This window comes from Sciurus vulgaris (assembly GCF_902686455.1).
Source record: "Sciurus vulgaris genome assembly, chromosome: 15".
Lineage (NCBI taxonomy): Eukaryota > Metazoa > Chordata > Mammalia > Rodentia > Sciuridae > Sciurus > Sciurus vulgaris.
In genome coordinates, this window is record NC_136476.1 from 44,924,529 (window position 1) to 45,046,424 (window position 121,896).

The 121,896-nt window shown below is 34.2% G+C and overlaps 1 protein-coding gene and 1 pseudogene across 2 annotated transcripts; both read right to left on the reverse strand.

Annotated features, from left to right (window-relative positions):
• Window positions 1-19,264: 19,264 nt before the first annotated feature.
• On the reverse strand, window positions 19,265-45,626 carry LOC306644960 (caspase activity and apoptosis inhibitor 1-like; annotated as a pseudogene). The gene is made up of 3 exons (XR_013766897.1): window positions 45,602-45,626; window positions 43,325-43,450; window positions 19,265-19,964 (listed from the first exon to the last, which is right to left on the reverse strand). The product of XR_013766897.1 is annotated as a caspase activity and apoptosis inhibitor 1-like (transcript).
• A 16,602-nt stretch (window positions 45,627-62,228) lies between these two features.
• LOC306645072 (caspase activity and apoptosis inhibitor 1-like) lies at window positions 62,229-118,021 on the reverse strand. Its single transcript, XM_079112357.1, is given in 10 exon segments — window positions 62,229-62,920; window positions 86,303-86,376; window positions 109,878-109,953; window positions 111,031-111,055; window positions 111,057-111,103; window positions 111,106-111,115; window positions 111,893-111,927; window positions 111,930-111,984; window positions 111,986-112,093; window positions 113,637-118,021. Coding segments are annotated over 10 exon segments (1,245 nt in total). The 5' UTR covers window positions 114,105-118,021; the 3' UTR covers window positions 62,229-62,573.
• Between the last annotated feature and the right edge of the window lie 3,875 nt (window positions 118,022-121,896).

Below are 121,896 nucleotides of genomic sequence, written 5' to 3' on the forward strand. Positions count from 1 at the left end.
AATTTCTAAAAATTGGAAGTAATAAAGACATTCTTTTTAAAAGAATATACAAAAAAAAGACATACAAGTGATTAATAAATATATAAAAAAGTGTTCAACATCTCTAGTAATTAGAGAAATGCAAATTAAAACAACTCTAAGATTTCATCTTACTCCAATTAGAATGGCTATTATCAAGTACACAAACAATAATAGATGTTGTCATGGATGTGGGGGAAAAGGCACACTTTTATATTGCTGGTGAAGTTGCAAATTGGTGTAGCCACTCTGGAAAGCAGTGTGAAGAATCCTCAGAAAACCTGGAATGGAACCACCATTTGACCCAGTTATCCCACTCCTGGGTTTATACCCAAAGGACTTAAAATTAGCATACTACAGTAATGCAGCCACATCCATGTTTATAGCAGCTCAATTCACAATAGCTAGATTGTGGAACCAACCTAGATGCCCTTCAACAGATGAATGGATAAAGAAACTGTGGTATGTATACACAATGGAATATTATGCAGCCATAAAGAAGAAGAATATTATGGCATTTGCAAATAAATGGATGTAATTGGAGAATATCATGCTAAGTGAAATAAGCCAATCCCAAAAAAACAAAGGCCAAATGTTCTCCCTGATAAGTGAATGATGATATATGATGGGGGCGGTGAGAGAAGAATGGAGGAACTTTAGATTATGTAGAGAGAAACTGTCATTTGCCTTGTTGCTAGAGTAGAGAATACTTGGCAAGATTAACAAATATTACTACCTCCTTCCAGGATTGCTAACGTGACCACCTTGGCATTAGTTCTCTCATATTGTTTTTAGGTTTGGAGATCATGTTCATTATACAAACTTGCCACACACACACACACACACATGCGCACACATGCATAATTTTTTTTTTAACTCTTTTGTTTTCTTGGTACTGGGGGTTGAACAGGACCTCACACATCTCACACATGCCAGCTTACGCAAGTGCTCTACCACTGAGCTACAGCTTCAGCATTCTGTTGTTTTGAGACAGGGTCTCTCTCAGTTGCCCAGGACACCTGAAACTTCTGATCCTCCTGTCTCAGCCTCCAGACAAGCTAGAACCACCAGTGTAAGCCACCATGTCCAGCTTCTTTTCACACTTCTAACCACTATGCCAACACCTGCCAAAAGTCTGTTGGTACCTCATAGACCCTTTCTAGGCATCTCCCACTACCTTGCTCCTTGTCTGCAAAGATGGATGTATCATGAACTGTTTGGGTTTATATCTCAAATCATATTCACTTAATTTTAGGTCATCTCCTTGCTCATTCATAGAGATGGGAATGCTGGCAGGTTCCAATGAGAACAACAAGAAGTATTAGGTAATGTATCTATCAAACTGCTATAAGTTTTTAGTCTTTGTGCACATTTATTGGAAAAATGTAGTAACAAATGGAAATATCTTTAGCTCCAAGCTTATGCTTTGATCTAAATGAAATGACTCTCTTTATATGTATGTACATCTTTCTGTATGTGTAATACATATGTATATGTGTGTGTGTGTGTATATATATATATATATAGAGAGAGAGAGAGAGAGAGAGAGATGTATGTATAAGACATTGCTAATGCAGCCTTATAAATATGCCACAAATAAAACAACTAGGCCACCAAATGTTTTATTGGCAGAGTTTCACAGATCATTGATGAAATTTATACTGCTTTCTCATCCCATGACACCAGTATTAAATTCAACTCACTCAACAGTCCTGGCAAATCTCCATGATAGCAAGGTAAGGAGCAGAGTTCTTGGAAGTGGCATCTGTGACCCACCTGTTTCCCACTAAAAATACAATGTACCCATACACACTAATGCTGACCTGTTAATCTTTGTTAGTCTTAAAAATTTTGTGATCTCTTGAGATTCACTGAAATCCAAGAGCTTAGGTTAGAAAATACATAAAGCATTCTTAAAAGTCAAAGGGAGTTGAGTAGCTATTTGCTTATAGACTAACTCATCCATCTAGAGATTGATCTCTGCCAAATTCTTCATGATTCTGTTACTCTGTTATTTATGAGGAGCCATTGCATCGTGTTTCAGAAATTACCAACCAGTCAGCACTGGTGGGTATGCATTTTTCTTGCTCACTCGGAGTCAAGAAACATATATAATAAACTCTTAGGAACTTCATCTCTTTCAGTTAAAGTCAAAATAACTGCTGACTTAGTGGCCACAAAATCTATTCTTCAGTGAAAGGGAGGACCACCCACCGCAGAAAACGAGAATCTCAAAACTTCAGCATTTCCAACAAGAAGAGAGGTACCAATGAGAAGCAAAATGAGAAACAGTTCCATGACTGAGAAACTGTTTTCTAAATATTTGTATACTATTTTAGATTTGTTCTCCATAAAACAGCAAGAGATTAATTGCTTACATGTCCATCTGATTAAAAAAAAACTTTTAAATAAACTTAGTTTACATTTATGATTGCAGATTGGAATTATTAACCATCTGCCTTGGCATTATTTAAACATTAAACAAATAAATGTGATTTTATAACCCAAAAACAGTTTTTCATAGAATTTTACATTTATTCCCCAATAATTTTTCTTTGTTGTTTAATAAGGGCTGAAAGCTACCATCATTTTAAGTCTTTTTAAAATTCATTACCTACAACACTAAGAAAAACAGATGATAATACAGTATTTTATTGCAAAAGGAGGCCTTAAAGAGATTTTTTAAAAATTTACTAGTGGCATCAATTATCTCCTTTCGAGGACGTAGTTAAGAGGAAAAAATGATGATCTAAATCAAAACTCCCATTGCTAAAAGAAAGGCTGGTGGCACAAACAACTCCCAGCTGAGAGTTCCACTACCTGATGCTCTTACATAGGCACAGGCCCTCTTCCGTGAGAACAGAATATGGATAAGCGAATTAACGTTGTACTTCTCTTACTTCTTCAAAAGCAAGAGTACACCTTTAAAATTAGACAATGTATCTTATAAAATAGGAAGACAGTTCTTTACTACATAGGACAGGATATAGATGAAAATATAGGGTATATGGAGGTGCAGAGATAAGGTTTAAGAGGTGAAGAGAGTATGTTTTGGTCCAAATTAATTAAGATTAGACAAACACTCTAAAGAACAAAAGTCAGAATGAATCAGCTACAGGAAAATCTTCACCGAAGACAAACTAATGTGTACTCTAATCCAAAGGTATGCACATTACCATCATGGCTACTCACAGCCAAAGGCCAGTGTGATAGTTTCGAAGATGGCTCTTTTGTTTTATTTTCTTCTAATACTGGAAATTGAACCCAAAGGCCTTGCACATGCTAGATAAGCATTCCACCAGAGTTACGTTCCCAGCCCTTTTTTTTTAATTGTATTTTTTTTAAGACAGTCTCTCACTAAATTGCCTAGGCTGGCCTTGAACTTGTGATCCTTTTGCCTTAGACTCCACAGAAGCTGGGATTACAGGTGTGTGCCACCATACCAGCTAACTCCATCTTTTGATATTCATGTCCTTGTGTAATCCCCTCCTTTGAGGATGGACCTAGTAAGTCACTTTTCATGTACAGAATGCAACAAAAATGATGGGTGTGGGCTACACACTGGCTCCCATTTTGTTTACCCTTTCTTACTCTCTTGCTTGCTGGCTCTAAAGGGAGGCAGGTGCCATGTGATAAACTGGTGTGTGGAGGAGTATGTGGCAAGGAACCAAGGAAGGTCTTCAACAAGTGGCCAGTGAGAAACTGAGGTCTTCAGAACGGAATCCTACCAAAAATCACATGAATGAGCTTGGAAGTGGATCCTCTCTCAAGTTGAGTCATCAGATAAGATGAAACCCCAGTTGACATCTTGATTATGTCCTTGTGAGAGATCCTGCTCCAGAGAAGCCAGTTGAGATATAATCAAATACCTGATCCACAGAATTACTGAGATTAATAAATGTTTGGGTGGTTTTAAGCTACAAAGTTTTCAAAATCTGGCATGGTGGGGCATGCTTGTAATTCCAGAAACTAGGGAGGTGAGACAGGAGGATGACAAGTTCAAGATCAGCCTCAGCAACATATCGAGAACTGTCTCAAAAAATAAAACAAAATTAAAAGTCCAGGATGGGCAGGGGAGATGTAGCTCAGTGCTAAAAAGTCCCTGGATTCAATCCACAATTCCAAAAGAAAAAAAAAAAATGTTTTGGGATAGTTACACAGAAATAGAAAATAAATATAGCCTATTTCTTGACATAATTGAGTCAGTCTTTTCTTTTTAAATATTTTTTAGATGTTGATAGACCTTTATTTTATTCATTTATTTATGGGTGATGCTGAGAATCAAACCCAGTGCCTTATGCATGCTGGGCAAGCACTCTACCACTGAGCCAAAACCCCAGCCCCTCAAAGTCTTTTCTATGAGTTTAAAATGTCCCACAAATCTTGTACAGTGATTCCACTTCTCAATTCTTCAGTGGCATTAAAGAACATAAAACACAGTATTATAATTTCCAACTTTCTTCTGCAGTCCTGAACCATCTGCTGTAAAAGATTCTGGAAGAGGACTGCTTACACAACATACAAATAACATCTTAACTCCAACATGGAAATGGAACTCAGAGATAAGTAGTGCCTCTAGTATGGTTATAGATTATGCCCCTGGAAACTAAACTAAGCATTCAATGATTCCAATCATAAGAAATATGATATCCTAAATATAGATTTAGAAAAATTATTTTGAAAGGCAGAGATGTAGTTAAATTGTTAGATCTTGGTAAAGGAGCAAGATAAACATAAGACAGGGAGGGTTTTCTCTTTTTTTTTTTTTAGCGAAATGTTAACTTTCCTATAAATTATAATACAGAAAAGTCTGTGAATCATAATATTTGATGGATTTTTTGCAGAGAGAACATATCCATGTAAGCATCACTCCTCACGACCCTGTCCTCGTCTGGTTTCTTTCAACATCACAGTTGTGAAATATTCCATCCTGCATGTTGCAGCAATTCGTTCATACTAGCTGCTACACAACCTCCCATTCCTTGAACAGACCACAGATGAATTGCTCACTGTCCTACTGATGGGACTTTTTTTTTTTTAAATTTTGACTTTAAGAATACTTTTACTGTGAACATTTTTTACATGTCTCTTCCAGTGTAATATAAAAACATTTCCAACAGGTACATACTTAGGACTCAAATTGTTAGACCACAGGTTATACGTTTGTTCAGCTTTAGAAGATTCTGGCATTTTATTTTCCTAAGTAGTGTACCCATTATACTCCCATAAGCAGTGCATGAGTGTTTGGGTTGCTTAAGTTTTAAATGTTAGCCATTCTGATGGTAGTTCAGTGGTATTTCATCAAGATTTTGACTTATAAAGCTCTGATGACTAATACGGTCAAATACCTTAGTATTACTTTTCTCTTTCAGGAATGTGATTAATCAGTTATCTCCCTCATTCTATAAACATAATTTTTCTCATTCTTGAAAAATAAACCAAATTAGCATTGCAAACAAAGAACAAACCAAACCCCCCAAACTCCCAGAGTTTCTGGAGAGCTGACAATATTCTGTTTCTTAATTGAGATGGTAGTAACAAATTCGTTCAGTATACATTAATTTGTCTTCATTTTAAAGACAATCTACAAAGGGCAAACAAAGATAACCTGCATATTGGAATTATCAGACAAAGACATTAAAGCAGCTATTATGACTATGCTCAATGAAGTAAGGAAAAATAACTTCTGGATGAATGAAGAGATAGATATCTCAGCAAAGACACAGGAAATATAAAAAAGAACCAAATGGATATTTTGTAATTGAAAAACACAATGTAAAAAACTTTAAAAATCACTATGGCCTTAATAGCAGAACTGAGATAAAATTGAGATGAATCAATGAGCTTGAAGATAGTGCAGAAAATTATCCAATCTGAACGAGAGAAAATTTATTTTTAAAAAAAGTCTCAAGGACTTTTGTGACAATTATCAAAAAGCCTAATATATAAGTAACTTTAGTTTCAGAAGTTGAGGAGAGGAAAAATAAAGCAAAATTTTTGATGGCAGCCAAAGAAAAATGGCACATAATTTACAAGGGAACAATTCAAACACCATGAACTTATTAGAAACTATGAAGGCCAGAAGACAGTAGAACACCTTTTAAGTACTGAGAGTTAAAAATGGCAACCCAGAATTCCATATCCAGTGAATACACCCATTAAGAAGGTGAGGCCAGGTTTGGTGGTGCACACCTGCAATCCCAGCTTACTTGGGAGGCTAAGGCAGGAGGATCATAAGTCTGAGTGATTAAGCAAGACTCTTTCAAAGTAAAAAATAAAAAGAGCTGGGGATGCAGCTCAGTGGTAGAGCATCTGTGAGTTCAATCCCTAGTACTGGGGGTAAAAAATAAAGACTTCAATAGCTCCCCTTCTGATCAAAACGGAGTAATACTCACTGGAATGGCTTGTTCACCTGAAACAACCAAAGAACAGACAGAATATGTCAAGCAAATGCTGACAACAGTGACACTGAACGTTGTATAACAAAAGACAGCGAGTCCTATCAGGCAGGAAACAAACGAAGTTAAGTGCTACTATTGTTTTGAGAGAGTTCTAGGCCGTAACAGGGAAGGGGAACCCAGGCAGAGCCCAGTTTACTCCCTAAATGCTGACCATTGCCAGGTGACCCAGCAATTCTACTCCTAGATAACTTCTTAAGAGAATGAGAACATGTGTTTACACATAAACTTTGCACATGAATGTTCATAGCAGCATTATTTATTTATAAGAGCCAGAAAGTGGTGGAAACAACACAAAAGTCAACCAACAAATGAAAGGATAAACAAATTGTAGTAAATATCTGTAAATGGAACATTATTTGGCAATACAATGAAGTACTAATATGTTTGACAACATGGATGAACCTTGAGAATAAAGTCAGACACAAAAAGTCATCTATCATATTTCACTTGTATGAGCAGTGTAGGAAAATCCACAGAGACAAAAAAACATGTTAGTGGATACCAGGGGCTGGGGGAAGGCAGAGTAACTGTCAATGGGCATAAAGTATCTTTTTACGGTGATAAAAATGTTGTAGATTTAGACAGTGTTGTCAGATACCTAACCCTGTAAAAACCAATGAACTGTACAATTTTAAAGGGTGAACATTATAGTATATGTATATCAATAAAACTGTAAAAATAAGTGATAGAAATACATTGAGGAGCATTACTAGCATAACACACTTCTAAATAACTCATAAGTCAAAGAAAATTAAAAAGGGAAATACCAGATTGAACAGTTATAAATTCACAAACTTTTAAGTAAATGAACCAGATTTAATTATTATATTTAAATATTTTAAAATGCAACTACTATAGAATGTACTAGAACAGGAATATAACAAGATTGCTGGAAATTATGTAGTTTTTGTTTTTCCTATAAAGTGATAAACGAAGCTGTCTCTTAGCCTGATGGCAATGAAAGACAGAAGATGAATCATTGCTTGTGGAAACCAATTTATTTAGTCACTTTGAATCACTGTTATTTATTACTTGTCAGCACATGCTGTTAGTTCAATTAAATAAAAAAGTCTGAAGTTCTCTCTTCTCCCCTACCCCATCCTTTATAAAAAAGAGAAATGACACAATTTAAAACATTAAAAGAACATTTTAAGTTTATTGTGTTTTTATTATTTTACCTAGGTGTTATTATATACCTGTAACAAAGGAAAGACTCATTGCTTTGACTACTTAAATTTAAATATTTACAGAGACCATTGTGGAAGTATAATTTGGGACCTCTCCCTGCAGGATAATACAAACCGAAAAATTTATAACAAGGCACTCAGAGAAAAGTATTCATGGCAATACCACACTGAATTGTGAGGAAGCAAACTCATGGCTAAAAGAGTTCTGATTTCTTAACTGTAGTGTTGAGTAAACTTTTTCAGTAAGTGTCTATACCATACTTGTTACATGCAAAGCATATTTCACTTTGTTCCATTCCACCAAAGGGTTTGCATTATTCAGGTGCAGTCAATCATTAAAAAAAAAAAAAAAATCTTGTTCATATGATGTACTAGATGTATAATGGAACTATTGCAAAGAAACAGAGTCTGACTAGAGTAATACTAAGCAATGTATGTTAACAAATGTGCCACCTACCCCTGCCAAGCATAAAAGCCTGTTATTCTTAATTGTGTTCTTCACTGAGTTTATAAAGTGTCAAACAAAATACACTAATTTGGGGGCTAATTTCCGCTTTCAGTGATGAACATATTTCATGCTTTAAGAGACATTAAGTGGCCATGTACCACAGAGTATATGAGTTCATTTCCTTTATTCTATTATTTCAGTAAACAAAAACTACATAATTTCCAGCAAACTTTAAGACTGTGATTGCAACCAGGCCTCAAAGTAAGTGTAAGTGGATATAATGGTGTGTTTTCAAATAGTTGCCTCAAAATGATACCTCATTTTTCCAGTAAATCAAGAAAAGTAGCTGCCCACATGAAATCTTCTCACCTATTTTATTTTTACAATAAAACGTATTTACACACAATTGCACAAGAATCCCATTTCTTGCAGATTCATATAAGAAACATCAATTACCACAGTGTAGTGATAAACAAAAATTCCTAGGTGTGTGATACTGTTTCCCCCTGCACTGAAGTCTCCAAGAACCACCTAATCATAGCTCTCACTTCTATCATTTGTGGATGCAATTTCTTCCTGTTGAATGTGATTCCTTTGCACATCTCCCAACACACTTATCACACCTATAACATTCTCTGAAATTGAAGAATTAGCAACCATAGTTAACATACAATTTTAAGATATTAAAATTTTGCAATTTCTTGAACATATGTAAATCTTGGTATCTTAAAGGTATCAACCCTGTGTCTTTCATATTTGTGCAAATGCATTTTCTCCAGATTGTACTTTGTCTTTTATATTTCATACTGTCAATATTATATCATGCACAAATGCATGTGTATATGTACACACACACAATTGAATTAGTGAAAAAAGTTTGCACACCACTAACTGGATCAACAGATAAAGATTTTAAGTATTAGAGAAGGCACAACAGCTAAGATCATATCCACAGAGGATTTCTCTCTAGTTTTCTCTTTTGTCCAAATTATTTGCAATAAATCCACAATATTACAAATGAGAAATGAGGAAATCAATGAGGAATTAGGAAACAAAAACAATTTTTAAAAATTCTTTGAACTCAAAGTGACATAACATGCATGTACTTTTGCTTGTTTAAATTCACATTGTGGGAGAAATGTCAGAGAAAAAGAATATTTGAGTGACTATATGTATTGAAATGATTGGGGATATAAAGGAAAACAGTTACATGACCAAAAACCTTGACCATTTTCTAATGAAAAAACACTAACTCAAAATGTAGGGGCTCAGGTTGTGGCAAGTGGTAGATGCTTGCCTAGCATGTGTGAGACACTGGGTTCGATCCTCAATACAACATAAAAATAAATAAATAAAATAAAGGTATTGTGTCCATCTACAACTAAAAAAAATTTAAAAACAACAACCAAAAAAACCCCAAAATGTATGCTTTTGAAAATCATCTGTAATAAAACATGTTGATTTTTGAAACTAGATCTCATCCAATCAAGAAGTCTATTTCTCTGGTTCTAGGATTATAAAATTCCCAACTATTGATTTAAAACTCTAAACAATAGGTCTTTATGACATGTACTTTATTTATTTATTTAAACAAACCAGGGCCTCATTCATTCTAGGCAAGCACTCTATCACTAAACTACAACCTCCTGCCCTCTTTTAAAACTTTGAGACAGGGTCTTGCTAACTGGCCCAGGTTGGCTGGCCTCAAACTTGGGATCATCCTGCCTCAGCCTCCTAATGGGGACAGACATGTGCCTCCATACCAGGCTTCTAATTTTATTTTTCTTAAAGTTTACAAATTGAGAATACAGCAAAGACTTTAAAAACAAAAAGCAAAAACAAAAAAATCTCTTAAACAATGACCAGTTAAGTAAGAAAGTGAAAGGCAGGAAATGGGAAAAGGGCAAAGGAAAAGTGAGGTGGAAGAGAAAAAGGAAAAATGGCAAACAGAACAGGTTGGTCAGGTAGGGCTGGTTCAAAGCAGGTATGTTAAGCAAACTCATGCAGTTTACTCTCCCATCAGTTTTTATTCATTTGGTAGTTCTTTAAGCTCTAAATGTAAACCAGCCAATCAAAGTTCTATTTTCTGAAACTATCTCACTGATTAAGGCAAATAATTTCAAGTCAATTCTCAGTAAAACTGTTGATGACTCCCAAATTTACTCTCAAGAAAAACTACAAAAGTTCCTGAATTCTACATCAATGAATTTAATAAAAGCTAATCGGGTGATTTAAGAAATAACTATCAGCCGAGTGTAGTGGCATACACCTGTAACCCCAGTGACTTGGGAGGCTGAGGCAGGAGGATACCAAGTTCAAGGCCTACCACAGCAATTTAGCAAGGCCCTAAGCAAGTTAGTGAGACCTTGTTTCCAATAAAAAATTAAAAGGTCTGGGATGTGGCTCAGTGATTAAATGCCCCTGGGTGCAATCCCTGGTACAAAAAAAAAAAAAAAAAAAAAAAAAAGAAAGAAAGAAAGAAAGAAAATAAAAACTATCAATAAAATGCTTATCCTTCACTAATGGCTAGCAGGCTTTATTAATTAACACTAATATATAAATGGAAACATGAACACCAAGTTCTTAAAAGATGTAAATATAGTCTGTAACTGGGAAGGACTAATTTCATTTATTCAACACAGAAAGCAGGAAGTTCCACAAGCCTGATTTTTGCCATACAGGCTAAAATTCACATCCTGACAAGAGATTTTTCCATCTAGAGACTAGGTGGGGAAAAAATGACATCTTAAGGTACATTTAGAGAGAATAGTTGAATATATGAACACATATTTCTAAAAAATAAGAATGATTGGTTTTCTACACATTTTCATAACTATGCAGTATTTACAGTTTGGCTCTTTCTCTGGTGACTATAGCAGCAGTTTGATTAACTAGTGCCCCACAAAAACCTTTTTACAGGCTTCAGAATACATAAGTATTCGTTTACATATTTTAATGTTAATAGCAAGAAAGAACTATAAACCATGAAACTTGACAAGAAAATGCAGTATTTTAACATTTAAATTTGGCTATAAATAAGGGAACATAATAAAGACTTTTTTTTCTTTCTGCACATTGCAGATTTGTTGTAGAAATAACATGAAGGTTTATATAATCATGAATAAGTCAAAAGACCTCATATTCAGATTTTAATTTGATATCATAGAGTTCTTGATATTATATTCTCTTCTTCCATGTTTACTAACAGAAAAATTCCACAAAAGCTATTACACCAGATGTTAAACACCAAAACAATTGTTTTACAGTTAAAACTACATCAAGCTATCTTTTCCACTAAAAAACAAACACTACATTTACTGATGCTTCCAGGATTTCTTTTCAGGCAGAGAGGTTTTTTGTTCAGTTGGTTTTTAGTTTTCTTGAGTCTATGTCATATAAACTGATAAACATAATAGGCAATAATACCATATTTCCATTAATTTGGTGACTTAGAATATCACACTAAAAACAGAACTTTATTTTAAAAATCTCATGTCAAATAATATCCAGAGGGTGAAAGGGAAGGATCAGTTACAACTTCTAGTTCTTTTTTGAACTTTGAACTAAAATATGTTTCAGTCAGAAAGATATAACAGAAAAGTAATGAACAACTATCAATTGTTCACAGGAAACAATTTATCTTTTAGAAGTTACAGTGAATTCTACTCTTTCAAAAAACTTCTAAAAGAAAATTAAAATATTGGTCCCTCTGAGTCCATAATTATATGTTTTTATAAAAATAAAGGAAGGGCTGGGGGATATAGCTCAGTTGGTGGAGTGCCGGCCTCGCATGCACAAGGCCCTGGGTTCGATCCCCAGCACCACAAAGAATTCATAAATAAATAAATAAATAAATAAATGAAAGATCAGTAAAGTTAAGAAGGTGATAGGCAGAGCGAAGGAATGGATAAGAAGCAAAGCAGAATGAATTCTTAAAATATTATGTGCATACATAAATATACCATAGGGAACGTCATCTTTTACATAGGTAGAAAGAACAAATCAAATATGAATACATAGACAAGAGAAAGGAAGTCTAATAGAGGAAGGACTATGGGAGAGAGGAGGGAGGATGGAAAGAAAAAGGGAGAGGGATAAGGGACCAATGATGAACTGAAATTGAATTCCATGCATGTATGAGTTTGTCAATATGAATACAACTACCGTGTATAACTATAAAGCTCTAATGAAAAAAGTATTACATACTTTTACAGAAAAAAAGTTATTTTCATTTTAATGAAGTACTTTCTACTTCATGATTTTAAAAAAATCTTTCAGCCAGGTGCAGTGGTGAATGCCTGTAATCCCAGCTACTGAAGAGGCTGGGTCAGGAGGATCATAAATTCCAGGTGTGACCTGGGCAACTCAGTGAGACCCTATCTCAAAAAAATAAAAACAGTTCAGGGGTATATAGTTTAGGGTTAGTGTGCACCTGAGTTCAAATCCCCAGTACCAAAAAAATAAATAATCTTTCAACTGACAATATTATTATAAATTACATCTAATAAAATTAAATTCTTCTGCTCTTAATGAGCAGTGCTAAATTGCTTAATGTTTTAGACTAACAATTGCTTCTAATAAAATAACAAAAGCAGCTTTGGTTTTAAAAGTAATTTTTACCATCAAGAAAAATTCATCAAAAGTAACCAAAATAATTTTTAAACTCTGAAAATAATTCAATATTATTTTACACATAATTATTTTCTTTGGATATAAAGATTTGTATACAACTAAGACTAAGTATTTTAAATGAAAACAGACACATTCTTGACAATTTTTGAATCTATTCAAATTCCCACAGAAAACTAGGTCAAGCATAGAAACACCAACACATTTAAAACTAAGTACATATAGCCCCAAACTCCTTAACATAATCAGGTTAGAACAAACTACTAACAAATCATAGTACCATATTAGCACTTCTGTGGGAGAAAGCAAAGGAAAGCCAACAGGGCATCTAAAGGACCTGAACACAGGAGACACCTAAAATCAGTACAAATCATGGGCAAGCCCAATCTGAGGCTATCAGCCTGAAGACTGGGAGGGGCTTTGCCTCTATTAATAGCAGGTACAAGTGAGGTCTAATAATATTATCTAAAAGGAGCTGGAGCAGTGTATCCCTAAGAACTCCCTAAACCAAACAGCCCAGGACTCTTGGACGGAGACCCACACTAAGAAGAAACAACTGACTGAAATTAAAACTGAGCTTTGCCATGGCTCCTTCATGAAAGCCCACTAAATGACAAAGAGCTTAAAAGGAGTAATCCATTTGGACAGTAAAATGATGAGAGATGGGTCAAGAAAATTTTGGAAACTGGAAGACAAATAAATGAGTGAGAATGATTTAGTAGATGAAGATGATTATAACCTAGGGCTACAGAGAGATGAAACTAAGAAGGAACATGATTCTAAATATAAACCCAAGTAAGGTGCAGTAACGAAGATCCGAGGTTCTTCCCCAGAGTGCAAGGAGTACATGAAAGTCAGTGTCCTCACACACAGGCAATAAGCGTTCACTCATCAGCTCCAAGATTTTGGCAAAGTGAATGAAAGATTGGAAACTCAAATATACCAAGTAGTTTATGTTTTGTTTTGCTTTTGTTTTTTTTGTTAGAGTATTCAACTAAGAGGTGCTTAAACACTGAGCCATGTCCCCAGACCTTTTTATTTTAAGACAGGTTCTCACGAAAGTCGCTTAGGGTCTTGCTAAGTTGGCTGAGGCTGGTCTCGAACTTGAGACCCTCCTGTCTCAGCCTCCAAATAGCTGAGATTACAGGCGTGTAGAATTAAGAGCAGAGTAGTCTACTGAAAATAGGTGGATTAATATCCACATTATGGATAGCCAGTTGGATAGAGAATTTCTACCAATTACGAAGCCTAAGTCACAAACACAAACTTTCAACCAGTTTTTAAGTGTTTTACTCATACATGCAAGCAGTAAAAATCAGCAAGGATTTTTTTTTTTTAATTTGAGGAAAACATTAAATTCCAAAACAAATAAGAAAAAATTAACTTGAAGGAAACAAAAGGCAAGAAATCAAAGAAAATAACCATTAAAATTAATATTATATCCATGAAACAGATAGCACGAAGGCCAAGGCAAGGGCCAAGGAGTCCTAGCAGGTTCAGTCAGTAGAAGCAAGAGTGCTTTTTATATCAGACAGCTTAGTACTTGTACACATAGTGAGAAAATAAATAAGGAAATAGTCCTGGCCTTTGTGCTGGGTGATATCAACACAAAAGGGACCAGAAGACAATACTACAGGAGTGATGTGACACCTGTTGCTGTGTAGCAGCTAATGCTATGCTACTAAACTAAGCAATTTTATAGCCTACAGCTCTGCCCTAAGGCAGGGGAAAAGTAGAAAGTCTCAGGTCTCAAAGGAACCAGAAAGGCAGGTAGGAAACTGCTTCAAGATATCCTCTTGCAAGGCTGGAAGACTTCCAGAAGAAAGGCAGATGAACAAATGGTCATGTAAGGGCTCCCCTTGAGATTGTCTTTGCCACGTTCTGGAGAGGATCACAGGATGCATGTCCATCAAGACTTAGGTCAATCTGAAGTTCAAGCTCTGACTGCATGGCCAACCAGGGTATGTGCAAGGTCAGCAGGATCCCATGCTGGAGCTATTGCCCTACAGATACAAGAATAGAATGCTGATTTAAAAAGAGAATAATCAGAAAATAAAAATAGCAAAAAAGATCTTCTGGATACTAAAAATATGAAATAATATTTTAAAAGTCATAGGAAAACAAAATTGAGAAAAAATATATGAGGGGCTGGAGTTGTGGCTCAGTTGTAGAACACTTGCCTGGCATGTGTGAGGTACTGGGTTCAATTCTTGGCACCACAAATAAATAAGTAAAGGTCTACCGACAACTAAAAAATATTAAATACATAAGAAAGAAAATGAAGTAGAAGCAACACAAATTTAAAAATTGGCCTAGATATATCAGAATGAGTACCAGAAATACAGATTATAAAAAAATAAAGGGGAAAAACTTAGCCAAGAAATAAACAAACTTCCTAGAACTGAAAGACTTGAATTTCCTGAGAGCTCACGATATTTAACTTACTGGATGAAAGTATATCCATACCCTGACACATCAAGAAATTTCAGAACAGTCACAATAAAGAGCAGATCCTGACAGCTTCCGCAGAGAAATAAATAAGACAAATATTAAGTTTGCCTGTAATCCCAGAAGCTCAGGAGGCTGAGACAGGACAATCGCAAGTTCAACGCCAGCCTCACCAACAGCAAAGCACTAGGCAACTTGGTGAGACCCTGTCTCTAAATAAAATACAAAATAGGGCTGGGATGTGGCTCAGTGGTTGAGTGTTCCTAAGTTCAATTCCCAGCACCCCTCCCCCCAAAAATCATAATGACAAATTAATTCTCAAGAGTGTCAATACAAGTTGGAAGGCACTAATGCAGTGCTCCCAAGAATTTCCAGCCTGGACATCTGCACTTACATTAAGTTTCAAGAGTGCATGGATAGAACTGAGCCATGTACAAATAAATCAAAACAATTTATTGTTCAATCTTTCATAGGAAAAAAGAGGTATGCCACCACAAAGAGGAAATAAGCCAAAAGAAGAAGACAGAATTCAGGAAATGGGGGCTCCAATATGAAGTTAAGAGCAACCAATTAAGATTATCAAAGAACGGAATGCTCCAGAGGAATGTCTTTTAAGAAAAAAAATCATTATATGATGTATCTGAACCCACTAAGAGATTTGCACTTCTAGAGGATAGCCTGGGTAAAAGTTAATGTCTGCTCTATAAAATACTGAGCAAAATAAATAATAAGGCAATTATATTAATTCCAAAAAATTTAAAACAAAAATTGGACCAAAGAAGGAAATGCAATTACAGATACCATACAGCTTAGTTGTTCACAGTAATCCCAGAGTCAAAATAGTATAATTGTTGAACACTAACTTTACCAGAAAGTGTAATGTAACTGCACTGTACTGAGAGGACAAAGGAAGATAAGGTTTCGGGGAGAGGCAAAAGAACTAGAGCTTATCTCATATTCCAAAACAGAAATGGAAAAATCTAAGACTGAAATATCAGGAAACAGCATAATAATCATGTTATTTAGCAACACAGAGATAATACTACAAAAAAAAAAGCTAAAAGACTTGGAGGTGGTTACCTCTCTGTAGCAATAGCTAGGTATAAAAAGGACAGAAAAGGAAAGTGTTATTTTTCACTAGAATCTTTGGGGGAAAAAAACTTAATTTATGTATTATTTTAAAATAAATAAAATGAGAATTAAGGATAACCTAGGTTTATGGACCAAAGTGAGTAATTATAAGCAGTATACTTACCAAGAGATCCTGACAGTGAAGACTGCAGTGAGGGAGGAAAAAAAATGGAAACTAGATTGATGTTCACATCCTACAATAATAGCAAGGAACAGAGACTAAAAAGATTGCTTCATTTTGAAATGGAGGGGGAGGGGACTGGAGGATATAAGAAATAGAACTCAAAAAGAGTTCTGTTTTTATAAATTTTACTGTGTGTATTAGTATCACAGATCAATATAGCTGAAAGAAATCATATATTTGGTTAATAATTTTCTTCCCTCATTTTATGGTCATTTTTACACAGCTGGTTAGGGCAGAATCAGACCCTCTGCTCTTAACTCACACCTTCTTTTCATCTCAGAGCATCTTTAGTATCAAATATCAAGAAAATCTGAGTTCCTATTGGTACTTTAAGAAGTCTACCTAAATATAAAAAGAAAAATTAAAGTGAAGTTTTAAGTTAAAACATTTGTCTTTTTCAGAATTAGATATGATCAAAGCAAAGTATTTATGCCTGGACTCTTTTCTTTCTTTTTATGATGGCACTGAATTGAGAATTTTTAAAAAACTTTCAGGCTGCCCAAATATTTGACCCAAACACCAGGTTCACCCCTGCTTTATCTACATTGAAAAATGTATATTTCATTACAATATGTATTACTCTTCCAGTGATTCAGAATGACTTTACTCTGATAACTAATCATGCCCCAGGATCTAACATTCTGCTGAAAACTGGTTTTTGGCAAAAGATTTATAATGAAAGGATATACTGCATGATAATTTTAAGGAACTGGTGGTGTATCAATAGAAAGATTTGAGGGTTTGGGGTGATTTTTCATAATTGCAATGTTTTAATAGTAACTGGGCAATAAACTTTCAAAATACATGTCAATATGTAAGAACATTTCAAAGTGATCCAAGACCTACTGCTTGGGACAGCTTGCTCATTAATGCAGAGGACCTGTTATTAGTTGGCATACAACATTCAAGATTTGGGTCAAATCCCAATTCAAGTACTAGAATTAGTTGACATTAAAATGGAAAATTTGGCTGCCATTTTTTTCTTTTAGCTCAATTACCAGTTAAATATACGTACACGTTTTCCTTACCTTAATAAAAGGAAGGCATCAGGCATAAAAATAAGCAACAGGTTTTATCTTTACTCATCAGTCTATCCCATGCTAAAATCTATAACATCTCTGGGTTTAAGATTTGAATAAGACTGAAGACCTTAGAAGCATTCAATAAATACCTGTGAGCTGACTTTTTAAATGGCAGCCTCAGATCAATACGAGGCACTTTCCCATTAGGCATTTCTAAAATAAACTTATTCCTATTCTCTAAAGTCATTTTCAAAAAGTTCTGAAGTCTTTTCATATTAAAAAAGACAAAGAAGGAGAAAAAAGGGTTTTTTTTTTTTTTAAAGGTAGGAATCTCATTCAGTTGATTCTGTCTCACACATATCTACTCCAATCAAATACTCTAAAGAATTCTGCACACTGAACAGAAAAGACACACAGTGCTTCACAAGATGATGGCTTTAATCATCTATAATACACAGACCTCTTCCTACTCTTAGGTTTAATCACACAAATGCCATTTATCGTATTTTAAAATTAGTAAGCAGCAATAAAGTTTATTTGGTACTATTTTATTATTTTAACTTTTAGCTTAACCTGGACCAGAAGGATTATTTTACCATAATCAATGCCTTTTCATGGTGAAATGATAACTGTGAGCACTATTTAACTCATCTCCACATTTACCAGCCTAAAAGAAACATTTCAATCATTTAGGCTTCTGTGCCTTGTTAGATTCAGAGAGGAAGATAGTGATAGGATTATTTAAAAACATGTTCAGAAAACAAAAGGAAATTTGTAACTGCACTGCCAATGTTTCACAAATGTCCTCTGTTTTCATTTTAAAAGCCTCTAAAATACACATATAATTAAGTCAGCTAGTAAAACAATCCCTGCAAGGTATGTATAAGGAAAACCCTCATACTATATCAGTACAGTATGGCTTATAAATAAAATATACTACATTTGTTTTCTAATACAAAAACAGCTCCAGATTTATATTTTAGAAAAAATTTAATTTATTTTAAGTTAAGGGGACCCTATTTAAATTTATTTTGGTATCAAACAACTGCATTTACCAATGGGAGGAAAGCATTTGTAATTGTGGCAGGATGCTAATGTGTTTACAAAAACTATACAAAATTAGACTAATTGTACATCAAATTATCAAAAGTTCTGGAAATTAACTTTGCTTTTGGAAAAGTATCAAAAGTCTTTATATCCAGGATGGTAAGTCTTTTATTGTTTTTGATTCATGGAATTATAGCACATCAGATCTTCAAGCAACACCATCAGATGAAACCTTGTAGAATAAAATAACAGTCTCCTTTTCCTGACAGCTTGGAATGTAAATCAAAAGTTGTTCCTTTTTATTGAAATAGAAAAAGAAAAAAAAAAAACCAAAACTTGAAGCAAGTGTCCCAATAGGATCAAATACCTGTTGGGATGGCTTGTCTGCTGGACTTTAATATGGGCAATTATTGTTATTAAAAATTGCCTTAAACTGAGTTTCTTATTTCTTTATAAAAAAAAAGTTTTACTCAGTCATGAAGGGCAGATCTCTAAGCCTAACAACAAAAACTATACTCAGTTTTTAACTAGGGAATCCACATTCACAGATGGCATCTTCAAAACAGTACATATTTTAAAATTACATATACACATAACTGAATTTCTTAAAATCATTAACGAATCTAGAAGCAAAAATTTAATATTTATTGCAAAATACAAGTTGCCTTAAGAGAAACATGCTTGGTCAATCTTAAAGCTTTTGGGTCTGTTGCCAAAACATTTAAAAACAAAGGAAAAAAAAAAAACCATGACTCTTTCCTAAAGGCTTTGAAGACAGTATTTGCGGACACAGCTAATTATTCATCTAAAAAAGGATCCAGGCTATCCAATTATATGTGCCATGAATTCAAACACACACCTATAATTTGAAAGTTTAAAAAAACAAAACAAAAAACCATAAGTATTTCAGGCCTAGGATTAGTTACCTAATTGGGTTACATGAGAAATACCACGGTAAGACCCCAATAAACTTTAGATACAAAATTATATGATGTGGCTTCATTCAAACACAACCTAAAATTCGAACTCAAGTTAAATAACTAGGCTGGTTTCTTTATATCACCAAGCTTTCATTAGGGCCCTTAATTGCTCTTGCCCTCATCTCAAGTTCTAGCAGTTCCAGTTGCTGTGCTGAAGGCTGAACGTCTTCTGGTGGAGGAACAGTCAGGGTGGCTGTTTTGGGTTCCTTTGGGTTAGACTCTGCCAGTCCCAGAATCTCATTCACACTTTTTTCAATATCTTTTTCCAGGTCATCTATCTGACCAGCTTCACTCTGGACTGTATTTTCTGTGGCCTCAGGAGCAGCTGCTTCTTCGTTGCATGGGCCTTCTATGTCGCTGTCATAAGCATCTGCATTTATACTGAGTACATCACTATCTTCCCCTTTGCCTGTAACAACAAAAAATGGGAAAGAACCTTGTAACCTAAAAGCCCTGTGTTGAAATTTCCTTACTATTCATGACTAAAGGATTACCTGGACCCCACCTCCCACCATGGAATCCCAAGCACATTCCACTATTCCCCCCACTGACTCAAGTTTCAAAACAGATCAAATTTCATGTAAACTCTAATTTATTTTTCACTGCAATTTATTACAACACAGAAATGCTGGGAAACATGTTCCATCATATGGAGAACCCATGATCTCTCTTCCTTATAAAAATGTTGCAATATTTTACATCATAATGAGGCTTCCACACTACAAAATGAAAGCTGATGGTGGAAACTTCTGGATAGAATACTTATTATTGAAGAAGTAAAATTCCTTCTAGAAGGTATTTAAAAATACTTTGCTTTATAAACTACCAAAAAAGGAAAATATCATCAGCAAGCTGGACACCAAGTGCAATTATCCCAAATCTTTTTATATTCTTTTTCAAACACTTGGTTCTGAATCAATAATTAAAAGAGAATGCCTAAGGCCATTTTCTAAGATAAAGTAAGTCTCCATGAAGAGGGTTTTAATTAATAAAATTAATACACCATGATTTTTAAAATGCATTTGTTCTAAAACTTCTCTGATACTAAGACCCTGAATTATAAATAGATTATGAATTTCAACCACCTCAGCTTCATGCTGAATATCACTTAGCTCCAGCATCATTTATAACATTAAGTACTCATTTATACCTCAAATTTATTTATCTCTTAAGTACCAAATTTTTTTTAAAAAGTAAGGATTTCCAAAGTGTTGGCTTTGATAACTTCTCTAATTGTAAGGAAAACTTATTTACAAAACACAGATAATAGATGGAAAATTCTGATAATAAAACATACAGGAAAGACAAACAATTCTTCTCCACTGTTTTATAATAATTTACTGACCTTGCCCAACCTTCCTATATCCTTATAATTAAAAAATCACTTCCTATTCCAAAATTAAAGGGGAAAATAAATCGATAAATTACTTTGCATCTACAAATAACATGCATAAAAATATAGTTGGAATTTTAATTATCTGATGTCAGGGACTCTTTTATATAACTCCCCAAAGCAGCAAGTATTTCCAAATAACAAGAGAAAATTTACAGAAAAAACAAATATAGCCTTTTGTCTTAAGACATAATGCTACTTCATGTACAGAGAAACAAGATGTATCCCACTTGTTTACAATAAAAATGAATTAAAAAAAAAAAAAGAAATAATGCTTTATGGGCTGGCGATACAGCTCAGTTGGTAGAGTGCTTGCTTCACATGCACAAGGCCCTGGGTTCAATCTCCAGCATAGATAGATAGATAGATAGATAGATAGATAGATAGATAGATAGATAGATAGATAGAAAGAAAGCTTTACTATTGTCATGTATATCTAAAAAAGAACAAATTTTAAAAAAGAAATACTGCTTTATAGTAAGTATTCTAACTTAAAACAAAAACAAATTAAGAAGTGCTGAGTTGTTCAAGCTCAGAAAGTTAATTTTAGTCCCTAGCAGACTTTAACCTACCATTCTAAATCTGTAGTCACTACTTTGAAAATGAAATTTGCAGTCTTTTCAAATATTTTAAACAAATTTATGAACAATGTGATTTGTTTTCTATTATTAGATAATGAACAGAAGAATATTATGGATGACCAGGAGGGGGGAAATCTGAAAGATGGGATACTTTATTCCTAATTCTTAGTCTGCCACTAAGTATGTCATTTGGGCAGACACTAATCTATTCAATTTCTCTGCTATGAACATGAAGGAAAGCCAAATGTGGTGGTGCAATCCTGTAATCACAGCTATGTGGGATGCTGAGACAGGAGGACAGGAAGTGTGAGCTCAGTCTGAGCAACTTTGACCCTATCTCAAAGTACAAATTTAAAAAAAAAGAAAGAAAATTATCCAAGAGTATCTTTAAAGTCCAAGGTCATAACATAATAGTAAACTAAATCTACAGAAAAATACACAGTCAGTAAACTATTCTTTCTTTCCCCAAGATAGGGTTACCACTCATTTTTCACTTAACATATTCATCAAGTGGATTAAGTCAAAAGAAATTTCCTATAGTCGTGGCCACAAAAGTAAATTATGCTCTACTATTTCTTACCACTTTTTTGATAATAGATTGTTTTTGGAGAAAAGAAAAATAATGTCTAGACTTTACAACTGAGGTTTACTTATTCCATGAGTCCAGAGATCAGTGTCTAATGACACAACTATGTCCAACTACACAATCCCACATATGATGTCACAAAATTAGAAGTAGCAGAATTTTTATGAAATTAATTTATTTTGAGTTTATATGGAGGTAAGTCAAACACTGATAGCAAAACTGAAGAGATATTTTCATTAAATAAGGGAAGATCTGTTATAGTAGATCATGAAGACACAAAAGGCAAATCTACCTGTCACTGTCATGTACCACCAGCTTATAATTCTACAAAAGACTACAGGAATATATATGAGTGTGTATAATTTTTTTAAAAGGAAAATGTTTATTATGTTCATTATATTTTATTTTATTTTATTTTCCTAGAGAGGAGGTCTACACTTTCAAATACTTTCTTAGTGGCAAAGAAACACCAAACTCTTTACTATCACTTAATTCAGATCATTTTTAAGACTGTTTAAGTAAGCTTATTAGGAAAGAATCCCAGCTGAAGAGTCACTATTCCCTGAACTAACATAATAAAAATCTTTATTTATAAAGTTATTAGCATTAAAGATTCAGGATCAAAATATTTACCTATGCAAGCCCAATATTTCAAAGCAAAAAAAATCTGGACACACATTTTTTTTTTTCATTTATTTTCTCAATGGATGTGTTTCAAACATTTCAGTGAGCAGAAAGTGGGCTCTGCTTTATTTTTTTGCTTTATATCAAAAAACAGTACATCCAGCCTATCACTGAAGAAATGGTGCTCTATATATTTGGTGCTCTGTTTACATTTAAAATAATTCAAAATCCAAATGATCCCATTATAACACAGTATTGTAAATGTATTCATAGGTTCTGTTTGTCCATAATAACCGCGGAGGTCAAAATTTCATACAATTATACAAGTGAAATGACTTAGTAAAGCACTTTATTTCACAAAGTTAAGAACAAGTAAAGTGACTTATATAATAGGAAAAAAACAAATTCTTTGAAGATCTTATAACCATACTTCAGGTCTTTCCACTATTCCTTAATTTTCATCATTCCATCTCCATCATTCCTTTACTGAATTAGTAGATCATTTTTAAAAGTATCATGTTCAAACCTGAATACATTTCCAAAAACAATTTATTCTCATCATTGGTATATGGAAAATTTAAGTTTTTTTCCTATCAGTTTTGATTCTCAAAGTAGAAAGGGTAAACACTAGACATTTTTTAAAGAAATAACTTTATCCAAAATGCCCCCAAGGGCTTAAAACTGCAGTGTGATTATCTTCTGTCCTTCAGACCTGCCATTCTGCATGCGTGTGAGCATATACACAAACACTTGTATGAATTTAGAGGAAATGAGTATTCTCTTAAGTTATGTAAGAATTCAACAATGTCACAATGAATCCCACTATCATGTACTATCATAATACACCAATAAAATTTCTTTTAAAAAGTTTTTTTATGATATCAGTGGTATATTAATGAATGTGGTTTTTTTGGTATTATATAGTGAAATGTATCAATGTTTGGAAAATCTTCATAGTTGGTGAACTAATATCTTCTAAGCAAAAAAGTATGATGTTACAAAATTATGTGTAAGTAAAAGATCAATCCAGAATGCAAATTAATCAATGAATTTTAATGTAACTGAGTACAAAACATTCACTGATATGGTTTCAGACTCAAGTTTCAACTATCCTTTAAAAAACTATCACTTGTGGAGTTTGGGTTTAGTATCAAAGAATATTCACAATTATCTGAAGTGATTATTAAAAATTCTTCTCCATTTTCTAACTAAGTATCTCTCTCTGTGTGGCCAGATTTTCTCCAAATGCTTCAACCATAACTCTGTATCCAAGAGAAGGAATATAGAAGCCAACAGAGATTTACACACATTTAAATGAAGCTTTAGAATTTGTTTCCACAAAGTTAGGTGTACACAATGTGTACTTAAAAATCAGTTTGTGAACTAAGTAATAAGTTTATGAACGTAAGTCCACTTAATTTTTCAAGCTTTATTAAAGACCTTTATCTAGGAAAAAAGCTTTAGGAAAAAAGAAAATAAAACATAATAATCAAAAGAAGCACAGGAAAGACCAAATAAAACATTAGACTTGAGTTGCTGATGTCACACAGCAGCAAAATAAATAAACATTTCACAAAGAAACAAAAAGATATGATATATATATTCCTTATGTTAATTCTGCTCCTCCAGTAAGATGGGTGATTCCTAAAATATTACATACCATTTAACACACTTCAGAGCAATACAAATAAAGGAAAGGAGCAAATTACTTATGTGAAAGGATTATAGGACTTTAAAGAGCTTGGCTCTAGACAATAATGAAAGGAAGACAAAGGAAGAGTCAAAAGATTTTTCAAGGAAAAAATAATAAAGGAATTTATTGAGCATTCTTTTCTGAGACTGACACCTTGGTCAACTACTCAAGAACACACATTCTACCACGTTGGCCTCCTGTCTGTGACCACCTCCCCCCACACCCCCCACTCACAAAGCACAGAATTCCTGCTAAAGGGGGCAAACTCGAGCATATATATTCCCATTCCTGCAGATTACCCACTGAAGGAACAGAGTGAGATACTTAAATAGTATAGCATAACAATTATAAATTAACTGAGGATAAGATTAATAGTCTTTCCTAAGTAAATGGAACAAAAAGGAAAATTCACAAAGGAAAAGAATCAACAGATTTAGCTAAATAAAACTGGTAAGACTTTTGAAAAAGGAAAAACAAGCAAAATTTTAAGACAAGAACAGACTACCAAAATATTTTTAAAATATATTTGTAAAAATGCAAATATAAGAATAAATAGAACATCTATGTATCATTATGAAAAAATACAAAAAAAGGGTAGATAAGTCAGGCATTTCATAAAACAGGAAACACAAAGGGCCAATAAATACAAACAAAAAATGCTCAACCCAATTTCTAATACGGGAAATACAATTTTAAAAGAATACTTTTACTCTGAGTAAAAACATGATTTTCATCTTTGGAAAAAAGCTACTATATTGGTAAGAGAGAAAAATTACCAAGATAAACCTTTAAGTCAAAAAGTAAACTGAAGAGTGATAATCATATTTTACTAAAAATGATATAAGTATTCTTAATTATTATTAGTGATTACTCCTGGTGTCCTGGAGTTGGGGGCGGGGAGTAAAAGTAGAGAAGGAAGAGAGGAAAATGAATTTTCTAATTTTGCTGTAGACTACATGCATTTCTTCAACAATTTCAAAGAATATTGAAGAAAGTGCTAAAATAAAAAAATGAAATCATTAAGTATTAGTTAACAAGAAAAGATACCATCTAAAGATTAAAAAAAAAAGTTTTACAGGATTTTTACAAAATATAAGTAGACAGGATCAAATTGACAGAAAAATAAAAGCAAAGCAAAACCACAGCTGAAGTAACCACAGAAGAGAGCAATTCTGTTTCAGAAAGTCTTGGAAGCAAGAAAGAGTTAGCTGTGGAACAAATGGCACAAGAATTAAAATTAAATTCCCTCAGAATCAGTGGAGCCAACTGAACTCCTTTCCTTTCCTTCCATGCTACTGTCCAAGTACTCTGTACTCTTTCCTGCTGAAAGGCCTATACCATCCACTTTCCATCAAAGAAAGCTGTTAGAGAAGCATCTAAACACCGGCTGAAGAAACCCAAACCAGATACCACTAAAACCCAGTTACAACAAAAGAAGGACCAAGAGGAATAAAAGAAGAAATAAATTCAGGGATCAGAACAATCCACCGAGGGAGGGAGCCTACTTAGCATTCTTACGAAGTCCACACTGCAGTCAGCACAGTGACTGCAAAGCACAGGTTGCAAAGAGAGAATCAGAGAACTGTTAGAAATTAAAAATACAGTCATCAAAAGCAAATATTTAATGGTTGCTAAAAGATAATGTTAAGGAAATCTCTCAAAAGGAAGAAGAGAAAGAAAAACAGATTCCAAATATGCAATAAAGGTTAAGAGATGAGGATGAAGTCCAACATCCACCTGATACAATTAATTCACTAAGAATTACTGGACACCTACCATGAATATTTCATTTTTAAGCACTGAGGAAATGCTGTGAACAAAAAAGTTCCTGCTTTTAAGTCAAAGAAGAGGGACTAAGATACATAAATTGTCAGATGCTGTGAAGGAGAGAAAGCAGGACAAGAAAATAGTAGCAGGGGGATGCTTTCACAGAGAATGATCACTGTGATCTGATCCGGCAACATTTTGAGCAGGGACTTGAATGAAGTGACAGAGTCAGTCAGAAATCAAGTAAAGAGACTGTGGAAAAGAAAAATAAAGAAATCAGAAAACTGATTTAGAAAAAAACTGATCTGAGGTGAAGGTCTTCATACTGAAAGGGCTTGTCAAGTACAGAGTTTCACCTGTTAAATATCAAAATCTGAGGGTGTTATGGTTTGAACAGGAGGGGTCCCCCCAAAGTTCCTGTTATTGAAGGATTATTGAGTGGTGAGATGATTAGATTATAAGAGCTGTGACCTAATTGACCCATCTTAGTTTGAATGGGCTGACTGGGTGGTAACTGAAGCCAGGCAGAGCACAGATGGAGAAGGTGAGTCACTGGGGTTGTGCCCTGGAAGGTTGCATCTTCTCTGTGGCCCCTTCCACACCTCCCCCGCCTCCTACAGGTCATGAGAGGAACAGTTTCCCTCTGCCATTCCCTTTCCCCATCATGTTCTGCCTCACCTTGGGCCTAAGAGCAATGAAATCAGCTGTCTATGGACTAAAACTCTAATACAAGGAGCCAAAATTAACTTTTCTTCCTCAAAGTTGTTCTTGTTGGGTTAATTTGGTTGCAGCAATGCAAAGCTGACTGAAAAAAAAGGATAAAAATAAAATAAAATAAAATCCTGTAAGTTTCCACAGGAAAAAAACTAGATTACCAGAAAAAGCATTATAATAACAAGGATCAGGCTGGGATTGTATCTCAGTGGTAGAGCACTTGCCTACCATGTGTGAGGGCTCTGGGTTTGATAGTCAGTACCACATAAAAATAAATAAAAATAAAGGTATTGTGTTCATCTACAATTAAATTTTTTTTAAATTAAAAAGAATAACAAGTGTTTTAGTCCCTTTTTTGTTGCTCTAATAAAATATCTGAGATCAAGTAATTTATAAAGACTGTAAGTTTATATGGCTCACAGTTTTGGAGACTAGAAAGTCTAAAAACACAGTGCCAGCATCTGCTTGGCATGTGGGGAGGTCCTTCTTGCTGAGATACAAGAAGGCAGAGATACAGTAAGTGTGCTAGCTCAGGTCTCTCTTCCTCTTCTTATAAAGCCACTAATACCATCCAGGGGGCTCCATGATCAAGACCTCAACCAACCCAGTTACCTCCCAAAGGCCTACTTCCAAATATCATTAATATATGAATTTGGGCATTAAGTTTCCAACACATGAAGTTTTGGGGGGTCACACTCAAACCACAGCAATTAGCTTCAGAGAACAAAAAGTACTGTCAGCAATGACTAGAAAATACACAATCTCAATGGCTAATAACAGGATCATGAAAAGAGAAGCAATAACACATTACAGGCTTCCTCATGGGAGGAAAAAACATTGCTTCTAAATATTCTTGCCAAAAAGTTCAATCTGAGTCATATAAAGCATCTAAAACTACAATTTATAGAAAATATTAGAAATACTGGAATGCAATTAGCAAAACTGAAAAACTTTAAAGAATAATCCAGCCTTTTCAAGAAACAAACTGCAAAGAAAAGGAGAAAAGGAGAAGGAGGAACATACAGATTTAAAAAAATACTTAGCACAAACCACTTGCAATATGGAGGCCTTATTTGGATTCTAATTCACACAACCATTGTTTAAAAAATATTATAGACAATTGGAAGTAAGCTTAACTTTGAATAAGAGTATTAAACATCATTATTCTGCAATCCCTAATGAAGTAATAGATCTAGACAATAATCAATAGCTACTAAAACCATTAAGTATAAGGCTGACAATACCTGAATCAGTTGGTCAATCTTAATATGAAAATACCAGCTTTGAGTACAACCAGGTTAACTCTGAATACTTTCTTATGACCTGGGGGATAAGGTTAAGAATCTATTGCTATTTAAGGTAATATGGTTATAGTTTAAAGAGAGATCTCTTATCTCCGACAGATACACACTACAGATGCTCCTTTGGTTATGATGGGGTTACATATTGATAAACCTATCATAAGCTGAAAATACAGTTAAGTTGCAAATGCATTTAATACTAACCTACCAAACATCAAAGTTTAGCCTACCCTACCTTAATTGTGTTCACAACATTTACATTAGCCTAGAGTAAGCAGTGTAAAGAAGTATTATACTGCATATCTGTAGCCCTGCAAAAGATAAAGATTCAGAATTTGAAGTATGGCTTCTACTAAATGTGTATTGCTCTTGCACAATTATAAAGTCAAATATTCTAAGTCAAACCACTGTAAATAAGGATCATATTTACAAATGAACTATAGATGTTTGGGATTTACTTTAAAATAATTTAATGGGTGTAGAAAGGGTAGGAATATAAATAGCAACATGAAAAAACAAAATCAAATATTCCTACAAGACAATCACAGAGCTGGTTATTAAAAGGATTAAGCTATTTTACTTGATTTTTTCTCTTTAATTAGCTTTTCCCACCTGATTTTAAATAATTCATGTTCCATGATAATGTCATTCAGAATGACACATTTTAGCATCTTTCCTTCTCGATTCTGAATCTCAACTCTCCAAGGCCTCCATTGTTATTGACCTGCTGAAACCTTTCATTAGTAGCAAAGTCTATGATACACTGGGTAGCAATGATATGCCTCCACGGATTTCTTTTCTTAGAGAATAGATAATTTTGATTTTCCTAAGTTTCAAGTTATAAAGAACACATCTAAAATGTATTTGAACAGTAGAAAGTCCATTTGATGACTTTTAGGAATCTGAGTTGAGTGGCAGGACACAACAGTTCTTTTAATGTGTAAGAATAATCTTTTCTGAGCTGGGTGTGGTGGGGCACACCAATAATTCCAGTGGCTAGAGAGGTTGAGGCAAGAGGATCATGAATTCAAAGCCAGCCTCAGCAACTCAGCAAGGTGCTAAGCAACTAGAGAGACCCTGTATCTAAATAAAATACAAAATAGGGCTGGGGATATGGCTCTGAGTTCAATCCCTGGTAACCCCCCACACCACCTCCACCAAAAGAATCATCTTTTCTGTAAAGGCCTTCAATCTTCTCATTAAAACTTACAGGACTCTCTTCCATGTAGCATATGAAACTACTGATTTAGATTTAAGTGTATTATTTTGACTACCATTTTCAAGATTTAATCCTAGCATAACTGTGGTGGGAAAGAGGAAAATATAAACAATTAAGTAGGGAAAACTTACCCAGTATTCTACTGAACCCCACTAAATATGCAAATAATGAGTATTCACTAGCTTGCAAACCTAACTTTTAGAAATCACAAGTCCATTAACTAGCCCTTTCAGAGATTGCTTCAAGAAACAATTTATATTCACTTATCACTGCATATGCCACAATGGTGTTGTAAAGGCCACAGAAGAGGCAGGTCTTGCAAATGCTACAATGTCAATGTCAAATGATGCAATATGAAATAGATTTTCACAGTATACAGGCAATGGGGAAAAGTCAAGATCCTCATAGACGGGTGATACAGGATACCTTTAAAATAGCTATCATCTAATATGTGACATTTATAGGGGTGGGTGGGGAGGATACTCAAGTGGTCAGGGACACATGCATATAGGCAAAGTACGAGATCTAAGCCCATACAGGAGGATTGAGCCTAACAGAATAAAATGTGCAGATAAGAATATAAGTACAGTATCCAAAATTAATGTCTCTGAAGACATTACCACTCTAGGATAAAAGCACAATGGAATATCCAGTAACTCTCTTACAAGAGATAAATATTTTGGGTTTACCATTGGGGCACAGTAACAAGCTAATATATGAGAGAGATTCCTCACTGTAACCTTTCTTCTAGTAATCTGAAGGTAAACAGGAAGAAAACATTTAAAATGCCATTTATCATTTCTCCTACAACTTGATTAAATAAATTTCTAATAGAATAAAAGTTTAATATCAAAATATAGGAAGGCATATGAGAACACCCAAAGGGGGAAAAATGAAAGTGGGAAAAAATAAAGGTAGACTAGCTCTCTCAGGACCCTTATTTCCAAGTACTGGGGTTTAGAATCATGCAACTTTTCCCTCCAATGATCTGTTTGAACTTACTCAATGAGTCTCACATTCAAACATTTTCTGCTAGTAACATCTCAGCAGTGCTCTATAATCCATCCAACCAAGAAAGACATGCTCAACATCATTGTCTATTTCACAAAAAAAGTCATGTTTCCTATGGCATTGCTTTTGCTTGTTTAATATATAAGCCCAGAAAGATATACAAGATACAAGACTTTAGGCTTGATTCAAATTCTAAAAAATGTGAAAATATCTATTACATATTAATATAGTAAGCAGTCAGACATCATCACCATACAAAAAAGTAGCAACGTATTTTATTAAACATACTGAAACCTTTCCCTAAAATGAGGATCATTTTGATTAAATAAGTAGGAAAAATAATGAAAACTGTCAGTTTCATTCTAATTCTTTCCACAAGAGATAATATATACAGAGTAGTAGTGGGAACCGCTGGGAAAAATATCCATGTCAACTTAGAGTTTAGGATAGTGAAGATGGAATTCACATTTTTAAAATGTCCTGTATGGGTTCCTCCCTCCCCCAGAATGGTCAAAAAAAAAAAAAAAAAAAAAAAAAGTATTTTCATGGGAAAATAGTTTATACAGATGCTCAAACAATACTTGTGTAAACATTAATTACCCAAATGATGAAATAGTCAAAGAAATGTAAGCTACAGAAGAATCTCTATAATGATCACATAATTTAAAGAGTACATAATTAATGATTAATATAGAAGATTGGTATTAATCTAGGCAAGTAACAAAAACAAAGCTAAAGACTAAGAGAAACAGAAAATAAATGACTCCGTTTTAGTATGAACAGAAAGAAAAAAAAGCTTGGGAGCAACATGTTCTTTGGGGGAAGCATTAGAATAAGAACTTGTGGCCAGGTTATGGTGGCACACGCCTATGATCCAGAGACTTGGAGGCTGAGGCAGCAGGATCCCAAGTTCAAAGTCAGCCACAGCAACTTAGTAAGACTCTGTCTCCAAAATAAAATAAAATAAAATAAAATGCCTGGGGATGTGGCTCAGTGGTTAAGTATCCCTGGGTTCAAAAGAACTGATGAACGAAATAAGTCCTCTATTTTGCTTCTATCTTCTCCAGCATAGTGGCACACTCCTGTAATCCCAGAGGCTCCAGAGGCTGAGGCAGGTGGATCACAAGTTCAGAGTGAGCCTCAGCAACTTAGTCAGGCCCTAGCAAATCAGTGAGACCCTGTCTCAAAATTTAATATATTTTAAAAAGGCTGAGGATGTGGCTCAGGAGCTAACTGCCCCTGGGTTCAATCCCCTGGTACCCCCCCCTCAAAAAAATAAAATAAAATAAGATAAAATAAATAAATAAATAAATAAATAAATAAATAATAAAGTAGTAGGCATGGTGTACATACCTGTAATTCCAGTTACTCAGGAGATTATGGCAGTAAGATTTCAAGTTCAAGGCCAGCCTCTGCAATTTAAGGAGGCTATCTCTCCTAAATAAAAATAAAAAGGCCTGGGAATACATCTTAGGGTTAGAGTACCCCTGGGTTCAAATCCCCAGTATAGGAGAGGGAGGAGGATGCATGTACTGGATGGGTAGAACAGAAACAAGACTTTTTTCATTCACCCATCCATCTCCTTACTTATGCAAATAATTAAGTCCACCTACTATGAACACGCACTGAATACTAAAAGGAACCTCAGATATGACCCCCTTGCATAATGAAGGTCTCCATTTAAAGAGATAGTCACATGCAAACAAAGAGAAGTACCACAGAATGAGCAGCTACTTAGGTATATGATCCAAATCAAACTAACACTTTGATACCTATAAATGTTGCTGAATTGGAAACAATTATTAATAAATGGACAGTGTTAAAACAGAAGAAAATAAACAGGCAACAGTGGTATGAACAAGGTGGTAATCAGCTCCATACTAAGGGTATTAAAAGAAGAGGTAAACTGAGCAGAAGTGGGTTAGGTTAGGCTTCACAAATTTTGGAGATGTTGGTCTATAAAATAGAGCTGGGGTGGAGCAAAGTGTGGTGACAACAGGCCTGTAATTCCAGCTATTCAGGGTTGAGGCAAGAGGTTTGCAAATCTGAGGCCAGTTTAGGTAATTTAGCAAGATCCCATATCAAAATGAAAACTAAAAAGGGCTAGGGGAATAGCTCAGGACCATACACAAACACACACAATTATTATTAGTAGTAGTATTATTAAAATTCTTTTAATTTAAAAAATGGACTTAGTGATCTGAATTAGAGTTCACCACTGGCACAAATGCCTTTAAATTATAGATGTGACATACTGAATCACAGGTATTAAAACTTGCAGTCAGTGATAGATTTCCATTGATATTCTAAGATATGCTGGGAATGGAAACATGTGAAAATAGCAACACAGGTCTGGTTGTTAAAAGATGACTTCTACAAGGACACATATTAGAGCAAACTTGATATTAATTCCCAATAAAATATAGCTTTATTAGGTTTATAAGCTCTGGAAAGAAAAAAAAAAAAGTGGTGCTAACTAGTTTCAACAGAACAGGTAATGTTTGATGAGGGATATGAATGATAAGTTGAGACCCATATGGTGATCTGGGGAAGGAACAGGCAGACAGAAGGAACAAAAAATTAAAGCCACAGAAACAGGAGAGAGTTTAGAGCACTGGGAAGAGGGAAGAAGCAGAAGATGAAAGGTGAGTGGCAGGTTGCAATCATGTTAACAATTACTCGCCCTTGGAAGGAGAGACTCCACATTTATGGGAAACATTCGATAAGAAGAGTGCCTGTGACATTTGCAGGCAAATGGATTAAAGGTTGGAGAATATCATGCTAAGTGAGATAAGCCAATCCCCAAAAAACAAAGGACAAATGATCTCACTGATAAGTGAATGATGATACATAATGGGGGGCTGGAGGGAGGCAAGAATGGAGGAAGGAGGGACTGTATAGAGGGAAAAAAGGGGTGGGGGGGGAGGAAAATAACCGACTGAAAAATAACAGAATGAGACAAACATCATCACCCTATGTACATGTATGACTACACAAATGGTATGACTCTACTTCATGTACACCAGAGAAAACAAGTCGTACCCATTTGTTTACAATGAATCAAAATAAATTATTAAAAAATACTGTTGGATTTACACTTAACAATAACAATTATATTTACATACAAAGAAAAAAAAAAGAGTGCCTATGACAAGAATCGTGACATGACCGTTTTTTATATTTCACAATACCATTCGGACTGCCTGTGCGGAAGAGAGACTACCAGGGAGCATAGACAGAAACATGGAGATCAGGGCACCCTAAGAATGAAGGTCAGAAACAATATGGTGTCAGAAGAGGTGTGAAATGGTTGGATTCTGAATATCTTGAAAGCATAGCTAATAAGATTTGTTGATGGAGATGAAAGAAAGGGCTCAAAACTGATCTCAAGGTTCTAAAACAATGTAATTGCCATTTACATAAATGGAGAAGGAACTGTGAAAGACGCGAAGTTTTTATTTTTTTTTTTTTTTGTTGTTTGTTTTTTGCTTTTGGCTTTGTGGGGGAACAACAAGAATAGAGAGAGCTAGAATTCAAGGAGATGTTAACTTTTAAGAAGCTTACTGGATACACCACTAAGGTATACATGCTAGTGATAGAAGTCTAAACTGTTAGAAAATAAATTTAGTAGGTTGCCAGTCTTGGAAATACATAAGATCTCTACCTTGGGTATGCAGAGAAGAGTTCAAGAATAATCTGAGGCATTTGCCCTTTAAAAGTCAGGATGAGGAGAGCATAATGCAAGAGGATTGAGGAAAGAGCTGAAGAAGGACAGTATTCAAGAATGGGAAATGACCAATGGTGTCATATGCAGTTAGTAGGACTGAGAAGAGTTAATGAGCAATAACAGTGAAAGAGCTGCTAGCAACAGTTCACTACAGGAGGGCTTGCAATGATTACAGTGTTGGTATCAAAAGGGAATAGGACAAGTATATAAATAAAGGGGCCAGCTCAGCAGCACAGAGTTTATCCATTTTAATAGCAGGAAGGGAACATATAGTTCAGGTTTTTGGAGAATAAGAAAACATTTTATTTAAACATCTGTTTTCCTTTATTAAAGAAGTTCTTTGCAGGCCATAGACATTTTATTTATGTCTCTACCCCTGGTAGGTAGCACCAAAACAACAATTAGTTTGTTGGATGAAAGAATTGACTTCAAAATTTGAAGAGAGAGATAATTCAAAAGGTATTAAACTCAGTTTCTAAAAATCAAAAATACAAAAGAAACCAATGAATACAGCCAGACTGGGCATGGTGGAACAAACTTGTAGTCTCAGCTACTTGGGAAGATGAGGTGGGGATGATCACTTGAGTGCAGGAATTCAAGACAAGCCCAGCTGATCAACATAGTAAGAAACCTGTCAAGGAAAGAAGGAAAGAAAGAGGGAGAGGGGAATAGGAAGGGACATAAAAAGGAGGGAGGAGGAGGACTAAGAGGGGGAGAATAACCACAACCATAACAACAAGCAGCCAAGATGATATTGAAGTGAGGAGGCGAATAAAATAACAGTGATGGCAAAAATGACTATAACAAGCAAGTATTTAATAGACTCTTAGTTTGTACTAAGTACTTCTCTAAAGCACTTTATATACATAATTCATTCAATCTTAATATTAACATAATGAAACAGGCATTCATATTTGCTATCCCCATTTTATTAAATGAGGATGCCAAAGGCAGAGATTAAGTAACTTGCCCCAGTTCACACAGTTTCTAAAATATATGCACTTAAACAGCCTATTATTTTCCAAATATCAAGATTCAGAAAGCTTCACAGATAGAATGTTGGTTCAGGTTGAATGTATCTTTTTGCAGGTCCTTTAAACAACAAGAGTCTACCAGAATAAATATAATATGTAGGAGACAAACCTAGAAAGTGTGTATTTAGTATAAACAATATTAAGGAAATGAAATAAAGTACAAATTGGGAGAAATATTTGCAAAGCACAGCTGAATAAAAAACTAGGATCCAAAATACATAAGAACTCTTAAAAGCAGCCAAATAAGAAAACATAACAACCCAATTTAAAAAGTGCAAAAGCTCTGAAGATGCAACTCACCAAAGATATACAAATGGCAAATAAATATATGAAAAATGTTCAACATCATAACATTAGGGAATTGCAAAGAGAACAAGAAGCTACTATACACCTATTAGAATTAGGCCAAAATCCAAAATATTTACTAAATGCTGACAAGGATGTGGAGCAACAGGAACTCTCATTCACTGTGGGAATGAAAAATGACAGACACTTTGGAATAGAGTTTGGCAGTTTCTTGGAAATTAAACTTGGTATTTACCTAATGAATTGAGAACGTATGTGCACACAAAAACTGCACACTAATGTTTTATTCATAACTTGCCGAAACTTGGAAGCAACCAAGATATCCTTCAATTGATGAACAGATAAACACTGCCAGTAATTCATTACAATGGAAGATTATTCAGTGATGAAAAGAATCTGGGCAATCAAGCCAAAAAAGAGGAACTCCACATGCATACTGAGAAGTAAAAGAATCCAATCTGAAAAGACTACAAAGTGAATGACTTCAGCTGTACCACATTCCAGAAAAGGCAAAACTATTAAGACAGTGGAAAAAAAAATCAGTGGGTTCAAGGGAGTGATGGATAACAGGTGGAACACAGGAGATTTTTAAGGCAGTGAAAATACTTTGTATGATCTGTAATAGTGGACACATGTCATTATACAATTATCAAAATCCACAGAATGTACAATACAAAGAGTAAACCTTAATGTAAACTATGAATGTTAGTTAATAATAATGCATTAATTGGTTTACTGGGGGAGAGGTGGTGAGCAGATATATTGGAAATCTCTGAACTTCTGTTCAATTTTTCTGTAAATCTAAAGCTGTTCCTCAAAAACAAGAACAAAAACTTCTTTTTAAATTAAAATAAAAAATTTTTAGCTATCTGAAAGGAAACTACAAGCAAAACTACATTATCAATAATATGATGTTGGAGCTCAAACTGTTAATTAAACCATAGACTAGGCCAAAAACCTTAATTCAAGCTAGCATTTACTATATTCCCCTACGTGCACTTTGATAAGAACTGGACAAGAATGAACTGGACAAGAATGTAATGACTGAAAAGCACCCCAGTGTCCCAAAAGGGACCCAACCACCTACTAAAGATTGAACTGTAAAACCTCTGAACTAGCTGTCCTAAAAGTATGTCTACGATCAATGAAACGTATCATAGGACAGAAAGTTAAAATGGATATAAACATTTCTCTAAGTAATATGAATCAATCTCTACTATGAGTGACATGCTCAGTCCATGCCCCAACCCACTTTTTGAATTTTGAGATCGAGCTCACTATGGTGCTGAGGCTAGCCTCAAACTTGTAATCCTCCTGCCTTAGCCTCTCAAAGTGGCTGGAATTACGGCATGCACACTGTATGTGGCTTGTAATTTCATCCATGATAAAACAGACAAGGGACATTATGTACTCCAAAACCTTTCAAATTTACCTTTTTTTCTCCCTTCTTCTTCTTTGTACTGGGGATCAAACCCAAAGGCTCTTTTTTCCCCCTCCTGAGCTATACCCCCATCCCTTTTAGTTTGTGAGACAGTATCTTGCTAAGTTGCCAAGTATGGCCTTGAATTGCCTCAGCCTCCTGAGTTGCTGGAATTATAGGGGTGCACTACCTCGCCCCAACTCTTTGTTTTTGTTTCTGTTTTGGTACTGGGAATCACACTCAGGAATGCTTTACCACTGAAGTTCATCCCCAGTCCTTTTTATTTATTTATTCTTTTTTGCGGTGCTGGGGATCGAACCCATGGCCTTGTGCTTGCAAGGAGCGCACTCTACCAATTGAGCTATCTCCCCAGCCCTATTTTTTTATTTTGAGACAAAGAGTTTAAATTGCTGAAGCTGGTCTCGAACTTCTGTTCCTCCTGCCTAACCACCTTTGCTCCCTGCAGTCACTGGGATTACAGGTGTGTTCCACTGTATGTGGTCACTTCTTTAATCTTAGTACTAAGTCTTACTTTTAAAAACAACACATAAGTCTTCTAAAGGTACAAAAACAGTATGGGCTAATTTTCCATATCAAATAGAATTTTCAGTCTTTCTTTCAACCAGTACCCATAGAAAAAGACAAATTAGAAAATGGGAATGATCCTGTTTGGTTTTAGTAATAGTAAATTAAATGGAAAAAAAAAAGTATATTAGGTTTCACTGGTGGTTACACCACAATCTCTTATTTCTTCAACTGTTGAATTGGACACCATTTCCCCACAATGAGTTTTTTAAATCCTTTAAAGAGTTAAACTCATGCTCAGAATCTGCATTTCCTGACAACTTAATTGTTAAAACCAGTTAAGGAGTTATATCAAGGGCTTGGAAGAAAAGAAATTAGACACGTGCTTTTAAAACAGTAGTACACATTTCTCTGCCTTCAACTCCAGAAACTTACATCACTTTCTTTTCAGCCTCCCCAGAGCTCTCTAATATTCACATCTGCAACTTAGGTCTTCAAACAAAAAGTCAATGGAGTTCATTCACCAATCCAGAGATTTCTATGGCAATGCATACAAGGTAGACATTTAAAACTCTTGACCTCCAATGCTGCTTAATTAGCTGAAGGTCATTCTTTTCCTTTACAAAGCAATGAATTCTCTGATGGCAATTTTCTTAATTTTTAAAAATTTTTCATAACAGTGTTTCCTTCATTTAAGGCTGTGAAGTTCTTCTCAGCAAAACAACTGTTTTTAAGTGTAAATGCATTTCTTCACTCTTTGTGATTCTAGTCTTTACCTACTTTGACAAGTAAAAATTAAACATATTTACGGTATATGATGTATTTTGATATATGTATGCATTAAGATATGATTAAATCAAACTAATTAACACATCTACCGTCTTACATACCTTTTTTGTGGAGCGAGCATTTAAGATCTATTCTCTGGACAACTTTAAAGTATATAAACAATACGTTATCATACAGTCATGATGCTATATAAGAGATCTCCAAAACTTACCCTAAGACATTCTTTATGATAGTTTAAAAAGCTGTCAACCACTCAGTGAAAACATTTTCAGGCACCCATCTCAGCACATATATTTATTATTTATAAACTGATGCACACTATTACAAAATTTTACATACATATAGAATCAGAATTTTTTAAAGGGAAAGACTTAAAATAAATCTTTATAATATTTATTTTAGAAGTTCTAGTATTTTCTTTCTGCATCCCCTTAAGAGTGTGATAATCACACTTTGGTGACTACTGGTCTGAATGACTGAAAGAAGTCCATAAAAACAAAACAAAACAAAACAAAACAAAACAAAACAACAAAACAAAAAAAACCTATTTTAAGTTTTCATCACATAGGCTAAACATTGACAAACATTTTCCCCTATTAAAGTCCACCTTTCGATATCTTAAAGCACTTATTAACAAGATTTTTCTTTTCTATCTATCTATCTATTTATTTTATGCATGTATGCGTGCATTGCTGGGGATCCAACCAAGGGCCTTGAGCTGTCAGTGCTCTACCACTGAGCTACATTCCTGGCCCAATGAGGAAAGTTCTCAAAATTGTCTAACATTCATTTATAACTTGAAGGCTAAAACAGTTGCAGGAGCAACTAAATCATTTTTTTAAGTGATAACATTTAAGCCTAACCAAAGCAAACCTCTATGTGCACATTTTGTGTCTGCATGTTATTCTCTAACGAGAAGAGATTTTCATGAGAAAACTAATATAAAATGTTGTAAATACCTTACTGATTTTGACCAATTTCTATACTACGTGGCATAGAAATAATATTACTTAATGTCTGCATTCAAATGAACAGTTTTAAGGAACCATCAAACAGCCTAAAAATTAACCAAACACCTTTTCCTCTGACAGACCAAATAATGTAGAGATAACAACAAGAAAAATTATATATTTCACTATGCTTTCACAAGTCAACTTAAGAAAATGTCTATTAAGAACCCTTCCCAAGTACAAACAATACACCAGGCACTGGTCCTGACAAAACCATATAGTTTCTAAGGAACTTCATCAAAGCCAAAGATCCAACTGTTGCTTGAATTTGTTGTACAACAGCATCACCAGGTGGTGGCTTATGCAACCTGTGTTTGAGCTCCTTCAACAAAAAGGAACTTAGAAAGCAGTCAGTCTACTGAATTTTCTGACACTTTGGGATTATCTGAAATAAACTGAATTAGAAATTTTTGTCTAATAATGATTTTATCTACTATTTTTACTCTTGGGGGTCATGTAGAACAAACTTATTCACTCTTCTGTTTAACAACTTTTCAAATATTTTAAAGCAATTACCAGACACTTCAATTCTTCTCTTCAATCTAAATATACAAATTTAACTCAGCTACTTCTCATGTATAATATTAAAATTTTCCTAATGACAACTTCCAAGAAGGAATTCAAACATAAGAACCTAATTCTGAAAGTTACAGTACATTGCAAAACTACACACATCCTCATTGTAAACAATTTAAATACAGACCTGTGTTTTAATACTGCTGAATGTCTTGAGCAAACTTATTCACAGATAAGTCTATAGGAAGGTAACTTACTAATATTAGCACAGGTTCATTTGATATTTACAAAATATTTTCTGTATATTAAGTACCTCAACAAATAGTGGGTTTTTAAAATATAATTAAATAAATGACCACTTTATAATTAAATAAACCATCATTATTTTTAAAGGAGAACTAAATCTTTCTAATAACAATCTCTAAAATCCTAGGAAATTAACTATAAGATGACAAGCTTGCAATAAGCTTGCACAGGTATATATGCCACATGGTTGTGCAAAAGAATAAACTATAACTGACATTTCCTATGTAATTGCACTTTGGCTAACAATGAATGATTTAAAAATCTATAACAAAAGAGTTTCTATTTTGGTATAGTACCAACCAGTCAACCAACAGATTATATTTACATTTAGGTAATATTTTCAAAGTAAAAAGATCTTTAGATATTAGTCCATTATTAAACATGGTAGAAGCTAATATTATTCTGATATTCATCTTCAGTTCTGCCAGTTTCAGACATTTCCTATCAAGAAAATGAGTGCAACCAGTACTAGACAACAAAAGGACAATTTCAATTTAACTAATTCAGTTAATATTTGAGTATTACTTGAACAATTACTTGAATAATAATTACTCAAGTAACACTTAAGCATTTTAGAACCTGAAAATGCAATTTAAATAACTTGTCAATATTATATGCCAATAAGTCATATAAGATTTATTCTGAAAAAAAAAATTAAATGTTACTTTATATTTTGATCTACTAAACATAGGGCTACTTTTCTAGTAAATAAGCTTCAGTTAATTTTCTTAAGTGGTCAAGTCATTAAAATGACAAGGCATTTGTAAGAAGCATTATGCTATTTATTAGGTTCAATGTGAGCAAGAATTGCTAATTATGCAAGAAAGAGATACAGTCTAAGATTTGAGTTTTACATTATAAGTAGACAATAATTAGTTCATTAGAAAAAAAGGGAAAATTTTTATTGAGCTGATCAGGATTTCCATTTCCTAATACACTTCAACTTCTTGGTTAACTCCAGGCAACTATCTGGTTACTTACTATCTGGTTCAGATTTCATCTATACTATTTTTCTAGATGTTCTGTGTAAACAATTATTTTGGATAATTCATGCTTATATTATTATATGACAAACCATTTTATTATAGTTATTTTATAGAAAATTTTCTAAAAATCTTAGTTTCATGCTTTCTTAAAACAATGCTGAAACTACAGATTAGTCACAACATGAACATGAATTGTATAGTAGCACTATTAACACTTTGATCTTATGTCTTCTCTACTTAACACCAACAGGATGTCTGTGATGTTCTGATGCCTAAGGTGAGAACCTCAGTATGGTCTATAGGTTCATAAGCATAAAAGGCCTAGATTTTGTGCCATCTGGCTACTCTGAAATCTTTTCCTCTTTCTCCATGCACCTCCATGGTTGATATTCCAATGATTAAATGTACCATAAGGAAAATCACAGCAAAATAGCTGTTGGCAGCAGGCAGGTAACTCTGAAGAACTCTGGGTGCCCGAAAAAGGAGCAGAAAAACATCTTCCCTTAGAAGGTAGCCTGGCTAATTTGTATAATGCCAGTCTCCATCCTTTCTTCACAGGAACTTGGAATAAACCTGTTGTTTTACCTTTTCTGTCCTGTATGTGACATTATTCTCTCCCCAAATGATCTAATAGCACACTTTGCATATTGCCTGCTCATTTGATACAAAGAGGTTTAGAAACAAAGAAAAGAAACAACAGTAGTATAGTCTAAGTACACATGAAGTATAAGAGGGTGACTGTGATGACATTATATGAAAATAATGTGTCTGGCATGTATTTACACATGACAAATACCAATAAAACTATGAATCTGAATTTATTCTGTGGGGGTACTTAGAGGTAGTCACAGTACAAAGATATAATTGTGTCTGCTATTTATGAGGCTAACACAAGAGGACTTTTGAAAAGCACTGAGAATTTCCAAAATAATAAGAAATATTAATAAATCCCTCTACACATAAATCAGAATTATAGAAAAATCTAGATCTAGTTTTTGCTACAGATAAAATGAACAAATTGTGAAATTAATTATCTAAGTGTTTTCACTTTGTTAATTAAGCATTAGTAACAGACCAGTTGATTTTCTGTGGTACTGGAGATTTAACCCAGGGGAACTTTTCCACTGAGCTATGTCCCTTGCCCATTTTATTTTTTATTTTGAGACAGGGTCTCACTAGGTTGTGTAGGGTCTCACTAAACTGCCAAGGCTGCCTCAAACGTGTGATCTTCCTGCCTCAGCCTCCTGACTAGCTAGCATTACAGGCATGTGCCACTATGCTCAGCTGTGACGAGTTTTAAAAAAACTGCCTAAAAAAACTGATGACCTGTTTTTCTTTATCAAAGAAATCCCTGTGACTCAAATTTTACACAAACTATTTTAAGTCACTGAAGAAACAAATAATTTGCTGGGCAGAGTAGTGCATGCCTATAATCCAACTACTAAAGGCTAAATCAAAAAACTCTTAAGTTGAAGGCCAGCCTGAAAAAAGGCCAGTCTAGAAAACATAGCAAGATCCTGCCTCAAAATAAAAAGTAGTAAGGGATGGGGATGTAGTTCAGTGGCAGAGTGCCTCTAGATTCAACCTCTAGTAGCTCAAAACAAAACAAAACAAAACAAAAACCAAAAAGAGGATAGGTAATTCAATTTCCTTGATTGCAATATTCTCACTTCTTTGATTTCACAAAAAAAATGAAAATTATTAGGTGGTATTTGTGTAACTAATAAAAACTTATTTTACTTTGGATTTTTCCTAGTAAAGACCAGAAAAGACATTTAAAAAAAATCAACCCCATTAGTCTATGAGGTTTAAATAAATTAAAAATCACTTTATTTTTACTACTGGTTATATCAAAAACTATCAATGTAAAGAAAATATCTTCTTCTTTAAGAGTTAATAAGGACAAAATATCTCAAGGGGGAAAAGTTATCTTATAAAACTTTTTCTATATACAACCCAAAGCTACTCACTAAATGTATCTCCATGGTCTTGTAGTTGAGAATATATGATAGAAATTACTGAATTAAAACTATTCAAGATGACAAAATCTTTCTGGTGGCATCTCTACCCAACTACACAAAACTAAAGTATAGCCTGTTGCTCTATGCTAAAGGAAGCATGAAAAAAAGAATATTCTTTCTCCTTTTGATCTTCAACCAAATAAATTACTCTGTTCTCTTATCTGTAAAATGGAATAAGTTAGAGCAGTACAAATTCATTATCAGCAAAATTTATACAAAAAGTAAGTACTTGATCCATACCTTGTTTTAATTCCAAACCTTCAGATTGTTTGTTCTCTCTCAGAGATGAAGTAGAATCTATACAGGTATCCTGTCTGAGGAATGAACATAAATAAAAAGAATTTTTAAAACTATATTCAATCAAATCTTATGTCCAAGTTCCTAGAATTAAGTTAGGCACAAAGAAAGATAAAATGAATCTTTCTAAGCCTCAAGGTACCATTTAGTACACTCCAAAGACTCAGAAATATGTACACTAGTGTTAAAAGGAGCAGCTACAAGCAACTACCAAGTTAAGCAGTATTTCTTTGTAAAATCAAAGGGCAGACCTAGAAGGAACATTTTTTCTCCCTTCCAATACTCTGCAGGATAGCTGATGGGAGAAATCACAACTCACAGCAGTATCCAATAATTTTTTAAGTTCCCCTGTTAAATTTAATGGACATTTTGGCATTCAAATTACTTTATATTCATCTAATTTCATACCTCAAATGCTTTGATGCCTATAGTATATTGAAATACATAATTTATATGTAATGTACATATGTAATCAAAGTAAATGGATTAAATATAAAATCATGCGAAAAAAGTTTCAATTCACTATGTTCTGTAATAGAGCTGCAAATTAAATCAATACTTTTCTTATGACATTATACCATCTAACACTGATGCTACAAATACTTTTCAACAAAACAGAAAATCAAGAAACTAATTGTAAATATTCAAATGAAAATGACTATTTTATTCAAAATAGGTATCCATTTTCTTTGTAGAATTTTATATATAACCTAAGGTTAACATATGGAAATATTTAGGAAATTGTCTGACAAAACTATTTCTACTCAGTTAACCGCACCAAATCCCTCAATATAAGGATTAAAAAAAGCATATGATCATTTTCTTGAAATTTTTATGTTCTTTCCATTCAACATATTTCGCATGCATTTGTTAATTTTATAATAAAACTTCACTAACATAAATTCAAACAAACTAAAAATTATTTTGTTTTGGTATTATGACATCTGTAATATACTTCTCTATTGTCTAATATCAGCTACTCAAATTTTATCTTCTCCCCAAATGACAGGTAGATCCCACATAAGATATCGACAATTTTCCTTGGCAATCCAGGGACAAAATAAAGAGCTTTGGAAGGAATAAACTTAAAATATGCTACCTCAAGCATTCAATCAAATTAGATTTTACCTACTAAGAGCATCAAAGACGTTTCCTATAGAGAAAATGTTTGTTTGCTTTATACATCTTTGAATGGAACCTAATTCTTCATGTACATACATGCATCTAAATTTACAAACAATGCACACAAGTACTAAAACATCATGTAACACCCACTGACATGTATGATTTTGCATTTATGTATCAGTTCAAATAAATCTAATTAAAATAAATTTATAAAAATTACTTCAACAAAATATAACATAATGAATAAGAGGAAGATGGACATGTATACACCTAAGGAAGACAACATAGCTATGTATTCTAGCTGAGAATGTATATCTATAAGGAAACATTAGACAAACTCAAAATGGAAATAAGCAATATTCTAATGTAAAAAGTTCAATGTCAATGTTATAAAAGACAAATGTTGTGGAAATATTCCAAGTTAAAGGAGGCCAAACAGCCAAAAACTGAATGTCATAAAAGGTATTACTGAACCAAAAGACAAACTCAAATACTGATGGCAGATTGGACAAAAGCAATTTATAAATGTTAAATTTCCTGAAGTTGATACTTGCTGTGGTAATAGCACAGAATACTGCTATCCTTTTGAAAAACACAATGTAATATTTAGGGGCAAAGTGCCATGATGTATTTAACTTAGCCTCAAACGTTTCACCAAAAAAACCAAAACCAGGGCTGGGGAGATAGCTCAGTTGGTAGAGTGCCTGCCTCGCAAGCACAAGGCCCTGGGTTCAATCCCAGCACCGCAAAAAAAAACAAAACAAAAAAAAAAAACAAAAAACAAAAAAACCAAAAACCAAACAAAAAAAAAACTTTGCATATGTAATTATGTGTGCAAAGAGGATAAAATGTTAATAATAGGTCAATACAGATAAGGGTTATATGGATGGTTCTTACAGAGGTTATTCTTGCAACATTTTTAATAAGTTGAAATTATTTTCAAAAATTAGGTAATAAGAATGCAATAAAACCCAAGTGTAAGGAGTTGCTCCCCTGGCTGGAGCATGGCCAATAGCCACACCAGAAAGAAAGAGCTCTTTGGATCAGCACCAGCTGCTTGTGCCCCCTGTACAGGACATGCACATTGTTACTCACATCTCCCTGCTTGAAGTAAGCCCATGCCATGTGTGACATGTAATCCTACCTTGTGCTGGTAGCAGAAATAAAAATTTAATAAAAAGCATTAGTGGCTACCACAGAGGTAAAAAAAAAAAAAAAAAAAAAAATGCAATAAAAACCGGTCAGTGTCCTTAAACATCCCCCAAATAAATTAAACTGCTCTATAAAGATTATCCTGTCATAAACTATTTGCATGTTCAACATGAACTTATATCAAATGTTATCTTGGATTGGATTTAATCAGGCTATTGATGGTGCTGAGAGAATTTCAGCCAGTAGGTATAGTACACCACCCTGTGGCAGAAAAGTGAAAAGCTAGATGCTTTACACCAGTAGTAGGGGGTACCTGGATGGACAGAAAGAGAACAAACCCAGAAACAGTTTTTCAATAGTTTACAATTTAAAAATCAATAATAGCTAATTTTTCTAAGATAAAGACTTTACTCTTAAAATTATATGATTAAAGGTCTCTAATATAATTAACCATCTCCATTAGATAACATGAAAGGCAAGGTATTTACAAAAAAGGAAATGTCTTAAAGTATGAGAAAAGTACAGCATCTAGGTCTCTTATTTCCAGTTTTATAAACATTTAAAAGTCTATTCTCAGTATGAGAAAACATATTAAGAACCAGAATTAGGAAAGCCAGAATTGGAAAATCCCAATTTATATTTAAATAGTATTTAAATTATTCTATCAGACACTTAAAATCTAAAAATTGCTAACAAAAAAACGGAAAAGGAGGGCAAAGGAGGATACACATTGCCAAAGCCAGTCTGGGTTAAGAATTCTGTGATGATCTTTGTGTTCCTTTCCATTTAAAACAAGAGAATAAGGCTGTTTTAATTTTTCTAACTCCCTTCTTCCAACTGCACTCTTTGAGGATGGACCTAGTAAGTCACTTTTCATGTACAGAATGCAACAAAAATGATGGGTGTGGGCTACACACTGGCTCCCATTTTGTTTACCCTTTCTTACTCTCTTGCTTGCTGGCTCTAAGGGAGGCAGGTGCCATGTGATAAACTGGTGTGTGGAGGAGTATGTGGCAAGGAACCAAGGAAGGTCTTCAACAAGTGGCCAGTGAGAAACTGAGGTCTTCAGAACGGAATCCTACCAAAAATCACATGAATGAGCTTGGAAGTGGATCCTCTCTCAAGTTGAGTCATCAGATAAGATGAAACCCCAGTTGACATCTTGATTATGTCCTTGTGAGAGATCCTGCTCCAGAGAAGCCAGTTGAGATATAATCAATACCTGATCCACAATTACTGAGATTAATAAATGTTTGGGTGGTTTTAAGCTACAAAGTTTTCAAAATCTGGCATGGTGGGGCATGCTTGTAATTCCAGAAACTAGGGAGGTGAGACAGGAGGATGACAAGTTCAAGATCAGCCTCAGCAACATATCGAGAACTGTCTCAAAAAATAAAACAAAATTAAAAGTCCAGGATGGGCAGGGGAGATGTAGCTCAGTGCTAAAAAGTCCCTGGATTCAATCCACAATTCCAAAAGAAAAAAAAAAAATGTTTTGGGATAGTTACACAGAAATAGAAAATAAATATAGCCTATTTCTTGACATAATTGAGTCAGTCTTTTCTTTTTAAATATTTTTTAGATGTTGATAGACCTTTATTTTATTCATTTATTTATGGGTGATGCTGAGAATCAAACCCAGTGCCTTATGCATGCTGGGCAAGCACTCTACCACTGAGCCAAAACCCCAGCCCCTCAAAGTCTTTTCTATGAGTTTAAAATGTCCCACAAATCTTGTACAGTGATTCCACTTCTCAATTCTTCAGTGGCATTAAAGAACATAAAACACAGTATTATAATTTCCAACTTTCTTCTGCAGTCCTGAACCATCTGCTGTAAAAGATTCTGGAAGAGGACTGCTTACACAACATACAAATAACATCTTAACTCCAACATGGAAATGGAACTCAGAGATAAGTAGTGCCTCTAGTATGGTTATAGATTATGCCCTGGAAACTAAACTAAGCATTCAATGATTCCAATCATAAGAAATATGATATCCTAAATATAGATTTAGAAAAATTATTTTGAAAGGCAGAGATGTAGTTAAATTGTTAGATCTTGGTAAAGGAGCAAGATAAACATAAGACAGGGAGGGTTTTCTCTTTTTTTTTTTTAGCGAAATGTTAACTTTCCTATAAATTATAATACAGAAAAGTCTGTGAATCATAATATTTGATGGATTTTTGCAGAGAGAACATATCCATGTAAGCATCACTCCTCACGACCCTGTCCTCGTCTGGTTTCTTTCAACATCACAGTTGTGAAATATTCCATCCTGCATGTTGCAGCAATTCGTTCATACTAGCTGCTACACAACCTCCCATTCCTTGAACAGACCACAGATGAATTGCTCACTGTCCTACTGATGGGACTTTTTTTTTTTTAAATTTTGACTTTAAGAATACTTTTACTGTGAACATTTTTTACATGTCTCTTCCAGTGTAATATAAAAACATTTCCAACAGGTACATACTTAGGACTCAAATTGTTAGACCACAGGTTATACGTTTGTTCAGCTTTAGAAGATACTGGCATTTTATTTTCCTAAGTAGTGTACCCATTATACTCCCATAAGCAGTGCATGAGTGTTTGGGTTGCTTAAGTTTTAAATGTTAGCCATTCTGATGGTAGTTCAGTGGTATTTCATCAAGATTTTGACTTATAAAGCTCTGATGACTAATACGGTCAAATACCTTAGTATTACTTTTCTCTTTCAGGAATGTGATTAATCAGTTATCTCCCTCATTCTATAAACATAATTTTTCTCATTCTTGAAAAATAAACCAAATTAGCATTGCAAACAAAGAACAAACCAAACCCCCAAACTCCCAGAGTTTCTGGAGAGCTGACAATATTCTGTTTCTTAATTGAGATGGTAGTAAAAATTCGTTCAGTATACATTAATTTGTCTTCATTTTAAAGACAATCTACAAAGGGCAAACAAAGATAACCTGCATATTGGAATTATCAGACAAAGACATTAAAGCAGCTATTATGACTATGCTCAATGAAGTAAGGAAAAATAACTTCTGGATGAATGAAGAGATAGATATCTCAGCAAAGACACAGGAAATATAAAAAAGAACCAAATGGATATTTTGTAATTGAAAAACACAATGTAAAAAACTTTAAAAATCACTATGGCCTTAATAGCAGAACTGAGATAAAATTGAGATGAATCAATGAGCTTGAAGATAGTGCAGAAAATTATCCAATCTGAACGAGAGAAAATTTATTTTTAAAAAAGTCTCAAGGACTTTTGTGACAATTATCAAAAAGCCTAATATATAAGTAACTTTAGTTTCAGAAGTTGAGGAGAGGAAAAATAAAGCAAAATTTTTGATGGCAGCCAAAGAAAAATGGCACATAATTTACAAGGGAACAATTCAAACACCATGAACTTATTAGAAACTATGAAGGCCAGAAGACAGTAGAACACCTTTTAAGTACTGAGAGTTAAAAATGGCAACCCAGAATTCCATATCCAGTGAATACACCCATTAAGAAGGTGAGGCCAGGTTTGGTGGTGCACACCTGCAATCCCAGCTTACTTGGGAGGCTAAGGCAGGAGGATCATAAGTCTGAGTGATTAAGCAAGACTCTTTCAAAGTAAAAAATAAAAAGAGCTGGGGATGCAGCTCAGTGGTAGAGCATCTGTGAGTTCAATCCCTAGTACTGGGGGTAAAAAATAAAGACTTCAATAGCTCCCCTTCTGATCAAAACGGAGTAATACTCACTGGAATGGCTTGTTCACCTGAAACAACCAAAGAACAGACAGAATATGTCAAGCAAATGCTGACAACAGTGACACTGAACGTTGTATAACAAAAGACAGCGAGTCCTATCAGGCAGGAAACAAACGAAGTTAAGTGCTACTATTGTTTTGAGAGAGTTCTAGGCCGTAACAGGGAAGGGGAACCCAGGCAGAGCCCAGTTTACTCCCTAAATGCTGACCATTGCCAGGTGACCCAGCAATTCTACTCCTAGATAACTTCTTAAGAGAATGAGAACATGTGTTTACACATAAACTTTGCACATGAATGTTCATAGCAGCATTATTTATTTATAAGAGCCAGAAAGTGGTGGAAACAACACAAAAGTCAACCAACAAATGAAAGGATAAACAAATTGTAGTAAATATCTGTAAATGGAACATTATTTGGCAATACAATGAAGTACTAATATGTTTGACAACATGGATGAACCTTGAGAATAAAGTCAGACACAAAAAGTCATCTATCATATTTCACTTGTATGAGCAGTGTAGGAAAATCCACAGAGACAAAAAAACATGTTAGTGGATACCAGGGGCTGGGGGAAGGCAGAGTAACTGTCAATGGGCATAAAGTATCTTTTTACGGTGATAAAAATGTTGTAGATTTAGACAGTGTTGTCAGATACCTAACCCTGTAAAAACCAATGAACTGTACAATTTTAAAGGGTGAACATTATAGTATATGTATATCAATAAAACTGTAAAAATAAGTGATAGAAATACATTGAGGAGCATTACTAGCATAACACACTTCTAAATAACTCATAAGTCAAAGAAAATTAAAAAGGGAAATACCAGATTGAACAGTTATAAATTCACAAACTTTTAAGTAAATGAACCAGATTTAATTATTATATTTAAATATTTTAAAATGCAACTACTATAGAATGTACTAGAACAGGAATATAACAAGATTGCTGGAAATTATGTAGTTTTTGTTTTTCCTATAAAGTGATAAAACGAAGCTGTCTCTTAGCCTGATGGCAATGAAAGACAGAAGATGAATCATTGCTTGTGGAAACCAATTTATTTAGTCACTTTGAATCACTGTTATTTATTACTTGTCAGCACATGCTGTTAGTTCAATTAAATAAAAAAGTCTGAAGTTCTCTCTTCTCCCCTACCCCATCCTTTATAAAAAAGAGAAATGACACAATTTAAAACATTAAAAGAACATTTTAAGTTTATTGTGTTTTTATTATTTTACCTAGGTGTTATTATATACCTGTAACAAAGGAAAGACTCATTGCTTTGACTACTTAAATTTAAATATTTACAGAGACCATTGTGGAAGTATAATTTGGGACCTCTCCCTGCAGGATAATACAAACCGAAAAATTTATAACAAGGCACTCAGAGAAAAGTATTCATGGCAATACCACACTGAATTGTGAGGAAGCAAACTCATGGCTAAAAGAGTTCTGATTTCTTAACTGTAGTGTTGAGTAAACTTTTTCAGTAAGTGTCTATACCATACTTGTTACATGCAAAGCATATTTCACTTTGTTCCATTCCACCAAAGGGTTTGCATTATTCAGGTGCAGTCAATCATTAAAAAAAAAAAAAAATCTTGTTCATATGATGTACTAGATGTATAATGGAACTATTGCAAAGAAACAGAGTCTGACTAGAGTAATACTAAGCAATGTATGTTAACAAATGTGCCACCTACCCCTGCCAAGCATAAAAGCCTGTTATTCTTAATTGTGTTCTTCACTGAGTTTATAAAGTGTCAAACAAAATACACTAATTTGGGGGCTAATTTCCGCTTTCAGTGATGAACATATTTCATGCTTTAAGAGACATTAAGTGGCCATGTACCACAGAGTATATGAGTTCATTTCCTTTATTCTATTATTTCAGTAAACAAAAACTACATAATTTCCAGCAAACTTTAAGACTGTGATTGCAACCAGGCCTCAAAGTAAGTGTAAGTGGATATAATGGTGTGTTTTCAAATAGTTGCCTCAAAATGATACCTCATTTTTCCAGTAAATCAAGAAAAGTAGCTGCCCACATGAAATCTTCTCACCTATTTTATTTTTACAATAAAACGTATTACACACAATTGCACAAGAATCCCATTTCTTGCAGATTCATATAAGAAACATCAATTACCACAGTGTAGTGATAAACAAAAATTCCTAGGTGTGTGATACTGTTTCCCCCTGCACTGAAGTCTCCAAGAACACCTAATCATAGCTCTCACTTCTATCATTTGTGGATGCAATTTCTTCCTGTTGAATGTGATTCCTTTGCACATCTCCCAACACACTTATCACACCTATAACATTCTCTGAAATTGAAGAATTAGCAACCATAGTTAACATACAATTTTAAGATATTAAAATTTTGCAATTTCTTGAACATATGTAAATCTTGGTATCTTAAAGGTATCAACCCTGTGTCTTTCATATTTGTGCAAATGCATTTTCTCCAGATTGTACTTTGTCTTTTATATTTCATACTGTCAATATTATATCATGCACAAATGCATGTGTATATGTACACACACACAATTGAATTAGTGAAAAAAGTTTGCACACCACTAACTGGATCAACAGATAAAGATTTTAAGTATTAGAGAAGGCACAACAGCTAAGATCATATCCACAGAGGATTTCTCTCTAGTTTTCTCTTTTGTCCAAATTATTTGCAATAAATCCACAATATTACAAATGAGAAATGAGGAAATCAATGAGGAATTAGGAAACAAAAACAATTTTTAAAAATTCTTTGAACTCAAAGTGACATAACATGCATGTACTTTTGCTTGTTTAAATTCACATTGTGGGAGAAATGTCAGAGAAAAAGAATATTTGAGTGACTATATGTATTGAAATGATTGGGGATAAAGGAAAACAGTTACATGACCAAAAACCTTGACCATTTTCTAATGAAAAAACACTAACTCAAAATGTAGGGGCTCAGGTTGTGGCAAGTGGTAGATGCTTGCCTAGCATGTGTGAGACACTGGGTTCGATCCTCAATACAACATAAAAATAAATAAATAAAATAAAGGTATTGTGTCCATCACAACTAAAAAAATTTAAAAACAACAACCAAAAAAACCCCAAAATGTATGCTTTTGAAAATCATCTGTAATAAAACATGTTGATTTTTGAAACTAGATCTCATCCAATCAAGAAGTCTATTTCTCTGGTTCTAGGATTATAAAATTCCCAACTATTGATTTAAAACTCTAAACAATAGGTCTTTATGACATGTACTTTATTTATTTATTTAAACAAACCAGGGCCTCATTCATTCTAGGCAAGCACTCTATCACTAAACTACAACCTCCTGCCCTCTTTTAAAACTTTGAGACAGGGTCTTGCTAACTGGCCCAGGTTGGCTGGCCTCAAACTTGGGATCATCCTGCCTCAGCCTCCTAATGGGGACAGACATGTGCCTCCATACCAGGCTTCTAATTTTAATTCTTAAAGTTTACAAATTGAGAATACAGCAAAGACTTTAAAAACAAAAAGCAAAAACAAAAAAATCTCTTAAACAATGACCAGTTAAGTAAGAAAGTGAAAGGCAGGAAATGGGAAAAGGGCAAAGGAAAAGTGAGGTGGAAGAGAAAAAGGAAAAATGGCAAACAGAACAGGTTGGTCAGGTAGGGCTGGTTCAAAGCAGGTATGTTAAGCAAACTCATGCAGTTTACTCTCCCATCAGTTTTTATTCATTTGGTAGTTCTTTAAGCTCTAAATGTAAACCAGCCAATCAAAGTTCTATTTTCTGAAACTATCTCACTGATTAAGGCAAATAATTTCAAGTCAATTCTCAGTAAAACTGTTGATGACTCCCAAATTTACTCTCAAGAAAAACTACAAAAGTTCCTGAATTCTACATCAATGAATTTAATAAAAGCTAATCGGGTGATTTAAGAAATAACTATCAGCCGAGTGTAGTGGCATACACCTGTAACCCCAGTGACTTGGGAGGCTGAGGCAGGAGGATACCAAGTTCAAGGCCTACCACAGCAATTTAGCAAGGCCCTAAGCAAGTTAGTGAGACCTTGTTTCCAATAAAAAATTAAAAGGTCTGGGATGTGGCTCAGTGATTAAATGCCCCTGGGTGCAATCCCTGGTACAAAAAAAAAAAAAAAAAAAAAAAAGAAAGAAAGAAAGAAAGAAAATAACTATCAATAAAATGCTTATCCTTCACTAATGGCTAGCAGGCTTTATTAATTAACACTAATATATAAATGGAAACATGAACACCAAGTTCTTAAAAGATGTAAATATAGTCTGTAACTGGGAAGGACTAATTTCATTTATTCAACACAGAAAGCAGGAAGTTCCACAAGCCTGATTTTTGCCATACAGGCTAAAATTCACATCCTGACAAGAGATTTTTCCATCTAGAGACTAGGTGGGGAAAAAATGACATCTTAAGGTACATTTAGAGAGAATAGTTGAATATATGAAACATATTTCTAAAAAATAAGAATGATTGGTTTTCTACACATTTTCATAACTATGCAGTATTTACAGTTTGGCTCTTTCTCTGGTGACTATAGCAGCAGTTTGATTAACTAGTGCCCCACAAAAACCTTTTTACAGGCTTCAGAATACATAAGTATTCCGTTTACATATTTTAATGTTAATAGCAAGAAAGAACTATAAACCATGAAACTTGACAAGAAAATGCAGTATTTTAACATTTAAATTTGGCTATAAATAAGGGAACATAATAAAGACTTTTTTTTCTTTCTGCACATTGCAGATTTGTTGTAGAAATAAACATGAAGGTTTATATAATCATGAATAAGTCAAAAGACCTCATATTCAGATTTTAATTTGATATCATAGAGTTCTTGATATTATATTCTCTTCTTCCATGTTTACTAACAGAAAAATTCCACAAAAAGCTATTACACAGATGTTAAACACCAAAACAATTGTTTTACAGTTAAAACTACATCAAGCTATCTTTTCCACTAAAAAACAAACACTACATTTACTGATGCTTCCAGGATTTCTTTTCAGGCAGAGAGGTTTTTTGTTCAGTTGGTTTTTAGTTTTCTTGAGTCTATGTCATATAAACTGATAAACATAATAGGCAATAATACCATATTTCCATTAATTTGGTGACTTAGAATATCACACTAAAAACAGAACTTTATTTTAAAAATCTCATGTCAAATAATATCCAGAGGGTGAAAGGGAAGGATCAGTTACAACTTCTAGTTCTTTTTTGAACTTTGAACTAAAATATGTTTCAGTCAGAAAGATATAACAGAAAAGTAATGAACAACTATCAATTGTTCACAGGAAACAATTTATCTTTTAGAAGTTACAGTGAATTCTACTCTTTCAAAAAACTTCTAAAAGAAAATTAAAATATTGGTCCCTCTGAGTCCATAATTATATGTTTTTATAAAAATAAAGGAAGGGCTGGGGATATAGCTCAGTTGGTGGAGTGCCGGCCTCGCATGCACAAGGCCCTGGGTTCGATCCCCAGCACCACAAAGAATTCATAAATAAATAAATAAATAAATAAATGAAAGATCAGTAAAGTTAAGAAGGTGATAGGCAGAGCGAAGGAATGGATAAGAAGCAAAGCAGAATGAATTCTTAAAATATTATGTGCATACATAAATATACCATAGGGAACGTCATCTTTTACATAGGTAGAAAGAACAAATCAAATATGATACATAGACAAGAGAAAGGAAGTCTAATAGAGGAAGGACTATGGGAGAGAGGAGGGAGGATGGAAAGAAAAAGGGAGAGGGATAAGGGACCAATGATGAACTGAAATTGAATTCCATGCATGTATGAGTTTGTCAATATGAATACAACTACCGTGTATAACTATAAAGCTCTAATGAAAAAAGTATTACATACTTTTACAGAAAAAAAGTTATTTTCATTTTAATGAAGTACTTTCTACTTCATGATTTTAAAAAAATCTTTCAGCCAGGTGCAGTGGTGAATGCCTGTAATCCCAGCTACTGAAGAGGCTGGGTCAGGAGGATCATAAATTCCAGGGTGACCTGGGCAACTCAGTGAGACCCTATCTCAAAAAAATAAAAACAGTTCAGGGGTATATAGTTTAGTGTTAGTGTGCACCTGAGTTCAAATCCCCAGTACCAAAAAATAAATAATCTTTCAACTGACAATATTATTATAAATTACATCTAATAAAATTAAATTCTTCTGCTCTTAATGAGCAGTGCTAAATTGCTTAATGTTTTAGACTAACAATTGCTTCTAAATAAAATAACAAAAGCAGCTTTGGTTTTAAAAGTAATTTTTACCATCAAGAAAAATTCATCAAAATTAACAAAATAATTTTAAAACTCTGAAAATAATTCAATAATATATTTTACACATAAATTATTTTCTTGGATATAAAGTATTTGTATACAAATAAGACTAAGTATTTTTAAATGAAAACAGACACATTCTTGACAATTTTTGAATCTATTCAAATTCCCACAGAAAACTAGGTCAAGCAATAGAAACACCAACACATTTAAAACTAAGTACATATAGCCCCAAACTCCTTAACATAATCAGGTTAGAACAAACTACTAACAAATCATAGTACCATATTAGCACTTCTGTGGGAGAAAGCAAAGGAAAGCCAACAGGGCATCTAAAGGACCTGAACACAGGAGACACCTAAAATCAGTACAAATCATGGCAAGCCAATCTGAGGCTATCAGCTGAAACTGGGAGGGGCTTTGCCTCTATTAATAGCAGGTACAAGTGAGGTCTAATAATATTATCTAAAAGGAGCTGGAGCAGTGTATCCCTAAGAACTCCCTAAACCAAACAGCCAGGACTCTTGGACGGAGACCCACACTAAGAAGAAACAACTGACTGAAATTAAAACTGAGCTTTGCCATGGCTCCTTCATGAAAGCCCACTAAATGACAAAGAGCTTAAAAGGAGTAATCCATTTTGGACAGTAAAATGATGAGAGATGGGTCAAGAAAATTTTGGAAACTGGAAGACAAATAAATGAGTGAGAATGATTTAGTAGATGAAGATGATTATAACCTAGGGCTACAGAGAGATGAAACTAAGAAGGAACATGATTCTAAATATAAACCCAAGTAAGGTGCAGTAACGAAGATCCGAGGTTCTTCCCCAGAGTGCAAGGAGTACATGAAAGTCAGTGTCCTCACACACAGGCAATAAGCGTTCACTCATCAGCTCCAAGATTTTGGCAAAGTGAATGAAAGATTGGAAACTCAAATATACCAAGTAGTTTATGTTTTGTTTTGCTTTTGTTTTTTTGTTAGAGTATTCAACTAAGAGGTGCTTAAACACTGAGCCATGTCCCCAGACCTTTTTATTTTAAGACAGGTTCTCACGAAGTCGCTTAGGGTCTTGCTAAGTTGCTGAGGCTGGTCTCGAACTTGAGACCCTCCTGTCTCAGCCTCCAAATAGCTGAGATTACAGGCGTGTAGAATTAAGAGCAGAGTTAGTCTACTGAAAATAGGTGGATTAATATCCACATTATGGATAGCCAGTTGGATAGAGAATTCTACCAATTACGAAGCCTAAGTCACAAACACAAACTTTCAACCAGTTTTTTAAGTGTTTTACTCATACATGCAAGCAGTAAAAATCAGCAAGGATTTTTTTTTTTTAATTTGAGAAAACATTAAATTCCAAAACAAATAAGAAAAAATTAACTTGAAGGAAACAAAAGGCAAGAAATCAAAGAAAATAACCATTAAAATTAATATTATATCCATGAAACAGATGAGCACAAGGCCAAGGCAAGGGCCAAGGAGTCCTAGCAGGTTCAGTCAGTAGAAGCAAGAGTGCTTTTTATATTCAGACAGCTTAGTACTTGTACACATAGTGAGAAAATAAATAATGAAATAGTCCTTGGCCTTTGTGCTGGGTGATATCAACACAAAAGGGACCAGAAGACAATACTACAGGAGTGATGTGACACCTGTTGCTGTGTAGCAGCTAATGCTATGCTACTAAACTAAGCAATTTTATAGCCTACAGCTCTGCCCTAAGGCAGGGGAAAAGTAGAAAGTCTCAGGTCTCAAAGGAACCAGAAAGGCAGGTAGGAAACTGCTTCAAGATATCCTCTTGCAAGGCTGGAAGACTTCCAGAAGAAAGGCAGATGAACAAATGGTCATGTAAGGGCTCCCCTTGAGATTGTCTTGCCACGTTCTGGAGAGGATCACAGGATGCATGTCCATCAAGACTTAGGTCAATCTGAAGTTCAAGCTCTGACTGCATGGCCAACCAGGGTATGTGCAAGGTCAGCAGGATCCCATGCTGGAGCTATTGCCCTACAGATACAAGAATAGAATGCTGATTTAAAAAGAGAATAATCAGAAAATAAAAATAGCAAAAAAGATCTTCTGGATACTAAAAATATGAAATAATATTTTAAAAGTCATAGGAAAACAAAATTGAGAAAAATATATGAGGGGCTGGAGTTGTGGCTCAGTTGTAGAACACTTGCCTGGCATGTGTGAGGTACTGGGTTCAATTCTTGGCACCACAAATAAATAAGTAAAGGTCTACCGACAACTAAAAAATATTAAATACATAAGAAAGAAAATGAAGTAGAAGCAACACAAATTTAAAAAAATTGGCCTAGATATATCAGAATGAGTACCAGAAATACAGATTATAAAAAAATAAAGGGGAAAAACTTAGCCAAGAAATAAACAAACTTCCTAGAACTGAAAGACTTGAATTTCCTGAGAGCTCACGATATTTAACTTACTGGATGAAAGTATATCCATACCCTGACACATCAAGAAATTTCAGAACAGTCACAATAAAGAGCAGATCCTGACAGCTTCCGCAGAGAAATAAATAAGACAAATATTAAGTTTGCCTGTAATCCCAGAAGCTCAGGAGGCTGAGACAGGACAATCGCAAGTTCAACGCCAGCCTCACCAACAGCAAAGCACTAGGCAACTTGGTGAGACCCTGTCTCTAAATAAAATACAAAATAGGGCTGGGGATGTGGCTCAGTGGTTGAGTGTTCCTAAGTTCAATTCCCAGCACCCCTCCCCCCCCAAAAATCATAATGACAAATTAATTCTCAAGAGTGTCAATACAAGTTGGAAGGCACTAATGCAGTGCTCCCAAGAATTTCCAGCCTGGACATCTGCACTTACATTAAGTTTCAAGAGTGCATGGATAGAACTGAGCCATGTACAAATAAATCAAAACAATTTATTGTTCAATCTTTCATAGGAAAAAAGAGGTATGCCACCACAAAGAGGAAAAGCCAAAAGAAGAAGACAGAATTCAGGAAATGGGGGCTCCAATATGAAGTTAAGAGCAACCAATTAAGATTATCAAAGAACGGAATGCTCCAGAGGAATGTCTTTTAAGAAAAAAAATCATTATATGATGTATCTGAACCCACTAAGAGATTTGCACTTCTAGAGGATAGCCTGGGTAAAAGTTAATGTCTGCTCTATAAAATACTGAGCAAAATAAATAATAAGGCAATTATATTAATTCCAAAAAATTTAAAACAAAAAATTGGACCAAAGAAGGAAATGCAATTACAGATACCATACAGCTTAGTTGTTCACAGTAATCCCAGAGTCAAAATAGTATAATTGTTGAACACTAACTTTACCAGAAAGTGTAATGTAACTGCACTGTACTGAGAGGACAAAGGAAGATAAGGTTTCGGGGAGAGGCAAAAGAACTAGAGCTTAATCTTCATATTCCAAAACAGAAAATGGAAAAATCTAAGACTGAAATATCAGGAACAGCATAATCATGTTATTTAGCAACACAGAGATAATACTACAAAAAAAAAGCTAAAAGACTTGGAGGTGGTTACCTCTCTGTAGCAATAGCTAGGTATAAAAAGGACAGAAAAGGAAAGTGTTATTTTTCACTAGAATCTTTGGGGGAAAAAAACTTAATTTATGTATTATTTTAAAATAAATAAAATGAGAATTAAGGATAACCTAGGTTTATGGACCAAAGTGAGTAATTATAAGCAGTATACTTACCAAGAGATCCTGACAGTGAAGACTGCAGTGAGGGAGGAAAAAAAATGGAAACTAGATTGATGTTCACATCCTACAATAATAGCAAGGAACAGAGACTAAAAAGATTGCTTCATTTTGAAATGGAGGGGGAGGGGACTGGAGGATATAAGAAATAGAACTCAAAAAGAGTTCTGTTTTTATAATTTTACTGTGTGTATTAGTATCACAGATCAATATAGCTGAAAGAAATCATATATTTGGTTAATAATTTTCTTCCCTCATTTTATGGTCATTTTTACACAGCTGGTTAGGGCAGAATCAGACCCTCTGCTCTTAACTCACACCTTCTTTTCATCTCAGAGCATCTTTAGTTATCAAATATCAAGAAAATCTGAGTTCCTATTGGTACTTTAAGAAGTCTACCTAAATATAAAAAGAAAAATTTAAAGTGAAGTTTTAAGTTAAAACATTTGTCTTTTTCAGAATTAGATATGATCAAAGCAAAGTATTTATGCCTGGACTCTTTTCTTTCTTTTTATGATGGCACTGAATTGAGAATTTTTAAAAAACTTTCAGGCTGCCCAAATATTTGACCCAAACACCAGGTTCACCCCTGCTTTATCTACATTGAAAAATATTTCATTACAATATGTATTACTCTTCCAGTGATTCAGAATGACTTTACTCTGATAACTAATCATGCCCCAGGATCTAACATTCTGCTGAAAACTGGTTTTGGCAAAAAGATTTATAATGAAAGGATATACTGCATGATAATTTTAAGGAACTGGTGGTGTATCAATAGAAAGATTTGAGGGTTTGGGGTGATTTTTCATAATTGCAATGTTTTAATAGTAACTGGGCAATAAACTTTCAAAATACATGTCAATATGTAAGAACATTTCAAAGTGATCCAAGACCTACTGCTTGGGACAGCTGCTCATTAATGCAGAGGACCTGTTATTAGTTGGCATACAACATTCAAGATTTGGGTCAAATCCCAATTCAAGTACTAGAATTAGTTGACATTAAATGGAAAATTTGGCTGCCATTTTTTTCTTTTAGCTCAATTACCAGTTAAATATTACGTACACGTTTTCCTTACCTTAATAAAAGGAAGGCATCAGGCATAAAAATAAGCAACAGGTTTATCTTTACTCATCAGTCTATCCCATGCTAAAATCTATAACATCTCTGGGTTTAAGATTTGAATAAGACTGAAGACCTTAGAAGCATTCAATAAATACCTGTGAGCTGACTTTTTAAATGGCAGCCTCAGATCAATACGAGGCACTTTCCCATTAGGCATTTCTAAAATAAACTTATTCCTATTCTCTAAAGTCATTTTCAAAAAGTTCTGAAGTCTTTTCATATTAAAAAAGACAAAGAAGGAGAAAAAAGGGTTTTTTTTTTTTTTAAAGGTAGGAATCTCATTCAGTTGATTCTGTCTCACACATATCTACTCCAATCAAATACTCTAAAGAATTCTGCACACTGAACAGAAAAGACACACAGTGCTTCACAAGATGATGGCTTTAATCATCTATAATACACAGACCTCTTCCTACTCTTAGGTTTAATCACACAAATGCCATTTATCGTATTTTAAAATTAGTAAGCAGCAATAAAGTTTATTTGGTACTATTTTATTATTTTAACTTTTAGCTTAACCTGGACCAGAAGGATTATTTTACCATAATCAATGCCTTTTCATGGTGAAATGATAACTGTGAGCACTATTTAACTCATCTCCACATTTACCAGCCTAAAAGAAACATTTCAAATCATTTAGGCTTCTGTGCCTTGTTAGATTCAGAGAGGAAGATAGTGATAGGATTATTTAAAAACATGTTCAGAAACAAAAAGGAAATTTGTAACTGCACTGCCAATGTTTCACAAATGTCCTCTGTTTTCATTTTAAAAGCCTCTAAAATACACATATAATTAAGTCAGCTAGTAAAACAATCCCTGCAAGGTATGTATAAGGAAAACCCTCATACTATATCAGTACAGTATGGCTTATAAATAAAATATACTACATTTGTTTTCTAATACAAAAACAGCTCCAGATTTATATTTTAGAAAAAATTTAATTTATTTTAAGTTAAGGGACCCTATTTAAATTTATTTTGGTATCAAACAACTGCATTTACCAATGGGAGGAAAGCATTTGTAATTGTGGCAGGATGCTAATTTGTTTACAAAAACTATACAAAATTAGACTAATTGTAACATCAAATTATCAAAAGTTCTGGAAATTAACTTTGCTTTTGGAAAAGTATCAAAAGTCTTTATATCCAGGATGGTAAGTCTTTTATTGTTTTTGATTCATGGAATTATAGCACATCAGATCTTCAAGCAACACCATCAGATGAAACCTTGTAGAATAAAATAACAGTCTCCTTTTCCTGACAGCTTGGAATGTAAATCAAAAGTTGTTCCTTTTTATTGAAATAGAAAAAGAAAAAAAAAAACCAAAACTTGAAGCAAGTGTCCAATAGGATCAAATACCTGTTGGGATGGCTTGTCTGCTGGACTTTAATATGGGCAATTAATTGTTATTAAAAATTGCCTTAAACTGAGTTCTTATTTTCTTTATAAAAAAAAAGTTTTACTCAGTCATGAAGGGCAGATCTCTAAGCCTAACAACAAAAACTATACTCAGTTTTAACTAGGAATCCACATTCACAGATGGCATCTTCAAAACAGTACATATTTTAAAATTACATATACACATAACTGAATTTCTTAAAATCATTAACGAATCTAGAAGCAAAAATTTAATATTTATTGCAAAATACAAGTTGCCTTAAGAGAAACATGCTTGGTCAATCTTAAAGCTTTTGGGTCTGTTGCCAAAACATTTAAAAACAAAGGAAAAAAAAAAACCATGACTCTTTCCTAAAGGCTTTGAAGACAGTATTTGCGGACACAGCTAATTATTCATCTAAAAAAGGATCCAGGCTATCCAATTATATGTGCCATGAATTCAAACACACACCTATAATTTGAAAGTTTAAAAAACAAAACAAAAACCATAAGTATTTCAGGCCTAGGATTAGTTTACCTAATTGGGTTACATGAGAAATACCACGTAAGACCCCAATAAACTTTAGATACAAAATTATATGATGTGGCTTCATTCAAACACACCTAAAATTCGAACTCAAGTTAAATAACTAGGCTGGTTTCTTTATATCACCAGCTTTCATTAGGGCCTTAATTGCTCTTGCCCTCATCTCAAGTTCTAGCAGTTCCAGTTGCTGTGCTGAAGGCTGAACGTCTTCTGGTGGAGGAACAGTCAGGGTGGCTGTTTTGGGTTCCTTTGGGTTAGACTCTGCCAGTCCCAGAATCTCATTCACACTTTTTTCAATATCTTTTTCCAGGTCATCTATCTGACCAGCTTCACTCTGGACTGTATTTTCTGTGGCCTCAGGAGCAGCTGCTTCTTCGTTGCATGGGCCTTCTATGTCGCTGTCATAAGCATCTGCATTTATACTGAGTACATCACTATCTTCCCCTTTGCCTGTAACAACAAAAAATGGGAAAGAACCTTGTAACCTAAAAGCCCTGTGTTGAAATTTCCTTACTATTCATGACTAAAGGATTACCTGGACCCCACCTCCCACCATGGAATCCCAAGCACATTCCACTATTCCCCCCACTGACTCAAGTTTCAAAACAGATCAAATTTCATGTAAACTCTAATTTATTTTTCACTGCAATTTATTACAACACAGAAATGCTGGGAAACATGTTCCATCATATGGAGAACCCATGATCTCTCTTCCTTATAAAAATGTTGCAATATTTTACATCATAATGAGGCTTCCACACTACAAAATGAAAGCTGATGGTGGAAACTTCTGGATAGAATACTTATTATTGAAGAAGTAAAATTTCCTTCTAGAAGGTATTTAAAATACTTTGCTTTATAAACTACCAAAAAAGGAAAATATCATCAGCAAGCTGGACACCAAGTGCAATTATCCCAAATCTTTTTATATTCTTTTTCAAACACTTGGTTCTGAATCAATAAATTAAAAGAGAATGCCTAAGGCCATTTTCTAAGATAAAGTAAGTCTCCATGAAGAGGGTTTTAATTAATAAAATTAATACACCATGATTTTTAAAAATGCATTTGTTCTAAAACTTCTCTGATACTAAGACCCTGAATTATAAATAGATTATGAATTTCAACCACCTCAGCTTCATGCTGAATATCACTTAGCTCCAGCATCATTTATAACATTAAGTACTCATTTATACCTCAAATTTATTTATCTCTTAAGTACCAAATTTTTTTTAAAAAGTAAGGATTTCCAAAGTGTTGGCTTTGATAACTTTCTCTAATTGTAAGGAAAACTTATTTACAAAACACAGATAATAGATGGAAAATTCTGATAATAAAACATACAGGAAAGACAAACAATTCTTCTCCACTGTTTTATAATAATTTACTGACCTTGCCCAACCTTCCTATATCCTTATAATTAAAAAATCACTTCCTATTCCAAAATTAAAGGGGAAAATAAATCGATAAATTACTTTGCATCTACAAATAACATGCATAAAATATAGTTGGAATTTTAATTATCTGATGTCAGGGACTCTTTTATATAACTCCCCAAAGCAGCAAGTATTTCCAAATAACAAGAGAAAATTTACAGAAAAAAAATATAGCCTTTTGTCTTAAGACATAATGCTACTTCATGTACAGAGAAACAAGATGTATCCCACTTGTTTACAATAAAAATGAATTAAAAAAAAAAAAAAAGAAATAATGCTTTATGGGCTGGCGATACAGCTCAGTTGGTAGAGTGCTTGCTTCACATGCACAAGGCCCTGGGTTCAATCTCCAGCATAGATAGATAGATAGATAGATAGATAGATAGATAGATAGATAGATAGATAGATAGAAAGAAAGCTTTACTATTGTCATGTATATCTAAAAAAGAACAAATTTTAAAAAAGAAATACTGCTTTATAGTAAGTATTCTAACTTAAAACAAAAACAAATTTAAGAAGTGCTGAGTTGTTCAAAGCTCAGAAAGTTAATTTTAGTCCCTAGCAGACTTTAACCTACCATTCTAAATCTGTAGTCACTACTTTGAAAATGAAAATTTGCAGTCTTTTCAAAATATTTTAAAACAAATTTATGAACAATGTGATTTGTTTTTCTATTATTAGATAATGAACAGAAGAATATTATGGATGACCAGGAGGGGGGAAATCTGAAAGATGGGATACTTTATTCCTAATTCTTAGTCTGCCACTAAGTATGTCATTTGGGCAGACACTAATCTATTCAATTTCTCTGCTATGAACATGAAGGAAAGCCAAATGTGGTGGTGCAATCCTGTAATCACAGCTATGTGGGATGCTGAGACAGGAGGACAGGAAGTGTGAGCTCAGTCTGAGCAACTTTGACCCTATCTCAAAGTACAAATTTAAAAAAAAAAGAAAGAAATTATCCAAGAGTATCTTTAAAGTCCAAGGTAACATAATAGTAAACTAAATCTACAGAAAAAACACAGTCAGTAAACTATTCTCTTTCCCCAAGATAGGGTTACCACTCATTTTCACTTAACATATTCATCAAGTGGATTAAGTCAAAAGAAATTTCCTATAGTCCGTGGCCACAAAATTGTAATTATTTTCTACTATTTCTTACCACTTTTTGATAATAGATTGTTTTTGGAGAAAAGAAAAATAATGTCTAGACTTTACAACTGAGGTTTACTTATTCCATGAGTCCAGAGATCAGTGTCTAATGACACAACTATGTCCAACTACACAATCCCACATATGATGTCACAAAATTAGAAGTAGCAGAATTTTTATGAAATTAATTTTTTTGAGTTTATATGGAGGTAAGTCAAACACTGATAGCAAAACTGAAGAGATATTTTCATTAAATAAGGGAAGATCTGTTATAGTAGATCATGAAGACACAAAAGGCAAATCTACCTGTCACTGTCATGTACCACCAGCTTATAATTCTACAAAAGACTACAGGAATATATGAGTGTGTATAATTTTTTTAAAAGGAAAATGTTTATTATGTTCATTATATTTTATTTTATTTTATTTTCCTAGAGAGGAGGTCTACACTTTCAAATACTTTCTTAGTGGCAAAGAAACACCAAACTCTTTACTATCACTTAATTCAGATCATTTTTAAGACTGTTTAAGTAAGCTTATTTAGGAAAGAATCCCAGCTGAAGAGTCACTATTCCCTGAACTAACATAATAAAAATCTTTATTTTATAAAGTTATTAGCATTAAAGATTCAGGATCAAAATATTTACCTATGCAAGCCCAATATTTCAAAGCAAAAAAAATCTGGACACACATTTTTTTTTTTCATTTATTTTCTCAATGGATGTGTTTCAAACATTTCAGTGAGCAGAAAGTGGGCTCTGCTTTATTTTTTTTGCTTTTATATCAAAAAACAGTACATCCAGCCTATCACTGAAGAAATGGTGCTCTATATATTTGGTGCTCTGTTTACATTTAAAATAATTCAAAATCCAAATGATCCCATTATAACACAGTATTGTAAATGTATTCATAGGTTCTGTTTGTCCATAATAACCGCGGAGGTCAAAATTCATACAATTATACAAGTGAAATGACTTAGTAAAGCACTTTATTTCACAAAGTTAAGAACAAGTAAAGTGACTTATATAATAGAAAAAAACAAATTCTTTGAAGATCTTGATAACCATACTTCAGGTCTTTCCACTATTCCTTAATTTTCATCATTCCATCTCCATCATTCCTTTACTGAATTAGTAGATCATTTTTAAAAGTATCATGTTCAAACCTGAATACATTTCCAAAAACAATTTATTCTCATCATTGGTATATGAAATTTAAGTTTTTTTCCTATCCGTTTTTGATTCTCAAAGTAGAAAGGGTAACACTAGACATTTTTTAAAGAAATAACTTTATCCAAATGCCCCCAAGGGCTTAAAACTGCAGTGTGATTATCTTCTGTCCTTCAGACCTGCCATTCTGCATGCGTGTGAGCATATACACAAAACACTTGTATGAATTTAGAGGAAATGAGTATTCTCTTAAGTTATGTAAGAATTCAACAATGTCACAATGAATCCCACTATCATGTACTATCATAATACACCAATAAAATTTCTTTTTAAAAAGTTTTTTATGATATCAGTGGTATATTAATGAATGTGGTTTTTTTTGGTATTATATAGTGAAATGTATCAATGTTGGAAAATCTTCATAGTTGGTGAACTAATATCTTCTAAGCAAAAAAGTATGATGTTACAAAATTATGTGTAAGTAAAAGATCAATCCAAGAATGCAAATTAATCAATGAATTTAATGTAACTGAGTACAAAACATTTCACTGATATGGTTTCAGACTCAAGTTTCAACTATCCTTTAAAAAACTATCACTTGTGGAGTTTGGGTTTAGTATCAAAGAATATTCCAATTATCTGAAGTGATTATTAAAATTCTTCTCCATTTTCTAACTAAGTATCTCTCTCTGTGTGGCCAGATTTTTTCTCCAAATGCTTCAACCATAACTCTGTATCCAAGAGAAAGGAATATAGAAGCCAACAGAGATTTTACACACATTTAAATGAAGCTTTAGAATTTGTTCCACAAAGTTAGGTGTACACAATGTGTACTTAAAATCAGTTTGTGAACTAAGTAATAAGTTATGAACGTAAGTCCACTTAATTTTTCAAGCTTTATTAAAGACCTTTATCTAGGAAAAAAGCTTTAGGAAAAAAGAAATAAAACATAATAATCAAAAGAAGCACAGGAAAGACCAAATAAAACATTAGACTTGAGTTGCTGATGTCACACCGCAGCAAATAAATAACATTTCACAAAGAAACAAAACGATATGATATATATATTCCTTATGTTAATTCTGCTCCTCCAGTAAGATGGGTGATTCCTAAAATATTAATACCATTTAACACACTTCAGAGCAATACAAATAAAGGGAAAGGAGCAAATTACTTATGTGAAAGGATTATAGGACTTTAAAGAGCTTGGCTCTAGACATAATGAAAGGAAGACAAAGGAAGAGTCAAAAGATTTTTCAAGGAAAAAATAATAAAGGAATTTATTGAGCATTCTTTTTCTGAGACGACACCTTGGTAACTACTCAAGAACCACACATTCTACCACGTTGGCCTCCTGTCTGTGACCACCTCCCCCCACACCCCCCCACTCACAAAGCACAGAATTCCTGCTAAAGGGGGCAAACTCGAGCATATATATTCCCATTCCTGCAGATTACCCACTGAAGGAACAGAGTGAGATACTTAAATCGTATAGGCATAACAATTATAAATTAACTGAGGATAAGATAATAGTCTTTCCTAAGTAAATGGAACAAAAAGGAAAATTCACAAAGGAAAGAATCAACAGATTTAGCTAAATAAAACTGGTAAGACTTTTGAAAAGGAAAAACAAGCAAAATTTTAAGACAAGAACAGACTACCAAAATATTTTTAAAAATATATTTGTAAAATGCCAATATAAGATAAATAGACATCTATGTATCATTATGAAAAAATACAAAAAAAAGGGTAGATAAGTCAGGCATTTCATAAAACAGGAAACACAAAGGGCCAATAAATACAAACAAAAAATGCTCAACCCAATTTCTAATACGGGAAATTACAAATTTTAAAAGAATACTTTTACTCTGAGTAAAAAACATGATTTTCATCTTTGGAAAAAGCTACTATATTGGTAAGAGAGAAAAATTACCAAGATAAACCTTTAAGTCAAAAAAGTAAACTGAAGAGTGATAATCATATTTTTACTAAAAATGATATAAGTATTCTTAATTATTATTAGTGATTACTCCTGGTGTCCTGGAGTTGGGGGCGGGGAGTAGGTAAAGTAGAGAAGAGAGAGGAAGGAAAATGAATTTTCTAATTTTGCTGTAGACTACATGCATTTCTTCAACAATTTCAAAGAATATTGAAGAAAGTGCTAAAATAAAAAAATGAAATCATTAAGTATTAGTTAACAAGAAAAGATACCATCTAAAGATTAAAAAAAAAGTTTTACAGGATTTTTACAAAATATAAGTAGACAGGATCAAATTGACAGAAAAATAAAAGCAAAGCAAAACCACAGCTGAAGTAACCACAGAAGAGAGCAATTCTGTTTCAGAAAGTCTTGGAAGCAAGAAAGAGTTAGCTGTGGAAACAAATGGCACAAGAATTAAAATTAAATTCCCTCAGAATCAGTGGAGCCAAACTGAACTCCTTTCCTTTCCTTCCATGCTACTGTCCAAGTACTCTGTACTCTTTCCTGCTGAAAGGCCTATACCATCCACTTTCCATCAAAGAAAGCTGTTAGAGAAGCATCTAACACCGGCTGAAGAAACCCAAACCAGATACCCACTAAAACCCAGTTACAACAAAAGAAGGACCAAGAGGAATAAAAGAAGAAATAAATTCAGGATCAGAACAATCCACCGAGGGAGGGAGCCTACTTAGCATTCTTACGAAGTCCACACTGCAGTCAGCACAGTGACTGCAAAGCACAGGTTGCAAAGAGAGAATCAGAGAACTGTTAGAAATTAAAAATACAGTCATCAAAAGCAAATATTAATGGTTGCTAAAGATAATGTTAAGGAAATCTCTCAAAAGGAAGAAGAGAAAGAAAAACAGATTCCAAATATGCAATAAAGGTTAAGAGATGAGGATGAAGTCCCAACAATCCACCTGATACAATTAATTCACTAAGAATTACTGGACACCTACCATGAATATTTCATTTTTAAGCACTGAGGAATGCTGTGAACAAAAAAAGTTCCTGCTTTTAAGTCAAAGAAGAGGGACTAAAGATACATAAATATGTCAGATGCTGTGGAAGGAGAGAAAGCAGGACAAGAAAATAGTAGCAGGGGGATGCTTCACAGAGGAATGATCACTGCTGGATCTGATCCGGCAACATTTTGAGCAGGGACTTGAATGAAGTGACAGAGTCAGTCAGAAATTCAAGTAAAGAGACTGTGGAAAAAGGAAAAAATAAAGAAATCAGAAACTGATTTAGAAAAAAACTGATCTGAGTTAAGGTCTTCATACTGAAAGGGCTTGTCAAGTACAGAGTTTCACCTGTTAAATATCAAAATCTGAGGGTGTTATGTTTGAACAGGAGGGGTCCCCCCAAAGTTCCTGTTATTGAAGGATTATTGAGTGGTGAGGATGATTAGATTATAAGAGCTGTGACCTAATTGACCCATCGTAGTTTGAATGGGCTGACTGGGTGGTAACTGAAGCCAGGCCAGAGCACAGATGGAGAAGGTGAGTCACTGGGGTTGTGCCCTGGAAGGTTTGATCTTCTCTGTGGCCCCTTCCACACCTCCCCCGCCTCCTACAGGTCATGAGAGGAACAGTTTCCCTCTGCCATTCCCTTTCCCCATCATGTTCTGCCTCACCTTGGGCCTAAGAGCAATGAAATCAGCTGTCTATGGACTAAAACTCTAATACAAGGAGCCAAAATTAACTTTTCTTCCTCCAAAGTTGTTCTTGTTGGGTAATTTGGTTGCAGCAATGCAAAGCTGACTGAAAAAAAAGGATAAAAATAAAATAAAATAAAAATCCTGTAAGTTTCCACAGGAAAAAAACTAGATTACCAGAAAAAAGCATTATAATAACAAGGATCAGGCTGGGATTGTATCTCAGTGGTAGAGCACTTGCCTACCATGTGTGAGGCTCTGGGTTGATAGTCAGTACCACATAAAAATAAATAAAAATAAAGGTATTGTGTTCATCTACAATTAAATTTTTTTTAAATTAAAAAGAATAACAAGTGTTTTAGTCCCTTTTTTTGTTGCTCTAATAAAATATCTGAGATCAAGTAATTTATAAAGACTGTAAGTTATATGGCTCACAGTTTTGGAGACTAGAAAGTCTAAAAAACACAGTGCCAGCATCTGCTTGGCATGTGGGGAGGTCCTTCTTGCTGAGATACAAGAAGGCAGAGATACAGTAAGTGTGCTAGCTCAGGTCTCTCTTCCTCTTTTATAAAGCCACTAATACCATCCAGGGGGCTCCATGATCAAGACCTCAACCAAACCCAGTTACCTCCCAAAGGCCTACTTCCAAATATCATTAATATATGAATTTGGGCATTAAGTTTCCAACACATGAAGTTTTGGGGGGGTCACACTCAAACCACAGCAATTAGCTTCAGAGAACAAAAAGTACTGTCAGCAAGGACTAGAAAATACACAATCTCAATGGCTAATAACAGGATCATGAAAAGAGAAGCAATAACACATTACAGGCTTCTCATGGGAGGAAAAACATTGCTTCTAAATATTCTTGCCAAAAAGTTCAATCTGAGTCATATAAAGCATCTAAAACTACCAATTTATAGAAATATTAGAAATACTGGAATGCACTAGCAAACTGAAAACTTTAAAGAATAATCCAGGCCTTTTCAAGAACAAACTGCAAAGAAAAGGAGAAAAGGAGAGGAGGAAACATACAGATTAAAAAAATACTTAGCACAAACCACTTGCAATATGGAGGCCTTATTTGGATTCTAATTCACACAACCATTGTTTAAAAAATATTATAGACAATTGGAAGTAAGCTTAACTTTGAATAAGAGTATTAAACATCATTATTCTGCAATCCCTAATGAAGTAATAGATCTAGACAATAATCAATAGCTACTAAAACCATTAAGTATAAGGCTGACAATACCTGAATCAGTTGGTCAATCTTAATATGAAAATACCAGCTTTGAGTACAACCAGGTTAACTCTGAATACTTTCTTATGACCTGGGGATAAGGTTAAGAATCTATTGCTATTTAAGGTAATATGGTTTATAGTTTAAAGAGAGATCTCTTATCTCCGACAGATACACACTACAGATGCTCCTTTGGTTATGATGGGGTTACATATTGATAAACCTATCATAAGCTGAAAATACAGTTAAGTTGCAAATGCATTTAATACTAACCTACCAAACATCAAAGTTTAGCCTACCCTACCTTAATTGTGTTCACAACATTTACATTAGCCTAGAGTAAGCCAGTGTAAAGAAGTATATACTGCATATCTGTAGCCCTGCAAAGATAAAGATTCAGAATTTGAAGTATGGCTTCTACTAAATGTGTATTGCTCTTGCACAATTATAAAGTCAAATATTCTAAGTCAACCACTGTAAATAAGGATCATATTTACAACTGAACTATAGATGTTTGGGATTTACTTTAAAATAATTTAATGGGTGTAGAAAGGGTAGGAATATAAATAGCAACATGAAAAAACAAAATCAAATATTCCTACAAGACAATCACAGAGCTGGTTATTAAAAGGATTAAGCTATTTTACTTGATTTTTTCTCTTTAATTAGCTTTTCCCACCTGATTTTAAATAATTCATGTTCCATGATAATGTCATTCAGAATGACACATTTAGCATCTTTCCTTCTCGATTCTGAATCTCAACTCTCCAAGGCCTCCATTGTTATTGACCTGCTGAAACCTTCAATTAGTAGCAAAGTCTATGATACACTGGGTAGCAATGATATGCCTCCACGGATTTCTTTTCTTAGAGAATAGATATTTTGATTTTCCTAAGTTTCAGTTATAAAGAACACATCTAAAATGTATTTGAACAGTAGAAGTCCATTTGATGACTTTTAGGAATCTGAGTTGAGTGGCAGGACACAACAGTTCTTTTAATGTGTAAGAATAATCTTTTCTGAGCTGGGTGTGGTTGGGGCACACCAATAATTCCAGTGGCTAGAGAGGTTGAGGCAAGAGGATCATGAATTCAAAGCCAGCCTCAGCAACTCAGCAAGGTGCTAAGCAACTAGAGAGACCCTGTATCTAAATAAAATACAAATAGGGCTGGGGATATGGCTCTGAGTTCAATCCCTGGTAACCCCCCACACCACCTCCACCAAAAGAATCATCTTTTCTGTAAAGGCCTTCAATCTTCTCATTAAAACTTACAGGACTCTCTTCCATGTAGCATATGAAACTACTGATTTAGATTTAAGTGTATTATTTTGACTACCATTTTCAAGATTTAATCCTAGCATAACTTGTGTGGGAAAGAGGAAATATAAACAATTAAGTAGGGAAAACTTACCCAGTATTCTACTGAACCCCACTAAATATGCAAATAATGAGTATTCACTAGCTTGCAAACCTAACTTTTAGAAATCACAAGTCCATTAACTAGCCCTTTCAGAGATTGCTTCAAGAAACAATTTATATTCACTTATCACTGCATATGCCACAATGGTGTTGTAAAGGCCACAGAAGAGGCAGGTCTTGCAAATGCTACAATGTCAATGTCAAATGATGCAATATGAAATAGATTTTCACAGTATACAGGCAATGGGGAAAAGTCAAGATCTCATAGACGGGTGATACAGGATACCTTTACAATAGCTATCATCTAAATGTGACATTTATAGGGGTGGGTGGGGAGGATACTCAAGTGGTCAGGACACATGCATATAGGCAAAGTACGAGATCTAAGCCCATACAGGAGGATTGAGCCTAACAGAATAAAATGTGCAGATAAGAATATAAGTACAGTATCCAAAATTAATGTCTCTGAAGACATTACCACTCTAGGATAAAAGCACAATGGAATATCCAGTAACTCTCTTACAAGAGATAAATATTTTGGGTTTACCATTGGGGCACAGTAACAAGCTAATATATGAGAGAGATTCCTCACTGTAACCTTTCTTCTAGTAATCTGAAGGTAAACAGGAAGAAAACATTTAAAATGCCATTTATCATTTCTCCTACAACTTGATTAAATAAATTTCTAATAGAATAAAAGTTTAATATCAAATATAGGAAGGCATATGAGAACACCCAAAGGGGAAAAATGAAAGTGGGAAAAAATAAAGGTAGACTAGCTCTCTCAGGACCCTTATTTCCAAGTACTGGGGTTTAGAATCATGCAACTTTTCCCTCCAATGATCTGTTTGAACTTACTCAATGAGTCTCACATTCAAACATTTTCTGCTAGTAACATCTCAGCAGTGCTCTATAATCCATCCAACCAAGAAAGACATGCTCAACATCATTGTCTATTTCACAAAAAAGTCATGTTTCCTATGGCATTGCTTTTGCTTGTTAATATATAAGCCCAGAAAGATATACAAGATACAAGACTTTAGGCTTGATTCAAATTCTAAAAAATGTGAAAATATCTATTACATATTAATATAGTAAGCAGTCAGACATCATCACCATACAAAAAAGTAGCAACGTATTTTATTAAACATACTGAAACCTTTCCCTAAAATGAGGATCATTTTGATTAAATAAGTAGGAAAAATAATGAAAACTGTCAGTTTCATTCTAATTCTTTCCACAAGAGATAATATATACAGAGTAGTAGTGGGAACCGCTGGGAAAAATATCCATGTCAACTTAGAGTTTAGGATAGTGAAGATGGAATTCACATTTTAAAATGTCCTGTATGGGTTCCTCCCTCCCCCAGAATGGTCAAAAAAAAAAAAAAAAAAAAAAAAAAAGTATTTTCATGGGAAAATAGTTTATACAGATGCTCAAACAATACTTTGTGTAAACATTAATTACCCAAATGATGAAATAGTCAAAGAAATGTAAGCTACAGAAGAATCTCTATAATGATCACATAATTTAAAGAGTACATAATTAATGATTAATATAGAAGATTGGTATTAATCTATGCAAGTAACAAAAACAAAGCTAAAGACTAAGAGAAACAGAAAATAAATGACTCAGTTTTAGTATGAACAGAAAGAAAAAAAGCTTGGGAGCAACATGTTCTTTGGGGGAAGCATTAGAATAAGAACTTGTGGCCAGGTTATGGTGGCACACGCCTATGATCCAGAGACTTGGAGGCTGAGGCAGCAGGATCCCAAGTTCAAAGTCAGCCACAGCAACTTAGTAAGACTCTGTCTCCAAAATAAAATAAAATAAAATAAAATGCCTGGGGATGTGGCTCAGTGGTTAAGTATCCCTGGGTTCAAAAGAACTGATGAACGAAATAAGTCCTCTATTTTTGCTTCTATCTTCTCCAGCATAGTGGCACACTCCTGTAATCCCAGAGGCTCCAGAGGCTGAGGCAGGTGGATCACAAGTTCAGAGTGAGCCTCAGCAACTTAGTCAGGCCCTAGCAAATCAGTGAGACCCTGTCTCAAAATTTAATATATTTTAAAAAGGCTGAGGATGTGGCTCAGGAGCTAACTGCCCCTGGGTTCAATCCCTGGTACCCCCCCCCTCAAAAAAATAAAATAAAATAAGATAAAATAAATAAATAAATAAATAAATAAATAAATAAATAAAGTAGTAGGCATGGTGGTACATACCTGTAATTCCAGTTACTCAGGAGATTATGGCAGTAAGATTTCAAGTTCAAGGCCAGCCTCTGCAATTTAAGGAGGCTATCTCTCTAAATAAAAAATAAAAAGGCCTGGGAATACATCTTAGGGTTAGAGTACCCCTGGGTTCAAATCCCCAGTATAGGAGAGGGAGGAGGATGCATGTACTGGATGGGTAGAACAGAAACAAGACTTTTTTCATTCACCCATCCATCTCCTTACTTATGCAAAATAATTAAGTCCACCTACTATGAACACGCACTGAATACTAAAAGGAACCTCAGATATGACCCCTTGCATAATGAAGGTCTCCATTTAAAGAGATAGTCACATGCAAACAAAGAGAAGTACCACAGAATGAGCAGCTACTTAGGTATATGATCCAAATCAAACTAACACTTTGATACCTATAAATGTTTGCTGAATTGGAAACAATTATTAATAAATGGACAGTGTTAAAACAGAAGAAAATAAACAGGCAACAGTGGTATGAACAAGGTGGTAATCAGCTCCATACTAAGGGTATTAAAAGAAGAGGTAAACTGAGCAGAAGTGGGTTAGGTTAGGCTTCACAAATTTGGAGATGTTTGGTCTATAAAATAGAGCTGGGGTGGAGCAAAGTGTGGTGACACAGGCCTGTAATTCCAGCTATTCAGGGTTGAGGCAAGAGGTTTGCAAATCTGAGGCCAGTTTAGGTAATTTAGCAAGATCCCATATCAAAATGAAAACTAAAAAGGGCTAGGGGAATAGCTCAGGACCATACACAAACACACACAATTATTATTAGTAGTAGTATTATTAAAATTCTTTTAATTTAAAAAATGGACTTAGTGATCTGAATTAGAGTTCACCACTGGCACAAATGCCTTTAAATTATAGATGTGACATACTGAATCACAGGTATTAAAACTTGCAGTCAGTGATAGATTTCCATTGATATTCTAAGATATGCTGGGAATGAAACATGTGAAAGAGCAACACAGGTCTGGTTGTTAAAAGATGACTTCTACAAGGACACATATTAGAGCAAACTTGATATTAATTCCCAATAAAATTATAGCTTTATTAGGTTTATAAGCTCTGGAAAGAAAAAAAAAAAAGTGGTGCTAACTAGTTTCAACAGAACAGGTAATGTTTGATGAGGGATATGAATGATAAGTTGAAGACCCATATGGTGATCTGGGGAAGGAACAGGCAGACAGAAGGAACAAAAAAATTAAAGCCACAGAAACAGGAGAGAGTTTAGAGCACTGGAAGAGGGAAGAAGCAGAAGATGAAAGGTGAGTGGCAGGTTGCAATCATGTTAACAATTACTCGCCCTTGGAAGGAGAGACTCCACATTTATGGGAAACTATTCGATAAGAAGAGTGCCTGTGACATTTGCAGGCAAATGGATAAAGTTGGAGAATATCATGCTAAGTGAGATAAGCCAATCCCCAAAAAACAAAGGACAAATGATCTCACTGATAAGTGAATGATGATACATAATGGGGGGCTGGAGGGAGGCAAGAATGGAGGAAGGAGGGACTGTATAGAGGGAAAAAAGGGGTGGGGGGGGAGGAAAAATAACAGACTGAAAAATAACAGAATGAGACAAACATCATCACCCTATGTACATGTATGACTACACAAATGGTATGACTCTACTTCATGTACAACCAGAGAAACAAGTCGTACCCCATTTGTTTACAATGAATCAAAATAAATTATTAAAAAATACTGTTGGATTTACACTTAACAATAACAATTATATTTACATACAAAGAAAAAAAAAAGAGTGCCTATGACAAGAATCGTGACATGACCGTTTTTTATATTTCACAATACCATTCGGACTGCTGTGCGGAAGAGAGACTACCAGGGAGCATAGACAGAAACATGGAGATCAGGGCACCCTAAGAATGAAGGTCAGAACAATATGGGTCAGAAGAGGTGTGAAATGGTTGGATTCTGAATATCTTGAAAGCATAGCTAATAAGATTTGTTGATGGAGATGAAAGAAAGGGCTCAAAACTGATCTCAAGGTTCTAAAACAATGTAATTGCCATTTACATAAATGGAGAAAACTGTGAAAGACGCGAAGTTTTTTTTTTTTTTTTTTTTTTTTGTTGTTTGTTTTTGCTTTTGGCTTTGTGGGGGAACAACAAGAATAGAGAGAGCTAGAATTCAAGGAGATGTTAACTTTTAAGAAGCTTACTGGATACACACTAAGGTATACATGCTAGTGATAGAAGTCTAAACTGTAGAAATAAATTAGTAGGTGCCAGTCTTGAAAATACATAAGATCTCTACCTTGGGTATGCAGAGAAGAGTTCAAAGAATAATCCTGAGGCATTTGCCCTTTAAAAGTCAGGATGAGGAGAGCATAATGCAAGAAGGATTGAGGAAAAGAGCTGAAGAAGACAGTATCAAGAATGGGGAAATGACCAATGGTGTCATATGCAGTTAGTAGACTGAGAAGAGTAATGAGCAATAACCAGTGAAAGAGCTGCTAGCAACAGTTCACTACAGAGGGCTGCAATGATTACAGTTGTTGGTATCAAAAGGGAATAGGACAAGTATATAAATAAAGGGGCCAGCCTCAGCAGCACAGAGTTTATCCATTTTAATAGCAGGGAAGGGGAACATATAGTTCAGGTTTTGGAGAATAAGAAAACATTTTATTTAAACATCTGTTTTCCTTTATTAAAGAAGTTCTTTGCAGGCCATAGACATTTTATTTATGTCTCTACCCCTGGTAGGTAGCACAAAACAACAATTAGTTTGTTGGATGAAAGAATTGACTTCAAAATTTGAAGAGAGATAATTCAAAAGGTATTAAACTCAGTTTCTAAAAATCAAAAAAATACAAAAGAACCAATGAATACAGCCAGACTGGGCATGGTGGAACAAACTTGTAGTCTCAGCTACTTGGGAAGATGAGGTGGGATGATCACTTGAGTGCAGGAATTCAAGACAAGCCCAGCTGATCAACATAGTAAGAACCTGTCAAGGAAAGAAGGAAAGAAAGAGGGAGAGGGGAATAGGAAGGGACATAAAAAGGAGGAGGAGGAGGACTAAGAGGGGGAGAATAACCACAACCATAACAACAAGCAGCCAAGATGATATTGAAGTGATGAGGCAGAATAAAATAACAGTGATGGCAAAAATGACTATAACAAGCAAGTATTTAATGAGCTCTTAGTTTGTACTAAGTACTTCTCTAAAGCACTTTATATACATTAATTCATTCAATCTTAATATTAACATAATGAAACAGGCATTCATATTTGCTATCCCCATTTTATAAATGAGGATGCCAAAGGCAGAGATTAAGTAACTTGCCCCAGTTCACACAGTTTCTAAAATATATGCACTTAAACAGCCTATTATTTTCCAAATATCAAGATTCAGAAAGCTTCACAGATTAGAATGTTGGTTCAGGTTGAATGTATCTTTTTGCAGGTCCTTTAAACAACAAGAGTCTACCAGAATAAATATAATATGTAGGAGACAAACCTAGAAAGTGTGTATTTAGTATAAACAATATTAAGGAAATGAAATAAAGTACAAATTGGGAGAAAATATTTGCAAAGCACAGCTGAATAAAAAACTAGGATCCAAAATACATAAAGAACTCTTAAAAGTCAGCAAAATAAGAAAACATAACAACCCAATTTAAAAAATGTGCAAAAGCTCTGAAGAGGCAACTCACCAAAGATATACAAATGGCAAATAAATATATGAAAAAATGTTCAACATCATATAACATTAGGGAATTGCAAAGAGAACAAGAAGCTACTATACACCTATTAGAATTAGGCCAAAATCCAAAATATTACTAAATGCTGACAAGGATGTGGAGCAACAGGAACTCTCAATTCACTGTTGGGAATGAAAAATGACAGACACTTTGGAATAGAGTTTGGCAGTTTCTTGGAAAATTAAACTTGGTATTTACCTAAATGAATTGAGAACGTATGTGCACACAAAAATCTGCACACTAATGTTTTATTCATAACTGCCGAAACTTGGAAGCAACCAAGATATCCTTCAATTGATGAACAGATAAACACTGCAGTAATTCATACAATGGAAGATTATTCAGTGATGAAAAGAATCTGGGCAATCAAGCCACAAAAAGAGGAACTCCACATGCATACTGAGAAGTAAAAGAATCCAATCTGAAAAGACTACAAGTGAATGACTTCAGCTGTACCACATTCCAGAAAAGGCAAAACTATTAAGACAGTGGAAAAAAAAATCAGTGGGTTCAAGGGAGTGATGGATAACAGGGTGGAACACAGGAGATTTTAAGGCAGTGAAAATACTTTGTATGATCTGTAATAGTGGACACATGTCATTATACAATTATCAAAATCCACAGAATGTACAATACAAAGAGTAAACCTTAATGTAAACTATGAATGTTAGTTAATAATAATGCATTAATTGGTTTACTGGGGGAGAGGTGGTGAGCAGATATATTGGAAATCTCTGAACTTTCTGTTCAATTTTTCTGTAAATCTAAAGCTGTTCCTCAAAAACAAGAACAAAAAACTTCTTTTTAAATTAAAATAAAAAATTTTTAGCTATCTGAAAGGAAAACTACAAGCAAAACTACATTATCAATAATATGATGTTGGAGCTCAAACTGTTAATTAAACCATAGACTAGGCCAAAAACCTTAATTCAAGCCTAGCATTTACTATATTCCCCTACGTGCACTTTGATAAGAACTGGACAAGAATGAACTGGACAAGAATGTAATGACTGAAAAGCACCCAGTGTCCCAAAAGGGACCCAACCACCTACTAAAGATTTGAACTGTAAAACCTCTGAACTAGCTGTCCTAAAAGTATGTCTAAGATCCAATGAAACGTATCATAGGACAGAAAGTTTAAAATGGATATAAACATTTCTCTCAGTATATTGAATCAATCTCTACTACTGAGTGACATGCTCAGTCCATTGCACCACCCCACTTTTTGAATTTTGAGATCGAGCTCACTATGGTGCTGAGGCTAGCCTCAAACTTGTAATCCTCCTGCCTTAGCCTCTCAAAGTGGCTGGAATTACAGGCATGCACCACTGTATGTGGCTTGTAATTTCATCCATGATAAAACAGACAAGGGACATTATGTACTCCAAAACCTTTCAAATTTACCTTTTTTTCTCCCTTCTTCTTCTTTGTACTGGGGATCAAACCCAAAGGCTCTTTTTTCCCCCTCCTGAGCTATACCCCCATCCCTTTTAGTTTGTGAGACAGTATCTTGCTAAGTTGCCAAGTATGGCCTTGAATTGCCTCAGCCTCCTGAGTTGCTGGAATTATAGGGGTGCACTACCTCGCCCCAACTCTTTGTTTTTTGTTTCTGTTTTGGTACTGGGAATCACACTCAGGAATGCTTTACCACTGAAGTTCATCCCCAGTCCTTTTTATTTATTTATTCTTTTTTGCGGTGCTGGGGATCGAACCCATGGCCTTGTGCTTGCAAGGAGCGCACTCTACCAATTGAGCTATCTCCCCAGCCCTATTTTTTATTTTGAGACAAAGAGTTTAAATTGCTGAAGCTGGTCTCGAACTTCTGTTCCTCCTGCCTAACCACCTTTGCTCCCTGCAGTCACTGGGATTACAGGTGTGTTCCACTGTATGTGGTCACTTCTTTAATCTTAGTACTAAGTCTTACTTTTAAAACAACACATAAGTCTTCTAAAGGTACAAAAACAGTATGGGCTAATTTTCCATATCAAATAGAATTTTCAGTCTTTCTTTCAACCAGTACCCATAGAAAAAGACAAATTAGAAAATGGGAATGATCCTGTTTGGTTTTAGTAATAGTAAATTAAATGGAAAAAAAAAAGTATATTAGGTTTCACTGGTGGTTACACCACAATCTCTTATTTCTTCAACTGTTGAATTGGACACCATTTCCCCACAATGAGTTTTTTAAATCCTTTAAAGAGTTAAACTCATGCTCAGAATCTGCATTTCCTGACAACTTAATTGTTAAAACCAGTTAAGGAGTTATATCAAGGGCTTGGAAGAAAAGAAATTAGACACGTGCTTTTAAAACAGTAGTACACATTTCTCTGCCTTCAACTCCAGAAACTTACATCACTTTCTTTTCAGCCTCCCCAGAGCTCTCTAATATTCACATCTGCAACTTAGGTCTTCAAACAAAAAGTCAATGGAGTTCATTCACCAATCCAGAGATTTCTATGGCAATGCATACAAGGTAGACATTTAAAACTCTTGACCTCCAATGCTGCTTAATTAGCTGAAGGTCATTCTTTTCCTTTACAAAGCAATGAATTCTCTGATGGCAATTTTCTTAATTTTTAAAAATTTTTCATAACAGTGTTTCCTTCATTTAAGGCTGTGAAGTTCTTCTCAGCAAAACAACTGTTTTAAGTGTAAATGCATTTCTTCACTCTTTGTGATTCTAGTCTTTACCTACTTTGACAAGTAAAAATTAAACATATTTACGGTATATGATGTATTTTGATATATGTATGCATTAAGATATGATTAAATCAAACTAATTAACACATCTACCGTCTTACATACCTATTTTTTGTGGAGCGAGCATTTAAGATCTATTCTCTGGACAACTTTAAAGTATATAAACAATACGTTATCATACAGTCATGATGCTATATAAGAGATCTCCAAAACTTACCCTAAGACATTCTTTATGATAGTTTAAAAAGCTGTCAACCACTCAGTGAAAACATTTTCAGGCACCCATCTCAGCACATATATTTTATTTATTTATAAACTGATGCACACTATTACAAAATTTTACATACATATAGAATCAGAATTTTTTAAAGGGAAAGACTTAAAATAAATCTTTATAATATTTATTTTAGAAGTTCTAGTATTTTCTTTCTGCATCCCCTTAAGAGTGTGATAATCACACTTTGGTGACTACTGGTCTGAATGACTGAAAGAAGTCCATAAAAACAAAACAAAACAAAACAAAACAAAACAAAACAACAAAACAAAAAAAACCTATTTTAAGTTTTCATCACATAGGCTAAACATTGACAAACATTTTCCCCTATTAAAGTCCACCTTTCGATATCTTAAAGCACTTATTAACAAGATTTTTCTTTTCTATCTATCTATCTATTTATTTATTTATGCATGTATGCGTGCATTGCTGGGGATCCAACCAAGGGCCTTGAGCTGTCAGTGCTCTACCACTGAGCTACATTCCTGGCCCAATGAGGAAAGTTCTCAAAATTGTCTAACATTCATTTATAACTTGAAGGCTAAAACAGTTGCAGGAGCAACTAAATCATTTTTTTAAGTGATAACATTTAAGCCTAACCAAAGCAAACCTCTATGTGCACATTTTGTGTCTGCATGTTATTCTCTAACGAGAAGAGATTTTCATGAGAAAACTAATATAAAATGTTGTAAATACCTTACTGATTTTGACCAATTTCTATACTACGTGGCATAGAAATAATATTACTTAATGTCTGCATTCAAATGAACAGTTTTAAGGAACCATCAAACAGCCTAAAAATTAACCAAACACCTTTTCCTCTGACAGACCAAATAATGTAGAGATAACAACAAGAAAAATTATATATTTCACTATGCTTTCACAAGTCAACTTAAGAAAATGTCTATTAAGAACCCTTCCCAAGTACAAACAATACACCAGGCACTGGTCCTGACAAAACCATATAGTTTCTAAGGAACTTCATCAAAGCCAAAGATCCAACTGTTGCTTGAATTTGTTGTACAACAGCATCACCAGGTGGTGGCTTATGCAACCTGTGTTTGAGCTCCTTCAACAAAAAGGAACTTAGAAAGCAGTCAGTCTACTGAATTTTCTGACACTTTGGGATTATCTGAAATAAACTGAATTAGAAATTTTTGTCTAATAATGATTTTATCTACTATTTTTACTCTTGGGGGTCATGTAGAACAAACTTATTCACTCTTCTGTTTAACAACTTTTCAAATATTTTAAAGCAATTACCAGACACTTCAATTCTTCTCTTCAATCTAAATATACAAATTTAACTCAGCTACTTCTCATGTATAATATTAAAATTTTCCTAATGACAACTTCCAAGAAGGAATTCAAACATAAGAACCTAATTCTGAAAGTTACAGTACATTGCAAAACTACACACATCCTCATTGTAAACAATTTAAATACAGACCTGTGTTTTAATACTGCTGAATGTCTTGAGCAAACTTATTCACAGATAAGTCTATAGGAAGGTAACTTACTAATATTAGCACAGGTTCATTTGATATTTACAAAATATTTTCTGTATATTAAGTACCTCAACAAATAGTGGGTTTTTAAAATATAATTAAATAAATGACCACTTTATAATTAAATAAACCATCATTATTTTTAAAGGAGAACTAAATCTTTCTAATAACAATCTCTAAAATCCTAGGAAATTAACTATAAGATGACAAGCTTGCAATAAGCTTGCACAGGTATATATGCCACATGGTTGTGCAAAAGAATAAACTATAACTGACATTTCCTATGTAATTGCACTTTGGCTAACAATGAATGATTTAAAAATCTATAACAAAAGAGTTTCTATTTTGGTATAGTACCAACCAGTCAACCAACAGATTATATTTACATTTAGGTAATATTTTCAAAGTAAAAGATCTTTAGATATTAGTCCATTATTAAACATGGTAGAAGCTAATATATATTCTGATATTCATCTTCAGTTCTGCCAGTTTCAGACATTTCCTATCAAGAAAATGAGTGCAACCAGTACTAGACAACAAAAGGACAATTTCAATTTAACTAATTCAGTTAATATTTGAGTATTACTTGAACAATTACTTGAATAATAATTACTCAAGTAACACTTAAGCATTTTAGAACCTGAAAATGCAATTTAAATAACTTGTCAATATTATATGCCAATAAGTCATATAAGATTTATTCTGAAAAAAAAAAATTAAATGTTACTTTATATTTTGATCTACTAAACATAGGGCTACTTTTCTAGTAAATAAGCTTCAGTTAATTTTCTTAAGTGGTCAAGTCATTAAAATGACAAGGCATTTGTAAGAAGCATTATGCTATTTATTAGGTTCAATGTGAGCAAGAATTGCTAATTATGCAAGAAAGAGATACAGTCTAAGATTTTGAGTTTTACATATTATAAGTAGACAATAATTAGTTCATTAGAAAAAAAGGGAAAATTTTTATTGAGCTGATCAGGATTTCCATTTCCTAATACACTTCAACTTCTTGGTTAACTCCAGGCAACTATCTGGTTACTTACTATCTGGTTCAGATTTCATCTATACTACTATTTTTCTAGATGTTCTGTGTAAACAATTATTTTGGATAATTCATGCTTATATTATTATATGACAAACCATTTTATATTATAGTTATTTTATAGAAAATTTTCTAAAAATCTTAGTTTCATGCTTTCTTAAAACAATGCTGAAACTACAGATTAGTCACAACATGAACATGAATTGTATAGTAGCACTATTAACACTTTGATCTTATGTCTTCTCTACTTAACACCAACAGGATGTCTGTGATGTTCTGATGCCTAAGGTGAGAACCTCAGTATGGTCTATAGGTTCATAAGCATAAAAGGCCTAGATTTTGTGCCATCTGGCTACTCTGAAATCTTTTCCTCTTTCTCCATGCACCTCCATGGTTGATATTCCAATGATTAAATGTACCATAAGGAAAATCACAGCAAAATAGGCTGTTGGCAGCAGGCAGGTAACTCTGAAGAACTCTGGGTGCCCGAAAAAGGAGCAGAAAAACATCTTCCCTTAGAAGGTAGCCTGGCTAATTTGTATAATGCCAGTCTCCATCCTTTCTTCACAGGAACTTGGAATAAACCTGTTGTTTACCTTTTCTGTCCTGTATGTGACATTATTCTCTCCCCAAATGATCTAATAGCACACTTTGCATATTGCCTGCTCATTTGATACAAAGAGGTTTAGAAACAAAGAAAAGAAACAACAGTAGTATAGTCTAAGTACACATGAAGTATAAGAGGGTGACTGTGATGACATTATATGAAAATAATGTGTCTGGCATGTATTTACACATGACAAATACCAATAAAACTATGAATCTGAATTTATTCTGTGGGGGTACTTAGAGGTAGTCACAGTACAAAGATATAATTGTGTCTGCTATTTATGAGGCTAACACAAGAGGACTTTTGAAAAGCACTGAGAATTTCCAAAATCATAAGAAATATTAATAAATCCCTCTACACATAAATCAGAATTATAGAAAAATCTAGATCTAGTTTTTGCTACAGATAAAATGAACAAACTGTGAAATTAATTATCTAAGTGTTTTCACTTTGTTAATTAAGCATTAGTAACAGACCAGTTGATTTTCTGTGGTACTGGAGATTTAACCCAGGGGAACTTTTCCACTGAGCTATGTCCCTTGCCCATTTTATTTTTTATTTTGAGACAGGGTCTCACTAGGTTGTGTAGGGTCTCACTAAACTGCCAAGGCTGCCTCAAACGTGTGATCTTCCTGCCTCAGCCTCCTGACTAGCTAGCATTACAGGCATGTGCCACTATGCTCAGCTGTGACGAGTTTTAAAAAAACTGCCTAAAAAAACTGATGACCTGTTTTTCTTTATCAAAGAAATCCCTGTGACTCAAATTTTACACAAACTATTTTAAGTCACTGAAGAAACAAATAATTTGCTGGGCAGAGTAGTGCATGCCTATAATCCAACTACTAAAGGCTAAATCAAAAAACTCTTAAGTTGAAGGCCAGCCTGAAAAAAAGGCCAGTCTAGAAAACATAGCAAGATCCTGCCTCAAAATAAAAAGTAGTAAGGGATGGGGATGTAGTTCAGTGGCAGAGTGCCTCTAGATTCAACCTCTAGTAGCTCAAAACAAAACAAAACAAAACAAAAACCAAAAAGAGGATAGGTAATTCAATTTCCTTGATTGCAATATTCTCACTTCTTTGATTTCACAAAAAAAATGAAAATTATTAGGTGGTATTTGTGTAACTAATAAAACTTATTTTACTTTGGATTTTTCCTAGTAAAGACCAGAAAAGACATTTAAAAAAATCAACCCCATTAGTCTATGAGGTTTAAATAAATTAAAAATCACTTTATTTTTACTACTGGTTATATCAAAAACTATCAATGTAAAGAAAATATCTTCTTCTTTAAGAGTTAATAAGGACAAAATATCTCAAGGGGGAAAAGTTATCTTATAAAACTTTTTCTATATACAACCCAAAGCTACTCACTAAATGTATCTCCATGGTCTTGTAGTTGAGAATATATGATAGAAATTACTGAATTAAAACTATTCAAGATGACAAAATCTTTCTGGTGGCATCTCTACCCAACTACACAAAACTAAAGTATAGCCTGTTGCTCTATGCTAAAGGAAGCATGAAAAAAAGAATATTCTTTCTCCTTTTGATCTTCAACCAAATAAATTACTCTGTTCTCTTATCTGTAAAATGGAATAAGTTAGAGCAGTACAAATTCATTATCAGCAAAATTTATACAAAAAGTAAGTACTTGATCCATACCTTGTTTTAATTCCAAACCTTCAGATTGTTTGTTCTCTCTCAGAGATGAAGTAGAATCTATACAGGTATCCTGTCTGAGGAATGAACATAAATAAAAAGAATTTTTAAAACTATATTCAATCAAATCTTATGTCCAAGTTCCTAGAATTAAGTTAGGCACAAAGAAAGATAAAATGAATCTTTCTAAGCCTCAAGGTACCATTTAGTACACTCCAAAGACTCAGAAATATGTACACTAGTGTTAAAAGGAGCAGCTACAAGCAACTACCAAGTTAAGCAGTATATTTCTTTGTAAAATCAAAGGGCAGACCTAGAAGGAACATTTTTTCTCCCTTCCAATACTCTGCAGGATAGCTGATGGGAGAAATCACAACTCACAGCAGTATCCAATAATTTTTTAAGTTCCCCTGTTAAATTTAATGGACATTTTGGCATTCAAATTACTTTATATTCATCTAATTTCATACCTCAAATGCTTTGATGCCTATAGTATATTGAAATACATAATTTATATGTAATGTACATATGTAATCAAAGTAAATGGATTAAATATAAAATCATGCGAAAAAAGTTTCAATTCACTATGTTCTGTAATAGAGCTGCAAATTAAATCAATACTTTTCTTATGACAACATTATACCATCTAACACTGATGCTACAAATACTTTTCAACAAAACAGAAAATCAAGAAACTAATTGTAAATATTCAAATGAAATAAGTGACTATTTTATTCAAAATAGGTATCCATTTTCTTTGTAGAATTTTTATATATAACCTAAGGTTAACATATGGAAATATTTAGGAAATTGTCTGACAAAACTATTTCTACTCAGTTAACCGCACCAAATCCCTCAATATAAGGATTAAAAAAAGCATATGATCATTTTCTTGAAATTTTTATGTTCTTTCCATTCAACATATTTCGCATGCATTTGTTAATTTTATAATAAAACTTCACTAACATAAATTCAAACAAACTAAAAATTATTTTGTTTTGGTATTATGACATCTGTAATATACTTCTCTATTGTCTAATATCAGCTACTCAAATTTTATCTTCTCCCCAAATGACAGGTAGATCCCACATAAGATATCGACAATTTTCCTTGGCAATCCAGGGACAAAATAAAGAGCTTTGGAAGGAATAAACTTAAAATATGCTACCTCAAGCATTCAATCAAATTAGATTTTACCTACTAAGAGCATCAAAGACGTTTCCTATAGAGAAAATGTTTGTTTGCTTTATACATCTTTGAATGGAACCTAATTCTTCATGTACATACATGCATCTAAATTTACAAACAATGCACACAAGTACTAAAACATCATGTAACACCCCACTGACATGTATGATTTTGCATTTTATGTATCAGTTCAAATAAATCTAATTAAAATAAATTTATAAAAATTACTTCAACAAAATATAACATAATGAATAAGAGGAAGATGGACATGTATAACACCTAAGGAAGACAACATAGCTATGTATTCTAGCTGAGAATGTATAATCTATAAGGAAACATTAGACAAACTCAAAATGGAAATAAGCAATATTCTAATGTAAAAAGTTCAATGTCAATGTTATAAAAGACAAATGTTGTGGAAATATTCCAAGTTAAAGGAGGCCAAACAGCCATAAAAACTGAATGTCATAAAAGGTATTACTGAACCAAAAGACAAACTCAAATACTGATGGCAGATTGGACAAAAGCAATTTATAAATGTTAAATTTCCTGAAGTTGATACTTGCTGTGGTAATAGCACAGAATACTGCTATCCTTTTGAAAAACACAATGTAATATTTAGGGGCAAAGTGCCATGATGTATTTAACTTAGCCTCAAACGTTTCACCAAAAAAACCAAAACCAGGGCTGGGGAGATAGCTCAGTTGGTAGAGTGCCTGCCTCGCAAGCACAAGGCCCTGGGTTCAATCCCCAGCACCGCAAAAACAAAACAAAAAAAAAAAACAAAAAACAAAAAACCAAAAACCAAACAAAAAAAAACTTTGCATATGTAATTATGTGTGCAAAGAGGATAAAATGTTAATAATAGGTCAATACAGATAAGGGTTATATGGATGGTTCTTACAGAGGTCTTATTCTTGCAACATTTTTAATAAGTTTGAAATTATTTTCAATAAATTAGGTAATAAGAATGCAATAAAACCCAAGTGTAAGGAGTTGCTCCCCTGGCTGGAGCATGGCCAATAGCCACACCAGAAAGAAAGAGCTCTTTGGATCAGCACCAGCTGCTTGTGCCCCCTGTACAGGACATGCACATTGTTTTACTCACATCTCCCTGCTTGAAGTAAGCCCATGCCCATGTGTGACATGTAATCCTACCTTGTGCTGGTAGCAGAAATAAAAATTTTAATAAAAAGCATTAGTGGCTACCACAGAGGTAAAAAAAAAAAAAAAAAAAAAATGCAATAAAAACCGGTCAGTGTCCCTTAAACATCCCCCAAATAAAATTAAACTGCTCTATAAAGATTATCCTGTCATACACTATTTGCATGTTCAACATGAACTTATATCAAATGTTATCTTGGATTGGATTTAATCAGGCTATTGATGGTGCTGAGAGAATTTCAGCCAGTAGGTATAGTACACCACCCTGTGGCAGAAAAGTGAAAAGCTAGATGCTTTTACACCAGTAGTATGGGTGGGTACCTGGATGGACAGAAAGAGAACAAACCCAGAAACAGTTTTTCAATAGTTTACAATTTAAAAATCAATAATAGCTAATTTTTCTAAGATAAAGACTTTACTCTTAAAATTATATGATTAAAGGTCTCTAATATAATTTAACCATCTCCATTAGATAACATGAAAGGCAAGGTATTTACAAAAAAGGAAATGTCTTAAAGTATGAGAAAAGTACAGCATCTAGGTCTCTTATTTCCAGTTTTATAAACATTTAAAAGTCTATTCTCAGTATGAGAAAACATATTAAGAACCAGAATTAGGAAAGCCAGAATTGGAAAATCCCAATTTATATTTAAATAGTATTTAAATTATTCTATCAGACACTTAAAATCTAAAAATTGCTAACAAAAAAACGGAAAAGGAGGGCAAAGGAGGATACACATTGCCAAAGCCAGTCTGGGTTAAGAATTCTGTGATGATCTTTGTGTTCCTTTCCATTTAAAACAAGAGAATAAGGCTGTTTTAATTTTTCTAACTCCCTTCTTCCAACTGCAATGCTCCTTTAAAACAGCCTAATTTACAAGCATAGTACAAGCATGGACTGGAATTATAAGAGCCCAACATTTAAATTCTCAAATCAGCATTAGTCCAACTTTCTTTTCTTTCTTCTTTTTTCCCTAGAGTAATGCTAACTTGCCTCACACTAGGCAAGTTCTCTACCACTGAACTACATCCCCAGACTCCAAACTTTCTTTGACCCAAATAGTCCATGAAATTAAAAAAAAAAAAAGAAAAATCAAAGTTACACTAGGAGACTTAATTAAAAACACATGGGAATTAAGAAAGGTTTAACATACATTTCTAAATGGCAGGGAGGAGTGTCAATTTCTTGTTCAAATAAAAAATATTAGGAAAGTATCTCAACAAAATAATAAACAGAACTGAGTCCGTCTGATCATTCTCATTTTGGCAAAAGTTAACTGACAAAGAATCATGTAAACTGGCATAACAAAAGGTATAATTCTGAATTACTCTCTCCATATTCCTGAGAATAAAAACAAAAGCAAAACAGTAGCACCCAGGTTTGGCACAGTGGCTCTCATCTGTATCTCAGTTATGCAGAGACCAAGACCAAGGCAGAACTATAAGTTCCAGGATAGCCTAGGCAATTTAGTGAGATATGGGACCCAAAATAAAATAAAATTGTTTGACTGGCTGGGGGTGTAGCTCAGAGTAGAATGTTTGCCTCACATGCATTCAGGTCCTAGGATCAAGTACATAGAAGTGAGGGGGTGGAGAAGGGAACAACTGACTGAAGCCAGCTTATCTTTCCTACTATTAAAAATAAGAAACAGACAAAAAAAGGTGGGGGGATGGAAAGTTTTGAAAAAGAATTAAAAAGTTGGAGAATGTTTATTATTAGATTTCAAAACTACACATATATGATCAAATTGTTTTCAACGAAGTTTTAAAGGCAATTTAATGGAGAAAGATCAGTCTCTGAAGAAGTAGTATTAACAAATCAGATATCTACCTGAACATGATTTTTTTAACCCATACTTAAAATGGAACAGAAACTGAAATGTGTAAATTTATAAAACTTCTAAGATGATTTTGAAAAAAAACCTTTGTGAACTTGGATTTAGCAAAGATGTCATCAAAACCATAATCTATAAATAAATGTAACTGGTAAATGGATTCCATCAAAATTCAAAACTTCTGCTCTTTCAAAGAGACTATTAAGACAAACAACAGACAGGAGAAAATATTTGCAAGCCACACATCTGATAAAGAACTTGTATCAAGTCAGGCGTGGTGTCATACACCCAAAATCCCAGCTTGGGAGGCTGAGGTAGGAGGATCACTTGAGCCCAGGAGTTCAAGGCCAGCCTGGGCAACACAGTGAGATCTATTTAAAAAAAAAAAAAAAAAAAAAAAAAAAAAAAAAGGTATCCAGAATACATAAAGAATTGTGAAATCATAATAAGAAAACACCACAATTTTAAAATAGGTTAAAAAATTTAGTTACTTCCCTAAGGGAAGATACGCAGATGCCAAGTAAACACAATAACAGAAATTACACATCAAAAGTTATTAGAGAAATGCAAATTAAAAATTCACAATGTGTATTACCACTATACATTAGAAAGACTAAAATCAAATATGACGAATGAAACTCTCATACTTAGTATCAGCAAGGACACAGACAGGCCTCAACAATCCTGCTCCTAAATATTTGCTTAAGTAAGGTGAATCTGTGTGTCCATACTAATTCTTGTATATGAATGTTTCTAATGACTTTATCTGAAATCAAAAATTGTAAACAATTTTCTAATGCCTTTGTATTAGTTTTCTATTGTTGCTATAACAAACTTAATGGTTTAAAAGAACATAAATTCATTTTACTGATGTTCTGAAGGTCAGAAGTCTGGGATGGGTCTCACTGAATAAAACTAAAACATCTACAGGCAGTTCTCCTATCTGGAGCTTCTAGATAAAAATCCATCTCCTACTCTTTTGGGTTTTGAGCAGATTCAGTTCCTAAGGTGGCAGGAACAAGGTCCCTGTTTCCTTGATGGTTTTAAAAGACCACACAGCTTAAAATTCTCCTCATGTCATAGTCCCCTTCTCTCTTCCACTTTTAAGAACGTAGGTGATTCAGTTGGGCCAACATGGATAATACAAAAGATCATCTTCCAATCTCAAAGACTTTAGTTTTATATCTGTAAAATCCTTTCTTTAAATGTAAAGTAATATATTCTCAGGTTCTAGAGATCAGAGTGTAAATGTCTTTAAGACTACTAGAGTACCTCAATGGGGGATACATACAACATGGATGAATCTCAAATGCACTGTGCTAAGTAAATGAAATCAGATTCAAAAGATTATATACTTTCTTATTCCATCTACAGTATATGACATTCTGGAAAAAAGAAAAGGCACATTGGCAGAAATGAGAACAGTGGTTGGTTATGCTGGGGATAAGGATGCAAGAAGGAATTGACTACAAACTCATGTGGAAAATTATTGGCACTCTGTCCATGATAGGAACTGTTCTATATTGTGATAATAGTGGTAGACATACATCTATCCATTTATTAAAACTTTCAGAACTGTTATATTTTAAAAGGTGAATTCTACTATATTAAATTATACCATTTTAGATTTTTTAAAAATTTGCATATAAAAGCTTTAGAACTGGTTCAGAATAATGAGACATATGGTAGCTAACTGTAAACTTCAAACCCTATGTAAAGAGACAAAAACAATCCTAATTTTTCTTAGTCTTTTCAACAGCAAATAAAGTTAATTCTTAACTCTACTCAGTCCCTCATCAATTCCCTTCCACAAAAGATATCAAAACTTAACCCTACCTCTGTTGAAGAAAAACATCTCCACTTACTTTTCCCAAATAATATAAGTCAAAAAATCAGTTAACACACCCCAATTCTTTCTCTGGCTCACATTATGATTCTCTAAAGTTTCATTCTATAAGCTGCCAACCTGTAACTCAAGTTTTTTCCTTCTTTCTTTTTTTTTTTTTTTTTTTCTTTTCTTCGGGACTGGAAAGTGAGCTCAGGGCCTTTCACATGCAATGCAAGTGTTCTTAGCCTCCTGTAGTATTATTTTGAGAAAGGGCTTTACTAAATTGCCCAGTTGAGAAACTTGTTTCAGTCTCCCCAGTAAACGGTTACAGGTGTGCATCACACCATGCCAGGGGACCAAAAGTTTTTAATTAATAAGCAATTCCCTATATTCCCTATTCTATTTAAAAGTGACTGAAGAAAATTAAAAAGGTAATTATTTCTTCTTTGCTCTATCCATACAGTTCTGTTTTCATGACTTTTCCAGTATCAAAAGTTAGTATGAAATTGGGCTGGGGTTGTAGCTCAGTGGTAGAGCACTTGCCTAGCTTGTGTGAGGCACTGAGCACAATTCTCAGCACCACATATAAAAATAAAATAAAATAAAGATTCATTGATAATCAAAAAATTATTTTAAAAATTATTTCGAAATCACTTTCTAACGATACAAACATGCTGAAAATGTGGAATGCTAAGAATTGTAAGTAAAGATGTTGTCAATAATTAGTAATACTTTCTCCAAAGGTTTTCTGAAAAATTTATTGTATTATTTCAGATAAACTTCTCTATTATGTAGAATATTTTATTCATTACAGCCTAATAGTAATATATAAAGGATATGAGAGCATAAGTATATCCAGATAACCAATTTATCCATTACCAGCCCCAAAGCACAGTCAGCTACTTTTATATATGTATACATGTGTGTGTATATGTAGGTCTAAAAGAATTAGCTTATAGATAATGTCAATATAGCAAATGGATCTCATTTGTGAGAAAAATCCTCTAAATACATTAACAGACTTAAATGAAACTATTCAGAAATAAATGCAAAATATAACATAAGCAACAAATTATTTTTAAAAAAATAAAGAATAACTGAAAATCATAATAATTATTTCACTGCTTTCTTTAAGCTTTAATACCATAGTATGTATGTACACATGTGTATATAAAAGCATAAATCAGTTTTCATTCAGCATTTGACCTCAAAACCACAGAGGAATATATTTCCTTACTAGAAAAACTAGCTGTGCAGAATTACTATTTTAAAAGTAAAAAATTTCAGTGAAAACAGACATGAAGAAAAGCAACAAAAGACCAAAAATTCTCAAGAGCAGACTGGGGATGAAAAAGTGGGAAAGAAACTTACTTCTAATTATGATTTCTTTTGTATTATTCTATTCTATACTGTGGATTCGTATTCTATACTGTGGATTCTACACTGTGGATTTTTTATATTATTCTATATTGTGGTCTTTCTTTTGCTTGGAACATTAATAAACATATAAATTCACACAAAGTCGTAAAATGAAGCAAAGGAATTAATAAATGCAGTTGACAGAAGATAAATACAAAGAATGAATTTAGTATACAGCAATCTAATCAAGAATTAAAAAAAAAAAAAAAAAAACCCTAAGTTTATCCATGACGCTTGTTAGAAGAGCTATGGTAAGATGAAAGGTGAAAGAGGACCTTTAAAGTCCCATCTTAAAACCTACACCAAAATAAATTCCAAATGGATCAAATAAGTAAATATTTTTAAAGCTTTTATGAGGTACTAAAAGTATGAAGTATGCCTTTTCTAAATATAAAATCCAGAAACCATAAAAGATTGATAAAATTAAACTATATACACATGAAACATTTACATATGCAAAAAATAAAAGTCATAGCAAAGTCAAAACAAGCAACAAGCAGGATAAAAATAATTAAAACCTGTATCATAAAAAATAAATTACAAAGGCCAAAGTCCCCCACCCACGTACACAAAAGGTAAATAAATGACAGAGTTCACAGAAAATTCCAACAGCTCTGTGGTAAGATGGTTAATTTCATTAATAAAATAACAAATTAAAATTCCATTGCGTTTCTTTTATTTTCCAGATGAACAAAGACCAAAATGTTAGTTAACACTGTATCAGCTAAAGTATATTAAAATAGTTCACATGGATGGGGGAATGTAAATTAACAGTGTAAGTTAATCATAGCAGTGTCTATGCCCAAAGTAGCTGATTCAACAATTAGCTTCTAATTATTTATCCTTCATAAATACTCACAAAAGAGCACAATTACATAAATATTCATATTGCTTATAGCAACAAAAAATAGTAAATAAATGTCCATTAACACACTGTTCAGATTTTGCTATATCAAACAATGTATCCTGGAATACATAGAAGCCTTATGTGTACTAGATAGGACAAAAATTCAAGAAAAGCATACTATTATGTGGAAACAAATCAATAGAAAAAGGTACAGTGGTACAGTTTTCACAGTATACTATCATGTGTAAGGAGAAAATATATACGTACAAATTCGTACATGTACGGAACAGCTCTGGAGAGATACACAAGAACTAGTTTATTGTGTTGTTTAATGAAAGAAAAGAATGAGGAGTGGCAAAAGGACTTATTTTCACCACATCCTTTTAAATTTTTTTTAAATTTAACTATGCATATGTGCTTACAATTCAAATAAGATGTTAAACAACAGCATTAGATAGATGAAGACAAACACTCTTGTACAGAGTGTTCCTAACCAAAAGGATACACAAGGAAATGTTAGCAGTGGTTACCTGAAGCAGGGGACCTTAACTTCAGTCCATACAGCACCCTCTCACCAGGTCTATGGGTTGAATTAAAGTGGTCTGTGAGCTTGCATGGTAAATTTGTTTCCTAAAGTTGCTGAAACATATTACCATCATAAAAAGTAACAAAAACTATTTTCTTTTCCAATTCTGGAGGTCAGAATTCTAAGCCTAAATCTATCAGCAGGGCTACACTTTTCGATTCTTTAGGGAACACTGCTTCTTTGCCCTTTCAGCACTTGGGGCTACCTCCCTCTTATTCCCAAGCTCATGGCCCCTTCCTCCATCTCCAAAGTCAACATCTGTCCTGACTCTGCTTCCCTATGCCTTTATCATATAGTCTTTTCCTGTGTATCAAATTTCCTTCTGCCCTCCTCATGTAAGAATACATAGGAATGAATCTAGGGCCCACCCAGATAATCCTAGAAAACCTCCCATCTCAGTATAACACTTAAATCACATCTGCAAATTCCTTTTTGCTGAATATACTAACATTTACAGATTCTATGAATTAGAATGTAGACATCTTTGGGACTTTATTCAACCAACCAGAGATGGGGGAAATTACATCTACATTTTCACTAATATCTACTGAAAGTAAGCATTTCCTTAAAAAAAAAAAAAAACAGTGCCTATGACTCTATCACCAACAGAAATCATACCTTCACATAACATGGTTGTTGCAGATATCCAAAACACAGTTGTAACTATTTTAAAATTATGAAAGTTACTGGAACTGCTGCTACATTTTAATAACATGTTTATAAATACATATATTACTATATTGTAAAATATTTTAATATTATTAACCATTTCGATAACTGATTTCCTGTGTGGTTATATTTTAATCTGTAAATTAAAAATTAAAAACAATATTATTTTTAGGAAGAATCCATAGGCTTCTCTACACCTTCCCAAAAGGATTCCTGACATGCAAAAGGTTTAGAAGTACTGCTTTGGAGAAAAGATAAGGATAGAAGGAGGATGGAGTGGGATGGGGAGCTGAAGTACAAAGGTTTTTATTTTTATTTTAAACCACTGTTTAATTTGTGTGTGTGTATATATATAATATATTATATATATATTATATATATTATATTATATATATATACACACACACACACACACACATAAAAATACACGCACATGCCACTGCTTTCAGTGGTGGTAAACAAAAATTATCTTCGGCTTCACTTTGTGTTACTGGAGACTGAACCCATGGTCTTACACGCACTAGGCAAGCACTCTACCAATGAGTTACAATCCCAGTCCCCTTAATTTTTTTAAATTTTGAGACAGAGTCTTGCTAAGTTGCCATCACTGACTTCCAGCGTGCAATCTTCCTGTCTCAGTCTTCCACATAGCTGGGATTACAGGCATGTGCCAAAACGCCGCTTCAGCTTCATATTTTCCCTGTGCTAGGTTAAATAATAGGACCACTAAATAAGCCCACCTTCTAATTCCCATAACCAATGAATGTTTATTTGGAAAAGGGGACTTGGTGGGTGTGATTAAGTTAGATACTAAGATGGGAGTTGTTTTTTATTGCCCTGATGAGCCCACTGTGAGCACAGCCGTCACTCTAAGAGGGACCCAAGAAGACTCAGAATTAGAGGAGAAGGCAATGTCATACTGCAAACAGAAACTGGAGTCTTGTGCTTTGAAGATAGAGGGCAGACCCACAAACCAAAATATACAAGTAGCAACTAGGAGGTATAAAATGCAAGGAAAAGGATTCTCTCCTCAGTGTCCTGAAGTAACCAGTCCTACTGACACCTAGACGTGAGACAAGTAGAACGGATTTTAATATCTGAGCTTCAAATATGTAAGAAAATAAATCTGCATTCTGTTTAAGTCACTAAGTTTGTAGTAATTTTTGACAGAAAGAATAGAAAACAACTTTGGATTGTTCAGAAGGGAGTAAGCGGAGGGGAGAGGGTGTAGGGATGGGAAGGACGGTGGAATGAGACAAACATTATTACCCTATGTACATATATGATTACACTACAGGTATGACTCTGCACTGTTCAGCCAGAGGAAAAAGTTGTGCTCCAATTGTGTACAATGTGTCAAAATGCATTCTACTGTCATGTGTAACTAATTAGAACAAATTAAAAAATAAAAAAGAATAGGAAACTAATACATTTATTATTAAAATAAATAATTGCACTTTATATGAAAATTCAGGGTACAGAGGAACAAGCCAAACAAAACCATGAAGAAGAAATTAGGGAAAGCCAGCAGATAAGATATTCTACAGGACAACTTATCTTACTTCCTCAACAAGTTAAACTAGTAAAAGTGGAGGCACTTGCCAGGAACACAAGAGGCCCTGATTTCAATCTCTGGCACCACCACCCCCAAGATAGATAGATAGATAGATAGATAGATAGATAGATAGATAGATAGATAGATAGATAGATAAATAAATAAATAAATAAATAAATGGAAGAGGAGGCAGTTCAGAATTGAGAGAGACATAATCAAATGCAGTGCAATGTGTAGACCTTGATTATACTCCGCTTTGGAGAAAATACAAGTAAAAGACCTTGTTGGACATGTGGGAAAATATGAGTATGAAATGACATAACACAATATTAAAGAAATACTGCAAATTTTGTTGAGTATTATAAAGACATAATGGTTATATGGGAAATATGTTTTTGTTTTCCAGAAATTAAAAAAATACTTAGAATTAAAATATCTATAATACAACAAAACAGATGACATGAAAAGTTGTAATTATTAGATTTGGCAACAGAAATATGAAAGACCATTATACTATTCTTTCTACTTTTCTATATGCTTGATATTTTTCAGAATAAAAAGTAAAAAGCAAAACAGAAATCCGTAGTACAGTAAAATCCCTTTTATGGAACTCAGGAAATGTCTCTAATCTGAAAAAAAAAAAATCTTATTAACACAGGAAAACAATTTCAAAAATTATTTACATAATTTTAAGCACTGTAGGTTAAAATAAATAATGTAAACCCTCCTTAAATTCACCAATCTTTACATATGGGGCCATGACCTTGCATTAAACATAAGTTCACAGAATAGTTTTATATCATCCAACTCATATAAACCAATGTCCATATTTCTAGTTTTGGCTTATTTAAAATGAAAAAAATCTGAGTGCAAAAGAAAATAGTTTATATTTGTACAATGTCTCCTCCCATCTTTTATTATTATTTCCTCACAGCTAACTGAAACTTTTCCACAACTCAGTTTTTTTGTATTTCCACAGCATTCAACTTAATCAACTACTCTTTTCATATTAGTATTTCAGCAGCTTATCTTTATTTAAATAAACTATACAATTATAAGAACTGCATTAGAAAGAGACATGAAAATTCAGGATATCACATGAGTGATTTTGGGTATGCAAACAGTTCCCATTGTGGGAAAAATGCACAGCATATTAGAGAATAGTCCCCAACATCCAATTTAGAACACTGTTAACACCAGTGAGTTTATTTTTCAAATGAAATGGAAAGGACAATAAATATAATAAGTCAGTTATTAAGAATAACTTCAATTTTTAAAACAAGTGATGGGGAAAGAGTAAAAAACAAAAAACAACCTGCAAATCATCTAATCCAGTGCTTGAGCAGCAGGATGACTCAGTTAATGGACTGAGGAAAAATAACAATAGGCACAGTGTAAAATAAGATTTCTGTAATAAAAAGAATATGTAACTACCAAAACAAAAAACATTGCTTTCTTTGTCCCTCAGAGTTTCCCACAGGGAAAACCATTGGCAGATTGTACAATTTAACTAAAATGAAGATCCTACCTGGGGCCTCTGAGAAGCTCACTCCCTTGCTAAGAGAATGCTTTAGAGATTTTGGAAAGGTGCCTTACCTGCTTCTTATTTAGAAGTAACTAGGTCACAGTTTCCTTCATAATCACAGTGGCTTGGGAGGCTGAGGCAGGAGGATCACAAGTTCAAAACCAGAGCTTCAGCAACTTAACAAGGCCCTAAGCAACTCAGCAAGACCCTGTCTCAAAATAAAATATAAAAGGGCTAGGGATGTGGCGCAGTGGCTAAGCACTCCTGCATTCAAAAACAACAAAATAAAACCATGAGAAGGGACAAAGTGGGTGATAGGTACACAAGGACTCACAGTACTGTCTTTTTTATATGTTAAAACCTTTCTCTCATATTCAGTTAAACAAAATGAATAACTGGCATTCAACAACCACATGTATTCCAGAGTGGTTATATGGGTTGACTAAATCACAGGTCAATTTCCCAAGTCTATCATTCCCAATTAAGTCCAGGTCTCAGTCTACCTGAGACTTATTTTCATATTCACTGATAAAATTATGAATTAAGTATGGACTATAGATTAATCCAGTTCTCTGGGGAACTGTAAACTGTACTCGAATACTTTATTGCATTTAATTTTAATAACAACAGTTCATGGAGGACTCTTACTCCCAACAAGTAAAGTCTTGTTCAAGTGTAGCAACTGGCTGAATAATCTGACCTTCTAAAAGTTATTTATATACACACAGTCCAGGAATACACATTACTTGAACTGAAACAAATTCAGTACCCTAATGACAGCTGAGCAGAACCACTGGACAGCTCCAACTCATTAAAAAGGACATGGATTTTAACCATTATTATAAACAAAAGGTGGTAGTTGTGATATGGCAGTTCAATAGGAAAACGAATATGGCTGCTAATTTCTGGCTTCCAACTGGTCATGAAACTGGATGGACTATAAACTCTGTATATGCAAGTATATTAAACCAATAAGCAGCAATAGAGTTCTACCACAGATCACTGCTAGGATTCAGCAACTGAAAATGGTCATACAAACAACTCTAGTAGCTGCTTTCAATAATGCAACTGACCAAGCCAAAGGAATAGTACAATTCTCAAGAATGAACATCTTATTGCAAAGCGGTCATAAAACTCCCTGTATTTATATACTAACTTTTTCCTTTGTTCTACCTTCTCTAAAGTACCTATCCTGACTATAAACAACATGCAACAACTCTTATTTTGAAGAGTGGAATAACTGTAGACTCTCTAAGAAACTTTTCACACAAAACTAATCCAGTATCGCTCGTAACCATTACCTTGTAAGTTGTAATGAGTAATTACATAAAAGCAACTTGCTCTTTTTAGCTGTGTTGTATTTTAAGACTACCCCTGGGTTCTGTTTTAAACAATAGCACCCATATTTTAGATCTGCAAAATAGACAAGTTAAATGAGATTTAAAAATAATTCTTTCACAAGAAACTGTTCACAAAACAATTTCCTATAAATTTCACTAGATATTTAAATAAAATGGTTCTATTTGGCACATGTATTTCCTAAACCTAAGGCCTATTTGGGAATATCTTATTTTTTAGAAAGGTAATCATTTAAAATTTGAATTTGATAGATAATTAAGAGCATGCCCATTCTCTGCTAAGAAAGTAGCAGCAGCTAAAGACAATAGTTCCAGAACACTCACAGGTAACTTACTTTGTAGGGTAACTCATTTTGAGAATCTTGAATTTTTGAATTTATCATCTAAAACTATAATATCTCAACACTGCTTACTATCTATTGGGAAATACAAATTCATTTCCACTGATATCTCCCTCAATATCACTCAATAAAAGTACATTCATTTAAAATTCATAAAAAGGCATTTAGAGAAAGCAATTCTAAAACATTGCAAAGATTTCCCTAAAGTGTTTGTGCTTTTATTCTTTACCTATAAAACCTCAATCCTGATTAGTTCATTGCACTATTCCAGACTTAAATTTCATTATAAACACATTCTTTAGAGCATAATCATCTAACATTATAGCCCAAATACCTGTTCTCATTTTTAGTGCTATTTTAACTACAATAAAGCTTCTTTGCCAGTCCATCTCCAAGGAGACAGCACTCTATCCAGGGCTACACATTATCTTATTTTCTTAAGAATGTTATTTTTGCTAAGCAATTTGTCTTAATCTGTAACTTTAATGAGTCTTGTCACAATTTCTAGTAGCTTTAAAACAATAAAATATTAGAGATGCTAAAGTTTTTAGACCATGTGCAAATCAATAAAAATTAGCTCATTTGCTTCCCTAAGGTAACAATACCATCCCTCGTCTTTTTTAAAGTGATGATATTTAGAAACTATGAATTATTCATCATAGTTCCTAAATCTCATTGTCCTTTACATTTTTATAAGTCTAAATTCATAACTAATTTTTGAGTTTTAAGTAGCACATTGTCAAAAACTCCTAAAAACTGCTTTTTGTTGTTATTTATGGTAGCAAAAAAATTAAGGTAAGAGTAAGCAAATAATCTTTTAGACAGTAGTAGAGATCAGAGAACTTTGGGAAGGAAAATAGATATTTGAAAGCTGACCTTAGAGGAGAAATGTTATTTAAATGTATAAAGAGCTGGCAATGTGAGGAGATATGTAAAACTACAAAGACAATTTTAGAAATTTTATAACGTGGGCACAAACACTTGTGTGTACTTCTGTATCTTAAAACCTTTAATGGGTTATGAGTAAGCTAATATACATAGGGCATATTAAATTTCACACACATATACATGTACCTCATATTGAAAGACAACATTTTGCAGCTTCTTAGACAATTCTGTTTATGTTATGTCCTTTTTCATTAAAACTAAAGGAATATAGGTTGCCCATTAACAGGAAACACCAAATTATGTATAACTAATACAGACTGCTTTATCTAGACATTTTTTAAAACTATTTTGGTTCAATAAAAATGGAATAAGAAAATAAAGGTTTATTTTACAGGCAACAAGAAACTGATGAATTGACATAACCATTTCCAAAGCCAACCTCTGGACTTTGTGTGTTTTCTCTTCAACCTCAGCCTCATCTTATAGACATTTTATACATATCGTTTAAGTGAGTGAAGTACTATGCAGCGTACTAAAATATACATGTTATACAAAGAATAGCAGCACTAGCTCCAAATAATTTTTTGCCTTTCAAGGTAAAGTTTCTTGATCAGATTTTTCAAGCAACTCAGAAATCCAGATTTTGCTATAATGCCATTAGGTTTCTAAATGTTGAAAATCATTTTTAAAAATGTAAACATTGGGCTGGGGTTGTAGCTCAGTGGTAGAGCACTTGTCTCGCATGTGAGAGGCACTTGGTTCCATCCTCAGCAACACATAAAAATAAATAAATAAACAGTGTCCATCTACAACTAAAAAAACATTTTAAAAAATGTAAACATTGTTTAGATCAAACAAAATCCCCTATAACTTTAGGCAACCAATCTAAAACTTTGGCTTATTGTTCAGGTCTTTCTTAATCAAGTATATGGTATTGGTTTTGTTACCCCTTTACCAAATGATAACTTAGTGACTTAAAACAACAAATTAATTCTTAAGATGTTCTGGTGGTCATAAATCTGAACAGAGTCTTAGGGAACCAGAAGGTGGAAATAGTGCTGCATTCCTCCTGGAGGCTCCAAAGGAAAATCCATTTCCTTATCTTCTCCAGCTCCTAAAAGGCTGCCTACATTCCATAGTTCATGGCTGCTTCCAAAAGGATCTCCAAAGCACATCACTTCAACCTGTGTTTCCAATCCTGAATCCAATTCTGCTTAATATTATCATTATCTCTTGCTTGTAAGTACAGATGCTCCTTGACTTATGATGGGGTTACTGCCCAACAAACCCATTGTAAGTTGAAAATATGTTTAAAATGTACTTAATACACCTAACCAACTGCATCATAGCTTACCCTAGCCTACTTTAAACATGGTTGGACTACTTATGTTTGGGCAAAATCACCTATAACAAAGTACATCTTTTCCAGTGATTTTATGCATTTTTTAACTAATACATAAAAACATAAAAATTACACATATTAATGGAGTATTATATGATGTTTCCATACATGTATATATTATGTAATAGTTAAATCAGGTAAAACATATCTCCTCAAACATCATTTCTTTTTTTTTCCTTCTTTTTCAAACATCATTTCTTTATGGTAAAAAAAATATTCAGAATTCTTTCTTCTCTAGCTTTCTGAAATATATACGATATAACTGTTATCTATTATCTATAGTCACCCCTGTGCAACAGCACACCATATTATTCCTGCGTATAACTCAGTATCCAGAAAAAAAGTGAAAACCAGAAGGGTTGTACGGGTCCACCTCTGTACCATAATAAAGTAAAAGCATAGTTAAGTCAGGGACTGTCTAGACTTCTTCAAGATCTTCTGTCTGGTTACTGACTTCATGACACATTTTGACATTCAAATATTTTTAACATTTTTCACACAAATACATTTTATGGTTTCTACGTTTTTAATTTAAGGATATCACTCCTCCACCTCTGCCATAGATTACACAAATGAAGTACTTTTTCAGATAACCATTTTTTGTTTTGTGGGCTTTATGGTTTTCTGTTTCCTATTAAATGTACTTGAAAGTATATTATGGTTTTATAGCTATTATAAACAGAATATTTTTCCTGGTTTCTGCTAGAAAAGAGTGATGTTTACTTTCTACATATTTTGTATATGCTCCACTTTATCTAATTCTTTTTTAAATCACAGACTCAAGTATTCTAGGTTTATCCTCATAAACTGGAAAAAGATACTTTTTTTTCAAAAAATTATATTACTCTAATTATTCACTAGAGTCTTTAAGAAACTGTTGTAAATTCACGGTTACAACAGGATTCCTGTCTGGTTCTTCATTTTAATTCAACAAGTGAGGAGTAAAGTTTTAAACACATAGTCTTTATCATTTCTAAATCATTTTCTATGCTATATTTTTCACCTACAGAAACTATTGCTCAAAATTTAACAAAAGACTATATCAAACTAAAATATTTCTACAAAGAAAACAATCAAAAAGGCAATCAAATATCTGATAAGTGGTTAATATCTAAAATATATAAGGAATTCACATAACTCAATAGCAAAACAAATGATAAAAAATAGGAAAAGGACTTAAATAAGCATTTTTCCAAAGACAACATAAAAACAGTCAACAGGTGTATGAAAAAATGTTCAACTCCACTAATTATCAGAGAAATGCAAATCAAAACCATGACATTATCACCTCATACCTGATAGGGTGGTTATTATGAAAAAAACAAGAGGTAAGTGTTAGCAAGGATGTAGAGAAAAAGCAACCCTTTCTTGTATATTGTTAGTAAGAATGTAAATTAGTATAGCCATTATGGGAAAGACTAAGGAGGTTCCTCAAAAAATTAAAAAATAGAACTATCATATGATGCCATAATCTAACTTTATGGGTATATATGCAAAGAAAATGAAATTATCACTTCAGATATATCTTTACTTTCATACTCATTACAGTCTCATCCAGAACAGCAAAGATATGGAGACAACCTACATGTCCATTGGAAGATAAATTGCTAAAAAAAACTATGAGCTGGGTGTGGTGGTGCACACCTGTAATGCCAGCACCTCTGGAGGCTGAGGCAGGAGGACAGAGAGTTCAAAGCCAGCCTCAGCAACTAGCAAGGCCCTAAGCAACTCAGTGAGACCCTGTCTCTAAATAAAATATAAAAAAGCGCTAGGACAAAAACAACATTTTTGTAAACTGTGCTGCCAATCTATTTTTTGTTCACAAATGAAGCTATTTGGTACTGAGAACTGATTGCCAGGAACAAAAGGGTTACAAAATTTTCAGAGAGCTATCAAAACCAAGCAAGCTTCTATAATGTGGCTTTCCTCTTTAAAAAAATAAATAAATAAAGTTATTCTTGTTTTTTTTTTTTTTTTAAAGGGCTAGAAAGTGGCTTAGTGGTTCTACATGTGGATTCCCAATATTCTTTCAAGCTCACACATATGTATGGTATGTCTCCTTCTTCCTTCCTAATCACAATTAAAACTGTTCTTCACCTATTTCTTTCATCATATCCAAAAGGAGTTTCTCTATATTCTGATCTTTACAAAGATCGAGTTTATAGACTTTTTATCCTCTGTTGTTATTGCTGTGTTTTCTCTTTATTTTTTGACTTTTACCTTTGTTGTTTGATTTTTCCAACTTTCTTTTTTTAAAATTATTTTTCTAATTCCCTTATGATGTGAATTACATTCCTGAACTTGTCATTAAGTTTTTATTTCTTATACCTAAGAAGCAAGTCTCTTCCAGCTTGCTTCCTGTTGTACCCGTTCAAGAGGCACTCAAGGAAAATTTGGAAGCAAGAGAAAAGATGAAGGAACTTTCCTTTCTATTTGTTTGCTATTTCTGTCAGTGCTTTCCCAGCTATATTTTTTGAGTCTGGCAGCAATAGCTAGTTGTGTCAAGCTTGTGAGCAGCACTACCAACTTCATAGGACTCCCCTGAAAAGTATCTGCATCAGCCAGGCAGTTCCCCTGACTCAGAAGTCTAAGTCATTTATTTACTAAGATATACAGATAGTTTTCAGTGTCTCTCAGTGTGTTCAAACTTTCTATTATAAGGATACCAGTCGTACTGGATTGGCATCCCCCTACAGATCTCATTTTAATTTCATTATTTCCTCTTAAACTCCAAATAAGGTTACATTCTGAGTTGCTGGGGGGCAGGACTTCAACACCTGAATCTCCAGTCCATAACAAGATCTCTTCTCATTATTCCTGCACTTAAGGTCTTAAGGCAAGTCTTTAACTTAAAAATTTTAATACTATCATTTCATTATGACTCTTCTAGCTTTACTCTGGTCAGATTCCTAGTATGTGTGTGGTCTTCTAAAACTATCTTCCAGGCTCCCATAAGCTACACGTAATAATTTACATTTTTTTTTTAAGTTTCTCTATTATTCTGTATCTATTTAAACAACTTGATCTTACAGAACAATGCTGTAGTTCCTAGTCACCACTAATTTCTTTATCAGTCTGTCTGCTAAATTTAGAAATCTAGAAGTTCTTTAATTTCTAGAATTATATTTGTGTTCTTATTTCCTTGAATGTTTTCATTACCTTATTGAAGTTTTCTTTTATATATTCTATCAATTCAAGGCCCAACAGAAGTGCCTGTTCCAGTTATTCAGCTTAGTTTTCCACAGTCAAGTTATTCAATTCCTTTCATTCATTTTGGCTTATTCATTACCCACTGTTCCCTCAGCTTCCAGATAGGTCAGACTACTGTTCTAAGTAAAAAAGCATCAGGTTACAGAAAACATGGGAATTTTAGGCACCAAACATGTTAAACTGAATCTTCTATTGAAGCACAGGAACTGAACCTACCAGTTCAGTTCCCCTGCACACAAATCAATAGGACTGAACTGTTGTCCCTCTAAACACAAAAGCAAACAGGAAAGTGTTACACATTCCAAGAGGATTCAAAGGATTCTGCTAGCTAAGGCCTCTTAAGCAGCCTTCTAAGGCTTTTATAAAAGGCAAATCTGCCTTTACCCCATGCCTCAGATTTTGCTCAATGCCAAGGTAAACAAAGTTCCCTGACTAAACTCATTCATGGATGTCTTAAGACAACTGAAAACCTCATGCTTCCTTTTTTGGCTCTATCAGTTTGCTCACTTAAGTTATTATCCTAATTCAGGAAGTAGGAGGAAAAGAAAAGTCAGGTTAAAGTCACTATATTTCCATACCATCTTCTTTGTTTCACCACTGAAGAACATTTCCCTCATTTATAATTAATATTAATAAAAACAAACTAGTCACATTAGCTCATTTAATCTCTATAGTTCTAAGAAACAAGGGTTATCTTTACTTTATAAATGAATAACACTGCCTTCACCTTTCATAAGCAAGTGTAGAAACTAAGGCACAGAAATCTGCTGGGGTCTTTTTTTTCCTTCTGTAGAATGATGATGATCCTACCCACCTTGTAAGATTGTTGTAACAAATTCAATGAATGAAGGTATACAAAAGTGATTAAAATAGTGCCTGGCACACAATGCTCAGTGTTAGCTTTTAGTGTTGTTTATTTAATATTCTGTAGCTTAGAAATTTGATTTAAAAAACCATATGCTCAGGTCATTCAAAAGAGCTTCAGAGTTCTCGGAGCAGCTCCATAAGTTTATGAGTTTTTGGAAATACAGTTTGAGTATCCCTTATTCAAGAGGCTTGTGAAAAGAAGTGTTTCAGGTTTCAGTGTATTTTAGATTTGGTAATATTTACATAAATTTACCAGTGGAACATCTCTAATCTGAAAATCCAAAATCGGAAACTTTTTGAGCACTGATGTGACAGGAAGTTTGGATTCTGCAGTCCAGATTTTTGGATTAGGGATGCTCAACCTTTATTTGTGACTCTTCAACCCACTCACTATAGCATTCAAAAAACTGATGTCACTGGGCACGGTGGTTCACACCTGTAATCCCAGCTACTTAGGGGGCTGAGGCAGGAAGATTGCAAGTTTGAGGTCAGCCTGGGCTACTTAACAAGACTCTGTATCAAAATAAGAAATAAAAAGTGCTGAAGAAATGCAGAATGAATTTAACAAAATTATACTATGTGAATGTATAAACATACCATAGTGAATTCACTTTATGTATATCTATAAGGCATCAAAATAAAATAAAATAAATAAATAAATAAGTAACTAAGTAAGTAAGTAAAATAAATACCAGTATAGGAAGGAAAATGAGGAGAGGGAGGGAAAAGAGGGGCATGGGTTCTGAAATGCAGCAGATAAAATCCCATATGTATGATTTTGTCAAAATGAACCCAACTATTATGTATAACCATAATACACTAATAGAAGAAAAAAATGGGCTGGGGATATAGCTCAGTGGTAGAGCATCCCTGGGTACAATCACCAGTACCACATTTGCGTGCGTGCATGCACACACACACACACACACACACACACACACACACACAAAGGATAAAAAGGGGCACAGATGTAGCTCAGTGGTAGACAGCTCCTGTGTTCAATGCCTACTACCTCATAAAAAAAAAAAGTTCACGTGACCTATCTGAAAACCACACTGTATGGGTGAGTTCTTCCTAACAGTCACTTTGAATTAATTAACTATTTTTATTACAATAATTCAAAAATAAGCAGTGCACTTTGTTGTAATGTTTAAGAGAATTAAATTTATATTCTAACTGGGCATCCATTCAATGGCTTCCAACAAGTGCTCAAGTATGGAAAAAAAAGGAAAAAAAGGCATTAAATCTTAATATGTCAAAGTTGGAAAAAAAATAGATTTGAATAAAAGAAAAAAACTAATGTAGTCAACAAAAATTCAATTTAGAATTCCACAAGTAATATTATGAAACAAAATAATGAAGATGATTTAAGAAACTTAGGACTGGGTATGTAGCTTGTGGTAGAGCACTTGCCCATTGTGCGCAAGGCCCCAGGTTCTAGCCCCATAACCACAAAAGAGAAAAAAAAAACTCCAAAGTACTAAAAGTAACAGTCCTTGTAAAATGCTAACTGATGGAGTTTAGTATACTATATAAAATATTCTGAGTTAAGTATTTCATTATTTATTTGGTATTGAGGATTGAATCCAGGGTTACCTAACCACCGAACGATACTCCAAGCACATTTTCTTTTCTTTCTTTCTTTTTTGAGACAGGGTCTCCCTAAGCTCCTTACGGTCTCACTAAGTTGATGAGGCTGACCTCAGACTTGTGATTCTCTTGTCTCAGCCGAGTAGGTAGGATTATAGGCATGTGCCACCATGTCCAGCAGAGCTAAGTATTTTAAAAGAAAACCAATAATAGGACCTATTAAAAATGTGCACATTTTCTATTTAAGTGTAAATCACCCTGGGACACCCTGAGCAAGATGCATGTGATGATCAAAAGCCATCAATTATGAGGCAATCAAACAATATAGTGACACCTTTATAATCCTTTAGGAAAAGTAAATAATTTGATGCTCTCTACAGTTTTAACATGAAATTGTCCTTTTCAGTGATACTTACCAGAGAGTCTTCTATTAGAAATGAAAAAAGAAATCCTGGATTTCAGCTTAAGTATGTATGTTCAGCTTAAGCATTTATGCCATTGCCTCTGGTAATCTCATATTTGTGATATTGCCTGTACCACAAAGCTTTTCTTATTCTTCTGGGAAAATGCCAAGGTTTGCAAAGAGAGATACATGTTGGTCTTTGGCAATTACCAAAACAATTGTTTTAGGCAAGAATCATCAACAGATGTTGAAGTTAGTGAATAAAAGTTTGATATATAGTAATAAAGCAGAATAATCTAGAAAAATTAGCACATTGCTTCCTGATTAGTAAGCTTCCCAAGACGTTAGGGACTTTTTGTCATCGTAATAATCAAATAACATATACTTGTAGGTAAATATATGTGTGTATATATGTAAACATGTGTATATATGTACACACACAAATATATATGTAAAAAGATTATGTAAACATATGTAAAATAAACCTTACAAGTTCATCTACAAAATGAGGCTATTATCACCTAAAATGAACACGTATGGAGAAGAATTCAATGAGATAAAATATTCTAAGTACTAACACAGTGTCTGGTTGAGTAGGTATTTAATAAATCACAGGTAACATGAATACTATACTCAAAATCCAAATGAGAGATGTGATTCTGCTTCAAGTTAGCATCACTGTTGTTCTATATCTATGTATAGTAGTTTAAGAAAAATTATCATAATTTTGAAAAGTAATTAAGTAAATCTTCACATGTGCTAAAATACTGAATTACAAGTAAACAAATGCACTATTGAATGATTTTATATAAATGAAACACAGAAAATATTTATATTTTTGATGTTAGGAACCACCAAAGGAATAACAAATTTTGAAATGAAAATGAAAGTTTTTTAACTTACTGACTGACTAAATCAGATCCCATCTTAGAGCCATCATCTGCCTCTTCTTCCATATCAGAGTCCATACCATTGTCACCTTATAAATGAAATACACTATTGAAAACATGTTTAAAATGTCAGAATAATTTACACGAAACTGTGATCTTTAAAAGTAATGCATATTTTAAATCTTTATAGTTGTTACAATACTATATTTTCAATCATTTGTATTTAAAGTGAGACTTGATGCCTTTTTTCTCATTACCTTCTCTTTACCACATACATAGGAGAATGTATGTCTGTTTACTTAAAGACTACATACTTACCTATACATCTATTAGCAGTTATAAAATCCATTAAACTTTTTTTTTTTTTTTTTTTTGACAGTACTATCTATTGAACATAGGCCTCATGCGTGGTAGGCAAGCCCTCTATCACTGAGCTACATCCCTAGCCCTTTTACAAATTTTATTTTGAGAAAAGGTCTTGTTCGCTAGGTTGCCTAAGCTAGCCTCCAACTATGCTCCCACCTCAGATTCTTGAGTAGTTGGGATTACAGGATGTGCCATTCCACATAGCTAAATGTTTACATTTAAAAAGTTGTTCTCTCTAAAATTACATGTCTATTTTTGTTTCTTTTTCTGTGATGCCAATATTAAAATCCTTAAAGATCCAAAAGAAAAACAAATGCCTAAAAATCCAAAATTCTAGAAGAATCAGTATCATAAAAGCAGTCATACTTCAGGTGGATACATAAATATTGGCAAATCACAATGAATTCTACTAATTCTGAATCTGGGTCTTATCAGAGCAGAAATAATATGCAATATGTCACTGAAAGTTATAAAGATTATAAAGCAGACAATTTTTGAATTATTTTAAGGAAATCTTTGCCTTCTCAGTAATTTTTAATGGTATTTTGGTAGACGTTTTTCATTTTATTACAATGTACAAATATATGCTCTTTTCTATATGAGATTTAGAAAAACTATATCAAATCTATTCTTGAAATCTATTCTGATATGTAAATTATACTTCTCAGTATAAACAGAATATATTTCAGTGATTCCCCAAAAATGAATTTAAGGTACATTTAGGAGAAGGAATACCCAGAACTTATTCTGAAAAGAGTTTAACTAATAAGTTACCAGAATGTAGAAATGTGCGTTCTTACCCTCAAGAATCTTCAAGATTTTTTTTTTCAGACAGGAGTTCTAACTGTTCTTGGCATAGTTTTTTAATTTCTCTATTGAACAGTTCTAAAGGAAATGACATTTAAAAAAATTGCATTTATGTACTATAGCTCCAATATCAACTGGAAAACTCAATCATGAGAAAAATTCTGTCAACAAAATTTTACAATTAAAACAAATTAAAGCCCAAGTAGATTCACATAAATCTTTTTATGGGAGGAAATTTGAAAACTGACAGTTAACATGAAGTTTGAGAATATTGATAGTGACACATAAAGTCACGTTTGTTGAAGAAACTAAAGTTGAGTCCATTTCCAGATATTTCTTAATCATAGCCTATATATGTTAGGTTCTAATTGTTCTAAAAGTTTAAATATGCAATTCTTCAAATACTTTAGATACATGATCTTAGGCTTAACTTGTTCAAGTCCTCTTTCCATAACCACAAAATCACAACAACTATTTCCCTAAATAATATTCAAAATAAATATATGGAAAACCCTATAAATTTAATGAAATATAAGCCATTACAACATTATGTATACTGTTGTACCATAGTATTCTTAAAGGATCACAAAGATTTGTTTACTTCTTATGTAGTTACTACCACTGTCTGCATTTAATAGAATTATTTCTATAGTGTCAAAATTTTTCTAAAACATTTTTTTCTTAGCAAAATTTTAAAATATACAAGGCCATCTGTGGCTCTCCAAATTCCCTTTCTTATCAACTCTTCTAGTAGCTTGTTTTAGATGTGATCACTCAATTATAACTGCATTCAGTAAAATGATTGCTACAAAGTTTCTATATGTATGTGTACAGTCTGATAATGCAATAAGGTACCTTTAACACATCAGGAAGCATCTTCTGTAACTTCTCTCTCCTATAATACAGAAGCACTGCTGGAGCATTTCTTTTTTGTCTGATATATAGAACACTAACTGGTTTTAATGACACAGTCAGATCCAGTCCACCTTCTTCAAGGTCACTGTGCTCTGCCAAGAATAATTCTTTTTCCAAAGTTGGCAAAAGATACTTGGTTTCCTAAAATTAAAAGAACAACTCTAAATAAGACTACCTAAAATATATAGAACATGTATACATCATACACTTTAATAAATGATTCCTTAACATTTCCAAATTCCTCTTTGCACATTTATCTAAAACAGGAAAGAATATGTAAATGTTCAGTATTATTTCACAATTAATTCAAGGAGTCACTACAAAGAAAAAAGATAATAGGTCACACAAATGAAACTACACCAACATTGAATACAGGTCTAGACTTTTGAAGAATTAGGATATTCCTTCAAGTAGCCATTACTCAAAAGTTTTATGTATGCATTGTCGTTCTACTTAAATTCACATAAATGGAATAGCAATAAAATGTTAAAAATCATAAACATCATAATCTTTACCATGAGCTAGTATTTTGAAAAGTGTTACATAATTTAATCATATTACAAGTAACCAAGTAATTCAGTAATTTAGAACCTTTTTTTTTTTTTCCCCTGTTGAAGGGGTGGTACTCAGGATTGAACCCAGGGGTGTTCTACCACTGAGCTACAATCTCAGTCTTCTTAAAAGTTTTTCCAAAAAGCTGAGCAAGGCTCCCTTAATTGTCCAGGCTGGCTTGAAGTCACCATCTTCCAACTTCAGCCTACGGAGTCTCTAGAAATAACAGGTTGCAGAGGGTTGTGGTGGAAAAGCCTGTAATCCAGCTACTCAGGAGGCTGAGGTAGGAGGAGTTGGTTCCAGCAAATAAGCAAGGCTCTATCTCAAAAAAAAAGAAAAAAAAATTAAAGGGCAGGAGATGCAGCTCAGTGATAAAGCACACTCTGGGGGTTCAATACAGAGTACCAAAACAAAAAACAAACAAACCAATGACTTGGGATCACAGAGGTTACTTGCCCTTCATGCTCATTCTTTTGAGTTCCAGATACAAAGACCTTCTTTGAATTACTCAAATATAACCTATTCTTCCCTCAGCTCATACCGGCGGCGTATCAACTATTAATGTGGAGTCACCAAGAGATCCCTCCACACTTTTTCCTTTGAGAATGTATGTACTCATGTGTTCTTTGATAAATCATAAACTAATTTTTAAATGGCGGTATCTTAGCAGGTTGATGGTGCATTAAAATGACATTTGTAGAGCCAGATATTGGATTCAAATCTAGGAGCTGTTAAACTCCTGCTCCTTAACCTGACTGGGCCTCAATTTTTCTCATATGGAGTTAACCATAACCCAAAAGGTGAAGACAGAGAAATAAATCGTCTGGCTCACGGGGCATTGAAGGTAGCAAGCTCCTGACCGACACATCCTCTTAAGGGAGAAAGAGGATACCACGAGTGGAAGGGACCAAAAGTTTAAAAAATAAAAAAGTTAGCTTTTTCCGTTTCAGTAAACCCAGCAACTTGAAAGTTCAAGACATGGAAGTGGGGTTCGCCAAGGCTCAGGACCATGAACCTCAGGAACCGGTGCACCCTGGGGCTTTCCGCACTCAAAAGGAGCTCCAGCCGGCGCCCCACCAGGTCTAGTAGCCCGCCTTCTTCTGGGGAAGCCGCGAAAGGGGAGCGCACGCACCTGCTGCAGGGAGCCCGAGACGCTGGAAGAGGAGTCGGTGCTCCTCCGCTTCCGGCGCTCGCCGCGATCCACGCCGCTCGCGCCCCAGCAGCTGCCTCCGCTCCCGGCGCCAATGACACTTCCACTGAAGCTGGCGTTGCCGCAGCAGCTGACGCTCCCGCAGCCGCTGGTGCTCCCGCAGCCGCTGGTGCTTCCACTGCCGCTGCTGGCAAGGACCGGTACGAGGTCCGGGGCCGCGAGTGCCGCGGCCGCATCCTGGCCGCTACGTTTGCGCCGCTTCTCCCGGGAAGATTTCTTCCCCGTCATGATCCCTTCGCTGCAACCATCCGGGGAGAGCCCGCCGTCTCCGGAGCTACAGAACCTGGCTCCAGCAGCTGCGGACGGCGAGCGCTGGCGTCGCGGGTTTGCGTCACTTCCGGCCTTGGCGCAGACGGTGGTGAGTGGTTCCTGGAGGCGGTGTCGCGACATGTCGTGCTGCTCACGCCAGTTGCGGAGATAAACCGGAGTGGGTAAGGTGCAGTGTTGCCTCTTTCGTTAGGATTACTTTTGAGTTTCTGCCTGTACAATGGACAGTAGGTGGAGCTTTGCGGCAGCTCTTTGCCTTATTTTCGGTGTTTTGCCACTTTTCAAAGTGACAGTGCAGTTGCTGGCTCCCGGTTTGTCTCTAAGTTGTATTCTCATAACGGTATAACAAATTTTAAGGAAAAGTAGTTTCATCTCATTGCCGTCACTGGAGCAATCTTTAAGAAAGTGTATATTAAGGAGTTGGACAAGAATGGGGATCTTGTGCTTCCTTGTTTTTCCTTATCCGTCATTTCTAGGCACTATACCATGTTACCTCGAAAGGTGCCCAGAGCCGGGTGTGGTGGTGCATGAGTGTAATTCCAGCTACTCAGGAGGCTGAGGCAGGAGGATTGCAAGTTTCAAAGTCAGTATGGGCAATTCAGGAAGACACTATCTCGGTTTAAAAAGGGCAAGGTGGGTGCTGCAGATATAGCTCAGTCATAAAGTGTCCCTGGTTCAATCCCCAGTACCAGGGGTGGGGGTGGGGAGGCAATTAGAAAAAAATATTTAAAAGGCAAGGCACTTGACTGTAGTATTTCAGTATTTTAACCTGTAGGGTAAGTTGAGGCACACTGAAAATGAGAATGGAGAGTTTTTTAGAGAAAATTAGGATGGCCACGTATGGTGGTGAATTCTAGCTACCTAGAATACATATTCCCAAAATGGCATGGAAGAGGTCTGGGTTTTTGCTGCTTGTTTTTGTGTTTGAGAGGGTATAACAGTGCTGCTCAGGCTAGCTTCTAATTTCTGTGCTCAAGCTATCTGTCTTGAACCTCCCAAGGAGTGTGACAACAGGCAAGTACAGTACACCCCCCCCCCCCCCCCCCCGTGAAGTCTGGGTTTTTATAAATCAGCAACAAAATGGTTACAGCAAACAGGTTGTTAAAAATTGCACTGGTTGACAGAAATAACAGGACATTAATTGGTGGTCGTTCACTTATGTTACACATTCCTTTTAAGAACTACTGTAAGAAGGAAAAGACCTTTTACTAGTGGTGTTATTCACCGAGTCTGTAGAAACATGCAAGTTAAGTCAATATACCAGATGATTGCAGTTTGACCTCATGTGGAGTTACTCATAATCTACCACGAAGAGATGATAACTGTTTGAAAGTGTTAGGTAGTAATTAGTAATCAGCAATAGAATGCAAACCAACAACATAGCAGGATCATCATTTTCTTTAAATTGTTTTTAGGACTAATGAATAATCAAGCAACTTGTAAAGAAATGACAGAAATACTAAGTGGGGGGCAGGTGAAAGGAGAGGAGTCAATTAAGAAATCTATCAAGAAAGAAATGTGATGGGGATAACTCCTGACAGGGTCACCTGGAATCATTGTACAGTTAGGATTTTCTATGACCATAGGTTTACCAATGTGTATCAGAAGGGAAATTTCTTAAGTAGTACAGGCACACTGAGATGAAATTTGTGCAGTTATTGACCCCAGTACCCACATTAACATTTAATTGACATGTTAATGAAGCACCCCCTGAATGGGATGGTTGCTGTGACAGTTCCAGAAAGGATCATCTAGGGTCAAAAATTCCCCTGCTTGATGTGGAGGAGTTAAACATCTGATTGGTGAAGACTGTAAAAGGTGGACCTCAGTTCTCAGAGCAAACAAAACAGTATTAAATTTGGAAGTAGCATTTAGTTTCCTTTGGGTTCTCTGCTCAGAGGCAACCCACACTTTTTCTCTCTTGAAAGCAATCTTTGCTGAGCCTTACTTTCATTTATAATAAAATGATTGTGCATGGCTTTTCATGTCTGACTCTAAATTTTCTTTCATTGGGACAAGAAGTAAAGTTTGGAGCTTCAGCACCCCACTCACCTGTGACACAGATATGCTTGACTTGATTTAAATATTACACAATGTATATGTGTGTGGAAATGGTATTTTTTTATTTTAAAAGAACAGGATTGGGAGTTAATTTTTTTTGGTCTCTGGTGGGTATGGAGGTCTACGGCAGGGGAGGTTCCTTTTTTTAAATGAGAAAGATGAATCCAGTCAATGCCCTTTAATATTGCTACACAGGAACTATGAAACAATATCTGATTGTGTCCCTTCTTAAAAGGTTGGATAGAGTCCTTTGATTTTATTTCCAGTAAAAAAAATAAAATCTCCAGGTTGAAGGTTGTGATCTTTCATAATACCTTTGTCTTCCAGGAACTGTCTGTTAAAACAACCCTTAGTTAACTTAGAATTTTTTGCAAGTTTTGTAAGCCTTTGACAATAGCAGACCCAGCTATCCTACTCCTCAGTGTTTATCCAAAAGAACTAAAACAGCATACTGTAGTAATAACAGGCATATCAATGTCTATAGCAGCACAATTCACAAGTCAAGTTATGGAACCAGCCTATGTGCCCATCAATAGATGAATGGATTAATAAAATGTGGTATGTATACACAATGGAGTTTTTTCAACCATCAAAAAAGAATGAAATTATGTCATTTGCTGATAAATGGATGGAACTGGAGAATGTCATGCTAACTGAATAACTCAAAGTCAAGGGTCATATGTTTTCTTTCACATCTGCAAACCAGAACAAAATGAGAAGAAAGGGTGGGAGTTCCATGAAAATAGAAGGGAGATCAGAGGAGTACAGAAAGGGGATTGATGAGGAACTGCAGAAAGAAATTGACCAAATTATGCTATGCACATATGTGAATATATCACAGTGAATTCCACCTTTATGCATACTTTTATGCATATAAAGCACCAGTTTTAAAAAATAGAAGGCGAGTAAAGTAGAGGAAGGGGGAACATTGGGAATGTGGAGGGGAGGGAAAGAGGAAGTACTAGAGACTAAAATGGAACAAATTGTGTTCCATGCATGTATGAATATGTCAAAATGAACCCCACTATTATGTACAATGCCTAATAAAAACATTTTTTAAAACTTGTCAGTTTTGTCAGTTAATTGTTGCTATTCCATTTATGCATTCCACCAGTCAGGAGGACTGAAGATGATAAGCACAGTGGAAATGTTGAAACATTGACCGTTCACTACAAATAGACTGAATTATTTAGCTAAAGGAATGTGTTTCCATTAACTGTAGAATTCATAAGGGAATCCCCAGGAAGAAATATTCTTTTCTAGTAGGATTTTTCCTACCATTTGGGCCATGACTCTGTGGCACAGAAGTACTTCAACCCAATGATAAAATGTGCAAATATTACTAAAACATTCATATCCATGAGATGATGACAAATGAACAGTTTAATTGTCATATTTCAAAGATTCCAGGGGCAAAGGAAGTGTCCTTGTGATCCGGAAAGTGGCTTTTCAGGGTTACTTTTGGGACAGACAGTGCAAAAGGAACATACCCCTTGAGCAGTTGTAATAGATGTTTTCCAGTAATATTGTTTATACCCACATTATTTTATCAGGGTTCAGATGAATTAACGCATGGATATGTTGTAAGAAGGTAACTGAAATCCCATGGGGGATAATTGGTCCATCATTTGGGGTACCATAAACTTATTTTAGAAGAGAAAGTTGCTCCTGTGCTATTCTGTATTTGTAATTGCTTCTCAGGGACTCTTGTGCCTCTGTTAACAGTAACTGCAAGAGCAGTTCAATAAATTTGTCCTTTGAATCTGAGATGGATTTTAGAGATGCATTTTTAGACATAACATCCACTCAATGGATGTTTTTCAGCAGTATCTACTTTTGAATGTCCAGGAATTTGTATTAATAGGCAATGATTTAGGTTTTAAAATTGTTTCTAATAGGCCTAAAACTTGACCATTTTTAATGGTTTCAGTCATTCCAAAATATTTTGAAAGTTTCTTCCCCAAAATGTTCATAATCACAAATTTGTCTGCATTTTATTGACGTCATTGCTTGTCCCCCCCCCCCCAATTTACCACCTTATGGAAAAGTTAAGGTGCAAGCTTGGTTCCAACTTTTTGCATCTACATTATTAAAATCCTCTAGTGGATTATTCCAGTTTGCCTTTTTGACCATTGCTTCTTTAGCTCTAACTTCAGAAACTAACATGAGAACCAGGTGATAAAGGTTGGATCAAAAGTTTGGATATTTAGGTCAAATTCTCTAGCAAATCCTATGGGGGTCTTGGTTGGATCAGGAAAATTCCTAATACTAATTTTTTTTTTTTTTTTTTTTGCATCAGGAATTGAACCCAGGGCCTTAGCACATGCTAGGCAAACACTTTTAACACCGAGCTACATCTCCAGCCCTTTTTAATTTTCAGACAGGTTCATGCTAATTTTCCAGATGTACTTAAATTTGTGATCTGTCTGCATCAGCCTCCTGAGTAGCTGGGATTGTAGGTGTGTGCCACCACACCCAGTCTGACAATTCTCTTAAATTCAGATTTGTTCCAGAGTTCATATACTAAAGCTCGTGCCCCTCTACCAGTTACTGACTTTTCCTGGAAGGAACCAGAATAGAAGTCTCAGGTTGCTTACTCTAATAGATTGGGTTGTGTCTGGAGGAGGAAAAGGAAAAAAGAAGGTAGCATTACCTCAGGAAGAGATGGAGGAGAGATGGTAGATTGGATATGGAAAGTTCTGACAAGAGAAGTAAAGGGGTGCTCAAGGAGTAGCTGGGAGGGGAGCAAGAGGAGCATCAAAAGCAGTGGAAGCTTCTGGAAACTTCTTAAATCCAGATATATCTTCATTTTTTTGGTTCTGAAGTAAATTCTGACAATTTCTTATTTCCTGGAGTACTAGTCTTTGGATTTCTTTTGGAAGCTTCTAAGTACCAATGAAAGTAACTTTCCCACTTTTTGGTTTTAAAACCAAGTTTTTGCAATTGATGGCACAAATATATCAATTTTGAGTTTAAAAGACCCTCTTTTGGGCCATTGCAATTTGGGTTTGTCCCACATCTTGTGTGCCCACTCTTCTAAGTATCAGCAAGATCAGTTCTGTAAGTATGTTACATAAATTCAACTGGAATGCCAGCGGTGAGGGTGGGTGAGAGTGTTCTTTAAGAGAAAATTCAGACTTTGATGAGCACTTTCCCATATTTAGTCTTTTAATTGTGACCAAAGGGAATGTCAAGTCAAATGTGCTGCTTGTGACCTTAACTCCTCAAGGTGTCGCCCTTGAGTCGATTTTTGCTCTTTTGTGTTAAAATGCTCTTGGACTAATGTGAAGCTCCAGCAACTCATATTTAGTCCTAGGATGAATACCATTTTATCTACTTTACAAAAGGGCTTTAGTCATCTTTCTCCTCTCTTCCATTATCTACCTTATTCTGAAGGTTTCCTTAAGGAAGTTCAGATATGATACAATCAAGTCAGAAAAGCAAATACATATCATCTATGGAGTTTCTTGCCAAAAATAGTTTACTCTTAATCTAACCAAGCCTCTGGATTTAGCTTTCAGTATAGATAATAGTTGTCATATGCAGACTCTTAACATGGTGCCCAAGGATCCTTACTCTGGTATTCAGAGCCTTGAGTAATCCACTCTACTTGAGTAGCCTGCTTCAACCAACAGAATACATTAATATTGAGATATCACCTTTTAGTTAGGTTATAAATATTCCAACTTTTGGTCCTGCTAACAGACTCTCTCTTATTGGCTCTGATGAAGCAAGTTGTCAAAGTTGTCATGTTTTTGACCAAAGAAAAACAAAACAAGACACAAGAACAGCCCCTCTGGCCAACAGCTAGCTAGGAACTCAGTCCAAGGACCCAAAAATACATGAACACCTACCAACCATGTGCACTTCAAAACGGATCTGTGCCAGTGAAGCCTTTAAAAGTGACCTATCAGCCTTGCCTGATACCTTGATTCAGCCTCATATGAAACAAATGAGAGAATTCAGCCAGTAGCTGTATGTGAGATAATATGAGATTTTTCTATTTTTTATTTTTTTGGTGCTCAGGATCAAACCCAGGGATTTGTGCATGCTAGGCAAGTGGTCTGTGGCTGAACTATGCCCCCAGTCCATATTTTAAGCCACTAAGTTCTGGAATTATTTATTAAGCATAACTAGATGGTACATAAGGGTTGTAGAAACAGGTTTTACAAATAAAACTGTGGGGCTTCACATTCTAGAGTAGACTAGACTCTTCAAAGTCAATATTTTAAAACAAGAGGACTGTAGTAGATTGAGACTAAAGAGACATGACTGAATAACTAATACAATAAATAAGCTTTGATTATTTAGGTTAGATCCTTTCAAATCATAAGTTGCAAAAGGCATTCTTGGAGCAAACAGAAATATGGGCCAGATAGTAGGTATTATGAAGTTAGTAATTTTCTTCAGTGTGATGATATTGCAGTTGTAAACAATGTTCTTAAAAATGCCCTGATTCTTGGAGGTATCACAATACCAGACCTTAAACTATACTACTGTTTTTAAACTATACAAAAACAGCATGGTATTAGCACCAAAACAAACATGAAGACCAGTGGTACAGAATAGAAGACACAGAGACAAACCCACTAAACAGTTATCTCATACTAAACATACTAAACATACATTGGACAAAAGACTGCCTCTCAACAACTGGTGCCAGGAAAACTGGAAATCCGTATGTGGCAAAATGAAATTAAACCCTTATCTCTCACCTTGTTCAAAATCAATTCAAAGTAGATCAAGGACCTAGGCATTAGACCAGAGCCTGCACCTCCTGGAAGAAAAAGGAGGCCCAAATCTCCATCATATCAGTTTAAGAACTGAATTCCTCAGACTCCTAAGTGCAAGAAGTAAAATCAATCAATAAGAAAATCTTTGCCACCTACACCTCAGATAGAGCATTAATCTCCAGGATATATTGAAGAACTCAAAAAAACTTAACACCAAAAATCAAAAACCCAATCAATAAATGTGCAAAGGAACTGAACAGACACATCACAGAAGAAATATGATCAGTCAACAAATATACGCAAAAATTTCAAGATCTCTAGCAATTACAGAATTAAACTATATCGAGATTCCATCTCATTCCTGTTATAATGGCAACAATCAATACAAATAACAAGAAATGTTGGTAGGATGTGGGGGAAAGGTACGCTCATTGCATTGCTGGTAGGACTGCAAATTGGTTCAGCCACTCTGGAAGGCAGTTTGGAGGTTTCACTCCTTGGCACGTACCCAAAGGACTTAAAATCAGCATACTTTAGTGACATAGTCACATCAATGTTTGTAGCAGTTCAGTTCACCATAGCTAAGCTATGGAACCAACTTAGGTGCCCTTTAACAGATGAATGGATAAAGATGTGATATGTATACACAATGGAATATTAATCATAAAAAATGAAACTATAACATTTGCCAAGTAAATGAATGGAACTGGAGAATATCATGCTAACTGAAATAAGCCAATCCCAAAAAAACCAAAGGTTGAATGTTCTCTGTGACATGCAGATGCTAGGACACAATAAAGGGAGCATGGAGAATAAAAGTATACTTTGGCTCAGATAAGGAGGAATGAAGGGAAGGGAGGGAGAACGGGAATAGGAATACAGTAGAATGAATCGGTCGTAACTTTCCTATGTTCAAATATGAATACATGACCATTGTGACTACAAATCATGTACAACCACAAAAATGGGAAGTTTTACTCCATGTATATATATAATGTCAATATACATTCTACTGTCATGTATAACTAAAAGCAAATAAGTGATTTTAAAAAAGTCCTGATTCTTAAAGACACATACTGAAGTGCTTACTTGATATGATACTGCAACTTAATTTTTTTTAA